At 35.6% G+C, this 116,705-nt stretch overlaps 1 protein-coding gene across 1 annotated transcript; it reads right to left on the bottom strand.

Moving 5' to 3' along the window:
- Positions 1-8,008: 8,008 nt before the first annotated feature.
- Positions 8,009-97,231, bottom strand: LOC120632701 (lachesin-like). Its single transcript, XM_039902675.1, has 9 exons — positions 96,961-97,231; positions 75,153-75,283; positions 60,633-60,840; positions 35,191-35,364; positions 22,882-23,010; positions 19,271-19,409; positions 11,883-12,031; positions 9,219-9,275; positions 8,009-8,109 (listed from the first exon to the last, which is right to left on the bottom strand). The coding sequence occupies exons 1-9, from the start codon at positions 97,031-97,033 to the stop codon at positions 8,009-8,011; spliced, it is 1,161 nt and encodes a 386-aa protein (XP_039758609.1). The 5' UTR covers positions 97,034-97,231.
- Positions 97,232-116,705: the final 19,474 nt, after the last annotated feature.

The raw sequence follows: 116,705 nt of genomic DNA on the forward strand, positions 1-116,705 counted from the left end.
GTATAATAAACTTCTACACAATATTAATAATAAATAAATAAATAAATAAATATACTACGACAATACACACATCGCCATCTAGCCCCAAACTAAGCGTAGCTTGTGTTATGGGTACTAAGATGACTGATGAATATTTTTATGAATTATATATACATAAATACTTAGAACATACATATAAACACCCAGACACTGAAAAACACTTAATGCTCATCACACAAACATTTTCCAGTTGTGGGAATCGAACCCACGGCCTTGGACTCAGAAAGCAGGGTCGCTGCCCACTGCGCCAGTCGGTCGTCAAAATTATATATAAATAATAAATAAATAATATACTACGACAATACACACATCGCCATCTAGCCCCAAAGTAAGCTTAGCTTGTGTTATGGGTACTAAGCTGTTGAATACTTTAAAGAATATAATACACATAAATACTTATAATATAGCGATAAACACACAGACACTGAAAAACAATCATGTTTATCACACAACCTTTTTTCAGCTGTGGGAATCGAAACCACGACCTAGAGCTCAGAAAGCAGGAATATATACATTCTAATAATTAATAATTAGTCATGTGTAGTGTTTATTGGTTTGTCCTAGCAGTCAGGATACCGTGAATAGCCTAAAGCAGCTGTAGGAAGGGAGAACGAGGTTTAACTTTCCGAAATAAATTTAAAACAAAAACCCGTAAAATCCCGATAATAATGCTTGATGCTTTTAAAAATAACATAATGTCTCAATTTGACGCTAAATTACGGGAAATATCTGATCATATCACTCAAGTAACTGATTCTATGTCTTTAATGGAGCATCAACATGAAGAGTTGAAGAAAGAAGTTCAAATAAAAGTTAAGAGTATTGACTCATTGGAAAAGGAAAATAAGATTTTGCAAAGTAAGATAAGCGATATAAGTACTAGATTATCCCAGTTGGAGCAGCATTCGCGAGCAAACAATGTAGAAATTCAATGCCTTCCTGAACATCGTAATGAAAATTTATTATCAATAGTTAGTCAGATAGCTAGTACGACTAAATACAGCCTGAAGGAGTCAGATGTTCACTTGTGCACTAGAACATCAAAAATTCAAAAAGATAGTCATAGACCTAGATCTGTCATAGTAAAATTTAGTTGTCCTAGAGTGCGTGATGAGTTTTTGGCTGCTGTAATCAGTTTTAATAAAAGGGCTGGGCAAGTTATAGACAAATTAAATACTAGCCATGTCGGAATGAGTGGTGAACCGAAACCTTTTTACGTAACCGATCATTTATCGCCGAATCAAAAAGCGTTGCATGCTGCTGCTCGATTCAAGGCTAAGGAGCTCAATTACAGATTTGTCTGGGTTAAACGTGGTTTTATATATATGCGCAAAAGTGAGTCATCTGACTATAAGTTTATTAGAAATATGGACACATTAAATGGTTTAAAATAGTTTTAGCTAGTTATAAGATTTGTAATGCATGACAATTTATTTTTAAGTTACTAAATACGATTTAATTAAATGTTACTACCAGAATGTCAGAGGACTACGCTCAAGCACTAATGAAATCTACCATGAAATACTCAACCATGATTTTGCTAAAGCTATTAAGCTGTGTAATAAAGATTAATAAATCTCTCACATAATATTTCGTTAGTCTCGATTAATCAGTCTCAATGTTTATAAGCCCCTTAGTTTCATTATAAATTATTGAAACACTTTCATGTTGCAACGACATTATTCATTCCGTCCGGTAATAGGTACAAGTAGGTAACTGTTATTTAAAATAACGTTGACACAAAACCTGCACGTAAATTGCATATTTTTGTGACAGCAAACGCTCGTTAATTTTTGAAGTGAAATACACAGGCAAGGTCAGCGCATGCCACAATTATTTCCATTGTAAATATACTGCGAACGATTAAATTATGCGAGCGAATATACTTTGTTAGCCTGAGTTAATTAAGTAAATTAAAATACATTCCGAAGTAAGTAAAACTCCACACCACTCGCTCATGTAAATTTATATTAAAGGTTTTATAGTATTGTATGGAAATCTGAAGTCGGATTTATTTTACCTACAAACGGCAGGTTAAATTAAAGGCGTTTTGTCAACAACGAAAATGTTAGTAAAATATTATAAAAATCTTAAATTCTTCAAGGCTACATTCATATGTATCTCTGGAATAGTTCAAGGTAACCCATCTGGTTTCAGGACAAAGATTTTATATTGATGAACAAATAAGTGTTGGCAATGGCTAACTATTATATTAGATTACTGTAGTAACATTTGTCATTTGTCATTTGTCACATTTGATCATTGAGATCATTCCATCGTATAGTTTACGAAATAGATAACCACTGGCTAATCAATCATGGTTTAAAAAAATATATAGGTAAGTTTCAGCCTTTTTGTAGTACTGTTTTAGATTTCATTATTCAGTTCCCAGTCGGGTTTAAGTTTTATTTTTTTTAAACTATGTAAAAAAATTATAAGCAAGGAAGCGGTGATAGCCCAGTAACTAGGTAGGAGCTCAACTTCATTTTCGGGAGGCCGAGTTCGAATCCCAGCTCCCATCCCAGATCCCACCTCTAACTTAGAAAAGTAATGTGCGGTCAAAGTAATTAAAATATCACTTGCTTCAAAGGTGAAGGAAAACATCGTGAGGAAACCTGCATCCCTGAGAGTTCTACATAATGTTCTTAAAGGCGGGTGGAGTCCACCAATTGACCAGCCTGGTGGGCTACGGCCTTAGTGGGCCGGTAATGAGTTGATATGATGATAATTTATAAGAAACTGTGTAAATTAGTTATAAGAAGAATTTATAAGAAACTTAATTATTCCCTAAATTCTAATAATATTGTATTTACTTCAATTTCAATACAGGCTATTGTTTCAAACACGTGATCTATTTTTAAATATTATAGATATATTTTAATGGCTCTGTAAAAGTGATATTTAATTGATAAACTCAATAATATGATTTATAAATATTACTTACACAATAACACCATACTTTGATGATCTGTAATGAAATAGTAAGATTATTGACAGATATCAATAATCTTACTCATTCAACGATATAAAAAGACGGAGCTCGAATGTAAGAGGATCATTTGTAAAAAAATAGGGTGATATTTAGTTATAGATTAGGCACTGCCAAATTCTTGGCAATTTATTTACCTTCCAAAGATATTTCATTCCATCTGATATTGCGGTCGTAAATTAGTAAATGTTTCTTCATCACTCAATGGGTGGTTCATTCATTTTGTGGGATTGTAGGCGCTAATTGTGGGCAGACATGTTCCTGAGCCTTAATATATCTTCCTAGAAGATGGATGTACAGTTCTGTTTGATTAATTAAGTCTTTGATCCCCAGCGAGTCGACTTAGTGTTCATCCACTACTGCGCTAGGATTCTATTTTAATATGTGTCTAAATATACAACTATCTATTTGACGGCCGATTGGTGCAGTTGCAGCAACCCTGCTTTCTGAGTCCAGGGCCGTTGGTTCAATTCCCACAACTGGAAAATGCTTGTGTGATGAGCATGAATGTTTGTCAGTATCTGGGTGTTTATATGTATATTCTAAGTATTAATGTATATTATTCATAAAAATATTCATCAGTCATCTTAGTGCCCATAACACAAGCTACGCTTACTTTGGTGCTAGATGGCGGTGTGTGTATTGTCGTAGTATATTTTATTTTATTTATCTATTCTAATATAACAGTATTTGATGTCACTTAATCACGGAAAAACTGATCAACCAATTGCCGTAACTTTTAGCAAATATTGATTTAATACAAAGATATTAAGCGTAGTTATATTGGATGGAAGCATGAATTTAATGAAATTAATGCTTTTAAAGCTGACCTAAAGCCAGCGGGATTTTTAATATAAGGCCAAGAAACTCCGTATTTATTTCAAATTAGTTACGGTCTTAAGAAAACACTTCTTAGAAAAAAGAAGACATTACTTTACTTATTTTTGAAAATAATAAGCATTTAAGGTGAAGAAAACATATATCCAGGTTTTGATATTTTAAACTCAAAACTATAATCATAGTTAGCTTTTAATTTAACGATATAAAAATACATAATAGTTAAATAAATTAAGATATTTCCCTTATATTCTAATTATTTGGAAATTCGATTTTTATCCTTATGTATTAAAATCTACTTATATATATTACGTATGTTATATATTTCGTATATTTATTTAAATTATCTATGTATTATACATTTTGGTATTTATGTAACCTGTTCTCTTCCTGTAAGTGCTGTCAACAAAGGTTGCCTATAAGAGATTGCTTGCAGCAATAAGGCCGCCTTTGCATGTCTACATTGTTTACTGTATACTCCTTACTGCCTCTTTTCCTGTATGTTATACGTGCAAAGTGTTTCTTCTTATTCCTTACACTATACATTTTGTTTATGAGTATCGTACTGGAGACGAATGTATGTACTTCCTAGCCGGGTAAATATTTTAGTTTCGTGGAAAACGAGAAAATTCCGTCATTGCTAAGTCGAAAAGCACTAGTAGGACTTCACATTGCAGTTAAGCGCGTTCCATTTGAAACCGCTGGGGAGTAATAAGTTTTGCCGCTTCGTCTGTATGTTTGTTTCATCAAAAAATATATATAATCAAATTGTTCAGTATTCAAAATATAGTTATCCAATTTTTGCAACTAGTAATATTGAGTTCACTTCTGCTTACTATGGTTCCGTTCCGGCGATCGCTGATTGGCCGAATGCCTGATGGCAAAAGGCATCACCAGCGCACCTAGCGGCAGGAAACGCATAAACTATCGCCATTATTTTTCGAAACAACATTCGTAACGACATCCAGAAGTAAAACCTATTATAAAAGAATTGTTCCAGTCGTAGTTCTACTCCTTCTGTAGAATTTTCCTCCTAATGCGCTGACACCGGTGACTTTTCGATGTGGTACTTATCTAAATAAAAATTCACGTGGTACGAATATTATCATAGTTATGTTTGTTCCATGATATTTAGTTTTCTTAAACGAACATTTCAGAACAGTTTTAAAAAGTATAAATGAAAAAATTACATTTGTTTTTGACGACCACAGAACCACCGAACCACAGGTACATCGATATTCATGGTCCAGACCACAGATGATAAATGTAGGTATGCACTCGATGAATGGCCCAAGCACCTTCTTCATTAGTTTTGTGTTGTGCCGTGCTCAATCAGCTAGAAGACGATTGCTGCGTAACTAGAACGTTCCAGTAACAGTGAGTAGTTCTTTTATTGCTTGTAGCCGTTTTTTTGTAACTATAGGTAAAACTGAACATATCAAGGTCCTTCGAGATAAGAATCCCCCACAAATTTTGACGTGTCTGTTCATAGTGACTCTACCACTTATTCGGTAGGCAGATTCTACGCAGAAGATGTCGGCAAGAAACTCAACAGTTGTTCTCTTCAAGTTACTATTACTTTTGAAAATAAATGAATTTTGAATTAGATTGCTCAAATCAGGACCACGAGTCAGCCAAGAAAAAACAGCTTTAAAACAAGAAAATTATGTACTGCATAGATCTGGTAGGTACTGACTAGAAGCCCATATTATAAACGCCAATGGGTAGTACATCATAATATTGTAGTAATGCAGCGATAGAAACGGCAGTGCGGGCCATATTTCATACAATGCCTGCGGGAATTAACGTTATGTGTCGATACTGAATGTTTTAGTTCCCATTCATACTGTTGTACTCATCTTAATCCTTAGCTTATTAAAGTAGAACTGCTGGGCTCCTTTTTTGGAGGAGGGATTTAATATTTAATCCCGCAGTAGAGCGTAAATTAAAAATTTAAGCAATTTTAATATACGCTTTAACGGTAATGGAAAACATCGTGAGAAAACCATGCAGGTTTTCTGAAAGTTCTCCATCATTTTTTCAACGGCGTGTAAAATCTACCAATCCATACTTAGCCAGCGTGGAAGACTACGGAGTAAACCCTTCTCATTCTGCGTGAAGACTCGTGCTCTTATACCAAACATTGATGTACTATAACGATAATTATCATAACTGTTGCCCGAGTTCTTAATCCGCTTTTATTACCCTTTTTTTCCAAATCCCTTAGGAGCCATTTTTTTTGTGGGATAAAAATAACGTATGGTACTTTCCGTCCTTTCAACTAAGTTTATGCCAGTAATCAAGTTCCAATCAATACTAACCGTGTTCGGCCACAGCGACTGTTTTGGATTTCGGTTCAGCGTCGATGATGATATTATAGATAATTCGCATAATCTGATTTAGGGATTAACAAGTGGTTAGGGTGTCAAGGAAGAACAAAGATATAAATAAACAGGCTTGGGCATTTATAATGTAAGTAAGAATATTATGTGTTAAACAGTGGCGTAGCGAGCCTTGGGGGAACCCTGTATGAAAATTAGTTGTGGGTCCCAAATTAAGGCTAAAGATTTCTCACAAATCTTGCATTAAATGAAAATAAAAATCTATTGATCAAGTCAAAGTCAAAAATATCTTTATTTAAGTAATTTGCAAAATTTTACGGGGAAGAAACATATAAAAAAACTTTTTTTAGTAGTATAACCAAGTTTTTTTATATGTTTTTTCCCCGGGAATCACGAGATTAAGTAATTAATATCATTTACTAAGTTTTGTGTCACTTACTAAACTATGGGCCTCATAAGACGGCTCAGAGTCACTCAACGGGCGATGGAGAGAGCTATGCTACGTGATCAAATCAGAATTGAGGAGTTCCGTAGAAGAACTAGAGTTACCGACATAGCGAGTCAGTGAGTCGCGAAGCTGAAGTAACAATGGGGAGGAGTAACATAGCTCGGAGAAACGATGGACGTTGGGGTTTTAAGGTGCTGGAATGACAACCCCGCACCCGTAAACGCAGCTGTGGAGCTTTAGCGAGGGGACAGACGTTTAATGAATCGCTGGGAGCCAGCGGTGGACGTCAATCTGTTAGGATCACGATGGTAATGATGATGATAAAGTCTTTATTAAAATACAGTGGAATTAATTTGTTGAAATATCGCTATTAATTATCGAAAAAGATGTGATTTTTCGGACAAAAGTCGGTAGTTTTTTTTGCTTAATATTATATATTTTCCATTCATGAATAATTCATTGCTATACCATAGGTAGGTGTCAGTTAATAGAGACTCGTCTCGTAAGAAACTCGTAAGAAATTCAAGAGTCGTTGTAGTCATAATGATTTGGTTTATAACTCTGAATTATACACATAAATATTTCCAGATTTTTATCCGATAAGTTATTAAGCAAGGTGAATACCTTAAGGTTAAGGATAGTGGGATTAGAAATGAAACGGAAACAGTTTATCATTTCAGTTTATTTGTTGTAAACAGTCTTATAATCGAGCGATGAGTTCACAATGGAATGTAAACAATACTTCAATTTGGCGAATCTAAGCGAAACTTCGGTTACAAGAGTAATCTGTTAGATACATCGTTGTCTTGTTACTTTACATTAAATGTTACATCTTACCAGCTATTTATATTTACAGAGATTTCTTAACCTTTCTGAACTTGCGTTGTTTTCTATGACATTAAACATGTATCAGTCCATAAGACCGATAACTTTGTTAGGTAAACAAACATTAATATCTATCCCTACCTACTCGTAATTGAATGCCAGAATGAAACAAAACAAAAGCCCGCTTCTTTTTTTTAATCAGCTGTATAAACAAACGTCTTTGGAAAAAAAAAACATTAATTTAAACAAGATCTAAATTATGAATATTTAAAATCTTTAAGTTTAGAAGGAAAATAAAGAATATTCCCATTAAATGAAACGCTAATACTAATTAATAATCAAACTCAAAAAAATTTCAAAATAATTTATCAATCGAATGAGAAAACCGAGAAGTGCAAAAGAACATTTATCATATCGAGTGAAAGTCGTGTCGGTCTATGAGACTGGCACAGCTAGTTCAGGAAGGTTAAACATGAATTACTTTTAAAGCAATAAAAATGATTCAACGCTTTATTTACATTATCGTGACTACGTTAACATGAATATATAGATACATATTAATATTGAAATAAGAGTCCTTTGTGAACGCAATTTGCTTTCCGAGTTTCCTTTCGCAGCTTCCGTGAGACCTATTAACAAAAGAATTATTTATAACTGCATGTAAATAATGTCCAAAATAATAAACTTGTTTGCAATAAATTCGATAACCTAAGCGATTTCGGACTTAATTTTTATTTGTATTTAATTCAAAGGATGGTAAATATGGTCCCAATATAATTTTCTGAATCATAATAGCTTTCCAATAAAGAGGTCTAAAGTTTACAACTTAATCAGAAAATTTAAGTGATCTGTTTTATTTTATATTATTCTCTCACAGAATGTCTTTTTACATCAAGCGTAGAAAGTTAGAACACACCTAGTCATAACTCATAAAAAAAAGTTTAGTTATTAGGAAATCACATCCACCGATGGACGTTTACTGCTGGACATAGGACTTTCCATAAGTGTTTTTTTAGAATTTTTTTTTGTCAAAAGATGCACAAATGTTACTTAAATTTTTTCTCGCCAAACTGGTTAACCAGTTTGTTGGCGAGTTATCGCTCGTCTATATAAAGCTAACACGCACCTAAAGCTAGATATTATGAAAGTATATCTAGTATATCTTACTTCTAATTAATAATATTTTAACGAGGACAAAGATTTAAAAAAAAGTCTAGGCAAGAGGAAGGCTAGGATCCTGAATTATTGTCCTGCCCTGCGCCTGTTCCTGGTAATCTAACTGACGAGGCTCTGATGAGAGACAACTGACAAGTGATATATTTTATTTCTAAAATAAATTAAAGCACAGCAGTCTATCTTTACAATGCCCAACCTTCCTACCCAGCAACTTGTATTAGGAACTTTGTAATTAGGACTAAACTCGGGTCAAATCCCTCGACAAAAATTAAAAACAGTTTAATCAATCATTCAAAAACTAATTGTAGGACCAAGAGATAACTTCGTAGCTCTAAATATCAAATAACTCGTCCCCCCTTTTAGGCAGTAAGTGTATTAAAAATTAAAACACAATTTCCATCGGAACAAAGTTAGCAGAGGAATGTTTAATAAAATTGTACCACTTGTGAGTGGCAGTTATGCCGTGTTACTCAAACCTAATTCGATGGAAGTTACTTGGCAAAGTTTTGCCGAGTTATACAAAATTCTGACGTAAAGTTAGGTGAAAAAGTTGATTCAGTACCTCCGGCGACGCTTATTTGATTGCTGAAATCCTCCGAGTACGAATTGAGCTTTATTTCTGTAAAGAAAAATTCAATTGTTTATTATGTACGATATAAAAAAAGAAATAAGTTTATTTTTGTTTGCTGCGCGACGGCGCAAGAAGGATATCTTGCGGCTATCACTTAAAGTTATATCGACGTGCTTATATTTCATTAGCACCACGTTCTTTGTCATTAATTCGTTGTCGTTTCGTCGTTTATTGTGGTTTATTACACTTCCCGTGGAAACCATGTATTTTCTGGCACAAATTCATACTCTCCGTCTTTTAAACTAAAACGATGCCAGAAACGAATTTGATTGTTTTGTAAGGTATGCCACATAGGATAGACAAACAAACAAACACACTTTCAGATTGATAGCATTAATAAGTTTTATTATTTTTATTAGTGTTTTTACCTACACTTGGAGGAATTATAAATATATTTATTAATTTAAAATGCATATAAAAAAAATTCGGAACGGACAGAATTTGAACCTACGAATTGACCCTGAAATCTTAGCTTCTAATGCAGTTAACTGCCCCAGAAACTTTCAAAACGGATGTAACTTTTGAATTTTCTCTGGTCTGGTCTGGTCTGGAGGATTTGGCCGTAACTTGTTACCACCCTCCGGACTAAGATATGCCGCAAAGTGATTTAGGTACGATGTCGCACATTATGAAAATTAAGCTTAATTGACTATACTCCGCGAAAAGTAGGAGAATCTGTATGGTGTAATTTATAATCTCTTCAATCCTTATACTCCACACCAAACAGATCTTCGGCAATATACCCTCTACGCACGTTTCGCTCTGAAACCGGAGTATCCTCAGGAGATGTTGACTTTACAATGAATGATTGTTAAGTGAAAAATTCGCAAAATGTGTCGCCTTTTATACTTTACTCACTCCTACCTCATTAGTGTCTCTGAATATGTTCAATAGAGGTGAAGTTGATAAGTTTATTTGTTCGTTTAGCAATTCGAATCTCCCATTCTTATGTTATATATAATTTCTAATTGTTCCCGCAAATCAACCGCTTTGAAACCGATTAGGTGTACGGGTTTAATATAACTGCTATACCCCAAAGAGGTTTAGCCCATAACCAACTAAGACCAGCATCACTTACCAACTGGTGAGATTGCAATCAAGAGCTTGAGAGTTGTAATGTAATAAAAACAGAGTACATTCCGTTATTTGGTGGCACGTACTTCAATACGATATCGAAAGCTAAAAGCCGGCCGGATATTAAATACACGTGCTATACACAAAAATAGGATACTATTGGCACGCGACTCCGCTTCCATTTGCCGCTATCGCATCGTGCTTATGTTGGCAAGGAGCCCGGTAAACATACTTGCCGTTTCATGACATTTCATGCTTATTAAATAGTTGTTTGCTCCCTACTGTATTTGCATTAAAGTTGCAAAAAAAAACACCCGGCTAAGTTTGTTGTGGGCCACTTCTTAGACCAGGACGCGTTTGGAACCCTCGTAGCTTTAGTTTTAAGTTTACGAATGTGGTTATCGCCATCATCTCACTACCGTGTAATTGTTATGTACTTTGACAATTTGATATATAATGTTCTACTGGTTTATAGTTGCATACATGGGTGTTTGTGATCCAAGTACAGGAATATTTGTTTTAAGTGCTTAACCCATTGCCGACGCCGTTAAGCGATGATTATTACTGTATAGAAGCAGGCGTTATTTTAGGGAATTTTATGATATACAATGAAAATTGCTGATTGAAATTTGCTATTCTTCGCGAAAATCAGGAGAACCTTTACGGTGTAATTCATAATTTATTTCATCTTTATATCCCATACCAAACTTTTCTTGTCTCCTCAGAAGATGTTGACTTTACAACTATTCATTTTAAATCACATTGCCGAAGATCTGTTTCGTTTTGAGTGTAAGGGTTGAAGAAATTATAAATGACTACTATTCTCCGCGAAAAGCAGGAGAATCTTTACGGTGAAATTCATAATTTATTTAATCAGAATGTATGTTATATATACTGTATATTCCACACCAAATTTTTTCTTCCTCCTCAGAAGATGTTGCCTTTACAACTATTCAATCCATTACAGATTCTGCTACTTTTTCGCGGAGTATTTAGTTTTCATTGTAAGTTATTGTCAAAGTCGGCAAAAAATTTCGGCACCGACAGGATTTCAATCGCGGCCTGAGCGCTTTCTCCAATTAAGCTACGGCTCTGCTGCCGTCGATGCCAAAATTAGTATATGCCTTTCACATATATAAAATATAAAATTAATAATTCCCCCAAGTGTACGTGAAAACACTAATAAAAATCATAAAAAGTCCTATTATAGTATAAATGACTACGTAATCGATAAAAAAACTTGGGTGTGAATGATTGCTCTAACCAGGTTGCTCTTAATATAATGTAAAATGCTCTTGCCAGTAATGTAGGCATCAAAAGTGCCACCTATGGGCCGGGCCTACTTGAATAAAGATATTTTTGACTTTGACTTTATTATAATAGCTTAAACGCACATAACTTAGAAAACTCCCCCGAAAGTGAAGTCGAAGTCCTACTGGGCTATCACCGCGCACATTAAGCAAGTAGGTAAACAATAATTGACTACAGTAAGAATATTATTCTAACACTATGTTTTCTTACCATATAACCTCAAGGTCCCTTCGCTTTTGCCCAGGGAGTTGGTGCTGACGCAGTTGTAAGTCCCGATGTCACTTTTGGCGAACTGTCGGATAGTCAGCCACATGGACACCTTGTACGATGACTTCTCTTCACGTATTGTGTACTTTGGTCTGTAAGAAAGGGATATTTTGAAATGGTCATCTAAGTACCTAAATACTTATATCCCCGGGGGAAGGATAAAAATGTATCTTCTCCCACAGCTTTATCAACTCTCGGAGCACTGGCGCACAAGTGGAAATAATATCCCAATCCCAAATATATGTGCAATAATAAACGAAAGTAAACTTCTCCTATTCCATGTTCGCGTACTTTAGCAGGTTGACACGTTAATTGTATCTCCTGTCAGTTGATATAATCGAGGGATATAATTTTATTTGTGCTAGTCCGGCTGGGCTCTCTTTGTTTTTTTACTGCATTTCAGCGTCATTGTAACTCAATACACCATCACACATCATCATTTACCGAAAAAAGTAGCCTATGCTACACAGCGTCCTTCCAACTTTATCTATGTAAAAAAACATAAGACAATTGTAACTCAGGGCGTAAAGTAAGAACAAACAAACAAAGAAACGAGGACTGCATCGAGGAATTAAACTTTTTTAGATTATGTGTGATTAATAATAATAAGATAAAGGTGTGTTAAGGTAAACGGTTTCATAATGTTCTCAAAGGTGTGGAGTCCACCGATCCGCACTCGGCCAGCGTCTGTGGCATCCATAGAGGGTATGCACAGGATATGCAGATGATATAAAATAAAGAAAATGTCCAGTACGAGTAATAAATACTTAGCTAGGAGTTTTTATAACTCTTAAAATGCCTGTCCTTAGGTTTTTTAAAACTCGTACTGGAGATTTTCTTTACTTCATTTCATCTGCATACCCTGTGTATACCCTCTATGCACGCCACTGGGCCCAGCGTGGTGGACTACGGCCATAACCCCTTCTCATTGTGGGAGGAGACCCGTGCTCTGTAGTGTGCTCAGTAATGGGTTGATGTGATGAAGGTAAACGGTAATAGCTTAGTGGGTAATGTTCCGTCTTCTTTATAGAGAACCTCGGCACACTCAACTAACTTTTTGAAAGTTATTTCTGTTCTAAGCAATTAATTATCACTTGCTTCAACCACGAGGGAAAACTTCGTGAGGAAATCTGCATGGCTCTATAATACACTCAAGGAACGTGTGAAGTCTACCAATCCAGATATTACCAGCGTGGTGGACTACAGGCTACATCCTTCTGAGAGAAGGACCGTGCCCCGTAGTGGGCTGGTATTTTATCTACCGTTCACAATGGTTGACGTTTCTGTCATTATACCAACCGCGCCTCAAGTCTTCAACCAGACATTGAATGAAACTGGTATAGCTATTTTGTTTGCTGTAGACCCCTTAAATTATTGTCAACCACTTCATTGCAGAGTTAAGAACATACAGAAACGGTGTATACGACTAATACTGAGGCATCAAAAACCACTTCATTAGCAGCAAAAATAAACTTGCAGTGCAATATACTAGACTACATAAAATAAGTAATTCATTTAAAGGAAATTGTATTCTATTTGACAATAAATTACCAGTTGATATCTTGGAGATGTCTCTGAAAAAGTTCAAAGTTTGTATTAAACGTAAGCTTATAGAAAAGTCCTATAATAGTATTAAGGACGACGTTAACGATATAAATGCTTGGGTATAAATTATTGCTCTAACCAGGTTGCTTCTTTAATAGTTTTTAAATGACAATGTGAGATGGCTTCTTCTTAGACCAGAGCGCGTTTGGAACCCTCGCAGCTTTAGTTTTAAGTTGACGAATTTATTTATTGCCATCAACTCACGCCTATGTCATATTTTACATGTAATGTACGCATCAAAAGTGCCATCTATGTGCCTATTTGAATAAAGAAATATTTGACTTTAACTTTGACTTTGACTTTGACTCCACTATAGTAGTGTTATTCGGGCAGGCGGTTAGTCACTTAATTCCATTTAGCAGTTGGCATTAATTATTTTACCTCTGATCTGCTAAGCGTTTACGATAAAATGGAGATAATGAGACTGGGAGAAGTTTGTGAGTTAGAAACTTTCCGCGTGTGTGAAATGAGATGTGCGGGGCGTTTTCACGTTTTTTTGGACACAATGCACTGAATGCAATAATAGCTGAATTCTGTATGTTCTTAATTATTTGCGCTTAATATAACAAGACTCGACAAAGATAACAATGCTGTATTATACTCCTTTAAAATGTTTCTTGAAGTGAAACTCTGAAAAAGAAGTTTAAGAAATACTAAATTAATTTTTGAGCTAACTTTTTTAATCAATGTTACTACGGGTTTATGCATTCGTTCGAGAGTAAATGGGGGTCATAAAACGTTTTTAAGGAATGAAAGTTGGATCGTCTTATGGTGCTTACGTTTTTTTCCATTGTTTTTTGTGTAATCTAATTTGCGATAGCAAACGGATCCGAGTTAATTTTATTTAAGATCCCCGCTAGAAATAAAGTAAAATATTTGAAGAAAATACAACAAAAGTTCCTAAAGCACACGACAAACAAAGATCTTGGATGCATTTTTAAACATTTATTAAACTTGCAAAACTGGCAGGGTTCGAACCTGCATTCTTCTAGTTCATTAAATGAAAATGTTAGCATATCCAAAATACACAAGAACGAAGTGAAAGATTTTTTCATACGGTCTTATATTATATATAATAAAAACATATATAGATAACTCAAGATTTATTTCTTTAAGACTGCAAAAGTTTAAGATTTACTGGGTTTCTATTACTTCTATACTTCTACTATTTACGTAACGCTGGGAGAATAAACTGTTAAAGCTTGATTAAATAACGCTTTGCTATTAAAGTTATATTATACTTTGCTGAGAAATTGGGACCCAAAAGAATTTTGTGGTTAGGTGGGACTTCAGCCTGTCCTACGGATTAATAAGTATAGTCTCTATTAAACTGCTGGGAGAGAGTCCCTGCATACAAACACACACACACACACACACACACACGCACACACTCGCAAACACTCGCGCAAATATATATATATATATACATATATATTTAATTTTATATATATATATATATATATATATATAAAATTCACAATCATACACTCAATCATCGAGTCAACAATTTAAGGAGAGCACATATTTTATTACATACTTACCAATATAAGATGTTAACATTTGGTTGTATATACGAGTGTATATCAATAAATAATTAAATTTACTTTACTATATATAAAAATAAATTGTTATAGAAATTTGGAACCCTCTTAGCTTTAGTATTAAGTTTACGAATGTGGTTATCGCCATCATCTCACTACCGTGTAACGCTTATGTACACATCAAAAGTGCCACCTATGGGAATAAAGATATTTTTGACTTTGACTTTGACTAAAGAAAACTGTAAATTAGTTTAAGTCAGTTTAAATTAAGAGTTCTAATAATAAATAAATATAATTAATTAAAAGCAATTAACATCTCTTGCTTTAATGGTAAAGAGAAACCCCATGAGGAAATCGGCTTGCCTCAGAATTCTCCGTAATGTTATACAAGGGTGTGGGAAACGTGGTGGACTATGGCCTAAATCCTTTTAATTCAGGCCTGTCCCCTATAGTGGGTGATAATGGGTGAAAAGTGAAATGATTCTAAGAAAGCAAAATTACCATCGATATTTAAATTTATAAAATTAATTTATATTTATTAAGTCTAGGGTTAATGTAGTGCGTTTGTTATTAAAACATTCATTTGTTCAAGAGACCTGATGGTATGACGCTCATACCTTGGAGGCTGGGAAGGTTACTTGTGTGGGATGCAACTTGTGTCCATACCCTAGCTCCATCACACATCCAGGCCACCTCGTCAATGGTGGGTGCGGCTGCTACCAGTGCCGAGCAGGCCAAGAGGCGTTAAAATGAAAACATGGATAGCAGCTTCATTTTTGTGCCTTTTGGAGTAGAGACTTTGGGACCGTGGGGCACGAGCTCTTTGCAAAGAACTATCGGGTTATCGAGTCAACCGGTGATCCTAGAGCGGGCAGTTACCCCGGCCAACGAATTAGTTTGGCTATTCAAAGGGGCAATGCTGCCAGCATCTTAGAACCTGTACCTCGCTGCGGTGGTTTCGAAGACGTTTTAGATTTTATTTAGTATTAAATGGTTTATTTTAGGTTATATTTATAAAACAATTATTTAAAAAAAAAAATTGTTCATTAAACTAATACAGAGAATAAATAAGAAGTATATCATTTTATGTCGCAAAATTGCAGGTTGATTCCAGTCACAAAAAGTTTTTGAAGTTAGTTCGAAAACAAAGTAAATCGACGCTTCATAATTCGACAAAGAAAGCAATTTGTACTTTGTATTGGATAAGTTGAAAAGAGGAGCTTACAGCCTAATTGAAACTTACTTTAGTCTTTCATTTGTTTTTAACGTTTTTACTTCTTTACAAATGTTTCGTAGAATTGGAAGAGATTATCATTATTGTTTAAATCGAATTACTGATTATATACTGAGACTAGCGGACCCTCGCGACTTTGCCCGCGTACGAGTCAATCGAGAAGCTAGAATAGATCTGATGCTAACATAATATTCATCGTGGCTTGTCATTATAATGTCATGTCAGTTGTCATTATATTAGTTGATACATACATACATACATACATCCATCCATACATCCACCCTTCCAAACTTTCGCATTTATAGTATTAAGTAGTATGGTACGCATGTATTCGATCGTTGTCCCATATGCTTTGCTACTTGCTGTTATTTGTGAAGAGTTATGTCCTTTATCTCCGACAATATTTATCAGATCATCATTAAAATTAGACACTACATGTTTTATAGTATACACATTAAAATAAAAAAAATAATTATTGAAATCGGTTCAAATTTAACGGAGCTATGAAGTAAAATTGATAAAATTTTTCATCCCGTTTGCCGGAGGAAACTTATTGATAAAAGGTATCCTATATGTTGACCCGAAATATCAGCTACCACTATCCCAAATTTTATTTAAATCCATTCAGTAGTTTTCGCAGACAGACATAGACAATAAAATAAATATTGAATGTACAGAAATCTTTCAGTTACAGTTTTATTATAATAATAGATACTGTGTTTCAAGATGACCCTTTTTTTATTCCATTACAAGTTCACCCTTAAATGCAATTTCACCTGGCGCTCTGCTTACTGGTGGTAAGTAATAATGCAGTCTTTGATGGTAGCGGGCTAACCTGTAAGGGGGTATTGCAGTTATATTAAACCCATGTGTAAGATTCAGGGGTCTAAACAGTACCGAAACGCTTTATCGCTTAGCGGCACGTCATTGTCGGTAGGATGGTAACCTTCTCTAACTCTATGCCTCCCACCAGCCAAGCCCAGATAAAAATGAGAAATTAAAAATTCCTAAATTGTACCTGCCGGGAATGGAACCCGGGACCTCCAGTTCAAAACCACAGCGATCACCGCTGCACCAGGAAGGTCGTCAAAACCCATGTTTAGCAATGTATCTTCAACAATTGTAATCATAATATCTGCAAGAAGATTCGAAACACTAACCTTGGTTACGTATATGTCACGACTTCATTACAAAATCTATCTTAGCGCCTGGTTACTTATACTGATTACTTTTTATCCCGGAAAAGCACTTAATAACTATTCCTTTTCCTCCTGGAGATTTGGAGAAATTAAGCAAAACCATAAATTGTATCCTGGTAACCGGTAAAGGATACCAACTTTTTATCCAAGAAAACAAATTGTTCAACAAAAAACAATTGTTGTGTTGTTGTTTTTAAAATTGTTTTGAAAAAACGCATAAGAAGCCGCGGGTAACAGCTAGTATAGTTTAAGTGATACTGAACCTCAAATGCGGTGATTTAATTCGCCCATAATATAATTTAAATACTAACATCACTATCGATAAATACAGTTCCATTTTATTTCAAAGTCTCACGAGCAATTTGTCCCGTCCATTCAACCTAAAAATCTAGCGTAGAATTTTCTCATATTATCCTGCACGATTCAACTGCTACACTAAGCTAAGTGCTGTTCAACTTTCCAGATAATTCCATTTTGATGTTTGCTTTATCGTTTATTTGTATTACAGCCATGCTATTTCATGACAAATAATAAATGTTTAGTGGTGCAAATATTCGACTTGGAAGATAAGATTTCCATTCGATCTATTGACTAAGTAATTTTACGTCAATTGGTTCGAGTTGCACTCATCTGAATAGAAAGAAAGAAAGAAAAAAACTTTAATTTGAATTAAAATACAACTTATATTCTACACAACAATTATAGGAACGGTGTGATCCCAAAATGGTCTTCACTCAGCATGTTTGCAGTGCATGTTAAAGACACAGCGCTGATCTTCCGTGAAGCCAGACGTGACGTTTGGACGGTAGGCACCGACAGAGCGACGCTTAAAAACTATGGATATGCTATAAAATAATATAATTTAAAAGTTTTATATAATTCTGTAATTTAATGTAAGAATTATTAATAATATTGCTTAATCAAATTGAGATCCACGCACAGATTTTCATTTAAAGTGTCTAATTTAATGCGACTTTATGGGATGCTAAAAAGATCATAAAAAGAATGACGCAGATGAAATGTAGCGCGAGTGACAGAGAAGATAAGCTGGCATGGTATGGTCATTTCAATGTGGACGTATTATGCGCGATCATATTACCAGAAGAATATCGATTATTTTAGTTCAACGACAAGAGATAGCTGGATTGTGAGAAGAGCATATGCCTGTAAAAGTGAATAGCAAGTTGACCGCTAATAAATGTCACAGGAAGAAGTGGACATTTTAGGCTCAAGCAGAAGAAGAATATACCAATTTTCTTCTGTAAACTTAACAGTGCTTAACAGATTTGTGGAGCGTAAGTTTTCGGGCGGAAAACAAGCTGTATGAACCTATGTACCTACCTATCTGTACTTAATTTTCTAACTTTTTTTGTTGTTGATAGATTTTTTTTAATTTTACCTGCCCTTTCTAGTTAAATTATAATTATAGAAAAATAGCACGGGTTGACGGCCGATTGGGGCAGTGGGCAGCGACCCTGATTTCTGAGTCCAATGCTGTGCGTTCGATTCCCACAACTGGAAAATGTTTGTGTGATGAACATGAAAGATTTTCAGTGTCTGGGTGCTTATACGAGTATGTATATTATGGGTATTTAAGTATATCATTCATAAAAATATTCATCAGTCATCTTTGTACCCACAACACTAGCTAGGCTTACTTAGAAGGCGATGTGTATATTGTAGTAAAAGAAAAAAAAATAGAAAAACTCACACCCTTACGACATTGTTGCTACTTGCATTAGTGATACTCACCCATCTAACAGCATCTCCCCCCGGTTCTTAATCCAGTAGTTTATAGTGTTGGGATAGGCCTCCACGTAGCACTTGAGCTTGACGTCCGTGCCCAGCGGAGCACCCAGCAGCTGATTTGGCACTTTCACTGTTGGTGCGACTGGAGCAAAAAAGAAATCTTAGAAGATACCAAGTTATTTTTTAAAGCTGTGAAAACCCAGTAGGTAAGATTTGACTTCACTCTGGGGACCGAGGTCGGATCCAAGCACGCACCTAAAACATTTCTAAGTTATATGGGTTGTAAGAAATTTTAATCACATGCTTCAACGACAAGGAATAGATTGTGAGGAAACCTGCATTCCTGAGAGTTCTTCATAATATTCTCAAAGGTGTGTGGAGTCCACCGATCTGCACAGAGCAAGCGTGGTGGACAACGTCCTTAACTTATTTTTGTGGAAGGAGACCCGTGGCCTGTAGTGGGCCAGCAATGGGTTGATATGATGCTGATGACGAAGTAATTTTTATTAGGTCAAAATTTATGGCACTTCATACCAAAGGAATCGGTGCCTGCAAAATATTTTTTAATCTTTATTGTATACTAGCTATTGCCCGCGATTTCGTCTGCGTTTGATTTTTGATGTGGCATTCAATTTAGTAGTAGTTCTAAAAAAAATTAAAGTACTCAGTATCGCTAACCCTTAAATGATAGGTTTGCTGCAGTCCGCTGAGGAGTTCTGTCCTCTATCTCCACCCACATTCATCAGATCTTCACAAAGTTTGGGCAAAATCAAACACATATTATAACCTCTTTAGTACAAAAATAATTATTTAAATTTATTATAATATGTCGGAGTTATGGTGTAAAATCGTCAAACACTTTCATCCCCTCTCCCAAAGAAACCGAGCTTAATGTCGGGATGAAAAGTATCCTATATAACTTCTAACACTTCCAAGAATATTATGTTTACAAAGTTTTATGCGGATCGGTTAAGTAGTTTTTGCGTGAAAGCGTAACAAACAAACATACGTTGACATCTATAATATTAGTAGGGATTAGTAATCAATAAGTTCTAATACTTAGTAATAGTTATAATAGCTTTTGCCCTCGTTCTCCGTCCACGTTTTTACGGATTTTTTTACGGACGACTAGCCACCACCTAGCTTGGGGTAACAGAGGTTACGGGCTCCCGCGAGTGCTCCCGTTACCGGTGGTGTAGTGCCCCGCATGAGATGGTCTCAATCCATTATGATTTTCAATATAATTTTTGTAATCACACCTAATCTAGTACTTCCAGATTATTAACAACGAAATCAACCTACTTTAGAGATAGTCGCAAATCACTGGACGATTTTTCAAGCCTAAGATTGCAAAAATGCTATTTGGAAAGCGAACAGATGCGAAAGACGCGCCTTTTTCTTTTCGCCTTATTCCCTTAGTTTAATTTAACCCGGTGGTATATAATTTCAGTAGAAAGTTAAGTCTTGATTTTTCATTTTCAATAATAATTGTTACTTAATGACGTTACCTTTATCATTGCAAAGGTCCAACAGGCGTAAAAGTTAAAACCAAGAGCCATAAAGTCATTGCAACAGAAGGGTGAAATGAAAATAAGAGGAGCCCCGTCTAGACTTTAAGACAGCGGGTTCTTTTATTTACTGAGGGGTGCTACGGACGATTCTCAAAGATCTTAATTAATACTTTCGCATTTCCCTTCTGGTCTGATTTTTTGAACTAAAAAACTATTGAACGTTTTTCTGATAGAAGTTTGACGCCCGATTGCCAAAGTGGGCAGCGACCCTGCTTTCAAAATGAGGCTGTATAATCGATTCCAATTAGACAACCGATTTTTTTTTTTGTGTTTGACTATGAAAAACATAAATGTACTAAGATGATTAATGAATATTTTTTTGAATAATATACATAAATACTTAAAATATACCAAGACACTGAAAAACATTATGTTTTTCATTGTCTTGGTATATCATCATCTTAGTACCCAGGACATACGCTACGCTTTTTTTGGGGATAGATAGCGATGTGTGTGTTGTCGAAATATATTTATTTATTTGAAAAAAAAAATGAAAATACTTAAATTAATTTATTCGTCTCACGCTCTCATGTCCTGCATGCGCGTGTTAACATGTATTTAATGGGCAAGAGCTATATTTCTCTTTCTTTCTTTTTCATTAAACGAAATGTACGTGGCCTCGAAATTTACTCTCAATTTTCGTCCAAAAGACCGAAGTGAAATGATGGAGGAATTTCGTAGGGCGTGCAGTGCCTTTTTTGGACGAGAATTAAGAGTTAAAAATTTCACCGACAACCACGACCTTCAGACTTGCTATTGCTTTAAGGCAGAAATAGGCATGGCAGTAGTACTTTCCCGGACGAGCTCATTCAGTAAAAACTCTACTACTACTAAAACGAAATGAAATTAACATCAAGCTTAACTTGCTGTTGTCTGCGACAGCCAGTAAACTGTGCGTTGAGATTAAAATTGCGCATAATAGATTAATGCAGAACGTAGTATTAGTAGAATTTTCAGGCATTCAGGTTTCCTCACGATGTTTTCCTTCACCGTTGGAGCAAGTGATATTTTAATTACTTAAAACGCACATACCTTAGAAAAGACAGAGGTGCTGGGATTCGAACTCGGCCCCCCGACAGGGAAGTCGAGCTCCTGCCCAATGGGCTATCACCGCTACTACCGTGTTTTAAATTATTAAAATCAATCTGTGACTGATAATGAAAAAAATACAGCATAAGACAAAATCCTCATCAGCCTTATACTAAGTAATACCAACCTTGTTCCGTGCGTCTTAGTTAACTCATGTAGCTTCTAATTTTCCTAATGTATTGTACTCAATAGCTAACAATCAAACAGCCAACTTCTCAGGTTTATTATTACTTATAGGTTAAGAAAATAGGAAGTAAATAGTAAGAAAAAACTGTTTTCAGTCTAAATTCCTAATTACATCGGATATCACCGTGTAATTTGCCACTTAGCACCAAGATTTCTCTTCCGCAATGACAGATGAACCGGACTTATTGGCGACGTGCCAACGGGACCGCCTGGATTCCTACCCTTGGTGCAGTGGATAATTTACCTAAAATAATAAACCATTATTATATCTTCAATTTGATCTACTTCTTAAGATATTTCAATGTACAAAATAATTTTGTCAATATTAATCACTAGTGTACTAAGCTTTAATTATTTTGTATTTTGCTGAGAGTTCACAGTTACTTAGTACAAGATAATAACAGTTACGACGATACTAAAATCACTCTGATACGTTTAAGATTATGCCTAACATTTAAAATGACTTGATTTATCCTGCACCACTTCCAAAAATATTTGTACCGTATTTAGAATAATGCTTTCTTCTATTGATATAAGTCACCATAATGTCATTTATTTTTCTGTTGTTTATCCCTACCATAGTTCCCTCTCCTCCAGATTAAACATAATCAAATACATGAAAATTAATACACTAAGGCCTGTGAACCGGACGGTTTTACGTTGAATTCTGACACGTCATTCAGCGCTTTTTAGAAGAAAGATGCAATCTTACGTGTATACAAACAGCAATATCAAGCTAACAAGCCGAGGCTGTATGAAAATACTTACAATTAACATTCAATGTGATCCTCTTGCTTACTGCTGGTGGCACGTCGTTGGAGGCAATACAGAGGAATGCGCCCATCTGTCGCCTGTCCACCCGCCATAGCGGCATTGAACTGCCCACGTAGCTTTCCACTGTACAGAAGAATATTTACGTTTTTAAACGGTTTAGTGCCCTGTGTTGACGGATGGTGACATAATAAATATGTCACCATCCCCCCTCTAATCGCGGATGTCGTACGAGGGGACTACGAGAATATAACAATGAACGGGTTGCAGCGTCTTTTGTGCCTACTCCTACGATCTACTGTGGTTACCACCCCGTCTGCCCAGCATGGTGACTATAAGCAAACCCTCCCGTTGGGAGAAGCTCTAGTCCAGCAGTGGAAAGTTAAAGACTATTAATGATTATAGGATATTTGCTCGTATAGTTAAAAAGCAGCAGCCACCGCGACGTCTCACGCTGCAGGCGGGCGTCGGCTACTTCGAAGACTCCTCACGTACACACGTCACAATGTACATTGGAGCGTTCAGCTCGATTTAGAGTATTCAGGTGGCTATTTAGTATTTTAAAAATAGCCTGTGGGTGCACTGCAAACTAGTTAATTTATCTGTTCCTGTAGTTTTTCCTAAATAAAATAAATTATTACTACATAACTAATGAAAACACCATTTAAATGGGATCTATTCGAAAAAAACTCTCATATTACTTAATTTTACTTAATATCGTTAAGAAACCTGTATGCCTGAAGTGGACTAATGGTCTAAACCTTTCTCATTCCGGGAGAAGATCCGTGCCTTGTAGTGGGCCATTAATTTGTTGATTATGACGACCGTATTTCAAACCGCATTTTTAAAATTAAAATCACGGCAGTTTCAACGTCAACATTATGTATATTATATAAATGCAGCACGGTTATACGAAACTCGAAAAATAAACTTAATTGACACTAAGTTTTTTTAAAAAGCATTTCAACTCAGAAAAAGTTGGCACGAAATTAAGACGTTTACTGAAATATTCTTGTTAGTTTAGTTTAAGATTTGCGCACAGTCGTTCGTGCCAGTATTAAACCCAAAATGTAATCATTTAAAAAAATTACTGAATATGTGGTCTAACTGATATATTTTTTTAAATATATAAACATTTTATGAAAATATATCAGGCTTAGAAACGGTACAGTTTTGGTACTAACAGGGCAACTTTTCGGCTGAGTTTTAATTGGATTTTATGGTAGAGTTTTGTAGTAGGTTTAAAGACAGGATAATGAAGGTGATTATAATACTACGTTACTATTGTTAAGACTATTTTAATTGGATCTATTTGAGAACAATTGAAACTGAAATGAAAATACAATTTATTTTACACCAAAAACAAAGACATTATAAACAATAATAACACAATAAATAACAGCCAGATACAACTCATAACAAATAAAGAAAATCACGGAAGAGTGATCGACAAATTTCTGTATGAGTACCTACATTAAAAGAATAGATACTAAATTGAGAACATCCGTCTTTGTAGTAATCGGTGAAGGAAATAAAAACACAAACTGGTAAAAAAGTCTTCCCAAAGCAAAGTCAAATTAGATTAACTTCGTTCAAACGACCGCTATCAAAAGACAAACCTATTATTTTATGCTTGAAATATTAAAAGAATAAGCTCTTCAATAAAATTTCAACTCAACTGATTGCATTTACGATCTGAACGAACGGATCTAACTACGTTTTTACATCGAAACTCATCAATTTCCTCATGAAAGTTCAATTTCAGTGGCAGACGGAGCGGATGATTAAGTCGCGGATTTTTCTTTATTTTCCTAGATCCTGGTTATTCAGAAAGCGCTACAATAATGCTAGGTTTTCTTTTTTTTTTACGATGTAGCCACGATTTTTGAATTAAAATTGTTAAGTGCTCAGAATTTTATTCAAAGAAAGTGAATTTTATTTATCATATTTACGTTGTTTTTACGACATAATGCTTTTGGCGTAAGTGTTTATGTGGCTATTCGGGTCTATGTAGAGCAATTTTGACTTGAAAAGGCATTTCCTAATTTATCGACTCATCACCGTTTCGACGTTTCAATGCCGGTCAACTACAACTTTAGAATAACTGTCAACAAGTTCACAACACGTCCAACATGCATGTAAGCGAAAGAAACACTAACATTTGATGCTGGAGTGACGGGACTGGTAGAATAACACAAACTCTACTTTTAATTCCAAGCCACATCACGAAAGTCCTTTGCAACACAGGCGGCCCGCTAGGCTTCTGAAACGAGTTGGATTGGCTGGAGTAACGAGCAACAAAAAAGAAGTAATTCTAGGAACAACAAGCGAAGCACTTACCAGTGAAAAATGGTATAGGGAGAAGAAATGCGGGTGTTGTACGAGGCGATTAAGGGAATATAACGAAGAACAAGCCGTAGCATACTCTAAGCTGCAATCACCATATACTGCGATCACCAACCCGTCTGCCCAGCGTAATGATAGTTGGCAAACCCTCCCGCTGGAAGAGGCCTTTATTCCAGCAGTGGACAGTTATAGGTTGTTGGTGATGAGAGAAGAAAATAAGTACGCGTCGTTCAGTCATGCGTCGTTTTCCATACGTTGTTCACTTCATACCCCACAGAGCTCTGCGTCAATAGTGCGTTGCGTTTCGTCGTTTAATGTTTAATGTTTAAATGGCATGCCACTTGCGTTGTGTCGTTGCAACGCACGTTCGGCTACGGGAGATGCCTCATCGTGTGTTGCGACGCGTTGTCGTAATGTATCGATGCATACCAGAGCTCTGCCTCATTAGTTACGTTGCGTTGAGTGTCGCGTCGTGCGTCGTTTTTATATGTTTAAGTCATTATGTCGTCGTTCACTTATAACTGCATAGAGTTCTGCCTGATTGATTATCTTGTCTGAATGTTGCAACGTTTTCCATAATATGTTTAAATAGCATTCTACATTAAAGCTTTGTGTCTTTGAAACGCACGAGTGGCTACGGGCGATGGTTTATTAGTTTGTTGCGATGTGTTGTCAAAACGGATCAATGTGATGAGCCCACACCTGCGAAGAACAACGACGCGTCAACGCAACGCAACGCACTAATGAGGCAGAACTTTTTGTGATTAGAAAGATGAACAAAGTGTCGTTCACTCGTCGTCGACTTTTTTCACAGTTTTTATAAGAACTTACTTTATGCTGCACGTCATAGAGCTCACTTTGCCATGCTCTAATTTGATCGGCGTTGACGTCGTCGATATATTTTGCGAAAGGCTTTAGCGTATTTCTGCTAATTTATTAACCCGTAAGTTGAAAACGATTACGATGAATGCTTTAATTTAAATAATAATATATTAATTATTTTGAGTTTTCAATCTTGATTGTAAGTATTGTCTCCAATTAATAAAACCATTTATACGATGGAATAAAAATTTAAAGACGCGTCTTGATATTGAATTTTTGTAGTATGATCCGGAAACTCTTCCGTAACATAATTTCCGTGTTTTTTTCATGTAAAAATATTGTTGATTCGCGAACAGTTTTTTATTGTTTGAATAATATTGTTTCGTTTTCGTTTGCATAGATACCCGGTGGTAGAGTCACTACCAACAGCCTAACTGCTGATGTTTCCAAAATGCTTGAACAAAATTTTTTTTGAATTTGGATTTGCATTAGGTGCCAACACTTACCCTTAAGGGTACCAAAATGACTCTATTGCTAAGACTCCCCTATTCGTCCGTTTGTCTGAGAGCGGGTTGTATCTCATGAACCTACCAGTAACGGGTATTAAGTAGAGATGTGAAAATTTCAGAGTGCACTTTTTTCCAATATTATAACAACAAATAATAAAGAACCAAAATGGCGGCTTTAAAAATGCTAGACATGCGTATGCAAAAGCCTAATCTTTTATGATGATTTTGATTGTTTTTCAGCGTGTTCAATCCTATTAACAATATAATCTAATAAAACTTTGCAAATAAACTAAAAGAAATAAAAAAGTAATATGACAAATTTGAAAATGGCAATCAATTAAATTAGACTATCACATTTTTATACTTCTGTTTTTTTTATTGTAAAAAATATGTATTGTAGTATATATATTTCGTATTTACGATGCTACGGAACCTTTTGTATAAAAGTATAAATCGTACTTGACCAGTATTTGGTATGCGGAAGTGAATAAGACCTTTCTTTTCATGCTACGCTTTAGAGATACGTAGGTTTACAAATGCGCCGATTCTATCGGGCGTAAAATTGAAGTAACGGAAAAACCCAAGTTTCGAATCTTGGCAGCAATTTGTGAACCCACCTGCGACTTCTTCGCTGCTATAAGCCAAGAACATATTAGTGAGATCTCTAAATATTATATACTAGCTGCAGCCCGCGTTTTTCATCGACTTTTATTACGGTTTTTTTACAAATACTCTAGAAACTGTTTGTTTTTCTAGGATAGAAATCCTATTTTAATCTCCGTCCTATCAACTAACTCTATGCAAAAAATCGAGTTGATTGGTTGCATACTGAGGGCGTAAATAAAGGACAAAAAAACACACTTTCGTTTTTATAATATTAGTATCGATAATCGGTATTTAGGTTGACCATTAAAATGGCAAAATACATGTTTAATAACTCTACCTCCTTGCGGATTTTATGTATATGTCCGTGTAAAGTTATATTATAGTTTTTGGCCGCATTATTTTCACTTTCTAAAGTATTACATTAGTAAAGGATTCAAGCTATTTATTCATCAGATCAACCGATTGTAGTCCACTGCTTTATATACGTATTTTGTAGGGATTCACATTCCACGGTCCTGGGGCGTTTGTCCCAGCGGCTGTGACTTCCTTGATGTCGTCTGTCTATCTCGCTGGGGGCCGACCTACGCTGCTTTTGCCATTTAGGGTCGTCATTCCAGCCCCTTGGGACCCCAACGTCCATCGGTTCTCCGAAATATGGTATGTATGTATGTAGCTATATATTATGTACTTAATTTCATCAAGATCGATGCTACTTCACTGGAGAAACAAACAATGATTTATGCAAACAAACAAACGGACACATTTTTGCATTAAATAAAATATAATTTGTATGAATTGATCAGTCATTACAATTCGTTAGATTATTGAGTTGATGATGCATTCGAAAGCACCATATAATAAAATTCGAATAAAACACACATAGTAAAACGAAAACCCTTAATAATTCTAGTCTTTGCAAGCTGTAAATTTATCTGACATACGATCGACGTATTGACACGATAAATAAATGTTGTTTACAGCTTTCGCGATAATGTAAACATATTTACACGAGTGTAATAATATTTTTCCAGTCAGTTACCGTAACGTTTTATGTTTACTCGTTTATTGAATGAACCAAAATTTGTTTTAAGAGTTACTCAGAGTTGTCTAAATCATAGCTGACATATTGTTGTCACGTTACTATTGAATAATTGTTTATAACGCACAAAGACTATTATACAAAATAACTAACTACTATGCGAAAGTCGGCAACCTTTCTCAATAAATCAGTAAAGAATTTTTCAATCGTACTGGTAGTGCCAAACATGCAAACCCCATTATAAGAAGTACAGATATGAAAGAAAGCAATGCATTTCTTTTAACGTAGTTCACCAAACGACTGAGGTGTGGGCTGATATTAGATCTGTTTTTGCTCCTGGAGCTTTAATCACCCACTATTGGAATCCTTTAATCACGTAAACATCGCAAATCGCAAATGTCCCGGGACCTACTCCCTTTTCGCGTTACTTGAAATACTTTGAATTCCCTATTTAAGGACAGCAAAAAATAGCAGCACTACATATTAGTTCTGTAACTAACGTTTGACAGAGCATTTGGTATTCGTTACCGTCTCATCTCATATAAATAAATATAGTTAAATAGTAATCGTTAAAAGGCATAATCGAAATAGCACTTTAGTTGAATCGTAAATCGTTTAGTTGTCCTAGGACTTAAGTCCTCATAAATGTGGCAACACTTTATGTATTCAGTATCATTAAGCCTTAAGTGGTTTGCTGCTGTCTGAGGAGTTTGGAGCTCCTGTATCTCCAACCATATTCATCCGATCTACTCAACATTTTGGCCAAATAACTTGATAGTAAAATCTATCCAGAACAAAAATAATTATTTAAATCGGTTAACATTTGACGGAGTTATGATGTAAAATCACCAAACACTTTCTTCTATAAAAGTATTCTATGTGCTACGTTGTAGAATGAACACAAATAGTGCAAATTTGAATTAAACATGGCCGCACATCACGTTGAAAGTACGGAATGTAGTTTCAGCGTGATGCACGGTCACGATGACAGACAGATGGACGCAAATAAAAAAAAATACCGTATACCTAGATTTGAGTATCGATTATAAAGATCCAAAAAAAATTCTGAATATCTTCAATATAGATACATACATGTAGGTACATAGGTTTGAACATATTAATATTATTCTATTAGTCAGGCGTTTAGGTCAGTTTTTACGACTAATGAATAATATGACCTCACTGTAAGCAAGTAATGGGAGTTTCGTGCTAATTACAATACAACATGACACGCCTGGGTGTCATAGGTTTTATGGTAACTAACTAACAACACGACAAAACGACACTGGCATAGAGATTTTTTTTTTTGTATATCAAATCAAAAAAAAAATATAGAACCTTTCTTAACTCGGCTAGAGAAAGTAAGGAGAGTAACTTGAAAAAATCGTCACGTGACGAAAAACTGTGATGCCTACATGTGTTACGTTGGTTTATTTCAGATATTATCTTCAAGAGCTGTCCGCCATACTTGTTTACATCCACAGAATTAAGAATACGCAGAACCCTCGTCCAGCCATTATTGCAAGCAGTGCATTGTGTCCAAAAACAGTGAATACACCCTGCGCATTTCTCCCTTCTCACCCGCGGAATCTCGCTAGCTTACAAACTTTTCCCATTTCCCCCATTTTGTGTGAAAGAACGTTTAGAACATTGGAGGTAAAATCAGAACTGCTAAATTAAATAAAGTGACTAACCGCCTGTTTGAGAAACCCTACTAAAGTAGAGTGGTTTTTGATGTTTCAATATTAGTCGTGTACACGATTTATGTATGTTCTTATTTCTGTGTTTACATTGCGTGTTGGAGAAAAGTGTATTTTTTCTGATGGTTAGAGTACAGAACTTTTTTCACCTAGACGAAGAGATGGTAACACTGGCACTTAGCTAATCCTTTTTTTTTTAGACATGATGCGCTTGGACGTCAGATGATAATCTAGGCAATTAAAATGCTGAGTATTCAAAAATAAAGTTCAAACAACTTATAATACTATTGTTTCTATGAAGTTCTTAACAGCAATGTTATCCTTAACCATAAAATTTCCGACTAAATAGTTTTCGCTACGCGATTCAGTCAAATTTTCACTACACAAAAAAATCACATAGTTACGCAAATTTGCAGTAAGCTTTTCATAGTTATTTAGTAAAATTTTGGGATTAACTATTGGGATTACTTTTATGGGGTTAGGTTTAATTTTATCGAAGTAACCAAACATTTAAAGCCACCTTTTAGTTTAAAACTTTCTGAAATCAAATCTGGTTATGTCCACTGCGTGCGGGACTCAAGGGGAGAAGTTACTCTTTTTTATTTATTAAAGCTTAAGTTCGTGCAAGGGGTTCTTGCGCATTAATCATCATCGGACTATTAATTCTACCTTTTTCTCTAGCTTTATTTCATAAAATAAAATAAAAAAGCTGTAGTTATAAATACGCGATTAACGCTCGGAAGCATTCTCTACCAGTCAATCACTATTACTTATTTATGCTGCGGTATTATTTATACTGAACCATAGATCCTCGATATTTTTCCATCTCAATGGTTTAAGAATTCAAATGCGATACGAAGCCCAATAAATAATTCAGCCGATGAATTGGCTTCATTCAGCTCGTGCGTTTCAATTTATCTCGAATGTGAATATAGAATATATTTGTGTGCCGTTCATTTTGAATACATTCAATACATAGTGTAATGTCGGGCCACCCGAAATACCTATAGATTATTAATTAATAAGTCAAAGACAAACTCGACGGTGGTTAGAAAGGGGTATTATTGTAATACTGATTTAAAAAAATGTATATAATTTCAGATGGTATATTTCAGTTTTTGTATAAAAATAATCCAAAAACCAATTGACAATTCTTTCTAATTGTAATAACTTTAAATCGCATTTACCCGTACATTTGCGTGTGCATATGAACGTGTATGACAAATCGTGTTTCGATATCTTCCAGCACTACTACCTTTATTCTGTCGCCCTAGTACTCCGGGACTACATTTGACGGCCTATTGGCGCAGTGGGCAGCGACGCTGCTGTCCTAGGCCGTGGATTCGATTCCCACAACTGGAAAATGTTTGTGTGACGAATATGAATAATTTTCAGTGTTTATCTGTATATTATAAGTATTTATGTATATTATTCATAAAAATATTCTTCAGTCATCTTAGTACCCATAACACAAGCTAGCTTACTTTGGGGCTAGATGGCTATATGTGTACTGTCGTAGTATATTTATTTATTTATTTGACCTTAAATATGATAATAGTTCCTTGACCGGTATCGGTCACGGTTGTTAATCTCCACAGAGATTTTGCAACAGCGCGAGAGATATTCACGTGCACAAACAAAGATGCACTCTCTATTTCCTGACTACCTAGTCCGATGGGAAGGCAGCTCTTACAAAGCCGGAAATCAAGCGCAGCACTGACAGTTTAACGTACTACCCAAGGCATGAGGGTTATACACTGCTTATTTCCAATCTCCGGACTGGCACTGAGAATTAAATTTACTTGATAGAAAAACCCTTATTGATTGGAGTTAAATGTTAATATTATAGTTGTCACCGCATACTATGTAAGTTAACTTTGTTCAGTTATTTCGACAAAAGTATTGCTTGCAGAAAAAAGTTATCGAACAAAAGTTTCTTTTAAATTATGAATACACATACATCTTTTCCTTGAAGTGGTGATAGCGCATCGGGTCGAAGTTCGACTACACTTTCGGGGGGCCGAGTTCGGAACCCAGCACGCACATCTAACTTTTCTAAGTTATGTGCGTTTTAAGTATTTAAAATATCACTTGCTTCAACGGTGACGAAAATCGGACGGGATGGGAGTCCACCAATCCGCACTGCGCCAGCGTGATGGACTACGGTTATGGGTTGATGTGATGATGATGATACATCTTTAATATTTTCTTTATATGTATTGGTGTTTTATGTATTTCGTATATCTATTAATGAATTAAAAGATAAAAAAAAATCTTAAACCGTCTCTGTTATCAGAGAGAAGGCATGGGCTCAGCTGTTGAACGACAATAGGCTAAAAGCGTTTTGCTTTATAGCAATTCCAATCGCAGTCGTTTGAATTATAGGGAAATTGAAGCATTTGGCAATAATATGGCGTGCAACAACGCACAATATAGCCCGATGGGTTTTAAATTTTCAATATGACGCCAACCAGCAATATGGCATTCGCACACCATATCCACTAACAGCGACTTGGTTCAAATAAAACCATTAAAAGAAGGCTAAAACTTCCTTTTGTGAAACTAGTCTTTGAGAGTAACATCAAAGACTACCAAACTAATTTTAAAAATTCTTTTCCTAATCGAAAGCTGCACTATCAGCGAGTAACATAGGATATATTTGATTTCAGCAATAATAGGATTTCAGTCTGAATTTTTTATAGCAAGCCAGAAGAAAAAGCTTAAACGAGCTTCTTACACTGCCGCACGTACGCTGACAAAGTAGTAGGTCGTAACAACGAGTATTACAATAAACTACCAATTGACATCTTGGAGATGTCTCTTAAAAAGTTCATAGTTTGTATTAAACGCAAGCTTATAGAAAAGTCCTATTACAGTATAATAGTAAAAATGCTTGGGTGTAAATTATTGCTCTAACCAGATTGCTCTTCTAATAATTTAAAATGACATTGTGAGATGGTGATAACAAAAAAAAACACCCGGCTAAGTTTGTTGTGGGCTACTTCTTAGACCAGAACGCGTTTGGAACCCTCGTAGCTTTAGTTTTAAGTTTACGAATGAGTTTATCGCCATCTATATATCTATATAATTCTTATGTACGCATCAAAAGTGCCACCTATAGGCCTACTTGAATAAAGATATTTTTGACTTTGACTTTATTATGTGCTACTAAACTGTCACTTCAACGATGAAAGAAAATATCGTGAGGAAACGTGCGTGCCTGAGAATTCTTCATAATGTTCTCAAAGGCGTGTGAAGCTCACCAATCCATACTGGGCCAGCGTAGTGGACTACAGCCTTAGCCCTTCTCATTGTGGGAGAAGACCCGTGCCCTGTGTTGGGCCGTAATTGGGTTGATGACGATTATGGTGATGATGAAAAATTATAAACCTATTTATTTTGTTTAGTTAGGGTGTTAAGAAATGTGAAACAAACAAAATATCTTTTGCATTTATAATATTAGCTTTCAAAATATTTGTGCCATTTGTATGCCACTATTGGATCATGCGTTGCCAACGTTTCATACAATTCAAACAACACTTTCAGTAACATAACATAAAGATGAAAATTCAATGCTGTTATTAAGTCGAGTCGGTGTTGAGTCGATATAGTGTGCGAAGGCCGTTAAACGTAATCACGTGTACATCTACAAAATAAACACAAATTAAGCACTTTAAAAGTACGCCTCATAAGGAAGTACTTAAATCAGAATGGAGGATTGGCGTGTCGGTCACGATTACTTTATGAAATTTCCTTTCGTGATATACTTAAGCGTTCTCATACTACGTTTTATTTTCTTGTACACTTGGCGACATTTGTAGTGCACTGCCCTGCTGAGAAGAAAAAACAAAAGCATATTTATTGTCAAATTGAGTGAACCACTTATTAGTGAGTATCAGCGAAAAACAGTGTTTTAATTGAATTTAGGTATCGAAGCATTTTTTTTCAATATCAGCCGATTTTGCATAGAAGTACAGCTTTTTAGTCTCGTTGGCAAAAAACACACAAAAATATATAAATCAAATATATTACGCCAGTACATACATCGCAATATCGCCCCGAAGTGAGCGTAGCTTGTGTTGGGTACTAGGATAACTGTTTAATAATTTGTATGAATAATTTACATAAATACTTATAATATACAGATAAACACCCATCACACAAAAACATTCATATTCATCACACACACATTTTTCCAGTTGTGGGAATCGAACCCAGCCTTGGAAAAGGAAAAGAGGGTCACTGCCCACTGCGCCACTCGGCCGTCAAAGTAGCTAGTTATGATCAATTTGGTCAGTGATATTTTATATGTACGTAATGAAACATAATAGTAAAAGAAATCGAACCAGAATAATATTTAAATTTTCATCAAAATTAAAATTATATTCTTTTAAAACTTTCAAACCCAGAAAATTAAAAGGTACCTAAAGTTTTGTGCGGTTTATTAAAACCTTACTTTTTCTAATACTAGTATGTTTATGCAAGTTAGAGGGCATTTTAGGAGTGCGAGAAGGTCCCGACTTCAATTTCCAGCTAGATCATGTAAAAGTTTTTTTTCACATGACTGCCCAAAAACAGAGCGTGGTGTTTTCAGGGCCCATAATATATGTAAGTAGATGGGTTTGGATTATGAGGACGATATCACTATTATTCATACATCATCGTGTGAGACACTGGAGCTCAACAGCTGTTTGGTGGCATTTTCGACCCCTATGGCGCAGTGGTAAGCCGTTTAATCTTATCTTAGGTTGCTTGGAAGCATCCGGCTCCGCTTTCATCTCTCACAAGATAGAAAAATGAATTTTGAAATGTAAAATGTAAATTGTTAATGTTGGAAAAGAGCAAATGCTGAGTTTCTTGTCGGCTTCTTCTCGGTAGAATCTGCCTTCCGAACCGGTGGTAGAGTCACTACACACAGACAGACTTGACGTTTCAAAAGTGCTTATATTAGGCCTACTTGAAATAAATGAATTTTGAATTTTGAATTTTGAATTTTATAAGTGGATCCCGGGTTCGATCCACGACCAATTTTGAAAATTATAATTTTGTGAATTTTCTCTGATAGGAGGTAGCTAGTTAATGAAAAAAAACGTTCCACCAAGCGATTTAGCGTTCCGGTAGATTTCCGCGTAAAAGATTAGACTTATATGTTTTATATATAACTGTCAGAGTCGTAAAAGTTTAGCCCGTTAGCTTCTTAGGCTGCGATCCTTAAGGTTTGCGATCTTTAGGTTCAATCAGGTAAGGACTATCTAGTAGTGGAATAATAAAAACTAAAAAATACCTTTATCGAAATCCCTTGAAGACGGCTTCTTCAATAATATAGGTTCGTGGTCTTCCCTCCTCCAGGTAATCTTGGGAGGCGGATGACCTGTCGCTTTGCATGTGAGGGTTGCATTCTCCAACTCTTGGACTGAGACGTCACTCGAGGTGTCGTCACTGACTATGTCCGGTGGTACTATTAACAGAAAAAAAAATATTATTTTAATAATGATGAAGAAAAGCATGGTCTCCACGTTAACTTGTGGGAGTTCGGAATGAGCCCGTATTCCCATCGCAGACGTGCGAATCGACAAACATAAATACCTTATAAATAAAGAAACATAGTAAAACGTTGTATGTTAAATTTGCAATGACTTAAAGCCAGAATTGTGTATAAGTTTACTTTGCTACTGTTTTCCTAAAAATTTTTTCAGCAAAATATAAACATAGTAAATCATATTTTCTTCTTTTCCGAAACTAATCACTAAACTAATACTTTTATTTCCAATTGTGAGTCGATTTCATAAAGCATATGTTTATGAACGGCAAATAAATCTGTTGTGGTTTGTTCGTTTTATAATACAACAACGCAGTAAGTACGGGTAAGTAATACGCATTATCGCGGAACAACTGTGAAAAACAATATTAAATACACCGCATTTTTCATCATTACACGGAAATACAGTTGAAATCGCGAGTTCAAAGGGGAACTATTATAAATAACGACCGCCTCAGTTCCCGCCGGCCGACTCTCGCGAGCTCTTTGTGATGAAAACCCCTCCACTTACAGAGCACAAGAGTTCTACAACTTGTAATCGTGCGCTGTTTTATTTACAACAACAATTATTACAGTTGGGCGTTCTAAAAAAAGAAATGTGAACACGCTTTTTTGCTGTCACTTTCATTCTAGTTTGACAATTCTTTTCTGTATTTTAGGTGTTCTAAAAAAAATGTGAACACTTTTTTGGCCGTCACTTTCATTTTAGTACGACAATTCTTTTTTTTAAACCCGACGCAAAACGACGGGTTGTTATACTGTGTCCGATTTTGATTTTGGTTTTTTAGTGTGAAAGGTGAATTAGTCGGAAGTGTTTTGTTGTGCGACAAAAATGCGGATTTTATCTTTTTTCACCTTCAGTATCAGTCATCTCCCTCAGTATTGGTATCTAATGAATATGTTTGACTAGTAGAATAATGTACACTCTATTGAAATTCGGGGGTAATTTTTTTTTTAATGTATTTTGAGTGGGGAAAACACGACACATAGTATCGAAATGGTGCATGAAGGCAGTATAATTTAACAACCGCTTTCAACGGTTTCAGTTGCATACTTTCGAATCGTGAAACATTCTCCATACTGCGTTTCCTCAACACTATATGATGGAGTAAACTGAACCAAGACAGCAACGCATTTTTGTCATCTTAGCTGCTTTAGATTGTCATGGGCTGTCATTTGATTTTTAGCCCACGTCATCATTATCCTATAACAGTCTGCTGGACTAAGGGCCTCCTTCAACGGGAGCGTTTGCCCATAATCACCACGCTAAGCAGACTGGTTCGTGATCGAAGTATTGGTACAATGTAATTTGTCTTTTAGGTATCTCGGACAACACCCGTGGGAAGAGGCGGGATGGCGACAACTGTATCTGCCATCACCACACGACACAATAAAATATATTTCTTTTTAATTATTAGCGACCAGTCCTGGCTTTGCAAGGGTGCAATGTAGATCAGTATCTGGGGCAGTTTGGAGTGATTAATTCTCAACTCCGCATTACATTATTTAAATCTATCGCGTAAGGTTTAGCCAGCGTTTGCAATGTAAGCGAACAGAAATATGTTTGTTTCGATATCACTTATTAATTCTTTGAATTAATTATTAAATATTTGCGTTTCTTTACTATTTTATTCATCAGGTGAACCTAAAACCTTCCTCTCGATTCATTCTATCTTTTGCTGAAAACTGCATTAAAATCCGTTGCGAAGTTTACAAGATGTAACCATGTGTGTACGCTTACATAATATTAGTAGTGGCAGTAGCGACTTTGTTTTATACAACTTAAAGAAGATTATTCCTTTCCCATAAATCTTCGATGCATACAGTGGGTATTTTCTTTCACATAATAGTACTAATAAATTAATGCTTGCTTGTGACTTATAGTTGCGATCAGCCACGATAAAGAGTCGCACGCGACTGAATTATTTTGGAACATTATTTAAATATCTAGACAAATACGTAATTGAATCCCTACTAATATTATAAATGTCAATGTAAGTTTGTTTGTTACGCTTTCACACAAAAACTACTAAACGAATCCTCATGAAACTTTGTACACATATTCTTGGAAGTGTTATAAGTAATATAGGATACTTTTTATCCCGACATTAAACTCGGTTCCTTTGGGAGAGGAGAGGAGTGTTTGACGATTTTACACCATAACTCCGACAAATTATAACCGATTTAAGTAATTATTTTTGTACTATAGAGGTTATAATATGTGTTTAATTTGGCCCAAACTGTGGTTGGGGATAGAGGACAGAACACCTCAGCGGACAGCGGCGTACCTTTTTTTAGATCTACAACTAAATTTAATGCCACATCAAAAAACAAAATCAAACGCATACGAAGTCGCGGGCAACAGCTAGTACGTAATAAAATTGAATAGATATTGTTTTTTTTTTTATTCAAGAATGGCTGTGTCTTGTTTGGATCAGCATGTTGCAATAGAATGATTAATTGTATGACAGCTAACCTTAATGCACGTTTCCCCCTTTTCGTTTCGTTTACCCCTCCAGGGTATGAATAATTAAGTATAAAGGCTGGCGGAATATACTTATACATAATGAATAAACTTTGCACTTAAATAATGAAACGTATATATGGCACGGGTCTCCTCTCAGAACGAGACGGGTTAAGGCAGTGTTCCACCACGCTGGCCAACTACGGATTGGTCACAAGTCTTCGAGAACTTATTATATTACCTTACAAACTATTCTCCTACTTATTTTACTCTTCGTCTTTTCAACTAACTATATGCCAAAAATCTAGTTGATTAGTTACTACTCGAGTAAGGGCGTGACGTGAGGACAAACAAACAAACACATTTTTTTTACGTTTCAGTTAGTAACGGAGCAAGTAGGTTGCCCACCTGATGGAAAGTTTTTTTTAATGTTTATAGACGAGCACTTGACTGCAATCACACCTGATGGCGATGATGATGATGATGATGAGCCTAAGGTGGAGCGCGCTTGTCTAGAAAATGCCTATTCACTCTTGATCTGAAGGTACTCATGTTGTAAGAACTGGGTAAAATGGAACGGAAGAGCATTCCAGATCCTGGCGGTGCGGATCAGAAACGAAGATGCGAAGCGAAAGAAGTGGTAAGTTGAAAACCATCGACTATAAACAGAGTCACACTTCAAAGAGCATGCAAGGAGAACGTCCTGCAACATGCCGCTCTGTGTCCGTCATACACCCACTCTCTTCAGACCGGAACACAGCATTGCAACAATGCTGCTTAGCGGCAGACGGCACGGTTATAGTACTATAAACTTGTGAAGGATCATTGTTTCTTTCTAACAGCCGAACATCGCTGAAGCGGATCATTTTAAGTGTGTAATTTTATTTAATTATTTTTTTATATAAATTGAGGATGTTACTTGTTATATATTGATATAAGTATTCATGTTATATATTTACATATATATATATATATGTAGTTTACATTAATTATGGGTGATTTCATGTAAGTTTATATCTCGTTTGTATTTATATATAATATATTTAAATATATTAGTTATATATTTTGTATTGGTATAATTTTTAAAATCTTATTGATTGCACCACCTAGCTCTTTTCTATGTTTTTTTCTTTTTACGTCTTTCGTTTCCTGGAAGAAATCGCTATGTAGCGATAAGGCCACCAAATTGTACTCTCTTGCTCTGTATTTATATCTTTGTAACTACTTTTACTTTTACTACTTCTTTGGTGTACAATAAAAATGTGTTTCCATTCATTCATTCATTCCCCGGACGAGCTCTGTCACAAAAAGCTTTATTACTACTAAAAAGTTAATAGTATAATAAGTTATTGTTTCACTTTACAATATGGAACTATTAGGCAGAAAAAGCCTGATTATACTTCGGGAAAGATGAAAATAGAATTTTACTCTCGTGATGTCTGGGGTAATGTTTAGTTCCCAACTCGCCTGTATAGAAAGAATACAACAATCTGCACATAACAACATAGTAGCATTATACGAGTTTATACGTATCCTAAAAACCGTGTCTATTTTCCTCGACGCGTGTCATGTTCAGCGAAAAGTTTCGTGTTGAAAAAACTGAGAGCCTTTTTTGCGCACCCCAAAGTTTATTCGGCGATGTTTTCTCTCGTTTTTATTTCGTCAAGAACTGCTACGTAAGCGGGCATGTTTGGAACTTGAGACCTGTCCTAAGGATTCCTTACCTATTCGATTCTTAGACTAAGATAACGAAGGTACTTTTTTTTTGTAACGTTTTAACTCGACCGCCTTAAGGGTTGTAAGAACTTCATTGGGGGAGGAGAGATCAGACCATGCTCCCAGCAAGCATGGTCTGATCCGGAGTGGTTTCAGGGCTCTACGACATCGAGGAGGAATGGGGGACGTCAAACTTAGGGTGGCCTACTGCGAGGGATCGTACTTCGACTTAAATCAACGTTTAGAATGAGTGTGGGTTTTTGCACTTACAAATGTATGGATAACTTTCGACGTTTAGAATGAGTGTGGGTTTTTGGACTTACAAATATATGGATAACTTTCGACGTTTAGAATGAGTGTGGGTTTTTGGCCTTACAAATATATGGATAACTTCCGACGTTTAGAAGGAGTGTGGATTTTTGAATTACAAATATATGGATAACATTATAACTCATAAATATGGCATTTAATGATAGGTTTCTGAGTATACGTCTTTTATTGATAAGGATTTCGCAATAATATTTCTGGAGAAATATTTCTTGAAATCGAACTCGAACTCGTAGTGTCTGAGAAAAGTGTGTTCCAAAATTATACACTTCAACCTCTTCGACACAAAAAGTGTGTGCGTGTAACCTTTACGCGCGATTGAAGTAAATCTTTTATTATTATTTATTGACGAAAGATTAAAATGTTCCTGGTACTCCGCCATTTCATTAAATATTCACTATTTTATTTAAAATTCATTAACATCACTTTCACAGTTTATAAATATTTTCATTTGTATAATAGAATAATATAGAGTAGAAAATTGAAGGTTAGATCAGCACATGTCAACATAAACTTGTCATTGAATATTATAGAATGTCGCAATCGTCAGAAAAATTTACTAATAATTTATTAATTACAAAATAATAAATAAACAAGTATATTTAGAGATTTTCAAATTTGTTTCTTTAACTGTTGATTTTTTATTAATTACTTTTCTATTAACAATTGATCCGCTTGAAAATATTGGATGCGTGTGGGTCATCTCCAAGCGGCCAATAGGCCGGTCGGGGGTACGGGCCTCGAGGCAACGCCTCCTTACCCGGGTCATATTCGCAGGGCAGCTAGCATAGCTGCCCTGCGAATATGATGCCCTGGTAATTGTTGTTTTAGCCCCTGTCTAGGGGCTAGGGCCCGCCATCATTGGCTTTGGGCCTGTTGGTTTGTCTTGTCCGTGAAATGTCGGCGTCACTGTCATGTCGGCGTCACTGTGTAAATAATCCTAATTGATTTTGATATTTGCCACTAGCTGGCGTATAAGTCAAGAAGCGTGGAGTATATGACATATACTTACGACCAATCCTTAATGAAATTATTATTTTTAAATCGCGGAAACTACACAGACGTCTGACGTAAGCGTTTCTTCCGTCAGAAAAATAACGAACTAATCGAGCTACTCCCTAGTCGCGCCTGAAGAAGTTTTACTTCAGAAAAATATAATTTGTAAAATATGCGAAAACAAAAGTTTCCTGTTTTTACCGCAAGTATTATTAAAACCTATTTATATATAAAAGGCTCATTGGCCATTGTTAGAAACACCTGAATATCTCGCAAGTCTTCACTTTCTATTTATAGGTAACATCAATAAATCATAAATGAAACTAAAAAGATTACCATATTTTTTGTATTTTCGGCACGAACAAACTGGCGGGGGATCTACACGTTCACGATTCGAGGAAGCTTTTTGCTCCTGTAGCGTGAAACATAGACAAGCTTCAATTTCATAATGATTAATAAATAAATAATAGTAAATAAATGTACTACGACAATAGCCCCAAAGTTAGCGTAGCTTGTATTATGGGTACTAAGATGACTGATGTATATTTTTATGAATAATATACATAAAAACTTACTTACTATAATATACAGCTAAACACCCAGCCACTGAAAAATATTCAAGTTCATAACACAAATATTTTCCAGTTTTGCGGCTCGAACCCACGGCCTTGGATTCAGAAAGCAGGGTCGCTGCCCACTGCGCCAGTCGGCCGTCAATAATATTTACAAGACCGAGATAGTTAGGTGAAGCGGTGTTGGTACAGTGATCAAGACTTAGGTCTCCCTTTTAGGCGGACCTATAAGGCACGCACCTCTAATAAGAGCTTTGTGCGTTTTAAACAATTAAATATCACTTGCTTTGACGGTGGAGAAAACCAGTGTGAATAAACCTGCCTGCATGAAAGTTTTTTTTTTTTACTACATGTACGTAATAGTAGTGTATTACAAAGATTAAATAGATGAGTGCCCTTGGTGGAGCCCTTTCTTTATATTCCCTGTTGATAACTACTGGCTTTATAATTTTATTCTACGCTATGAATATCTTGGATTTTATTGGTTATTTATTTTGGTTATATATTATTATTTTGTTTATATTATAACTACGTTTACTTAATATTAAGTATACACCAAAAAACTTTGGTTACTAATCGATACCAATCTTATAAACATAAACTATTTTATTTGTTAAATATCACTTAGCCACTTGGCTAATTAATAATCGCGTGGCCACAGAGAGGTTGAAATGAAGAAGCGTCGTGTCTACCCTTTGCCCCAAAAGGGGGACCTGAGACACAAAGAAGAAGATACGTTAAAACCTACCTGTTTTCAACCGACTTAAAAAAAAGGAGGAGGTTCTCAATTCGACTGTATGTTTTTCTTGTCAATTCGTTACGCAATTACTCCGTCAATGAAACATAGATTATGATGATTATTTTTTTGTTTGGTGTATCATATGTGTAAGTTGGTGAAGATCTAGTAGAGGCTTCCTGGAAAAATCGAGGGAACTCTTCATATATAATGCGCACACCTATAGCGATTTGAGTATTTTTTTAAAGTAACTTGAGCCTTTTCTTCCAAAGAGTACCATTTGGTCTCGTCAGACTGACGATGAAGAGCAAGGATAACCACCGAAACCATACAATAATAAGTAAAACACTTGTTGCGCTTTGATTATTGAATATACTCGTAGTAAGCAATTTATTTGTCGGCCGATTGGCACAGTGGGCAGCGACCCTGCTAACTGAGTCCAAAGCCGTGGGTTCGATTACCACAACTGGACAATATTTGTGTGATGAACATGAATGTTTTTCAGTGTCTGGGTGTTTATCTATATATTATAAGTATTTATGTATATTATTCGTAAAAAATATTCATCAGCTATCTTAGTACCCATAACACAAGCTAGGCTTACTTTTGGACTAGATGGCGATGTGTGTATCGTCGTAGTATATTTATTTACTATTTATTTATTTATTTATGCTTCTCACAAAAAGGAGCTGATGGTAAAGTATCGGACCTCAATCATTGACGGCCCGGCATCGGGACAAGCAATCTTTTGTAGAAGTTTATGAGTAGTTGACATTTGGCTGTTATAACTTAGATATAATTGTAAACCTACCTACCAAACAGCGTGAAAAAAAAGATTGTAACCTTCGCTAACCGTAATCGAACTTGCGTAATAGACCAACGAGGGAGCCAGTTATCGCCCCATAAATCCTTTATGCTCTGCAATATGCACGCATCTTGGATACGTCAATCAAACCGGCTTAAACCCTATGACCAATGATCCGTTGGGTGTGTTATTTATACGAGGCTACGTCGAACGCATCAATCATGTCGGATTCCAGCATACAACGGAAGAAATTAAGCTCGTATTGACAGTATATTGGGGGACGACAGTTTACTGGCATAATTTGTTTTGGAATTGGATATTTGGATATATCGAGCGGATTTACTTCGAGCCCTTACATATCCAATTTGAATATTTGAACAGGCTTGTCTTTATTTGGACGTGGCGATAAGGACGCTCTTTTTTTATACCACTACATGTTAAACTTGGACTCACCTGGTGGCAATTGATGATGCAGTCAAAGATGGTAGAGGGCTAAGACTGCTTTATTCAAATTCAAATTCAAAATTTCTTTATTCATGTAGGCCTATCACAGGCACTTATGAAACGTTCATACATAATTGTTTACATAATTGTAACGGGATGGTGATAACTTCGTTCGCCAACTTAAATCTAAAGCTACGAGGGTTCCAAACGCGCCCTGGTCTAAGAAGAGCCCACAACAAACTTAGCCGGGTAAATTTATTTTTTTGTTATCACCATCTTCCAGTAAATTTAAATTAAGCTATGAAGCTAGAGCAATTCACACCCAAGCTTTTTTATCGTTTAAATAATCCTTAATGTTATAATAGGATTTTTCTGTTTTTATTACTAAAAACCAGATTAAAAAGTATTGAAGGGTTAGTTGAAGTGAAAAAAAAGAAGCATAGACTCATTGTTTTTTCTTCTTATTTTGCGTGTCAATTACTGTATTACTGTAGATACAGAGAAAGCATGGTACATATCAACGTTTGTTTGTTAACATAAGGCCCATCACGTATGTCTATAATTTGTATATATATATGTGTTTTACGTGTACAAATATATATTTTTTTACTTCCAAATATATTTTTGCCACACATTCACTCCTTTTTCTCACAAGGTTGGTTGGTACAAAATGCTTTAGCATAAATTCCACATTTCGTAAAACTTTTGTTTTTGATTGTGCAATAAAGTAAATATATAAACAAAGGTAGATTCACTGCAAGCAGTCTTATAAACCAGGCATACTTGAAATAATGAATTTTGGATTTTGAATTTAAAATAGAATTTTAATGAAAAATAAGGATCGACCTGGATCTATGTGTAAAAATGTTGCCATGAAAATATTACGCAATCCGCTGCAATATTCAGGGATCTTCGCAACGTGCATCAAACAGGCTTAAGCCTTTTAACCAGTAATCCGTGGAAGCTTTTATTTATGCGAGGCAGGTATTGCAGGACACGTTTCAAACCACGCTTAATATACTTGCATTGAGAAGCGTAACTTTGATGAAAGACGGATAGCTGTTCACACATGTTCATCATCATCCTACCAACCGATAGATGTCCGCTGATAGACAAAGGTCTTTTTTTAATAATTGACGGACCAAGTAGGTTGGCAAAGTGATGGAAAGTGGGAAACTATAATAATAATAAATACTCTACTAAAATGCACAATTATTTTGTACGCGCTCAATTAACAGAAATCCTTAACCGCAAAACTAAGTTTTATTAAATATAGCCCTATTGCTGATCTTTAAAAAGCTATGCTAGAGGCGTCTTTTTATTTTTTCCGCAATAACAAACACCGACTCCTATGAACACTGTATTTTGTTTCTGATTTTTGGCTTCGTAAAGTTCGGATATGAAACGGTAAGATTTGGAATCCTAACATAGAAGATCAAACTCAGTTCAGATTTTACGGAGATCAGCTACAAAAAATAAAAGTCGAATTGATAAACCTTCTTCATGCAGAAGTCTGTTGAAAACGTAATATTTTATCAATGAAGCAATAACATTGTCGAGAGGTGTCACAGGTGCTCTTTCGTACAATATGAAATCGTACGAAATTCAAACAAAACTAATAATCTGGGAAATAGGGGGGAAAGAAACGTCAAACTTCGCACAGATTTGAAAGAAATTTCCATTCTCAACCAACTGGCCAAGGAGAAATGGCAGTAAAAAACTAATCGAGTCGCAAAGTCAGGTCGCGTTCGAATATGGAACAAGTTCGAAATTGGAAAAAGGAATCGCGACAGCCGCCATGCAAATCGCGGGCACAAATAAAAGTAAATTGGCAAACTTTCAGTATTTTGAGGCTAGTGAAATACATTCGTTTCCGAACTGCCCGAGCTGTGGGATTGCGAGAAATGTTAATTTGTTACACCGTTTTTCGTTTCGTCTACGTTTCAAAGTTTGTATTTTATCGACGACAAGTTTGCAATATCTTGCGAAAATCTTACGATGTTTTTTTTTACTAATTAATTTTATAATTTTTAACAAATTGCTGAACCAAAATGCTATCCCACACCTCTTTGCTATTCGGACCGTCAGTGCCAAATGTTGGTAAGTTTTACCTGTTCAGTACAGGTAAAACTTACCAACATTTGGCACTGGTACTAGTTAAAACCGTTTCAGTAATCATTTGTATATTAAAAGTAGTTATGTGTGTTATTCATAAAAAAAAAAAAACATAAGTCATCTTAATACCCATAACACAACCTACGCTTACTTTGGGGCTAGATGGCGATTTGGGTATTGTCGTAGTATATTTATTTATTTATATAAAATTAATTCCCGATATTGTGGTTTAATAATTAATCAATTGAAACTGCTCACTGCTGGACTAATGGCCTCTCCCACGGTTCCCCATAATCTTCACACTCACACGGGTTTGTTATCGCAGAAGACGGTAGTAGTAGCACAGAGAATGCTGCTTCCCGTACTCCGTTATATTCCCTTGGTCAATGTCAACCGTATTCATATATGCAATCGCTACACGTCATTATTTTGATAACGTGGTCATTAATCGATAAAATATACAAGATATTAGAAACTAGAAATACTCATAATTTTCTGGTACCTCGAGTCTGAATGGACTACGGTAACGGTAACGGTAGCTGAATGGCCAAGTAAGAAACGTCGGCACTTCGATTCGCCCCGTCTCATTGTCCATCCACTACCCGGTCTTATATTTTATGTATAAATTCGATTTCTCCACCATTTCTTGACGTGGTTTCTTTTATTCTATACTAGCTATTACCCGCGTTCTCTCTTACTTCTTTCAACTAACTCGGTGACAACCATCCAGTTAGGTTAATAAATCCAATAGGTTGCTTAGTTAGGGCGTCAATGAAGGACAAAAAAATCATAAAACACATTCGCATTTGTAATATCACTAAGAATAGGGATTTAAACCAGATTTTTGTCGTGGCGACACAGGCCGCATCGCCACGCTATATAATTGAATTTTTGTAGTTCGTATGTAGCAATAAAAATGAATATTAATTTTGTAGTAAAACAGTCATTATTAACCGACTAACAAAAAGTAGTGGTTATCCATTTGGTTGTATTTATTTTTTATTTTTGTCGAACAAACTTGTGATGCTTTATCTTTTCATTATGCAATTTCTGCAATAACTTACAGAAAACAATTACGATATTATTATTATATTTATTTATTTATTTATTTACATCTGCCAGGCGTCTGCCTGACGGCTCACACGTTTTTTTTTAAATCAGATTGGCTTTTTATTTTTATTACTCTCTTTTTTTATTCTGTGCTTTATAATCTTAAACTTATTACCAGATGTAATCCTTGAGATGTCTCTGAATAAGTTCAAAGTTGATATAAAACGTAAGCTTATAGAAAAATCCCATCATAATATTAAGGATTTTATCACCTAACATTAGTGGTAACATGTAATATGTATCAACACATCATGTGCCCGCGATAAGGTCCGCATGAATAAAACATTTTTGAATTTTCGAATTTGAATTTTTAAAGCTGAAGAGGTTGAATGTTAAAAAAAAACGTTTGTTAACTTGAACTCGACGATCTCAGGAACTACTAGTCGATTTAAAAAGCCTATAGCCTATTTATCGAGAAAGGCTATGGGCTATATGTCGTCACGCTAAGACCAATTGGTCATATTATTGGTCATATATTGGTGGACCAATTGCCATAGCACCAATGAAGAATTGTAAAATCGTGGTAATTTTTCCCTTAGCTTCCGCTGCGTGCGCTGCGTAAACGGTTAAACTTTTGATAAAATCATGTATCATAAAGTAGTTTCCCTTTAAAAGATCTAAAAAAGAGTCCGTGACAGCATATGTCTAGCTTGAAAACGCGGATGAAGTCGCGAGGGCCCGCTATACGAGAAGTTAATAAATAGCGATTTCACATTAAATTATTATATGTAATCGAATGATAACTACGCGCATGTAGCATATCAAAAATCAATGTGTAACGGCCGGATGGCGCAGTGGGCGGCGACCCTGCTTTCTGAGTCCATGGCCGTGGATTCGATTCGCACAACTGAAACATGTTTGTGTGATGAGTATGAATGTTTTTCAGTGCTGAGTGTTTATCAGTCATCTTAGTACCCATACCCAATACATTTATTTATTTATGCGTAAGCTTGTGTAGCTTACGCATGTCAGAAATAAATAAATGTATTGTATAAATAAATTGAAATAAAAATGTGTTTTGTAATGGAAAAGCGAGATCTTTTGGCACAGGTTTTTAACTTTCTACGTTCTCCTCCCTATCTGCTATTGTTTTATGTGAACAGGTAATTTTTTTTTTTAATTTTTCATTTCAATTACTTTACAATTTACTTTGGGGCTAGATGGCGATATGTGTATTGTCGTAGAATATTTATTTATTTAATGTATTCACAGCCAATTGAAGTTCCAATAAACTTCAATCGCCCATCATTACAATTGAGCAGTTTGCTCAAAATTTTAAACCTTGAATCGTAGAAAATAACTTGTAAGAGCAGTTATCTGTGCCTTTAATCATGCAAACATTGAAAATCACAAATGATTTCGAATTTTAACTGTGTAATTTAAAAATCAAAGTGTACCAAAAAAAAACAGAAACCTTTTTTAAGCTTCATGCCTTTTGAGTTAAAAGAAGAATAGAATAGTATTTATTTATTTTTCCTCAGACATTTCGATATTTCCTGCAATTTATACACAATAAACTAACTTTCCGCGCTGATACGAATTGCAGAAGTGTACAAACATGTCCGCCCGCGATACTGAATCGCAACTTTATCTTATTCCCAACTTTCTAGAGAAATGTTTAATGTCGGATTTTTATTTTCCCATTGGGATGCGACGGCGTCGCGCCTTTTTACTTAAAAATTTCATCTCCCGCCGCTCTAATATGTGTTGCTTTGTTGCAAAAAGATTTCATATTATGCTTGATGTTTGGATAAAAAAATATTTCGGTTGGAAATATCAACTGTAAGTTTTGTTCGTAGTGCGCACTGTGCAAGCTTTTTTTTATGTTACAACAAGTTAGTCCCTGAAGCGGTGATAGCGCATTGGGTAGGAGCTCTACTTCATTTTCGGGGGGCCAGGTTAGAATCCCAGCACGCACCTCTAACTTTTCTAAGGTCCATTTACCGGCCCACTACTGGGCAAGGGTCTCCTCCCACGATGAGAAAAGGTTAAGTTCATAGTCCACCACGCTGGCCCAGTGTTGATTAGTAGACTCCACACACCTTTGAGAACATTATGGAGAACTCTCAGGCATGCAGGTTTCCTCACGATGTTTTCCTTCACCGTTGAAGCTAGTGATATTTTAATTACTGGTTGTGGGTTGACATTTTAGTAGTACATAACAGTTACGACCTACCACTTTGTCAGCGTACGTGAGGCAGTGTAAGCAGCTCGTTAACGCCTTTTCTTTTGGCTTGCTATATAATTTTAAGGCTGAAATCTTATTATTTCTGAAATCAAATATATCCTATGTTACTCGTTGATAGTGAAATTTGAAATGCTAAAAACGCACATAACTTGAAACGTAATATAACGTGCTGGGATTCAAACCCTGGAATGTGAAATCGAACTTCTACCCACAGGGCTATCACCGCTTCCACCGACAATATAAAAGGTCTTAACTTCATTTTAATACACATAACCGTTTGACTTTAGTATCGATAGGAGCTTATACAGATGCTGCTTACTCAGAATGGCAAACACATGGCATGGTCACATGTGCAGTGGTTATATACCGGATTAGTATTAATTTATAGCTTGAGTCATACGTAGGCGTAACAAGAACCATAAATACCTTTTACTGTATAAAACCTATATTTTGTAGTACAGAGATCTGTAAGCTGTAAGATCGATATTTATATACTTAGATTACGCGAATCCGATTAACACAATGTATAAAACTATAGAAACACAATGTATAGAAATATAGTAAGTATTGATCTAATAACAATACATTAGTCTTTATAACCAATAGGTGGATATAAGCAATCGACTCACTAGAAATGGACTGAAATTAATGACGTCTGCATCATCATACCAAATTACCGGCCCAATACAGGGCATGGGCTGCTCTCTTAGAGACCTCCGCTGGGTATCGAACTTGGCACCTCCCACTCATAGCCACAAACCAGGGAGATCGTTAATGTGTAATTGAGATTTCCACGACACAGGGAATCCTAGTGTGGAAATCACAGACTTTATCTGTATTCTTTGGATTACTTTTTATGTGTTTGTTTGTTTGAAATAAATTGAAATTGAAAAATTTAAATTGATGACTGAACTCACAGTAATCCCTTTTCAACCAACAATATCATTATCATCATCATTATCATATCAACCCATTGACGATCCCACCACTGGGCATGGGACACAATGAGAAGGGGTTAAAAGTGTAGTCCACCACGCTGGCCCAGTGTATATTGATATACTGCACACACCTTTGAAAACATTATGGAGAACTCTCAGGTATTCAGGTTTCCTCACGATGCTTTCCTTCATCGTTAAAGTGATATTTTAATTGCTTCAAAAACGTACATAGCATAAAAAAGCTAGAAGCGTGAGCGCGGGATTCGAACTTGGCCCTCGAAAGTTAAGTTGAAGTCTTACCCACTGGGCTATTACCGTTCGCACGGTGTCAGTTCGACGTCTACATTTTATCTAAGAAAGGTACAGAGATCATTTTTGGTACTAAGTTTATGCTTAAAGAATACGATTTCTAAGTAATTTTTGAAGAGGTTTTGATGTTTCAAAAGTGCTTATAAAGTAATTAATATTTTTGAAATAATATAACTTTATTATTTTCTTCATTTTTCTGGTGGATAGATAAATAAAAATGTATTTTAAGAGGCGCCTTGCACCTCAAAAGTTCACGTTAAAATCAGCACTTAAGGTAATTCAGCGAAAAGAACCTTCGTGAACATTTTAATATATTTCACCAGTATTCAATTGCTCATCCCACTTGGTATTGGTCCCAATAAACTGAACAAGTTGAAATTGAAAAAGAAATCCCGGGGCGTATGCAAATACTACAATATTGCTAAACTATTCGACACTCTCTCCGGAGACAATTTTCCCATCTGTACATAAATGTAAGTGGCTGGAGTCTATTTAAAAAGTTATGTTTGTTTTTTAAATAAATAAATAAATTTACTGCTACACTACACACATCGCCATAAACGAGTAGCTCCAAAGTAAGCGTCCATAACACAAGCTACGGTTTCTTCAGGCTAGATGGCGATTTGTTTATCATCGTAGCGGGTGTTATGTGTACTAAGATGACTGATGAATATACTTAATAATTATAATAAATATTATATGAACACCCAGACACTGAAAAACATTTACGTCCATCTCACAAACACTTTCCAGTTTTGGTAATTGTAAGCACGGCCTTGGACTCAGAAAGCAGTGTTACTGCCCATTCCGCCAATCGAGAGGCAAACTCAAGCGTAAATATTCTTAAAAAAATAACATTCATTTAGCAAGGTCATACTTTTGTGCCAAAATAATGTTAAGATTTAACCAAGAATACCCCTGGAAGCGTGCTAACCTAATTTGAATGAAATCTAGAGCAATTAATAATTAAATTTTTTCCAAGTCTAAAAGTGTAAAGACTTTAAAAATGTGTCTAATTATGAAATTTTCTTTTCATTTATTTCACTTGCTTTCGTCTCAGATAGAGGCACCAATAATCTTGTTTTTCTTGGAACGGTTCTGGATTTGAACATGATAAAAAAAGGCCTTGGTTATGAATTAAAGACAATGTTTTGTATCTAAAATATCTCGCCATTTTTATACATTGGAAAAATTCAGTGTCGCTATCTATCTAGTCTCTAGACCTAGATATATTATGGATACATTCTAGGAAGACCTTTCGCAGCGATCTTATCTGGGTAACCGTTTGTGAGCAAATACTCCAAGATACCCTTTGTGGCAGCTTTAAAAAGGACAGCATTATTACCGCGCACTTGTATTTTCTTTTACAATCAATAACAGCTTTCAGAATACCCACGGTTCCATTTGTGTGAGGTAACTGTACTTTTTTTCATATAGTTACTAGGGGCTGGTAAAGCATGCCAGTGTAGCATGACCTCCAGCCTAAAGAAACGGTATATCTACATGCAGGTGCAGGAAAAATGGGCCTGATTGAGTAACTTTTTTAACCGAAGTATTATTATTCTTCTCCTTCTTCTTCTCATTTTAATCATAAATTTTAGGTTACTTTTTTTTTTTTTTGTTATATTATCCTTACAATATACAAGTTCGTTTTATTTATTTCTTATACACCATATATATATATATATATATATATATATATATATATTGTAAATAAGAATTTTTTTCTTAATACTACAACACAGAGCTGAGTAGGTGACAATTTATCTTTAGTTTATATATTAAGTTTGAATTTTCTTTTTTTACGGTTACTTTTTCTGTTTTGTTTTGGAAAAGAATTGTTGTTAATAAAGGCTTATGTATTTATTTATTACCTGATCTTTTAATTAATTCGTTTTACTGCGTTCTTTCAATTAATTTTCCAACTAGTCATATATTAAAATGGCATCATGGATACGTAAGATGCATTATTTAATAAAACAGTGTCAATTGCATAAACCGGGTACCGTCGATTAGCAACTGTCAGGCAGATCCAGTATTCCTCTATTCCCGCTTTTCTAAAATAAAAGATGGCGACCCGGATCTGAGCAATGACGTTAATATTTCACGGCGATATTTCAACCTTTAACGAGGTCAATTTTTAATTCTTTAGACACGGTTTTAATTTAGAAAACGTCGCGTTCACATTAATGAGTCTGTTTCATCATTGAAAGAGACCAATTAGTGTACGGGCGCGGACGTATTAATTAATTGCTCGGTAAATTAATTTCTCTATTTATTAATATTACGACTGGTTATCAAATTAAAAGATTTTTCATTCAAGCTTCTCGAAGCAAACCTTAATAGGCGCGCTTGGGACCTGAGTAACCTAATTCACAATAAAAACAAATATCTGTTACGATGATACACACATCCCCATCTTGTCCCAAAGAAAGTTTCTTTTTTAATGTCACAACATCATAGTTGGTTAAAATTTAAAATATTTTCAACTTTCATTTCATAATATCCAAACCACTGTTGCTAACCACTGGATTCAGGAGCTAGTACAAAGATGATCAACTTACAAAATTTAATTTTACCTTGCTTGGAAATGGTGGTTAAAAAAAAGACAGAATCAATTCTATAAGCAAAAAAAAATACCTACGCATTTTTAGCATCCATACTTGAACACTGCTGCCAACTTCTCAACAAACTAGCCAGTAAGAAAACATTGAGTTAGAATTACCACGTTTATCCAGCTGGGAAAACGTATCCATTACCTCCCCAGGCGGTACACACATCGTCAAAAAAAGCGGAAAGTTGTAACATCAAACTAATCTACTAAGACTATGCAATATATCTGTGTTCCCGTATTTACCCAGTAATGTTTGAGGGGGTTGGGCTGAAATTTATGAGGGCTCAAAGATACCTTCAATCTACCGCGCCCTAATGGTACTATAACTCACGTGGGCACGGACAACGTTTTTAGTGTACTTTTGACTTGTTTGAACGTGTGCACACAAAAGTGTTCGCAGTGGGATAATTGGATGTGAAATGAGATATTATGTTATGCTAGCTGTTGTCCGCGTTGTTCTTTCCTTTTTTCTCTATATAAGCCTATGTTACTCTCAATCCTTTTAATTTACTCTTCGCCAAAATTCAAGTTGATTGGTTGTTTAATTACGAAAGAAGGTCGCTAAGGTGTTCTACATAAATATTAAGTCTTTGTTTAATGAAACTTTTAATTTAAGAGCGATATATTTTAGTTTAGGCGTGACCGAATAATTTGTTAAATATCATAATCTAAAATCTTTTTTCGGAGAATCATTGTAAAGAAAACTAATTTTTGCTCCACACCGCCCAAGACAATGACAAGAGACATTTATATCCACCGAAAAAATCTTCTCCCACAGCTTTATCAACTCTTAGAGCACTAGCGCACAAGTGGAAATAATATCGAAATAATATATGTGTAATAAATAAACGGGGGTAAGTAAACTTCTCCTTTTCCGTGCTCCCGTGCTTTAGCACGTGGATACGACAGACTTGACGTTTCAAAAGTGCTTATATTAGGCCTACTTGAAATAAATTAATATTGAATTTTGAATTTTTTGAATTTTGATATAACTTTTATTTCCTGGCCATGCTAGCCCTGCTGTATTTATAAAATATCCTCAAATCCAAGACTATCCAACCCGTAAATATGTTCAAGGCATCTTTGTTAAAAGTAAATATCAGGTCGGGTAAATGATGAAAGAAAATAATTTTAGTAATTAAAATAGCACTTGCACGGAAAGTGCAAGAAAACATCGAGATTTCTCCGTAATGTTTTCAAAGACGCCGGTGAGTTCGCCTGCAAAGCTTCACTATCGTCGTAATCTATCTTTTTATTATTATCTCGACAGCCTTGAAGTTTTTTTTTTCAAGCGAAGCTTTAATCAATTCCTACGGGCTTTTATTGCCATCAGTCTCAGCACTTAGTACTATGCTAGCCATATATATATATATATCGCCAAGCAGCATTGCAATGCTGTGTTCCGGTCTGAAGGCTGCGGTTGCCGGTGTAGTTACAGTCACATGAGGCTTAACCCAGATTGACGGACACAGGGCGGAATGTTGCAGGACGTGTTCCTTACATGTCTTGAGAAGTGTTGCTCTGTTTATAGGCGATTTAGTGTATGTGATTACACGGTCTCGTGTGTTCCTGAGTAATGTTACTACGACAGTACTACCCGAGCCGCAGGCGAAAGTAGACGTGTGACAGTTGGTCATGAGCATTGCCGAGCCAGTGACTAGGGGACGCTATCAGCAGATCCTACAGGCGATGTTATTCCACTTACTATCAGGTGGACCATCTGCTTGGTCCATCTATTTTTTTTAGGTTGAGCAAATGCGCAATTGCGGGCATTCATTACGTTTGTCACGCTAGACCATTCTTTGCTAAAGGAAACATTCTTTTTTATTTCCCATTTGTCTAACGATCTTCTACTAGCCCATAGTAGAAGAGTGTTAGACAACTGGGAAGTACTGCAATTGCTATTGAAATTCCATGCTGCGAGTTCTGGGTACTTATTTCATTAAATCTACTAAGTGTAGATAATAATGTCGATTTCCAATTATTATCCGATATCCATAGAGATACGTCTAACGTGGTGATTAAGGGAACATAACGAAAAACAGCCTTCGGGCCTTTAGTCTAGCAGTTGAAATAGAGTCTAGATATGTTATTGATAACGCCAATTATATTGCAATAAATGCCCAATTCGGGCGTAACTTTATTTCATCATAACATAACTTAATTTAATTAGTTTTGTAACATTACAAAAAAACGCAATACTGACCCGCTAACACTAGATGGCGTTAGTTGTAGTTGCGTGAAATGTAAATCGCGCTAAAGAGATTTTTCCCACTAGTACAAGACGGTGCCGCGGCCAACCATTGTCATCACCCCGATATTCCTCGAGCCCTGGTGCTCAAAACCCTTCTACAGGCGACGCTACGCGCTCGCCCCGACCCACCGGTGACGCTGTTGAAACCCGTAAGGTTCACAGCTACTAACATTTCGAATCCACACACACCATTGTCAATCCCTAGCGGTACCTGCCTGCAGTGCTTCAGCAAACGCTTTCCTCTCGGAGACACTGTCCGGAAGCTGTTGTTAGGAACCTTACTAGTGAAACCTACAGGACGTGCTTACAGCTATTGCTTCCAATGCGTGGGACGTTAGCCAGGGACACTGTTCTTGACTGTTAAGTAATTCTAAGTGAACTTTAAATATAACTTTCTTCTTCACACGTGTCTTATAATTCCGTCGCCCCGTCCCTTTTGCCATCACGTAGAATTGGTTGCAGTTTTAATATATCTAAATGTAGTAGTGTAACCGATTTTATTTACGATGTTTGATGTTTTTTTGCAATATTAACTTAATAAAGGTGGAGAACTGTTGTTTAAGCAGTAAATTCAACAGTCAATTACTAGGTGTTTGATGTATCTACACTTCGGTTTGATGTTCGATAGAAAACCACCCTGTATGGACCCAGCCTTAAATTCATAAAAGCTGAGATTGTAAACAGCTGTTGTTTATTTATTATGTAGTGGGTCGAAGCAATCACGCTCTATGTGACGGCCACAGTATAATTACCCCGGGAAATGGACACAAGCGTTCTAACTCCCTTACTACTACTTTAAATATTAGATAAATAAAATTAAAACATTATTAATTCAGATAGTTGACAGCCGATTGGCGCAGTAGCGTCCCTGCTATCTGAGTCTAAGGCTGTAGGTTCAATCCCCACAACTGGTAAATATTTGAGTGACGAATTTTTTTTAGTGTCTTTGTGTTTATATTATAAGCATTTATATATATTATTCAGTCATCAAAAATATTCAACAACAACAAGTATCAGCTTGATGCCCTGGATTCGGTGGATCGCCGTGCTAGAAGGCTTATCGGTGACCTAGCCAATAAAAAACTTAAGAGTTTGGAACATCGTCGCAAGGTTGCCTGCCTTTCGGTATTCTATAGGATATATTTCGGTGAGTGTGCTCAAGAACTATTTGATTTAGTTCCCCCCTCGCCTTTTTACAATCTAACCGCGAGGCACCGTGAGGATCTGCATCCCTACGTGGTCGATATACCGCGGACGCGTACGAAGCGCTTCGCATCTTCGTTTCTAATCCGCACCGCTAGGATCTGGAATGCTCTTCCAGCTTCCATTTTCCCCAGTTCTTACAACATTAGTACCTTCAAATCAAGAGTGCATAGGCATCTTCTAGGCAAGCGCGCTCCACCTTAGGCTGCATCATCGCTTACCATCAGGTGTGATTGCAGTCAAGCGCTCGTCTATAAATATAAAAAAAAAATATATATTCATCAGTCATACGCTTACTTTTGGGCTAGATGGCGATGTGTGTATTGTACTACTACAACAGGAGCTGTTGTGTTAAACATGAATGTTTTCCAGTTTCTGGCTATTTCTCTGTATATTATAAGTATCTATGTATATAACTCATAAAATATTCATCAGTCGGCTTAGCTCCCATGACATAAGCTACGCTTAATTTGGGGCTAGATGGCGATGCGTGTATTAACGTAGTATATTTATTTATTATTATTGTTTAAATAGTATGTCCATAAGCTATTATGTATATATAAATGAATATGTTTTGCTTTTATTGAAAAGCAGATTCTTAGAATATTGTAGTTCATCATCATTAGTTTGATAAAGATCCAAATTTTTATTTTGGGCTTACTCAATAAGCACTTTTGAAACGTCAAATTTGTCTATTTACTATTTGTACTTTACCAGAGGAATTGGAATTTACCAAGTTGGTCCTTGAATTGTCAGACTTGCAGAACTTAACAACATGAGGAAACTAACTGCGTGCATGAGTACAAGACAAGGCTTTTATAGAGTCAAAGTCAAATATTTCTTTATTCAAATAGGCACATAGATGGCACTTTTGATGCATTATTATATACAAAATGTGTACATAGCAGTGAGTAGTGATGGCGATAACTACAATCGTAAACTTAAAACTTAAGCTACGAGGGTTCCAATTGCGCCCTGGTCTAAGAAGAAGCCAACAACAAACTTAGCCGGGTGTTCTTTTTGTTATCACCATCTCACATTGTCATTAGAAAATATTTAAGAAGCAACCTGGTTAGAGCAATTGTTTACACCCAAGCTTTTTTTTAGAGCAAATCAATACCATTTAGTATTTAGGCATGTCGTCCGATACACGTTCTGGTCGCTAGGTGCTGGAATATGACCTCACTCCGCTAAGAAAGGGCTTAAATATGACCTCGAACCGGTAAGCGCAGCGTTGTTAGACCCCCCACGATGTGGTCAGATGATATTAAGCGCAGGAGCCGCTGGACACAAGCGTCACAAGACAGTGGTAGTTGGTACTCCCTACAAAATACCTTCATCAGTAGACGTCCATTGACGGACACGATAATGATTGTTATATCTTTCTGCAAATATTGCATTGCCATTCCATGCACACAGTTTATAAGTCATATGACGTGTGTCTGTATGATGGCCACTGAGTAATTATCATGGGAAAGGGAAACGAAAATTGAACTCTTGATATCCTCGTCATTTAGAAAATCGGTACGATATTTAATACATGTATAAAGACGTTCCGACCTACCCCAAAGGTGTCAGATTATCCATTATTTATGACACAATGTAAATGTACATGTTTCCGGCAAGACAAACGCTACGACTTGATTGGGGTGGACGGAAAGTCCCCAGATAAATTTGCTTCAGCTACATCGACGTGATGTAGCTAAAACAGTGAGTCAATTTGTATGTATAGCAGAGGTCCCCAAACTATTTTGTACCGTATATTACTTGCCTTGTTATTCTGTTTTGGGTGGACCCTCTGCTTACCAAAATGTATCCCACTAGTATGGAATTTTTGCATAATCATCAATTTCGAATTTTGACAGCTTAGCTTTAACTTAAATTAATATTTTTCATGTTTCGTTACATTCCAGAAAATATTGTCACGACCAACTAAAACGATATCCAATATCGTTGGCTTTACTTAGATCCCATGGCTTACTCACTTTAACTGTTTAAAAGAGAAAACGTTTTTAAATCGGTTTTTCCCAATATTTAACAGATAATAACGTTACACGTTTTTTTTTTAATCTCGGCATGTTTAACTTAAGTATGGGAAATCACTTTGATTCCTGAAGAATTATCACCATCTGGTAAATCAGGAACAAAATTATATACAAAAAAAGTTATAAATATGCTGTCCCAGACTTTTTGTAGGCATTATCAACATAGCTCTACAACTTTTCTATAGAACTCAATCATATATCTCTCATCGTTAAGGCAGCGTTCGTAAGGAACGTTTTCGTTCGACCATTTTTTCTCCGACTTGTAAATCTGACTACTACGCAAAGATCTTTTGAGTTTTTAATTAAATATATAGCCTATGACTCTCCACAATAACGTAGCATTCTATTGGTGAAATAATTTTGAAAATCGGTGTAGTAGATTCAGAGACTACCTCTTACAACGTCAAAATTAGTATACATTAATAAATACAAATTTGCCAGTAAATTAAGAACGAGCCCAATTGACAAACTATGGCAAGTATAATAATGGTATAGATCAACGAAACGTGCCCTCTAACTATGGGTCCCGGGGTCAGCGGTTTATTGAGAGAGCTTTGCTTGGATTATCTGTACTCGCAAATGGCGGGACACATAGCTCGGACAACCGATGGACTTTTCTGTACCAATTCGCGTGCTTTTCTGTACCTCGCACGGCAGCATACGCATTGTTGGTATGACGGATGATATCAAGCGATTCAGGGAGCCGCTGGATCCAAGTGGTACAAGTGGTTATTGGAACTCCCCACAAAATACCATCTCCATTGGTTGATATGATGATGATGAAAATAGATCAATGATACCAAAAGCGGTTTACACATTTAATGTAAATGAAGCATTTACATTCTATAACTATACCAATATTGTTATGGAGATAGGGTCAATTAGTTATTTTGGTTATTCAAAAAATAAATGCAATATTTTTTTTTTTATGAATATTTTTAAGTTAGTTTCGATGTTTTTCAAATTCAAATTCAATTTCATTTATTTCAAGTAGGCCTACTTTATAAGCACTTTTGAAATGTCAAGTATGTATGTTTGTAGTGACTCTACCACCGGTTCGGAAAGCAGATTCTACCGAGAAGAGCCGGCAAGAAACTCAGTAGTTGCTCTTTTCCAACATCAACACTTACAATCATTTTACTATCTTGCGGGAGATGAGAGCGAGGCTGGCTGCTTCCAATCGACCTTGTCATTGAGGAATTCATCAAATGTATAATAACCTCGCTATACTTGATGCGTTTTTACACATTTTTTAAATGTATGCATTGGTAGGTCAAGTATTTTCTTAGGAATCATGTTGTAAAAGCGTATACTCAACCCCACAAAGGAGTTCTGCACCTTTCGCAGACGATATGCAGATATTACTAATTTATGTCCGTTTCTGGTAAGTCGATTGTTAATTTCAGTTTGATAGTTTCGTTCCACATCTGGCACAATACCTCGACGGATTCTTTGTTTTATTTATCCAAGTTAATACGTGGTTGTATTATTTCTTTCTTCAACAATGTACGACCATAAATAATCACTTAATAGTACGAGTATGTTACAAGCGAGAACCTTTCCAGCCATAAAAAATATTATTTCCGTTCAGTCTTGTAGTTCTATTTTCTATAAATCATCTAGGTTTGAACTAACAATATTTCAAACAAACAATACGTATTTGCCATTATTGGTCATAAATATCAAATATGGAGCCAGCTCTCCGATGTGTACTGAGCAATACATGAAATATATCTTCAAAAGTTACGTGGTAATTTACTATAGTAATAATTTACGATACGAAATAGATATAATAATATTGTATTACCGTTCATGCAAAATAAAAATCTTCCAAACGGCGTACACTACAGTTCACTAATCACAGATTATTTATCGGGCCATTACAGGGCGCGGGTCTCTTCTCAGAATTAAAATAGATTAAACCTTAGCCCATCACGCTGTCCAAGTGCGGATTGGTAGACTACGCACGCCTTTGAGAATATTATGGAGAACTCTCAGACATGAAGTTTTTATCACGATATTTTCGTTCACCGTTGAAGCAAGTGATATTTTTTTTCACTTAAATCGCATATAACTTTAGAACAGTTAGAGGTGCGTGCTGGGATTCGAACTCGGCCCCACGAAAGTAAATTGGAGCTCCTACCCATTCGACTATCCCCGATTCCATACCCACTATCCTTTCACCATTTTCAGTCTATTAATTTGCACAATAGGCACACACACACATACATAATACAATAAGGTTTCTGATAAATAAGTGAAAAGAATTACCAAGTTATATGGTCATAAATAGTTAACTTTTAAAACTGCAGTTCGGCCCAGTAAGATCGTGCGATCTATAGAAAGCTTACCAAATACATCGATGCAGCCAATTTGCCACGTCATAGTCGGCTGGGTGTTGATCTGGCACATGTAGCACCCCCGGTCTTCGGCCCGAAGTGGCCGTATACGTAGCTGCCACGTCATTGGTGCATCTAGGCTGACGGCGTATCTGGAGCCGAGGACTGCTCGTTCGTGCATCGTGAGGACCGTCTGGTCTTCGGCTCGAAGCCATCCCACCTGGAAAGAAAAAAAATGTGTGAGCCGTTACGGGATTTTTCTTCTATATGTTACGGGATTTTTTTTACGTTTACGGGAATTGTCTTCTATAAGTTATATGAACAGATTACGTCAGGGATCATATATTGCATCGTGAAAAGATAAAGCGTTACAAACTTGTTCCACAAATAAAAAAAAACAATCGAATTGAGAACCTCTCCTTTTTGTAAGACGGTTATTAATGACTGTTTATTACAACATTAATATTAATTTTTATTATTATTTCAATCATGCAGCGTGGCGATGCTTCGCGTCGCCACGGCCTTTGTCGCCACGCCAAAAATCAGGTTTACCCTCCGCCTATAGATGTTTGACATCAAAACTTATGAATCTGCCAGCAGTGTATCATAGCAATTTTCGGTTACAGCTTGACGTATTATAGCGTATAGCCTTCCTTTAGAATTAGGTTACCAAATGCAAGAATCAATTTTCAAACTGACTGATAGTTTCAAAGATAAGCGTACTCAAACAAATCGGACAAACTTTGTACCTTTATTTTTGGGTTAGATAAGTAATTCATTCGCATCTAACATACCCTTTGTTTCCTATATATAAGCCAAGAACCCTTCTTGCTAAGTCCTTCACCTGCTTGTGAAACTTTTATAAAAATATGTTAAGTTGTTTCAAAGAATCCCAGCCAAACAGACAAACAGACAAACAGTCAGGTATAACTCAAATTATTTTGCGTTATATATCTTAAGCTTAGTTATAGTTGCGTATAGTTTCAGCATAATAAGAGGCGGTAACTTGGCAGTCATGAACATATACTTTAAATCAAGTAGTAATATCTATACTAGTTTAAATTTATCTCAACTCTTATATTTTATTGACGAAGGAAAAGGGTGATGTAAAACCAACGGACTGCTCCATTGTGCTATGGATACATTCAAAATAAGCCGGTTTATTTTTATTAAATACGTTCGAGATACTCTCGTGAGGTTTAACTTTCTTTAAAGAAGTAACCCAATGGACCATCCTCGCGATTTGCAAGGATAACTTAGTTGACGGAGATACAGAGTTATCGTCTTGAAAAAGCATTATAAACTCTGTACATCAACCACAAAATTTACTTGATATGAACTAATATGTGTTTTAGATTCATCATTTTCGTCATTCAGAATGATAAAGGGCTTAGGTCGTAGTCCACTACGCTGGCCAAGTGTAGATTAATAGACTTCACACCTCACCTTCACGCCTTTGAGAAAGTTATGGACAACTCTCAGGCATGAAGGTTTTATTACGATGTTTTCATTCACCATTAAAGCATGTTATATTTTAATTGCTTAAATTAATAGTTTTAAGTGACATTGTGAGATGGTGATAACAAAAAAACAACCGGCTAAGTTGTTGTGGGCTTAAGTTGACGAATTTAGTTGTCGCCATCAAATCACATCTATGTAATATTTTACATGCAATGTACTCATCAAAAGTGCCATATATGTGCCTATTTGAATAAAGAAATATTTGACTTTGACTTTATAAACGCACATAGCTCCGAAAAGTTCGAGGCGCGTGCCGGGGATCGAACTCGGTCTCCCCGATTGTGAGCCGATGCCCTATTCATGTGTATTATCATCATCATCATCATCATCATATCAACCCATTCCCGGCCAACTCCTGGGCACGAGTCTCCTCCTACAATTAGAAAGGGTTAAGGCCGTAGTCCTCCAGCGGATTGGTGGACTCCACACAACTTTGATAACATTATGTAGAACTCGCAGGCATGCAGGTTTCACGATGTTTTCCTTCACACCGTCCCTCTATACTCGTACCTTAAGCGTTATAAGAGTGCTGTAAAGTGTATATTATCCCATTGTAATTTACAGAGAATTTTATCTACACTCCCAGTGTATTTTCACGGTAGATATATAGCTGTGATACAGTTATTATGCGATAAGGCTATATCACCCAGGCTATAAAGTATTCACTTGTTCGTGTCAATGGAATGCTATTATCTCAAGAGACTTAATTCTAATATCATTTAGCGGGCTTACTATCACTGCCATAAACAGTCTTATTTAAATATTGTGGACGCTCTTTTTTCAGAATTATAATATGTAATAGTCCGACAACCGGCATTACGTTACGAGGTCGCGTAAAAACGTATTGGGGGATTAGTTTAATTAATATAGCCCGCTACCATCATATACATAAGTACATAATCACTTAGAACGTAAATTCAAAGGACATCATACCAAATGGGTAGGGTTGTTGCCAGTGCAAGTGATACTTTAATTACTTCAAACGCACAGAACTTAGAGGTATATGCTGGGATTCAAAATCGGCACCCCGAACGTCAAGTCGAGATGCTAACCACTGGGCTATCACCGCTTCAATATAAATATAATATGTGTATAAAATTAATGATTAAATGTGACACATGATAATTTTCACATACAGTATACCTGTCTGGTTAATTCACGTTTTGGATATTAGTTTTAAGTGGACGGTTCTAAAACAGCCATTAAATATTCACAAATGGTAAAAGTAGGCTTTGATTGGAATATTGGAAGGACGGGGTGGATTTACGTGTAGGCCATTTAGTCCTTTTTATCTATCTTTACTAATATAAATAAATATACTACGACAATACACACATCGCCACCTAGCCCTAAACCTTGTGTTATGGGTACTAAGATGACTGATAAATATTTTTACACATAAAATAATATTTATAAAAAATAATATTGATAAATATTTATATACATAAAAACTTATAAAATAAAGATGCCCAACACTGAAAAACATTCATGTTCATCACAAAAACATTTTCAAATTGTAGGAATCGAACCCATGGCCTTGGAATCAGAAAGCAGGGTCACTGCCCACTGCGCCACTCGGCCGTCTATGAAGCTGGAGAGTTTATCTTTTTGTTTATTTGAACGTACTAATCTCTGGAAATCCCAGTAAGATTTTTTTTTTTTTTGTTTTTATCGGCCAATACTTAAAGGAAAGGTTGTTAAATTAGGCGCTACGAATACGATCCTTATAATTCGAACAAAAGAGGTTTTAGCTTGATGGGTAGATGTGAAGCTCGACGTGTACGTCGTTTTACATTGTGTACAATAAAAAAACACTTTAGTCTTTTTTTAATCAATTTAGTGATTTAATTATGTCATAATGTAGTTCTACCATAATAATAAAAGAATATCATGTAGAGAGAAAATAAAACGAGAGTACAGCGTTTTCTCCGGCATATTAAAACTACGACGTAGTAATTAAAGTCTTAGGAACTGAAGCGATTAACATCAATTACAGCGTTCTCAAAACAGCGGGTTGGCGGGATGCCTGCCGCATAACAATGCACAAAAATCAAAATGCACCTCCCCCGGTTTACGAAACGCACCGTGAATTTTAATACAACACGTCATTGATATAAAATCCCCAAGATATTATAAGCTGCCAAGATATTGAATGAATGAATGAATATACTTTTATTGCATACCACGAAAAGTACATAAAAAAAGAAAAGTATAACAAAACAAAGTATACAATTTATAATATTATAAAGTGATGGAGTTTATTTTATGACTTATGGACCTATTGGACTATCCCGTTTTTCACAATTTTATTCTTCAATTAAGGGTTGTCTAGAGGAGATCGCTTGAAACGGTAAGACCGCCTTCGCGCCTTTTTAATTTTGTTCTTGTAGTTTTCATATTCCTTTTCTTGTCTTTTAATTGTGTGCAATAAAGAGTTTATTTATCTATGTATCTATCTTCATCTTCATATCTTTTAAAATATTATATGGACACTTTTTTAAATTATTTTAATGTTGTTTTGACGATGAATGTGAAATATACTTAAATATATAAAATAGTGTGAAATAGATGTAGATTTAGATCTCTATTTACTAAATTAAATTGACAAGATTAAAAATATGTAAAATAATGCTATCGTTCTGCCTCAAAATTCTAATTCAAAAATATAAAATATTTTTGAATTAGAATTTTGAGGCACCTTATACCTTATCATAGTCTCTTATGTAGTTCGTTTTCCGTTTCCTATAAGTACATGTAAATAGTGCGTATTATTCCCTTTAATAACATAACTGTGTGTCTAGTATTTGTTATATCAGCATGATGCACGGACTTTTTAGACCACAGCGTACGGAAGTCTTTGAATTTTAATAGGACTGCTGTGCAGTGAAGAATTGTAACGTGAACTATTTTGTAAAATTATTTCACAAGATTCTTTTTACTTTTGAATCATTATTTAGAATGTGGAATTGCTAGCATCCTGCTAGAAACGTGTTTCTGACTTTCAAAAGAAAGATGTAGTAAAAGCCTTTGTCAAATTTAAACCAATTTAAATTTAGTGAATCTTATTCCAATTGAAACCCAATGATGTTTCTCTTATTCCATACGTCCGGAAAATCCAAACTGATTTTGATAATTATTTGATCACTTGAAAGCGTGTTTCGTTTGTTGGTATTGTCAACATTTAATTAAGATCTTCAGAAGTACAGTTTTGTACTCCTCACTTTTGAACTTAAGGGATTTTAAGTTAACTTTGTCGTAACCGACATGTAAGTCTAAATTTCCGTTTCATCAACTGATTACAATAATTCTTATTATCATTTTTAAGGTGGTTTTGTCTTATCTTTTCTATTTTAATTTGATGAGTAGAATACACATGCAGATTGCAGTTTTTGACTGATAACACCAAATAAATCACGATTAGTGCCATTACATTATGCATTTAATTGGTAACCAACCCAAGAGCTATCGCTTATTTAGCCCAACGGCTAAGTCTAGCTATTCAAAGGGGCAACAGCGCCTGCATTTTGGGTGCCATGCCCATAAGTGAACAGTTAGACGGTTATATTTTTTTGTAAATGTTAGTTTGTAATTAATATTATGTGTTTACTAATTGGAATTATATTTTGGCCTACTTGAAATTAATGATATGTTTATTTAAATGGTCGTTGGTCCAATATTTAACATGTTTGACTTAAAGACCAAAAGTTCTGTTCCCAGATGGAGACCAAAAATACTTAGCACCATCCCATTATTTAATTACAAGTACATTGAACCCGCATACGGTCGAGCAGCGTCGTGTCGTTCAATACTCTAAGACTCTAAAACCTTCTCTCACATAACAAAGTAGGCTTGTGTCCAGCATTGGCTCATCAATATGTTGGCGATGATGCCAGTACATTAATTTTTTATGAGTTAAAAAAATATAATATAATTTTGTTTAATGTTTTTTTAACCTGTTCATCCGTTTTTTTAAATTAGTTTAAATTAGTTTTATAATGGTCAAATACGAATGGTCCGATGATTATAGTTCATCGTATTAATGAATCTAATGCTAAATAATGAAAATCCAGTTAACCTCCACTACAGAGGGATTAATATTAATTGGTATCAAGATTTACTAAAGCACTTCTAATCTAATTTAACGTTGATTACCCGCTTGGGTGGATTTAGGCAGGTTTATTGGTTGGCTTTCGGAACTTTTACTTACGTTAGTAATAATTAACAATGACTTTGCCTGCGTTATTCAAATAAAAGTTTAGAGGTGAGTTAAAGACCAAAGTTTACGAAGGCGAGGGCCTTGCGAGTGTTGATTTATGGCTCCGAAACTGGTAGCTAACTATGAGTACAATAAAAAAGTTCTGAGTCACTCGGCAGGTGATGCGAGGTACGCTAGTCGTATATCTAGGTAGATGGGCAAATCAGAAACGAGGAGATTTCTCGATCTCTCTGAAGCAATGGTGCGGGCTTTGGTTCAAAGTAGGACCGAAGTTCGATACCCGGACGGAGCCATTTTTAGGCATTTATAATTTCTGAAATGTCTCAGGTCTGTTCAGATGGGAGGCTATAGCCGTGGCTAGTTACCACCCTGCCGACAAAGACGTGCCGCTATGCGATTTTGCGTTATGGTACGATGTTGAGTAAACGCCGATTAGGGTTTAGGTCGTTACCATAAAAAATGGTGAGATTTCAGTCAAGGTCTAACTTGTAGTAAAACGAAAATACCCATCAAGAGAACCAGAGTCACCTGGCATTGCTTTTCAGACTTCAAATCCGGCTATATAGTAAGTATACCACAGAGGTAATTATAATCAAAGGCATAATATATATATATATATATAGCAGTGGAAATTTATCGGTCGAAGTGATGACGATGATGCCAAAACGAGTTGAGTTATCAGAGACTTTATGCTTACGCAAAGTAAATAGAGTTTCTATTCTCAATGCTTTATTTTTTATTTCTTAGCTTATCTCAGTAAAGGTGACCTATTGACCTACTGCTATCACTACTCTGTGGCACAAGGTAAGCCAGTGTATATTGCTGTTGTCATGCTGTCTTTTGTTTCCCTTTCGCCCTCTGATTTCTTTTGTTTTTTCTCCGATTACTCGCTTTTGTCCCCGGCTTCTTATTGTTTATTATGAAATCTAATTCCACGTCAGTGATTGAGGTCCGATCGCAATATTCTCTAACTGATTTCATCGTTGAGTTCACCGGTAAAATATTTTATTCTTGATAGAGCGATCATAGTGTACTTCTGCATTCTAGTTGTTTCCCAAACAATCGTATTAAACTATGTAAAGTCTTCTGAATAAAACTAAGGGCTTTTCAAAAAAACTGTTCTGACAATAATTAAATTTTGAGTTTAAGTAACATTCATCATTTAAGTTTTGCATAATACTTTTAAATACTCGATATCAATTTGAAGGCCGACTGGCGCAGTGGGCAGCGACCCTGCTTTCTGAGTGCAAGGCCATGGGTTCGATTCCCACAACTGTGAATGATTGTTATTCATACAATTATTAATCATCTTAGTACCCATAACACAAGCTACGCTTACTTTGGGGCTAGATGGCGATTTGTTTATTGTCGTAATATATTTATTATATATTTATTACTCAATTGTTTACGACCGAGGGATACCTTATAGATAAGATATTAAACATCAACAAGTTATAAGTGAAAAAAATTTTAGATTCATACATTTGATTAATTTTATCCTATATACTCTATTATAAATAATATGCCTTAAATTTATCACCCGTGAATTTGGAACCCATTTATATAAGTTGGCTGATTGTACTCAATATTTGGGGAGTAATAAAGTAATAATCAATATTATTTTTAGTATGGAAATTCAGCGTATCACGTATATTCACTTATACTATACTAGCTGTTGCCCGCGACTTCGTCTGCGTTTTATTTTGTTTTTTGATGTGGCATTCAATTTAGTTGTAGTTCTAAAAAAAATGTAAGTATTCAGTTTCGCTAAGCCTTGAATGAGGGGTGTGATGCTCTCCGCTGAGGAGTTCTGTCCTCTATCTCCAACCACATTCATCAGATCTAGACAAATTTCGGGCAAAATAAAACACATATTAGAGGTTATAATGTGCATTTAATTTTGCCCGAATTTTGTCAGATATATAGTACAAAAATAATTATTTAAATCGGTTATAATATGTCGGAGTTACGGTGTAAAATCGTCAAACACTTTCATCCCCTCTCCCAAAGGAATCGAGCTTAATGTCGGGATAAAAAGTATCCTATATTACTTCTAACACTTTCATGAATATGTGTACAGTTTTATGAGGATCGGTTAAGTAGTTTTTGCGTGAAAGCGTTACAAACAAACTTACATTGACATTTATAATATTAGTAGAGATAGGGATAGGGATAGTCAATTCATAAATCGGTTCTTTGTCTACGAGAATTTGTAAGGATTACATATTATCTAGTGACAAATAGTTTAAATCATTGTTTTGTGTTAAACTGCCAAAAATAAAAGCTCCATTTCACTGCCACTGTGCGTCACCGCACCCACAGCCGTAAGACTGTTTTAGATGTTTCATATCAAAATCATCGTTGCTACAACGTTTATAGCAACGCTGTAGGAAAACAGAATAAACAGCACTATTAACCGAGACTACTGTCGTTTTTCCGGTAATTGTTTTTCTGTAATTAATTTTGGAGATTGCTTAAGGGGTGATTAGTGGACTATGATATTTTGTTTAGGAGTTTCCGGTAAATTGGATAAAGTTTTTTTGCCTGTAACTTTTCTATACAAATTGTGTTTTATACATTCTATTTATGTAGCATTTTTATAGATCAGCAGTTTCATGCAATAAATAAATTATCATATCATTACAGTGTAAGTTTTGCGTTAGTTTCGGTTTCTTTTTTAACGTACTATTGGATCCGTTTTTTTTTTTATAATGTCTAGTCTTTTATTATTCTAGGTTTTATCCGTTGCTAGTTACCACACTGTCGACAAAGACGTGCCGCTAAGCAAATTAGTGTTCCGGTGCGCTTTTGCGTAGAAACCTATTAGCCCGGTACCATCTTAGACTATGTCACTTACCGCCATCAAAACAAATGAAAAGAATAAAAAAAAAATACATGTCAGGATATAGAATAGTTTTGAGACTTTAAAACAAAATATTCACGCTGGATTTTTAAATTTCTATTTAAAGCGAATGAAGTCGCGGATAACATCTAGTATTATTCATCCATATTTATATTATAAATGTGAAAGTAAATGTTCCAATGATCTTGATGAAATTTAGAACACATGTTAGAGTACATTGCATCCTAGATGCCCTGGAGATGACCATAGGATAATATTAATCTCGTAAAAGCTGCTAGTAAAAACTAACAAATAAAAAGCATTTATTATGTATGCATGTCTTGACTGCTTAAATTATCTTTGAGAAATTATGCTTTGAAATAGTTTGCATCCTATTTTTCTACAGGCGGGTAAGAGCGGCCCAGATCTGCCGGACTCTTACCGACTAAACCCCACGGTGTTCCAACTCGTCGCCTGGTGGCTGGGCCACGGCAATGATTTTGCACACTACCCAACCAGCAAATATTTGCCATCCTGGCGACCCCTTGATAAACGCGCACGGAGTCCCGGGCTACAGCTATTAAAATATAGTCAACAATAGACACAGAAATATGAGTACGCATGTTTGAGAGCAAGTTTTATTCCAACTCAAATCAAACTATTGACCATTTTACCCGAAAACAGTAGTTTCAGCGCTTAGTTTGACCATTACAGTAAACAGTACTAAACCCTCGGTCCCGTCCTAGTGTGGGAACAAACATTTGCGCCCCACTTAGGGCTCGTGTTGTTTTGTTTATTTTCGTGTTGCGTAGCTTGTTTTCGGATATAAAACAATATTACTGACATGAAACTGTACACGGCTTTTTTATTTCTAAAGGTGAAGTAAATTAATTGTTTCTGTAATTAGTCTCTCAGTTAATTCCATACTATCATTGTTTCCAACCTTGTATTATAAAGTAGTTATTCTATAATATCGCCTCTTCATTGTGCTCAGATGTTAACACTGCGACCTTCCTTTGGGTGAACCGAATTCGACCTCAGCACGAACCTCTCAGGTTTTGGAGTTATGTACATTTTAAGCAATGATAATGGCTTGTAATCGGTCGATGATGATGATCATAAATAATCTTATTCGTGTACTGGCCATATAGCGAATAAAAGTTTATTAATCACCGTCAGTGATGGTAACCGGAAACGATGACTTAAAGCATCAACATAGACAAAAAAAGAGCTTTGCAATTTCGTCAATTTGGGGCACAATTTGGGGCGCAAACATATTTTGTCTCCAAATAACATCAATCTGGGGACACCCCGTTGAAGCGGTCAAACAATGTTGGTACACAAATCACCGTTTCACAGTGATTAATTTATTTTTACCCGATTAGTGTAGAGCGGATTTAAGCTTTATATGTTTGTACGTATGTTCATAGGTCCCATGGCACCTAGATTTTGGTTAATTTTTATAATTTATGACGTAGCGATGGATAGCTCTATTTTTTAAATTGACAATATGGTTTAGTTTACACCGTACCGTTCACCGTTTCACAGTGATTAATTTATTTTTACCCGATTAGTGTAGAGCGGATTTAAGCTTTATATGTTTGTACGTATGTTCATAGGTCCCATGGCACCTAGATTTTGGTTAATTTTTATAATTTATGACGTAGCGATGGATAGCTCTATTTTTAAACTTGACAATATGGTTTAGTTTATAGTATTATGTAATACAGCATTGGCACTTAATTATATTTGGGTGTGGTTGGAAAACGTTTTACTCTTTCTTTATATTTTGGCTTTATAACCAGCACAAGTATCATAAAAAAAAAATAGAAAAAAAAATTAAAACAACCGAATTGAAAACCTGCTCCTTTTTTGAAGTCGGATAAAAATAAATGTATCGAATTGGGTATAAAATGAAAGATTAACTGTTCAATTAAACGTTTAGGTGAAATGAAATATTTAATATTGTTAGATATTGCAGAGGACGATCAAAGTCAAGATAATTATTTTTAAATACTAAATCAAAAAACCTGGTCCTTTATACATAGTTAAGTAGTATAAATTGAAAAACAAATTTTTATCAATTTTATCGTAAAAAGGTAAGTTTTACAATCAAATTTAACGTTTCATATTTCATAAGTTTTTACAAGAGATGGATTTAGTTTTCTAAATTCAATGATGTTCAATGATTCAATGATGTTTTGTTGTGTAATAGATGTTTACTAATTATCTTTTTCATAAATTTTTAAAATGCGTTATATAAAAAATACGGAACGGAGGATTTCCGACTGCAACTGCGACCTGCGACTTGCGACTGTCTGGCACTCGCAGCCTGAAAGCTTTGACCACTAAAATACGGCGCTCCTACTACCGTTAGGGGCAAACCCATTGTTTGTTTGAAACCTTTATTTCAGTAGTGAGTTAGTCACGTTAGTCAGTCAGTTATTCCATTACAGGTTAGTCGTTGTTCAAGTAAGCGATGATGTAAGATGACAGCGGGCTAACTTGTTAGGGGTATGGCAGTTCATGTTAAACCCATTCCCCCGCAATTGGTTTCTACGCGACATCGTAACGAAACGCTTTGTCAGTTGGGTGGTAACTAGCCACGGCCGAAGGATCCGCTAGACTAAACCGGACAAATAAATAAATAAATATACTACGACAGTACACACATCACCATCTAGCCCCAAAGTAAGCGTAGCTTTCGTTATGGGTACTGAGATGACTGATGAATATTTTAATGAATTATATACATAAATACTTATAATATACAGATAAACACCCAGACACTGAAAAACATTCATGTTCATCACACAAACATGTTCCAGTTGTGGGAATCGAACCCACGGCCATGGACTCAGAAAGCAGGGTCGCTGCCCACTGCGCCAGTCCGCCGTCAAACAAAGTTAAGAAATTATAAATTCCCAAATTTATGCCACCGGGAATGGAGCCCGGGACCTTTAATTAAAAAAAAATTATGATACGCCAATACACATCGCGATCTAGCCCCAAAGTAAAGCATAGCTTGTGTGTGTATGGGTACCTACTAAGATAACTGATGAATACTTGTATGAATATATACATAAATATTTATGTACACAGACACTGAAAAACGTTCCAGAATGTTCCAGTTGTGGGAATCGAACCTATGACCTTGGACTCAGAAAGCTGGGTCACTGTCCACTGCGCCAATCGGCCGTCAATTAATAATAAATTGTATAAGGCCTCCACCCTTGTACCAGGTTCAATAATCAATTTAATCAAGATCTTCATCAAGAGAGAGTGTTACATATTAAAAGTCGAATAGTTTAGTGAATAATTCGACCCTTCAGAGTACATAAAGCCACGTTCTGGTGTACCGTAGACCCTATGGGATTACTCTGCCTCTAGTTCGCCACTGACTTATCTCTATATTAGTAATTAGTTATTAACGTTGCGGTTTTGTATAGGTTACATTTTAACGTATAACAAAGCGTTTAACCTTGCAATCAATAATGTACTGACTGTACCGTCACCATTGAATTATGACTTTATAGAACCGATCGGAACGGCAAGATCGATTTGGATACACTTTGCTATTTTTCTGTTCTCTAGATTTCAGAGGTTTTTTAGAGTTTTTTGTAGCAGAGCTCGTTCGGGGAAGTACCTACTGCCCATCCCTGCGTTGTTACAATGTTTTGTTCCGGTCTGAAGGGCGTGGTTTCCGGTGTAATTACAGGCCCATGAGACTTAACACCTACGCCTCACTTTGGTAAACACAGGGCGGCATGTTGTAGGAAGTGCTCCTTGCATGCCCTGCGATGGTGGTATATTAAAAGTTGGAAGGTTTTTAAATTTTATATTTATAATAACCGCGACTTCGTTCACGTGGATTAAGGTATTTTATACCCGCGGGAACTCTTTTCTTGTGTGTGTGAAGTTCTTTGCCATGTCAAAGGCTACATACATACCAAATATAATCCAAATCCGTTCAGCCGTTTTTGCATGATTGTATAACAAACATCCACACTTTCACATTTATAATTTTAAGTAGGATTTACTCGTATAGTTGCTGCATCATTTTGGCTAACGTATGTCAGTTAGAGAAAACATTATTTTAACGGACTTAACCGGGGTAAACAGTCAGTAACCTATGTGTTAATTCAGGGTCTCTATCTTTTTTTTGAATTTCAGTAAAATCTGTTCAGTAGTTTTTGCGTGATAATAATATAAATAGGTTAGTAAGATGCTAATTTCTGAAAGACTAATAATATATTTTAAACTATTTTTAATTCATTTAAATAACGTTTACGTTATTTAAAAGAATTAAAAATAGTCCTCCTCTGTCGGTGTTAAAATTTCAAAACATTGAAGCGCTTACAAAATAGGTTAACTCGCTTGAATTTTCATGTAAATGTAAAAGACAATTTTAAAAGCTCGCCAAAATGTCTAGTTTTGTTCGGTAACTGTAAACTTGCCTTAATGGTTATAGCTTTGTGGAAAGTATCTAAATTTCTCAATTTTAAAGCACACAATGTTAAGGTGAGGCTGAGGAATCCAGCCATAATATTAACCCATCACCGGCCCACTACAGGGCGCGGGTCTCCTTCCACAATGAGAAGGGGTTAAGGCCGTAGTCCACTACGCTGAAACAGTGCGGACTGGTCTACTCCACACACCCTTGAGAACATTATGGAGAACTCTCAGGCATGCGGGTTTCCTCACAACGTTTTCTTTCACCAATTTAGAAAAGTTAGAGGTGCGTGCTGGGATTGAACTCGGCCCCCCAAAAGTGAAGTCGAAGTCCTAATCACTGGGCTATAATAATCATTTATTTCAGGCTTTACCAAAAAAAAAATTAACATAGTACATTAGTTTACAAAATAATTATTAAATGGAAAAATATGTGTCAAAAAAAAAAAAATAGAAATTAAATTAAATCAAATCTAAATAAACCAAATCAAAGTTATAATTTAAAGATGAATAATCCCTAAATACTGACTCCGCAGCATTGCAACGTGCCGAAGTTAATTACAGTCCAGTCTATTACCGCTTTTCTTTCCTTTCTTTTTTTAGAATCCAGTAGTATGATAGAATTTGTCCAGATCATCTGTATTATGCACCCAATTATAGCACCCTGGCTCAGGCCTCCTCTGTCATAAGAGAGACGGTTTAGGATCATAAAACCACCCATCTGTTCTTATAGCCTTAACGATTATTATCCCATGATCGTGATAATTACTTCGAACTTACTATACAGCGTCATCATTAAAGCCAATAACTGTCCACTGTTGCACTAAGGGCCACTCCCAACGGGGTAGGGGGTTTGCACAAAATACCCCCGCTGGGCAGAGGGACTGGTGATCACAGTAGATGGGAGTAGATGCAAAGAGGACGCTGCAGCCCGTTCTCCATCATAATCTCTTAGTCTCCTCGTATGACACCCGCGTAAGCAGAGGAGTGGGGACAACTGTATTCTGATCTGCCGTCACCACGCGGCATCATATACTCATATGATAAATAAAATACATAATTTAGAATATGTAATTTTTAATATTGTAATAAAAATATGTATTTTTTTGTTACCTATGTTCGGCTGAACCGTTGAACCGATCTTGATGAAATTTAGCTTACATGGAATTATATTTACCGCGAATAAGCTACTGGTAATAGTTACCCGCGGAATTTAAAAAAAGAGTGTTTGTAAGTCATGCATGGCTTGGCCTCTTAACTTATCTTGGTGAAATTTTGCAATAGTTTGCATCCTGGAGACAGCCACAGAATTTTTATTTCAGATGTAGCCGCGGGTATCAGATATTTTGATAATAGTTGCCAAATTGGTAAGAAGCCTAGCCACCTGCATTGTAGCAGGTTTAAGTTTGGTTAAAGTAAAAGTTTAAGCTCTTAAACCCATTCTCTTATGTAGGCTTGAGACATCAAAAGGATAATGAGGTTCATCACTTTGTTCACTTACTTTGTGTTTTCCGAGATTTGTAACTGCGCAACCGAGAACTGCTTCCCTGCCCAAGAAGAATGTATGGTTGCCGATCGGTCGTTCAAACGCTGGTTCTTCTGGGGAGATTTTCTTTGTTGTCGGTTGAGAATCTGTAAAAATATTTAATGGCTTTAATTACAGACAAAAGCAGCCTCGCGCTAGTTAGGAACATGTGAGGGAAAAAGATGTAGTTGACACGAAACTACTAATGAAAAACACAGATAATTATATCATATTTTGTTTCATCATTATCAACTAATTACTGGCCCACTGCAAGGCTCGAGTTTCGTCTCAAAATGAGAAGGATTTAGCCCGTAGTCCACCACGTTGGCCAAGTGCGGATTGTTGGATTTCACACGCCTTTAAGAACGTTATGGAGAACTCTTAGGCATGCAGGTTTCATCACGATATTTTCCTTCACCGTTAAAGCAACTGATATTATAAATTGCTTAATGCGCACATAACTTAGAAAGGTGCGTTCGTGCCTGGTTCGAACTCGCCTCCTCCGAAAGTAAAGTCGAAGTCCTAACCGCTAAGCTACCACCGCTTTTTAATATTTCAATTATTTCAGGTAAAACATTTCTTAATGTACAATTTACTGGCACACAGCAATACCGATCTTAACAAAATTTTTACGCCGGGAAAATAAATAGGATTATAAAAAATACGTAAGAAGCCGCTGGGTAGTTACTTATAGACTGGACCGCAGAGTCTTGAGTTCCCTTGTACCCGTCGTTTCAAAGCAGTCTAATTTGCATAGATGATGTAGCCTTACGGTAAAGGCCTTCCTTGGAAATTAATATTTAACATTTAATTTAGCGAGACACCTGAAGTTATATACAAGTTAAATGAGATCGTTCATGATCAACCTATTACTGGCCCACTACAGGGCACGGGTCTCCTTTCAGAATGCGGATTGCTAGACATCACATACCTTTGAGAACGTTATGGAGAACTCTCAGGCATGCAGTTTTCCTTACGATGTTTTGTTTCACCGTTAAAGCGAGTGATACTTTAATTACTTAAAACGTACATTACTTCGAAAAGTCGTAGAGGTACGTGAGGATTAAAGCTGCGTCTCTCTGGCATTCTCAGTTTTTACCACTAAGCTACGGTTCTCAAACCACTGCAAAATTAATACATTTTATATTTTTTCTCAGACTCATGACTGGATACTTTTTTATTTTACTACAAGTTAGCTATTGACTTCAATCTCACCTGGTGTTAAGGGAGGTCTCAGATAGTAACGGGCTAACCTGTCAGGGGTATGCCAGTTATGTTAGATCCCTTATCGGTTTCTACGTGACATTGTACTGGAATTCTAAATCGCTTAGTGGCACGACTTTGTCGGTATTGTGGTAACTAGCGATGGCTAAGGCCTCCCACTTGACCAGACCAGAGAAAATTCAGAAATAATAAATTCCCAAATTGCATCCGGTATCTAACCCGGAACCGTTTCATAAGACTCAGCCCTAACCGCTGTGCTGCAAAAAGGTCGTCAAAAGTGAATAAACAGCATGCGTTTGAAAAATATTTTTATTTCTATATCTATCTATACTTATAATAAAACTGTAACAAATTGTGTACCTACATCACAGATATTTTGAAATATTTTTTTTGGGGTCACACTATGTAATCGACTTTCTTAAGCAAAAACTATCTGTCTGTATCTGGGCCGCGCATCACGTAAATGGTACTGAATGAAACTTTGCACAATATACAGTCATTCTACAAGGTAGGACTTAATAACGAAATAACGAAATTCAGCTCAGTTTCTCAGGAGAGGGAGTAAAAGTGTTCATCAAACGTTAACGAACTTACTTACCGACAGATCAATAAGGCAGTTTATTGATTAAAAGTAGCAATTCTTTGGATTATTATCCGATGTCAAAACATAATTCACAAAAATCAAAAAGAAAACTTCAGCTTATAAATTTATAGGCTAAATTAAGCATCTTAATAGGAAAAGCTCAAATATTTAAAATCCATCTCTTACGCAGACGAAGTTGCCAGCGTTCGCTAGTTTGCCGTACAAATATTTGCCTTGCTCGCGCTTTCCCCAGGGAAATGTATGGGCAAATAATTTTGCGTCATTGGGAATATTTTTCCTGTTTTAATTCTGAGAGAAATTTTCCTTTGCTTCTTCCTTTTACTGAATTACTTTCGGTAATAGGCATGCTCAAAATTAAAACGTGCTACTTTCCGCCAATTTCTAATATTATATACTAAATACATGTTGAGATTAGAAAGAAAGTAACAAAGAAGATATCTTTTTTTTTAATAAACTATGTCACACATTACGTATGTCTCTTGGAGTTTCATTCAATATATTACTATGGATTTTAAGAGTGCACATTACTGGGGCAATATTCCCCAGTCACCCAGTTACCAGGCGACGATTTGAACGTTGGTACCTTAGTCAGTAGGATTCCGACATTACCATCGTAACTCGCCGTTGCATGGTGTTTTATAGAGAATTTTCCCAAGAAAATGTACCTTTATTTCCAGAAAACAATAGTTTCCCATGGAAATAAAAAAACCATAACTAAGGAGAGAATTTAATAGGAAAATACATCAATTAAAATTTAAAGAATTCAAGAATATTTATACTATTTACCAATGACCCTCCGGGAATATGTAGAAAAATGTAGGACATAGAATACATGGAATGATTTTTGAGTTAACAGTTCTTAAATTTCGCCACCGGGGCCATCATGCAACATGTCTGTGTTACCATAACTATAGTCCGTGTGTGACGAGCTATGCTGGCCACAAGCTGCCAAAGTTTGTTATTGTAGAAACTAAATGTCGCGTAACCGGAAAAAACAAAAGCGATGGCAGCCTTTTGGGGCCAGAAGAAATGCTGGTCTTCTCCGCCGGCATCCCGAGCCGAATATACCTCTCCAGACTTTACCAAATCTATTGTATAAATAATAAATTTATTCTTCATTACGTCCTACCGACTTTGATTTATTATTTATTCCAATGTCTAACCAACCATACGTTAGCGATTTTTTTTGTGCTAATTGAGATATTATAAAGAAGCATAAGAACTAGTAGGTCTTTAACTCTTCCATATCAGAACTGCGAATGAGGCAATTATAAAATGAGTGCATAAACTTGCCACCAAAACCACAGATATGTCACTGCCAACATGGAATTATATTTTTTTTGTTTTTATTTTATTTAAATTTATTTTGTTACCTAATTTTAAGATCCTTTCTTTTTTCTTATTATATAGTTTAAGTTGTCATTGATAAGTTTTTGTGTAACGTGTACTTTATATGTTAATTGCTATGTGCTGTTTTTTCCACAAATAAAAGATTTTATTATTATTATTAAAATACTCAATACTTCCCACTATGGAATAGTACCTAGTACTCAATACCGCTAATAAAGTCACAGCACACAACACTGACTCCATAACGGCTATCAAACTACGTAAGTAAGACTTTAGAGGTAGCAGATGGCAGCTTCCCAAATACTGATGCGAGCACCAAGATAATAATAAAGACTTTCCAGAATACTTATATAAATAACAGGCTACAGAACTTCGACTTTTAAACTCAGTGGCTGTAATAACAAAGGGGGATGGTACAAAGTTATACGGGCATCGGTTGCTTGGGCTAACGATATCAAACCTTCATGCTCAGTTGATAAAGTTTGTTATTGAATGTACTGTGACAACACGTAACTGTATTTAGTCAAAGGGTTCCTGTGATATCAGTGTTTAACGACATGTGTTGCGGATATTCATGGTTTGAAACTATGTTAGTGACGTAAATGTTAACAGTTTAACTCGTATTGGAGCAGTGTGGTGGGTCTAAACTCTATACAGCTCTTTCCTCAAAGGAATCCTTTCGTTGTTGCTTTATAATATAATACTGTTTTCTGTCAAAAAGCTTTCTCGGTGAACATTAAACACCAAAAGAACTCATTATCTGAACATTTTAGAGACAGCCAATTGGTACAATAATTCAAATTTAAAGAAAAGTATCATTGTCATAGTATACTCATCACTATTTGCTTAATTTTTATATCTATTTTATTTCTGTATATATAAGTAATTTATGCATTTTTATATAGAACCTTGTTAATACTATATTGTGTTTTTAGTATATAGTTATCAACTATTTTAGTGTAACTTCTAATATTTTACTTGTATCATCTTACTTATATATAGAAAAGCTTTCCCGTGTATACCTTATAGTAGTGTATGTATATATATTTGTTATTAGTTTTTGGAACATAAATAATAAAAATATAATAAAAAATAAGGAAACGATATTGTTTTTTTTTAATTCACTACAAGTCAGCCCATCACTGCAATTTTACCCGGTAGTTAGAATGCACTCTAAAATCGTAGTGAGCTAGCCTGTTACAGGTGTGGAAGGTATAATATGAAACTCATATCCTAAAGGTATGATTCATGTGACATCGTACTGGGGATGTCACATGGATCATACCTTACTTCGTAACAGCTTAGTGCCGACCAAAGCCGGAGCTCCCATCGGACCGGACCAAAAAAATCCATAATTATAAATAACCCTACCAAACCCGGGATTGCCATTTATAATATCACAGTGAGGAAGGTGTGAAAGCCAAAGTCTACCAGACCAATAGGCCTGTTATGTATATCGGTGGATATTAAACTTCGTTACAAACTATAGAATAGTACCTTAATTTCAAACTGAGATACTGTGACAGCTGACCAAAAAAGTCTTCTTAGTTGGCTACAGAAAACAAAATGATGGTTTCACAGCTGTTTGATGGCAACTTTCCTTAATTTGTAACTTAATATCATATACACTGATACAAAATAAGCCTGCACGGCTAGACAGGAGACTTCTCCTCGGGGAAAGGGCAAAATTTTATCTTCTCCGACAGCTTTATCAACTCTCCGAGCATGGACGAATATGTGGAATAGAGTGATATACCTACGCAGAATAATAAACGGGGGTAAACTTCTCCTATTCCCTGTTGACGTACTTTGGCAGATAGACACGTTAATTTTATCCCCTGTCTGGGGATAAGATTTTTGTTTTGTTCCTACTTATGTTTGTCATGGTTCAAACCTGTCAATATAAATAACTATTAGAAGACCACAACTTTATCCGATGTATCTTCTCTCGTATGTGAGAGAACGCCTGTGTCTGGCAGTGAGAAGTTAATAGGCCGAGGATGTGTGTGATATGAATACCATAAAAGTTTCCAAATTCAAAATGCATTTTCGCACTGAACAGTTCTATTTATGCTATTGATCCGCATATCGTAGAGCGGCACGGCGTGTGAGGCATTAGCATTCGGTGACAGGTGCAAACTGTCCCCGTGTCACATTCTCGCTGCCTCGACTTAGATATGTCCCTCGGCGATAAAAGGGTTTTATATCCGTGAAAGTTTAATAGCAGCCTCTGGGAAAAGGATTTTTTAAAACGTTTCTGTTGCCATGAAAGAGGGAAATTTTAAAGAAAAAAAATTAGTGCTTTTGGTAGGACTCGTTATATGTAGGATTCGTATTCCTTAATTTGAGGCATTATATGACATTATTGTTTTACAAAAACAGTACATATAGAATGTGATATTCTATAGTTTTTGTAATCTATATATATCAAAATGTTATGTTGGTTTGTGTAAGCTTCAAAAACTCAAAAAGTTCTACATCGAACGAGAAGAATTTTTAGCATGATATAATATTCGCATCAAGGAATGTTTTTATCTATTTTTTGCATTAGTCACATATTCGCGAGTCTTTAGATCTGCGCAGACAGTGGAAAAACAAAAAATATTGTATATCCAGAAATATTGCAAAATAATATTTAAATGTAATGTATTCTTTGTTTTGTTTCTCATTTCCCAACCATTCCATAAAAATGTGCCACAACGAAGCGTGGCAGGGTACAACTAGTTAATAATTTAGAGCTTTACGAAGCGCTATTAGGATTCATATGTAAATCAATACCTCATAAAAGATGCCTGGAAGAAATCACCATAAGTGATAAGGCCGCCATTGTTACACAAATTTAAATTACTTCATATCTTTGTTCTTTTTTATTTATTTCTGTTTTGTTCTTGTGTGAAATAAAGTATTTTTGACTGTTACTACATTGTCCCTGCGGGAATCAAACCCGGCACCATCAACTTAAAACCACAGCGCTCACCGCATTACCAGGGAGGTTGTCAAAAATGTGATTAGAATGTTAAAAGAATTAATAGGCCCGGTTTCCGGTTAGGGTTCCATTTAGGTTATTGATCGGTAGTCGACGTAGCGGGGCATGAACATTCGGTGACAGGTGCAAGTCGCCCCGCGTCAGATTGTCCCTACCTATCCACCATTTGAAAATCAACAATGAAAAGCTTTTTAGTTTTCCAAAATTAAATTTTAACGCGGTTTAAATTATATAGAAATAAGCTCAGTCCTATTTAAGTCATCGAGCCGTAGTCTACGTTGAGTAGGGATTTTACATTCGGTGACAGCTGGAAGCCGGCTCCGCGTCACATTCTCGCTACCTCACCTTCCATCCATCCTTCAACCGTAAAAAGCTTTTTTATTTTCTGGAGTTTTATTTTAACGCTGTTTCTCTGTTCGTCTTTTTCGACGAAAGTTTTAAATACTCACAAATTAGAAATTATTTCAATTTTCGATTTCAATTTCTTTATTTGCAGATTGAATTACATAGTTGGTGAGAACGATAGTATTAGCATTACTTCCTTGTTGGAATTCGTACAAAATACAATGGCGTAAATTAACTTAGTCGGTAGCCATGGGTACACGATCGCGTCTCACTAAATACTAACAAGAATGATCCTAGTTTTAGTTCATCTGCGACGAAAATGTGTATACATTGTTAGCGATCGAAAGAGAGAGCCAATTATGTGTCACAGGAATATGCGCATACTTGTTGAAACTGATTGTAACTGGAGTTGACAGAACTTTCCGGTAGACATATAATAATAGTGCTCCAATCGCCATCCATTGGCATGCAAATTTGATTTCTTAAAAACTATGTCTTTACAATGCTCATTATGCATTATGCTAACATCAAAAAGTGAAGAAGAGGTGATTGCCCAGTGGTGGTTCACTCCGGGGAGCCGAGGTCAAATCAAAGTCAAAGTTAAAGTCAAATATTTCTTTATTCAAATAGGCACATAGATGGCACATTTGATATCATATTTTACATTACATATTTTACATTACATGTAAAATATGATATAGGAGTGAGTTGATGGCAATAAATAAATTCGTCAACTTAAAACTAAAGCTACGAGGGTTCCACACGCGCCCTGGTCTAAGAAGAAGCCCACAATAAACTTAGCCGGTTATTATTTTTTTTTCGTTATCACCTTCTCACATTGTCATTTAAAAACTATTAAAGAAGCAACCTGGTTAGAGCAATAATTTACACCCAAGCATTTTTATCGTTAAGGTAGTCCTTAATACTATAATAGGACTTTTCTATAAGCTTACGTTTAATACAAACTTTGAACTTTTTCAGAGACATCTCCAAGATATAAACTGGTAATTTATTGTAAAATAGTATACATTACCGTAATCCCAGCACGTACCTCTAAGTTATGTATACTCTTCTAAGTTATGTGCGTTATAATCAATTAAAATATCACTTGCTTCAACGGTGAAGGAAAACATCGTCAGGAAACCTGCATTCTTGAGAGAGTTCTTCATAATGTTCTCAAAGGTGTGGAAACCACCAATCCGCACTGGACTAGCGTGGTGGACTACGGCCTTAACCCCTTCTCATTATGGGAGGAGACCCGTGCCCTGTAGTGGGCCGGTAATGGGTTATTATGACGATCAAATAGTTAATAGACCCATCAAAATTTCGGTCTAACCCGGTAATCTAACCCAAGACTTCGTAATCCGTTGCCGGTAATGCTAGCTGCTTAACCAAAGAGCCGTCATAGCTCTTGCTTTATTACGCGAGCAGAATAATGCAATTTAGTGCGGGCACTAACGGGGTACATGTAATACCTAAAGCTCCAAGACACATATATATGCAGACTCAAGGGGCGGTGGAAACGCCATTGCATATCATCGGTGCTGTGCAGTAACGAATAAAGGACTTTGTATAACATATCGACTCAACGTCGAGTCGATATGTTATGCAAAGTCCTTGACTCGACTCCAACTTAACTAAAATAAAAACATGGAAAAATAAGCTCAAGGAGCTTGGTGCTGTTAAATGTGGTTTAAAAACTTAAACTATAAATAATCTCTGTAGTTTGTCACAGCGTAAAAATATTTATTCCTAACCATATTGCTGATGAATTAAACTGCCGTTTTACACAATTTTGTTAATTTCCTCGATAACTAATAATACTACATCCATAGTTTGACGGCCGACTGGCGCAGTGGGCAGCGAACCTGCTTTCTGAGTCCAAGGCCGTGGGTTCGATTCCCACAACTGGAAAATGTTTGTGTGATGAGCATTAAGTGTTTTTCAGTGTCTGCGTGTTTATAATATGTATTTTCTAAGTATTTATGTATATATAATTCATAAAAATATTCATCAGTCATCTTAGTACCCATAACACAAGCTACGCTTACTTTGGGGCTAGGTGGCGATGTGTGTATTGTCGTAGTATATTTATTTATTTATTTATTTATTTATAGTTTCTACGTGACATTGTACCGGAACGTTAAATTGCTTAGCGGCACGTCTGTGACGTTAGGGTGTCGTTTGGTGTCGCCACGGCCGAAACCTCTCACAAGGAAAAAAAATATCATAGACCCAACGTGCTGCTTAAATGCGGTTTGGCGGGCTTTAACAATTAATATTACATTAGTGATAATAACTGGGATCGACGGATAACCTGCTTAACTTCGGCCTCGTACTCTTTTTTTCAGAATAGTTCTAAAATGGGTCAGTTTAGTTTGAAAGTTTTGAAACAGATATTACGTTTAACTTGGTACTATTTATAGAATATGCATACCGTCAAATAGTTAGCGCCTGCACCTGACACTGGCTGCTAATGCGAGTTTCAAACCTGTTTGGGGACACTTTGGACTCCCGAATCAATAGTTTTGAAACGGGCAATAAATCTATTTCAACTTCGTATGACTACTTTGAAATTGTAACCAAATTTTTAAAACGTGTTTATTATTTGTCAATATTTACTCGTTCTGCTCCCCATGTCATGTGAATGTGCGTGCGTGTGTGTGGTTGAGTGTGCGCGCGTGTGTGTGCTTGTGTTTGTGTGAGTGTGTGTGTGCGTGTGTGTGTGTGTGTGTGTGTGTGTGTGTGTGTGGGTCTATGTTTATAAAATTGTTTTCATAACTTTCTGTATTTGTTATTTACATTAAGAACCTTTTAATGGTTTCCTTTAATTATTATATAAGCTACTCCAGGTAAGTACACCGTATTATAAGGTAAATTTATCCGGCATCGAAAATTAAACTCGAGCTTGAGGGGAGGCGAGAAAATTACAGCAACCTTCTTTACATTGATTTTCTCAGCTTTCAATGAAACGAGAAAGGCACGCTGACAGTCCTGTTACCTATTTATTACGTTAATTATTCCCAGGAGTAAATAAACGGGGAACGTCTGGCGATTAAATAGCGTATTAGCTTTATAAATAACAGATGAAAAACGCCAGATTATTATTTATATTCACATTTTTGTTTCATGATCATATTGCATTAAACTTAACATTCATTTATCTATTTCATTTTGCTTTAAAGATAAAATATACATTTTAAATTTTCATGATAATATTTCTGTTACTGTATACCAAAACCGAAACGGGTTATCATCAGTATTAACATATTAATGTCCGACTGCTGGTGTCCACTGTAGTGCCTCGGAGACCACTCAAGCCGTCCAGACTATTATAAATATCCTAAAGAAAATGGATAAATTCCACCAACCTGCAATCCGAAAGCGTGGTGGGGCTATTTTTATTATGCCACAGTCTTTGTTTGCACTCTCACTTGATAATGCAAGCTAACCTAATAGGGGTTTGACAGTTATATTAAATGAATGCATGCGCCAAATTGTACTCTCTTGATTTGTATTTTATATCTTTGTAACTACTTTTTGTTTCTTTGGTGTACAATAAAAGTGTATTCATTCATTCATTCATTCATACTCTTTTGGATTAGTTATCCAAAAGAGCAAATAACTATTACGGAAAACTATCGACTAACCATCTTGTACCAAGACTAATAAATAGCCTGCCTTTACCACTTAGGGATTGAATCACCGAAAAAAATATAAAGAACTAGCTGTTGCCCGCGATTTCGTCTGCGTTTGATTTTGGTTTTTGATGTGGCATTAAATTTAGTTGTAGATCTAAAAAGTTCTGTCCTCTACCTCCAACCACAGTTTGGGCAAAATTAAACACATATTATAACCTTTATAGTACAAAAATAATTATTTAAATCGGTTATAATTTTTCGGAGTTATGGTGTAAAATCGTCAAACACTCGTCCCCTCTCCCAAAGAAACCGAGCTTAATGTCGGGATAAAAAGTATCCTATATTACTTCTAACACTTCCAAAAATATGTGTACAAAGTTTCATAAGGATCGGTTTAGTAGTTTTTGCGTAAAAGCCTAACAAACACACTTACATTGACATTTATAATATTAGTGGGGATAGGGATGTTTTCAGAAATAGGAAGATTATTTATATCTTCCTATTTCTGAAAACATCGACGGCCAATTGGCGCAGTTTGCAGCAACCCTGCTTTCTGAGTCCAGGGCCGTGGGTTCGATTCCCACAACTGGAAAATGTTTGTGTGATGAGCATGAATGTTTGTCAGTGTCTGGGCGTTTATATGTATATTCTATGTATTTATGTATATTATTCATAAAAAAAAAAAAAAAAAATATTCATCAGTCGTCTTAGTACCCATAACACAAGAGATGCTTACTTTGGGGCTAGAGGGCGGTGTGTGTATTGTCGTAGTATATTTATTTATTATTTATTATCTCCTTCTGGGAACAACATGTATATGACTATACACCGCTTGCCAGCTGGCGGTGGGACTGAATTATATTATGGTGCGGTATCTCGACCTGAAGGCGGTGTGACTTTATTCACCTGCCCGCTTAAATTTTATAATTTTGTTTAACATTAGAGAAATGTGCAATGTCGATACAAACTCAGTAGAGTTTTAGGACATCAACTCATGTATACCATTTTTTTTATTACACAACGAGTAAGCCCTTGACTGCAGTCTCACTTGGTGGTAAGTGATGATGCAGTCTAAAATGGTAGCGGGCTAACATGTCAGGGAGTATGACAGTTATATTTAACCCATACCCATAATCAGTTTTTACACAACATCATACCGAAACGCTAAATTTCGCGGCACATCTTTGTCGGTAGAGCGGTAACTAGCCACGGCCGAAGCCTCCATCTAGACAAATACCTACCGATTATAAGCCTAGACAAATACATACCGATTGTAAGAAATAAAATAAAAGAAAAATGCTTAGGAGTACGTCTTTTACGTTAGGGTAGCCACCAGACCAGACCTAGAGATAAACTAGAAACTTTAAATTACCGAACTGACCCCACCAGGGACATCACAAATACAGACCCAGTGCTCAATCACAAACCAGGGAGATCTTCAAATCTACAGAATTTTTTTTTTCAATTTCTTAGTAAGGCAATTAGGCAAATCATCCGATTGATTTTTCGAATACCCAAAGAATCGGGGCCGGTTATACGCTCCCCGAAGTGGATATTATACCGGCCATCTGGCGTCGTAAGTATGCAATTTTATACAGGTCGCTAGCTTAGGCACTTTGAGAACGAAAGCAATATAGCGACACTCCACTTTTTCCGTAAAAAGGAAAAAAAATATAAAGTTATATATATATATATATATATATATATATATATATTTTACTTATTCACTTTATTTGTACACAACAAATAGGAAAAAAAAGACAATGGCCACAACAAAAATAAACTTAAAAAGTAGGAAACAAAGGGCGGCCTTATTGGCGATCTCTTCCAGGCAACCTTAGGATTCAGAAAATCAAGAATTTAAATAAATATTTATAAAAAAAGATATATACAAAAGCGCAGAAGGGCCTTCTTCTAAACTAATTTCTGAACTCATTGTAAATTAACAACTCTTCTTTTAAAATAACAACACAAGTCAGTACAAACACAAAATTATTATATTCCTCTAGTATGTATTATATCACGGTAATAATTATTCCACTCTATATTACTAATACCAGTATTTCAATATAGACTATCATGAAGTAATTTGTTTAAGTTAACAAATAGCGATTCGTCGCAAAAACAGTGCGCTAGTTCTTCCCGCCTCTCGAGAATAACCAAGATGGCGATCCTTTTACCCGCTACCTTAAACGCGATGCTCCGCTAGAGTGACTTTGACAGACCGTATTCACTGTAAACTTTGACGCGCCGTCATATATTTACATATGTTATTTACTTTTTATGTAAACAATCTTTTTATTATTTTTTTCTATATTATAAAAATCTTTAAAAAATAAATGAAAAGACATTATCGAGAGATTTTCTTTATGTAAGTTTGTTTTTGATATAAATATAACAGTTTGAAAATATTGGAGTTTACTCCTTAAGAATTGATTTTCATATATATAAGGCGCCCGGTATGAGAAAAATGTAAGGAGTAAAATCTACTGATGAATGACCTCGTTACGTTTTCGCTTTGCGTCGTTGCATGCCCGGCAACTGTGATGCGCAAACATGCAACGTCGCTTTCGTTTAACTAACTTATTAGAATAGTATAGTATTTATTAAATCAATGCATTATAAGACAAGTGAAAGTGAAAGTAAGTAGGTACAAGACTTCAAAAGTTTTAGTCGTTTAAATGTCTCGTTGATTTATTGTTTAGTATTTTTGTTGGCGTATCACGAGATCCTAATGGCTTACTAGCATCACTTAAAGCAGTATTAAATAAATATTGTTGACGCTCTTGTTTGAGGGATTAAAATCCATCCAGCTAGCAGTATTTTATTATTTATTATTCCGTCATCCGTTCATTAAAAGACCGTGGATGGCGATAATCCTTAACCAAATGGTAAAGTTTAGTGACCTCAGTGTAATATCAAATAGGTGTTGTCGTGCACCTGGCAACTTGGCAACCTGGGAGTTTTGAAAATAACTAACGTGTTGCACTATATATTTTAATTTTTAATATCGAGGTACTTTCCCATCTTTATCAATTAACGTCAATAGTAACATTTAAAATTATTTTAACGCCTACTATCCATACTGATATTAAAAATGCGAAACTGTCTGTTTGTGTGTTTATTTCGTACCTATATTCGGCTTAACCCACTGCGCGGAGCTTGGTGAAAATTTGTGTAGGTATCGCTTGCACATTAATGGATATAGGATACTTTTTATCCCAGGAAGTTAAATGGTACCGGAGGAATTAAAAAAAGACATATGATGTCGCGGGCATCCTTACCCGCAGCCTATTAATGTCCCACTGCTGGGTACAGGCTTCCTCTCCCATAGAAGAAACTGTTTCTGAGCATACACCCACCACGCTAATCCAATACCCGGGCTGGTGGGTTTAACGACCATTCTTAATATAGTCATAATTTACGGACCACGCACACGCACACGGCGTCACTTTGCAGGGCATTCAAATTGCACGCCCTGTCTCCAACAACCTGAGGCTGGGCTGGGCTGAAGTGTTAAGCCTCATATGCCTGGAATTACTGCACGTGACTTTATGATCACAAACTAGTTATAATAACTGGGACTGATGGCTTAAGGTATTATCTCCTAAGCACGGGGGACTATTTCGAGAAGGAGTTGAACCGCCGAATCCAACTCGGATGGGCAGCGTTCGGGAAGCTTCGTGACATCTTTTCGTCAAAAATCCCTCAGTGCCTGAAGACCAAAGTCTTCGAACAGTGCGTGTTGCCAGTAATGACCTATGGCTCCGAAACATAGTCGCTAACTATGGGCCTCATAAGAAGGCTCAGAGTCACTCAGCGGGCGATGGTAAGAGCTATGCTCGGAGTATCTCTACGCACTATCAGAAATGTGGAAATCCGTAGAAGAACCAGAGTTACCGACATAGCTCAACGAGTAGCGAAGATAAAGTGGCAATGGGCGGGGCACATATTGCGGAGGAGGGGAGACGTTGGGGTCCCAAAGTGCTGGAATGGCAGCTCCGCACTGGTAAACGCAGTGATGGTCGACCCCCGACGAGGTGGACGGACGACATTAGGCGCGTCGCAGGTAGCCGCTGGATTTAAGCGGCATCAAACCGTGGAATTTGGAACTCCCTACAAAAGACCCATGTCCAGCAGTGGACGTCTATCGGTTGATATGATGATGACGATGACGGCGGTTAACACAGTCAATTTTCGAAATCCGGTCTGGTACTGAAAATACAAAAACTACCAAATCCCGACATGATATTAAACCTCGTGGTACGAAGTTGAACATGCTAAACACTGGATGAGGCAGTTCTCTGTTTCCATAATATTTTCCATGGCGTATTGTAATGCCTATCTCTTCCGTTAACCTTTTCAGTTCTAAATCTAGTGACCTAGATCAGATCGCATCCTTTCGTTGAAAACCGTTCGATTTATAAAAAGAGCTTAAATATTTCACCTTAAAATAAGAGTTTATAAATGAAATGGTCTGTATAAGTAATACTTTGACAGATAGTTTTTTTTTAACCTTTTAATCACCGACGCAAAATCTACGGTGTGTGTGTATGGTGTGTATGCGCGTGTGCGTGTGTGTGAGTGTGCGTTCCAAGATGGCCGCCGTTACAAAATGGCGGATATCATACTTTTTAATAACTTCCTCAAGCCCTTTCTTTTGAAACTTTGATACGTGTATCTAATAAAAGGGCCTTACTAGTAGAATACTAGATTAATAACACGACATAACACTTTGATAAATTTCAATATCCAATGATTATTTATTGTATGCAAAAGTGACGTTTGGCAGCAGTCGCGATATACGTAACCACCCTGCTGGTTTCGTATGAGTGAATGTAATGATTTTATGATTGAAAAAATAATAATGATATAGGTATGTGAAGCCATAATAGCCTAATAAATAAATAAATATACTACACACATCACCATCTAGCCCCAAAGTAAGCGTAGCTTGTGTTATGGGTACTAAGATGATTGATGAATATTTTTATGAATAACATACATAAATACTTATAATATACATAGAAAAACCCAGACACTGAAAAACATTCATGTTCATCACACAAACATTTTTTTATAGTTGTGGGAATCGAACCCACGGCCTTGGACTAAGAAAGCAGGGTCGCTGCAAACTGCGCCAATCGGCCGTCAAATTGTTACGAGGTCGTGAGTATAATTCAAGAATTTTCTCTAGGGAGGCTGTTGGACCGTGTCTTATTACCACTCTACAAACAAAGATGTGCCGCTAAACGATTAAGCGTTCCAATACGATGTTGCATGAAACCCAATTAGTTTAGGGGTATGGCTTTTACTTCAATACCCCTAACAGGTTAACCCGCTACTATCTTAGACTGCATCATCACTTACCATCAAGTTAACTTGTAGTGGAATAAACAATACATATATATATTTTACTGAATGGTAGGCAGGTACAACGAATTCCACAACGGCTCAACGTAATAGAACAATTTATGACACGAGCCGGAAATCGAACTTCGGACATCGACAAAAATCGAACCACTACGCCAATTCGGAGAATAAAACTAAAACAAAAGTACCTACTCTAAAAACATCATAACAATATATTTTTCATGCAACATTTTAATCCTAGTCACTCGTTTCACATACTTTTTTCCATTTTATTGTAATAACACGTGGCGAACAGCCCCCTTTGTGTACGAAACGGTATGAAATGTAACGAGAAAATTAATGCTACCAAACCTAATAGGCCAACTCGTTTTACGATATTGCATATTATTGTTTGTTTAGGCTGCTTTGACCTAGTTGCGGCCGCATAAATCAGTCATCTGTACTGATTAACTATCGTTGACCTAAGGCGGCGAATGTAAAGGACTCTGACTCTCTGAATTTCGGCATTCCGAAACATACCTCGTGTGTCGCACGCTAAACCGTAACTTGTGATCATTATTTATTTATTTATTCATAAGACACACGAGCAATTAATTGTAAATAAATTCATAAAAAATATATTTTGTGTTAGAATTCCAAATTCTGTCTAGTGCCAATACAATAATCAATTATAAGTGTATACAGCATTATCTTTGTCATCTCCGGTCACAATTAAAAAAAAAAACAAATACTTAAAATAAGTATTTAACTTAAGATTATTAAAAATAATAATATAAATATGAATTAAGCTATTATAACAGATTTATTAGTAATATTAAATTAAAATTATCAACCTAATCTTACATCTTTAAACGAGCAATTCTTGTATAAATATATAATTGGAATCTCGCAATCGGCTCCAACGATTTTCATGAAATTTAGTATACAGGGGGTTTCGGGGGCGATTAATCAATCTAGCTAAGATTCATTTTTAGAAAATGTCATTTTATTAGTGTTTAACGTTAATAACCGATTGGTTGCACGGGTCAGCTAGTCTAAGTACCACCTATTTGTTTTCTTTTTAGTTTTCCTAATCCTAAGGTTGCCTGGCAGAGATCGCTACTTAGCGATAAGGCCGCCTATTGTATCCTGCTTCATTCTTCATGTGTTTGTTCTTTTTTGACGTGACATCGTCTTATAATTCGATGGAGCCGGCTGCACGCAGGAAAAAACATGACGTATGCGGCGTTACCTCGCTCTGAGGCGTTGCATTCAAGGCTTGAAGTGCAAGCGAGAGCGCGGAACGAGTGACAAAGAGGCTCAGTCGGCCTCCGCGTTTGACATCTGTCTCTCTCCTACTTGAGTGAGCGATGCGTCTGCGTGGACAGCTTCTATACAATAATACATTTACAAAGTGAATGTGGTGTCAATTGTTTATAGTAACGATACTATCTATCAAACAAATAAAATTAAAATTTTCTTTTGAAAAATGCAACCATTCCATCAGTATTTTCTTAAGACGTTGTCACGTTCAACTACCGTAAGCCGACTTTACAGACAACCAATTTTTTTTGTCTCGTTTTTCTGAGTGGTGTACAAATAAAGAGTAAATAAATAAATAAATAAATAAGTAGTATAGCCATGCTTATTTCTGGATTCTTGCAATGCTGTCTGATCTGAACGGCGTGGTTGGGGTGTAATTAAAGACACATGAGGCAACACGTCAAATCGATGGACACAGGGTGCCATGACGTGCTCCTTGCATGCCCTGTGAAGTTTTGTTCTGTTTATAGGAGATAATTTTCCACTTACCATCAGGTGGGCGATCTGCTTGATCCATGAATTATTATAAAAAAATATATATATAACAGCCTTATAAAGAAAAAGTGGTCCCTAAAGTGAACACAGGCCTTCTCTTTCATCACTACTCAAACAATAAAAATAATACACTGAACTGTTTACCGCCAATTCCCTAGACTGATACTGAGAATTTGATAGATAATAAATAAATAGTATACGTCATGATAATAATAATGTACTACGAAATGCATTGAAGTTTTTTTTTTTTTTTTTAATTTTTATAGACGAGCGCTTGACTGCAATCACACCTGATGGTAAAGGATGATGCAGCCTAAGGTGGAAGGTGGAGTTGTTTATTCATCATAGTAGCGTGATGGGCAGACACTATATTATATATATATATATATTTCACTAGATTCTTCTTTCAATACATAGGGTACCTGTTTTATACATTTGATATTTTTATACTTTTAAATTTATTTGTGTATCTTTTGTTTATGTATTCGTATGTAGTAGTAATTTGAATGTAGGTTTATAATAATTTTACACAACCTATTTGATCTCGCTCTTGTTGTCCTAATCCTTAGGTTTCCTGGCAGAGATCGCTACTAAGCGATAAGGCCGCCTTTTGCATTGTACTCCAGGCTATCCAGTCTCTATTCGTCCTTTATTTTCCTAACTGTTTGTTTCCAAATAATGAGTTTAAGTAAATTAAATAAATATTTTTCATAGACTTTTTGTCTGGTCTGAAGGCTTCGTTTGTGCCTTGTTACCGCCCTACTGAGATAACATTGCTTGAAGCGTTTCGGACCCTTACATAGGAACCGATTAGGTGTATAAATTTAATACAACTGCCGTGACCCTAACAGATTAGCCCACTACTATTCTAGACTGAAACAAAATATTACGAGTAACTTGTAAATAATAAGTAAATAAATATATAAACATTAAGAACAATACACACCCCTCCATATAGAACCAATGTTAGCGTAGCTTGTGTTATGGGAACTAACATAACTGATGGATATGATTGTGAATAATATAGATAAATACTTATTATATAACACCCATACACAGAAAAAGATTCACGTTCATTACACAAAACATTTTAAAGTGGTGGGAATCGAACTTATAGCCTTGGACTCAGAAAGCAGAGTTATTGTCCACTGGCCGTCTAAATTTATCAAAATCCAGGAGTTAAAATTAATTTGATATAAATACAGGCCCTAAGCTTCTTTGACCTGTGTTTATTAAATATCATATGTAAATTATTAAGACTATAGTATAAATACCTGAGTGATAAACATAAGTAAGATTATGTATTTAGGACCGTGTTACCATTATAAGTCTTCTTAGTGCCCTGGTTTACATTTGTTTTGAACAACTTAAAGACGCTATGCCTCATATATTATACTGTGTAATATATTCAACTTTTCTATCAACCTTGATATGGCTTTACTCTGTTCGTTTTTTTAAGGTAAACCAAATATTAAAAAAAGTAAGGGTTCGTACTTTCTTTTCTTGATTTAAGTAGAGCAATAAAATCTCGAAGTTAGCAGAGCCTTCGTCTGCGTTTGTGTATACTGTGAGTTAAGATTATTCTAAACCAAACCAAAATAAAATATTAAAATAAAAATGTTGCCTCTATCTCTTCAGTTCTTCAATGAATTGAATAAAGATGGCGGATCTTTTTTTTTTTTCATCATTTTAATTTTCAAGCACCTTTAGCATAAATATACATACTTCACACTTAAATTATTAGTGTGAAGTTTGATGTGATTAATTAGCACTTGCTATTCCATAAAATGATAAATTCAATAAAACATATTCTTTAACACCGATATACGAGTATACATATTATAGATATTTGCAATCATCGTAAAAAAAATATTTATTTGAATGACTCACACACTCGACGTATTTTGAAAACATATTTTATTTATAGTTTTTCTTTTACTTTAATGTACCCAGTATCACTCTCACGACCAAGACGAAATTATTGACATCACTCATTTAAAAATACGACAAGCCGTTTAGTCTCTAGTGCGTGCTAAAGAAATATACATACCTACACACATACATACACTCGAAAAACATAACCTTACTTCTTCCGCAGCTGGGTAAAAATAATGTCTTCATCAAGTTTTATTAGGGTATAATGCTACATGTTGCCACTTGCCTGTGATAACATCCGCGTTGGTTCACGCGTTGGAATGTTTGTAATAAAAATATCAAATTGGTTTTCATGGGCCGTAGTCCATATGTTCGTCTCCAAGATGCAAGTTATCTGCATTATGCAAAACTTTGTAAAAGTCAGTTATCATGTTGTTATACCGTGCATATGTAACAAAGCAAGATCAAGCAAGATCTTGCGAAAACAATTCCCGGATGTTTTCTTAGGATAACAATAAGCTTTAGATAACAAGATCATTGTACATCGCACATTTTCGCATTTATAATCATAGCTCAAGTAAAGATTATTATATTATGTATGCGGTGACCGCCTAGTGGATATGACTACGGCTTTTCTTTCGAGAGGACCAAGTTTTATCCTCGGCACGCACCTCTAATTTTTCGGAGCTATGTGCGTTTCAAGCAATCAGATATCACTTGCTTCAAAGGCGAAGAAATATATCCTTACAAAACCTTTTTGTTTTTTTTTTTATGTGCATAGACGAGACTGCAATCACACCCGATGGTAAGCGACGATGCAGCCTAAGGTCGAGCACGCTTGCCTAGAAGATGCCTATTCACTCTTTATTTGAAGGTACTCATATTGTAGGCACTGGGGAAAATGGTAGCTGGAAGGGCATTCCAGATCCTAGCGGTGCGGAAGAGACGAAGATGCGAAGCGCTTCGTACGCGTCCGCGGTATATCGACCACGTAGGGATGAAACCTGCATGTTTGCGTGATGAACATGAATGATTACAATGATTGACAGACAACATATTAGTCTTTATAAACAAAAAGTGGATATAAACAGTCGACTTACAAGAAATGGTCATAAATTAGTGACATCTGCATATCGTCTGCGAAAGGTGCAGAAGTCATTTGTGGGATTGAGTATACGCTTTTATAATATGATTCCTAAGGTAATTTTGGACCTACCAATGCATAAGTTTAAAGAATGTGTTAAAACACATTTATTACAGCGAGGTTATTATACAATTGATGAGTTTCTTAATGAAAAGGTTGCTTGGAAGCATCCGGCTCCGCTTTCATCTCTCACAAGATAGAAAAATGAATGTTAAAATATAAAATGTAAATTTTTGATGTTGGAAAAGAGCAACTGCTGAGTTTCTTGCCGGCTTCTTCTCGGTGGAATCTGCCTTCCGAACCGGTGGTAGAGTCACTACACACGGACAGACTTGACGTTTCAAAAGTGCTTGTATTAGGCCTGCTTGAAATAAATGAATTTTGAATTTTTTTTTTTTTTTGATTTCCAGTGCTGACTGTTTATATTATAAGTTATATTATAATATTCATCAGTTATCTCAATACCCATAACACAAGCTATGCTTACTTTGTGGCTAAAAGTGTGTACTGTCGTATTATATTTATTATTTATTATTATGATCGCCATAATGATATAAGCGTGGTAGATTATCCTGCTAGGGTACCGATACATGAAGTAATCTATTGATGATATAACTATATTTTTCTATAAAATCTATCTGGTAATCCATTGTTGCATTACAGGAGAGCCAAAAAACCAAATCATTAAAGTTTAATGTACACGGACGAAGTTGTGAGGTACCGCTACATCTGATAAGGAAGGTCCCACTCAAATGTTTTAATCTACGACCCACCGTGTCGCATGTCCCGTCCGTTGCTCGATTCCATAGGTCGTGATAATAATCTTTTTTTTAATAATTGGACTTTGCCTTTCAAAAAGATTTTACACATCCGCTAAGTTGTCCTGGAAACAAACAAGCATACACTGACGCTTATTTATTCGTAGGACAGATAATTTACCTTTGACCTTGTTCCCATTCATGATAGGGATAAATTAAAAACGTAGACGCTGCACGCTGCTCCAATCCAAGTCGGTGGGCTTTAACGTTTATTGTCACATGTTAGCTATGAAACCAATAATTTAATGTGCTCTCCAGGGCACGGCAGTGAACAACACGAATTTCCTGACTCCCATCTGGTACCTACCGAGAATATGTTATAGAAAATACAAATTTATATCTCGCAGCTATAGGAGCTGCGAGCCCAGCAACTCAACCAATTTACGTTCTTTTTTTTTAGCTTTTTTTACCTCGGACTCTTGGGCAGGACGAAGGTTATTTGAGACTCCCCCCTTTGAAGGGGTATACCCAAACTAAAAACCACCACAACATGTCCCTCTTGTTGGCTTTGTTAGACGCCCGGTGAACCCGGTCCTGTAATTCCTTCTACAACTAATCGGGTTTTAAGCGGTTTCATATGTGAATGCTACAACGTAATAGAACTTATTTATGAAATATTCCACTAACCTTTCAATGCCATGGTAGGCAGCAAAGCCAGAGCCTGCAGCATGGACCAAAAACAGGATCTCTCGCTCCTCATTCCGTCCACATTAACTATTCACAAGGCATCATCCGAAACAGTACATTTTCTGTCCACGCTCGCTCGAGCATTCATTAATATCACTGGATGGTTCATTTATTTTTGCTTTGGGTTCATTTATTTTTATATCCAGCTCAGTTTTGCGATGATCGCATCGTTCTCATTATTTATCAGTGTTAATTTTTGATAAAACTTCTAAAATATTTCATTTGTTGATTACTTTTTGATGAATGATATAAAATATCAATAATTTTGTCGTCATAAATAAATAAATATATGTTATATATTTAGATGAAAGTCAAATATGCAATGTTATTTTGAATTACCTAATAATATATGTTTAATTGTGGTGCTAAGCAAAACATTATTATTTATTAATATTTAATTTAAGTTAAGACTATTTTTAAATTTATATATTTGAATAATTTGATAAGTTAGACACTTTGAGCGCTTAGCTTTTATCTTGGCTTGATGCAAAATTTAATAAAGATACTTCACATCGAATAAGAAATCTTTAATTAAATATTCAAACTATTATAACAAACAGCTTTATCTTTCATAACAAGCTTTTTCATCAGTTTCAAGACAATACAAAAGTAATACAGATTAAAGTACAAGAGAACAATAAAAACAAACAATACGCTGAAATATAAGTCGAATATAAAATGAAACAGTATTGCAGCGATTCATTCCAATCATTGTTTCAGTTCGATTGGATTGATTGTACCCAATTAGTTTGTTTCTGTTCCCCTTTTTTAATAACCAATCCCATTGTTGGATCGCAAAACGCTATCAATAATTTATAATCTCTTCAGTTGTATGCAAATAATTGTGTATAAAAGGATTAACTTTTGCACGTTGTCAAATAGGTTTCATTGTTATGTCACTCGATTGTTACTATTAAAACTTGTTTAAATAAATGGATATTTTTGTTGGTACTCTGCGAAAGCATTTTAAATATCGTTTGCAAACAAGGGTCACAAATACGTGAAGGCATCGTAACATTTATCTATACTGTTATTTTGATATAATTATTAACTATCTATTAATTTTATTTTGATTCCAACAAAGAACTTTTTGCCTTAATAAAATGAATAATGAGATAAATTTTGGATTAATACGTTACAATTTATCTTTTAAAGTTATAATTATAGCTTGAAGATACAATTAAAGTAAAACCTTTGCATTATTATATTCAGCTTTGTAAGCGTTCAAATGTCACAAAATTAAATCAATACTCTTCTCATTTTCTCCTCCTTTGAATAGTAAATCACAAAACGAAAAGCTCTCAAACAATTGTAACACGATAAAGTATTTCTAAAATTTACGTTTTCACGAGAATGTTTGCGTACTTCGTTGCACTATAACAAAGGATTGCAACTAATAAATCAACCATGTCATTCAGCACGATAATAAACCACTCAAACTATAATATCCTTTATTCACTAAACATCGCAACAAGTCACGATTTGGTTCATTCGCGAATATAGCCACGATTGTGCTCAGGCACGTCCGAACCGCTCCAGGCCCCGTAGCACACTGTTCTCGCCGTAGCACACAGCTACGTACGTAGCAGTTTCATCGCGGCTACGTAACACCGCATGAAAAGGTTACGCTCAAACGTTTAAACCTTGCGCCTTTTGCATGAATAGGAGTACGAATGTGTTTGTTTCCTTTTCCCGGTGTTCTATTTTTGAAAACAAAGAGTGTTTGGATACCCTTACGTAAAGGCTATTTGTATTTTTTTTAATATGCCGCAGGGGAGACGACTTCTGTTATAAGATGGCTCAGGCTTTCATCCGCTTTGTCTGCACTTGAATAATTTAGGACAGTTTCTCAAATGTTACGTTGTTTTTCTCACACGCTAACATACTGTTCATTAGAAAACAATAATATTCTAAATTCAAATTATATATTAAAGTAGACCTGTAGATAACTGGACCTAGGAAGCGTTCATACATTTATGAACTACTAAATTATTTGGAACAGTTCTGAATCACTTAAATGTATTTTATTGATATTATATCTACCAAGGGTAAGGTAGATATAATATCAGGGTATTTCTTTCACGAAGCCTTTAAGTATTGGACTAACTTAAAGTCTTAAACTAAACAAAGTTTATATTAAGGGTAAGGGTTTTTCTTTTTAGATTAAAATAGTAACATATACAAAAATTATGTTAGTTAATTTTGGTATTTTGTCGGATCGTAACCTCTGTCAGAAGCTATTAAAATAACAGCAAGCAATATTCATTCACCTGTTAAGTTTCGGTTGACGCTTCGAATCTTTTTGAAGTTATTTTTCAATAGCTAATTGATTTTGGATGAAATGTTTTGTTATTATTGCTAAATAGCTGTGACTATAGAAAAGTTTAAAAAAAAAATTCATTATAAAGAAAAGTAAAAAAACACTCAAAGTTCATTAGTAGAATACACTTCTAATTAAGTCCAAAATACTCTTTAAAAATACACTTGGAAGTTACAGAATACAATTAACATATATTTATCGACGGCCGAGTGGCGCAGTGGGCAGCGACTCTGCTTTCTGAGTCCAAGGTCGTGGGTTCGTTTCCCACAACAAGAAAATGTTTGTGTGATGTCTTAGTACTCAAAATATAAGCTACGCTTACTTTGGGGCTAGATGGCGATGTGTGTATTGTCGTAGTATATTTATTATTTAATATTGGATAAAAGCAGGCGTTAGTTTGCGGAAATTCATGATGTATTATGAAAATTAAGCTTAATTTGCTACACTCCACGAAAAGCAGGAGAATCTGTGTGGGGTAATTTATAATTTCTTCAATCCTTATACTCCATACCAAAAAGATCTTCGGCAATGAACACTTACGCACGTTTCGTTAGTACTCTCTGGAAGAACACATAACAATTATTCATTTAACAATTGCACTTAACAATTATTCTGAGGATGCTCCGGTTTCGGAGCGAAAAGAACGTAAGGGTAAATTGCCGAAGATCTGTTTGGTGTGGAGTATAAGGATTAAAGAAATTATAAATTATACCACACAGATTCTCCTGCTTTTCGCGGAGTATAGCAAATCATTCTAATTTTCATAATATTATTATTTAATAGTGAGAGGAGACCCGTGCTTACGAGTGGACTGATATTGGGTCGGTAATGATGAAAATTGCAAAATAAACAAGCATATTATTATATCGCTAAATATAATATATATTATATTAATGTAAAATATGTATGATGCTAGAGTTCTACGCCAACATTTATACATTAAGCTAAGTACACACTAGGGCCGCAGATAAATGGACCAGATTTGCACATACCGTGGTTTGTTTGATTAATAACCAGCTCCAAGAAACCTGCGTGGATTCCACTTAAGCACAGACGCTATTTGTTGTCGGAATATACGTAAGTGTTTGTTTATGGAACAGACGTTTTAACAAATATACCTGTATACGAATACCATTTGTACAGTTCTCAATACCAAATGCTTTTTTAAGCAACACATGTGAATTTTATATTTTTAGAATGAAATAAACAAATAAAAAGTATTAATTTAAGAACCAAGACTATATATACATATTATATACAAAAATAATACAAAATATTACTGTATACAATAATAATGACATTTTATAGTCAGTACATATATGAAAATTTAATGTACGTTCATAAAAACATTTCTAAATTAAAAAAAAAAAAATGTGACTGCAATAATGTAAACATTAGAAGTACAAATAAACATTAATTCATAATTCGTTTAAAGTTTAATAAACTACCCATTGACATCTTGGAGATGTCTCTTAAAAAATTCAAAGTTTGTATTAAACGTAAGCTTATAGAAAAGTCCTATTATAGTACAAAGGACTACGTAATCGATAAAAAAGCTTGGGTGTGAATTATTGCTCAAACCAGGTTGCTCTTCTAATAATTTTAAATGACATTGTGAGAAAGTGACAACAAAAAAAACACCCGGCTAAGTTTGTTGTGGGCTTCTTAGAAGACCAGGATGCGTTTGCAACTCTCGTAGCTTTAGTTTTAAGTTTACGAATGTGGTTATCGCCATCGTCTCACTACCGTGTAATTCTTATGTATGCGCCACCTATGAACCGGGCGTACTTGAATAAAAATATTTTTGACTTTTTGACACGATTTTAAAATCATTATAGAGAACTCTCAGGCATGCAGGTTTCCTCGTGATACCAAATTGTTTAAATTAAAAACCATATATATTGTGCCATATAAATTGTAAGGTTATAATCATACGATTAGAACTGAATATTATGAGTCTCAATATTATTAACATGAACCGACTAAATAGTTTACGGTTCTGCAGATTTATTAAGTAATTTTAGAGGGAAGTTAGTACCCAAAGAGTGTTAACAAGCCTCTAAAAATCAATCCGTCCGTCCATCTGTCTATCAGTGGGCCGTTTCTCATGAACCTATTGAGATGATCATAATATGACCACTGAAACTCCAATATAACTCAAGATTTAAGATTAAAATTATTGAATGGCTTATGCTTCATCAATTTTATTCAGTAGACGAATATCTAAAATCAAAGTCTTAAATTAATGTATTTCTAGGTTTATATTTTGGTTTACTTTACATTATTTAATTTTAAGTTGACATTGTAATTTAATTTCATAATTTTTGATACCTTAATATTCTGACATTTTGTATAAATTGGAAAAATAATTTTATAATTAAGGTGTTATTATAATTTGCATGCCATAGAATGGCAGATTGTAGCACGTAACTTGTTATGTTTTAGTATAAGATCAAATTTGTTAACCTGCAATCACGCAAATAAAGATTTGAATTTGAATTTGAATTTGAATTTGAATTTCACCAGAAACCAGTATATTAAATCCAAGCTCGATTTGATTACTAGTGAAAGTAAATGAAAAATAATAGTCTTTATATTATGTTAGCTACGAAGTTCTTTTTAATAATATAAGTGCGAAAGTTTGTTTGTTTGTATGTCCTTCCTTCATGCCGTAACTAAGCAACCCATCAACTTAATGTTTGGCATAGAGTTAATTGCAAGAGGATTGTAACTTTTTAACCCTAGGAAATAAACTGTTCACGTGTGATTTGTAAGAACCGTATTCAAAGCGGTCGAAGAACGCGGGCAACAGCTGGTTAGATACATAAATAGTTTCCTTGTAGGACAAAAAAAAATCACCTGGCTAAATTTGTTGTGGGCTTCTTCTTAGACCAGGGCGCGTTTGCCTCGTAGCTTTAGCTTTAAGTTTACGATTGTAGTTATCGCCATCACTACTCACTCCTATGTATACATTTTGTATATAATCAACGTATTAAAAGTGCGACCTATGTGCCTATTTGAATAAAGAAATATTTGACTGTTTGACTTTGACTTTATTAAATGTTGAAATAGCTGTTGCACCTACTTCAAATTGTATAGACACGAGGCGACATGTTTCAGGACGTGTTTCTTGCATGCCCTGTTAAGTGTTGCTCTGTATATAGGCGATGTTTTTCCACTTACCATCTAGTGGGCCATCCGATTGGTCCGCAAATTAATACTAAAAAAAAAAAACTCACGACCTCTTTACAATTCTAAGTTGAGTCGTTTGGGCTCAGTACAGTCAGTTTTTACAGTTATAGAAGTAACAGATCAATGTACAGAAGATTCATAACGCTGGTCACTTTTTAAACGTAAGTGACATTAAGGTAAGTACACACTGGGGTTGTCGATGAATGGGCAAGGTCTGCGCGCTCTTGTGGTGTTTGATTAATGACCGGCCCGGGAACCCCGTGGATCCACTTAAGGGGACACGTCGTTTGTTGGCGAAATACATTTACGATTATGACGAGATAGTCGGACGTAAGTATTTCATCGTTCTTTGGATATTTTGTGAAGTAGATTAATTGACTTATGGATAAGGAAATGTTGGAATCCATTTACTTTATAAATGATGACTTCCGGGGGTTCCGGGTTCAGTACCTGGCAGGCTTAATTTGGAAATTTTAATTTCTGGATTTGTTTAGTTCAGTTTAGTGGGAGGCTTCGATTGGTGCTAGTTATCATACTGCCGATAAAGACATCCAATAAGCGATTTGCGTTCCGGTATAATGCCGCGTTGAAACCGATAAACCGATAATGAATATCACTTTAAAATAACTGTCATATGTCAATGTGACTGCATTTCTAATTGTAATGGGTACGTATATTATCTTATCAAAAAATAACACATTGTTAAAATTACCCTGATTACTTAACAGTTGCATAAATAACTTTGACGGTTTTACGGTCCATTAGTGCTGTGGGCAGTGAACCTGCCTTTTGAGTTTGATTCCCACAACAGGAAAATGTTTGCGTGATGAACATGAATGTTTTTCAGTGTATTATTCATCAGTTACCTTAGTAACCATAAACTATGCTTACTTTGGGGCTAGGTAGCGATGTGCATATTGTCGGAATATATATATATGTATTATTCACAATGGTATCGAATTCTCCCAATGATGAATGCGACAGCAGTATCAAAACGAAGGCCACTTCCTCACAGGCACTTCATAAAATACTCATCTATAGAGTTATCTTACGTTCATTGTAAATGTACATTATAGTATACGAGATAGATACATAGAATACAACGACAATGAGGAGAAGAGAAATTATTTTTACGATGGTTTAGAAAAATTCATTCATAGATCTAATAAATGTATGCAGCTTAAGGGTGATGACATTGAAAAGGAAAAATAAATTTCTTGTTGCATTCTATTTAAAACCCTTTCATTCCACGAACTTTTGGTTCTCCTCTCGTATTTCTATTAAATAGGTGTAGTTTTTTTAGCCATGGTAGAGGATCTTAATGGCTACCTACGACCCTTGGGCAGGCGGAGGTTTCGAGGGACTCCACTTTAAAGGGAAGATATAACCTCCCCTTTAAAGAGAGTAAAGGATAATACCACTACATATCGCATATCACTCTTGTTGCCTTTGCTTGACGCCGAAGAATATAGGTATAAACTGCTTATGAACAAAAACGTAGTTGAAAAAGTTAGTGCCGCCCAACTGGGACTTCAAGTAACGCAAATGAAAATAAAAATATTAAATTATTAATATACAACGTGTAACGGAATTACGAAATACTGTTGAAGAGTGCATAAGAAACCACCCTGTAAAAATATTAGATAAAAAGAAGCATCTTTATTTTTCCATATAAACTAATTCAAAACATTTTAAGCGTTGTAAATTACTTATGACAACCATATTTAAGATAAAAGGCCGACACGTGCATAGTACATATGTGACAAGTGACAGTAGTAACTTAATTTTACTGTCGCATGTGATGTTGAAGAAATCAGATACATCTGATTTTTTTCAATAAAACTATTGCAATGGTTTACCCAAAAATAATTAGCGTTTCGGTTTCGGATAAATCTCAGAGACAGTACATAATCTCCCTCTAAAACCTCTGAAATATTATTTCGGTTTTCATTTACACGCAATTCAATATAGTGTAGATTATTCTTATAGTGATGACCTTTCATTTGATAACAATGTAGAGGGAGTCACAACTCCCTCAATCTGCCATTTTGTGATGGTGGCCATCTTGGACAAATTTATTCCTCTTTCAAACAAAAAAAAGTCAGAATCGGTTAATCCGTTCGGGAGCCACGATGCCAAAGACAGACACACACTCATAGACAATATAAAATAGCTAGGTATATAATGTCAACATATTGGAAACGGGCAACTTTTCAGGTCAACGAGTTATTGTGATGGATAGTGTTTTTATTGACGGGAAACATTAAATATTTGCTATCGATAAAAGGTCGTATCTATTACTGCGAAATGCCTATAATCCTTTTTGCTCACATAATATTGTATTAGTTTGTTGTACTTTGGATGTTTGCTGATAGTATGTAGAAAGATTTTTTTTTAAGAAAACAGAGCAAGAATAATATGTTAGAGGTAGTTATAAAGTCGACCCCATTGTTCTTAATCTACAAGATAAACGATTGCAATGGCAGGGCAATGTTATCAGACAATCTGCAAACCACATGGATATACTGAGGACGAAACGTGGGCCCGGAAGACCCCCCGCTACCTGGTTAACGACGTCGGTCAAATATGTTCAAGAGAAACAGTAAAATGTTCCTGGGACTCCGCCATTTCATGTAATGTTCACTATTTCATTTTATATTATATTTAAAATTCATTAATATCACTTTCACATTTTATTAATAATTTCATTTGTTAAATAAAATAATTGAGAGTAGAAAATTGAAGGTTAGATCAGCACATGTCAATATAACCTTGCCATTGTATATTATAGAATGTCGTAATCGTCAGAAAATTTATCAATAATTTATTTGTTACTAAAGTAATAAATAAACAAGTATTTTTTGAAAATTCAACTGTTGAATTATTATTTACTTTGATATTCACAATTGATCCGTTTGAAAAAAAAATATTGGAAATAAATAATCCTAATTGATTGTGATATTTGAAACTAGCTGGCGTATAACTCAAGAAGCGTGGAGTATATGACATATACATACTTACGACCAATCAGACGTCTGACGTAAGCGTTTATTCCGTCAGAAATAAATCTGAGTTTCTCCCGTCGCGCCTAAAGAAGTTTTACTTCAAGAAATATATTAAGACTATCTGTTGTCCGGGAATTCGTCCGCGTTTGTTTTTTTAAGCATTTTTGAAGTTATACTTCTGTTATGAAAAAATGATTAGAGTGAAATTTTAAGATGCGCCCGCATCTGTGACACAAAATTAACAGTATGAAGCTGTCTGCTTAACCGCTCATTAAGTCTCGAAAAAAAAGCTACCAACAAAATAGAAATTGAACCTCGATATTAGTTGCGCATGTTGGTACGCTCGTCACCTCTGATCACTGTTTTCATATTTATAATAATATATATCAACATGTTTCTAGTTTATACATTCACAACACGTGTTTTAGTTTTAGTAATTCTAAAGTTTATCTCAAGTTAGCGTAAAAGTTTAATCTCCGAGGCAAACCTAAATAGGCTAAACGATTAATCAAGGTAGAAGTAAGTAAAAGATCACCATCAAAGAAACCAGACCCGTTATGTTTTAATTATTATTCCACTTTTTCCTTGCCATTTTAAAACGTTGAAATCATCTCGAAAGTTCCTCTTACGCGGAAGCATTTAAAAGATAAAAACAAAAGTGACGAAGCGCCGTTATAAAATAATTAATTATGACGAGCATTTTCTATGAGGGGCGACAAATCAAAAATTCACGACCTCCGTTAGTCCGGAGTTTTTATTGAAGACAATAAAACTTACATTTCAGCGGGATGTTATTACTTATTCATTGTGGATTGCAGCAAATCCAACTCTACTATTCAAGGTTTAAAGTTGAGAATATAACAAAAGTTTATGATTTTATCACGGTTTTAAAAATGGCATCATCTCGCATAGCTGTTTACGCAACTAATTGACAACTGTAAAACACGTTTATGTCCATTTATCAGTACTTGCAAGACATCCTATTATTGAACTATGTGTTTGAGCTTTTGTATAGTTTTTGTGCTGTTTAATAATGCAATTAGGTTTTGTATGCGGATTTATACTATTTATTTATATAGCAAGATAAAACATACTTATATTACTGCCGGTCATGGTCAATGAACAATCAAAATGGCATCGACTTATTGGTATTGCCAATTTGACGAAAAGATTTAGCTGACACTTACTGAAAGTTTTAATATAATTAAAAGTTAGGACTAAACTTAAATTTTTTTAAGCTACATTTCAATTTTACCAATTCAATTATCATTGTAGACTCACTATCGGCCCACAGCACATTCTCCTTGACTCATGATTTTTTTATGAATATTATACATTTTTTTTAATACATTGACAAGTGCTTGACTGCAATCACACCTGATGGTAAGTGATGATGCAGCCTAAGATGGGGCGCGCTTGCCTATAAGATGCCTATTCACTCTTGATTTGAAGGTACCCAGATTATAGGTATCTGGGAAGACGGAAGATGGGATGGCATTCCGAACCTTTGCGGTGCGGATCAGAAAGGAAGAAGCAAAACGCTTCGTACTTGTTGATGGTATTTCAACAACGTAACGGTGCAGATTCTTGGGGCTCCTCGCATTTCGATCATTCAAGTTATGGGCATTGAACCCACAACCCTGACTCAGAAAGCAGGGTCGCTGCCCTCTTCGCCAATCGGCCATCAAACGTTTGAAGTAACTTTCGCGGTTTACACTCATATACTGACAGACGCATTTGTGTAGATAAATTATCTTCAAGAAACCTTCCATGGTGCAAAACGGTGTATTAAGTAGGCATTACGTATGACCCTTGAAGGCTTCTTTGGCATTAATCCTCTTATAATCGATAAAGTGCTTTACGTTATTCCGTACTCGGTATTTTAAGTGCCATATAAATAAAATAAATAAATAATAAATATACTACGACTATACACACATCGCCATCTAGCCCCAAAGTAACAGCCCCAAGTAGCAGCTTGTGTTATGGGTACTAAGATAGCTGATGAATATTTTTATGATTAATATACATAAAAACTTATAATATACAAATAAACACCCAGACACTGAAATACATTCATGTGCATCACACAAACATTTTCCAGTTGGGAATCGAACCCACAGCCTTGACTCAGAAAGCAGTGTTAATTTAAATCAGTTTTGAAAACTATTCAATCATAATCAATTAAATAGTAACAAGGTTTGAAATGAAAAGTATAAAATCCATATTCTATTGAAATTGTTGTCTTATTTGCATTTTTTTATATTATATGTCTATATAATATATTCTAACTTAACGTGTCCGATATATAGTCCTTAATTGTATAGTATTATAAATTGCAATTTATATTTATAACCTAAATTTCCCGCGAAAACTCTTGCCTTATCATGGCCGCACTCGTGACGTCACAGGGAAATAAGAACTAAAGAAAGTCCTTCTTCCTTGTCCTATGTTAAGATTTTTATATCGATAACACAAAATATAGCAACTCATAGTTGGCTATCACAAAATACTTGATAAAGGCAAATAACAAGTGCAGAGATTTTCAAAGTTCAAGCGGTATTAAACTATTTTTATATTTTAGACGTGATTGTGAAACGCCGAATGCATTTCAACTGTCACATCAGATCGCTTTAATCTTGCTAAGAATATTAAATAAAAATACGTTTTTCATAACAAATGAATCATAGATAAATAAATAAATATACTACGACAATACACACATCGCCTTCTAGCCCCAAAGTAAGCGTAGCTTGTGTTATGGGTACTAAGATGACTGATGAATAGTTTTATGAATAATATACATAAATACTTAGAATATACGTATAAACACCCAGACACTGAAAGACATTCATGCTCATCACACAAACATTTTCCAGTAGTGGGAATCGAACCCACGGCCTTGGGCTCAGAAAGCAGGGTCGCTGCAAACTGCGCCAATCGGCTGTCAAAAGATAACATTAGATAAATAAAATATTTTAGCGATTCTTTGTTAGAGTAATCATGCTTTTTATATTTAGAGTGCTTAACTTATAAGCACACAGTATCCTTATGTTGGTGTTATGCATTAAGTCAGTGTTAGATTTTAATTGAGTGGATGATTTCAACAAATTCCTTTCTTCAATTTTGGAAACTAATTAAGAACCCATAATAGAATCACGTACATCGAACAACAATATTGTATCATAAATGTTCAGGCAATTACGCATGTATAAAGTTGCCGAACTTCGGTCATTAGGACTGGCCCGGTAAGTGTGTAGAACCCGTTATATCTACCAAACAGGCAGGTGAAGCACAACAGGCTGTTCTAAGTTAAGGACTTCCAGCGATTAGTTTATTTATTTAATAGCCATTGTCACAGTTACGAAGAATCACTATAATCTTGTATTAATTTATATATCTCTATATATATATAAAAAGAGAAAGTGTGTGGGTATGTTCCGTATAGGCTCCGAAACGTCTGGAACGATTTCAATGAAACTTTCAGGGAATCTCCGGATTGACCTGGCGAGTAATCCTGTAAAGTTTGGTGACGATCGGAGTACTCCTATTTTTGAACTGTCAAACTGTCAAATACAGCTTTTATTTACTATTACGATATTCTATTGTTGGGTGTACATGGGTGTAGATAATGATCTTCACCCATTCGAGAAGAGAATAGAAGAGAATGAATACGGAGAGAAATAAATGATTTAATATATTATGAGACTTAAATAGAAAATTTAATGATGTAAGTTTATTGTTTAAAAAAAAAAAGCAAAATCTAGCCCGGCCAAGCGGGCTGTGTACGCTAGTTTATTATGAAAACGTATTTTTATTTTTTATTCGAATTGAGATTGGTATTTAATTTCAATAAATGTTTTTGCAAAATCTAGCGATGTCGCCATGACAGTTCGAACGCAGAACTCAAAATTATGACGTCACGTCTATATTAACATAATTTTGAACTTAAAAAATCTTTGCGTATTTCGAGTATTATGTGATTTAAAACTATCAGATGTCAAGTTTTTTTTGTCAATACCAAAATCAATCATCTTTAGCTATGGAATCGGGACTTACTAAAGCTCTAATTTGCCTATTACGTCACGAAGGTGGCCATGACACCCTGCGAGCGTTTACGCAGGAAATATCTCTTTTACATACAAATTGCAATTTATATCAACCAAATCTTTAATTTCCGCAAAAATAAAAATATTTTTAGATAAAGTGATATAGAATTTAAAACCTTCAGAATTTATAAACCGTAAAACTTGCATTCTATGTTAAGGAGGAACAAGTAAGTGTGGCCATGACACCCTGCGAGCGTTGTTGTTGGAAATAATTATTTTAAATACAATTTGTGCACGTTGTCTGTAGGAATCTTAATTTATTTCGTTTATTTATTTGATTCGGGCATCCGGGATGCATATAAAAAACCAATAAAATACGATACTAAAATTAAAAAAAGCGGATTACCCATGAACCATAAATTGAAACCCAACCGATTTCTAAGCGGCATTTCACTGTTATGTTTAGTCATTATTATTGGTAGCATATCAACTAGCCACTATAACTCTAAAATCATAAACTCCCAAATACCAGCTGGGGATCAACCCAGGACGTCCCACCACTGCGCCGGGAATATCGTAAACTAATGAATACGTGACCAGAGTATCCCTTACAAAGTCAGCTAACATTACACCATACGCCTAAATATGTAGGTGTACAAACTGCCAAAGTTCCAGCTATTATATCAAAACAAGTTGCGATGGAGCTTTTCCCTACACGTATTCGTGTTTGGAAGACTTCCTAACTATATAAGCTCCTTATAAGTTCACATCGATTCCGAAGTGTTTGTTAAAATTAGACAAACAACTTTTCCATTCAGCAAAACACATTTAATACATCGAGGTTACTATACTATTGATGATTTTCTTAATGACAAGGTTGCTTGGAAGCAAGCCGCTCCACTTTCATCTCACACAAGATAGAACAAAGATTGTTAAATTGTAAAACGATGTTGGAAAAGAGCAACTGCTGAGTTTCTTGCCGGCTTCTTCTCGGTAGAATCTGCCTTCCGAACCGGTGGTAGAGTCACTACAAACAGACATACTTGACGTTTCAAAAGTGCTTATAAAGTAGGCCTACCTGAAATAAATGAATTTGAATTTATTTTAATATGTTTTTATACGTCAAACATCTTTCACGCGCAATTATGAACTTTGCATTTCTAGTAATGCGGCTCTTTGCGTCAATATGTTAGCACAACCACTGCACCAATTTTGACAAAATTAGCTACAAAGATAGTTTGTATCCTGGAGACGGGCATATAATACCCTTTATTCCAAAACAGTTACTATAGAAATTGTTCCCGTGCGACTTCAAAAACTAAGCTTTATTACAAGCTATATAACACCGACATTGATGTAATTTGGAATAGAGGACTGGCTTGCATCGATGTAACCGTCTTTTATCCGGATACAAGTGGTTTCCGAGAGATTTCAAAAAGAAAAATTATAATTCTATTTTAATATTATAAAGAGGAAATATCGTGTTTCTGTTTTAATGAATGAATGAATGAATACACTTTTATTGTACACCGCATAAACATATAGTAAAATTATAAGTAAAAATTTAACAAAAAGTATACAATTATGTTTGTGTGTCGTACCGAATAGGCTCCGAAACAACTGGACCTATTTAAGCAATTTTTTACCGATAGAAAGCTAAAATATCAGGAAGTAACTTAGTCCATAATTTATCTTCGAAAAAATTACAGATGATTTAACAAAATTTCAATAATGTCGGTAGCCCTAAGTAGCAAAATTTTGTTTATATTTAATTATTTAGCGTGCGGTGTTCCCTAAATATTTATGTGGGAATTAGTTGATACTTTAACCTCGTATCAAACTTTTCCCAGTAATGGGAATCGAGCCCAGGATTTCGTACTCAAATTCTTCCATTGAGAACCACTGAGATGTTATTACTTAAAGATGTTTTCCTTATACAAAAACATGTATGCCAAATTGAGATTATTATAACTTTGGAGAGCACGCAATATTCCTATCTATAAAAGACATCGTCGTTAGGGAAAATGCTGAATATTTAAGGATATTTTATAAAAAGATTACATAGAACTTATTAAAGTTTAATATCATATGTTACAACTAACTGTTGCCTGCGATTTCGTCCGTGATTTTGCGGTTTTCCAAAAATCTCTTGGTAGCTGTTAGTTTTCCTGTAATATAAACTTCATCAGTCCCCAGGATTCTAGTATATATAGCGAAATTTCACTGAGATTGGTTTTGCTGTGAACGTAACCAAGGCTATCATCATGTTCATATCAACCCATTACCGGCCATCTATAGGTCACGGGTCCTCTTTACAAAATTAGAAGTGTTTAGGCCGTAGTAATTCACGCTGGCCCAGTGATGGACTTTACACACCTTTTAGAACATTATGTAGAACTCACTGGCATGCAGGTTTCGTCACGATGTTTTCCTTCGCCGTTGAAGCAAGTGACATTGTAATTGCTTAGAATGCAACTCTAACTTACAAAAGTTAGAGTAGCGAGAACTGAGCCGCCCGAAAGTGAAGTCAAGGTCCTATCCACTGGGCTATCACCGTTTTTTTTAAATACTTTGGGATGCATCCCAGAGATGGAACTTTTATCCCGGAGATAATAAGTCATGAAAATCTGATTTTGATGAAATTCAGGCTGGTCAGCATAGGTAAAAAACAAAGAAACACACTTTCGCATTTATGATATTAGAATGGTTATTAAATATATATATATACAAACACACACTATTTATCTTATATATAAATAAATAGATACAGTGTATAGCCACACATAGCGTGCAAAATCTAAACATATAGCAAAGAATATTATACTAAACAATAATTGAGTAGTCAGATTAAAATTTTTTGATTTTATATATAAATGGTATCATTGGAGGTAGATATGTTAGTTTATTAAAAACTTTAAATAGCACATAGCGTCATCTTATCATAATTTCATAAGAGGTGATTAGCTTGGTGGGAGGCTTTGGCCGTGGCTAGTTACCACCTTATCGACAAAACTTGCCGCTAAGCGATTTAGTGTTCCGGTGCGATGTCGCGTAGAAACCGATTAGAGATTAGTATGACTACCATACACCCTAACATCCCGCCCGCTACCATCTTACGACTGCATCATCACTTACCACCAGGCGAGATTGCAGTCCAGAGCTATCTTGTAGTTGAATAAATAAAAGGGAACGTCTACTGCTGGACATAGGTATTTTGTAAGAATTTCCGCACTCTACTGACTTGCACCGCTTATATCTGACTAGTTGCAACTTACTTGACATCGCCATAAGTATCGCACAGGTACCTAATCTTAAAATAATAGTACGCCAATTTTGATTTCATATATTTTCCATCGTCCCTTTGATGTGAGGCTTAAAATAAGAGGAAAGAGGATAATATCTCATTAGCGCCCTCAATAAGTATACGCATTGGGGGTATTCATTGGTATATTTAATCTTTCATGCTTTAAGAAGAGGGTGAAACGCAAGTAGGTAGCAGAAATCAATTTATAACATCGTCACAATATAGCCGCTTGTTTATCGATATTCTACAAGGTACAGTAGTTGAGTTTTTTGAGACAGAACTCGTGGAACTTGTGCGGGGAGACACTACTGCCATCTTAATTCTGCAACCAAGCTATGCTGTTTTTCAGTTCGAATGGCATGGTGGCCATTTTCAGGTACTTGAGGCTTAACACCTATGCCTCAGGTTACAGAACGTGTTCTTTACATGCCTTGAGAAGTGTTATTTTATTTTAGGCTGTGGTTTTTCATGGATTGTTGAATTTCTCCAGACTGTTAATTTCTATCATCCAACATTGTAAGCGTTTAAAGACTAGCTCAAAAGGTTTTATGGTCCTGCAATGACACTGGCAACCACACCCTTCAGAGCAGAACCCTTCTTCCTGGCGGCTGAAACAAAAAGCTGTGTCACAAAATACTACTACTAAAATAGGATATAGTACAATGCAGTATTCTTCATGAAAAATTATAGGTAACTAACTAGTTACTGGAAGCTAAAATATTGTTATTTTATAAGCTTATTTCATTTGCATTATGTTTAGATTTTACACGCTATGTGTGGCTATACACTGTATCTATTTATTAAAATTTAGTGATAGCTATAAAAAGTGTGTGCTTGTATATATATTTATTTAATATCCATTCTAATATCATAAATGCGAAAGTGTGTTTCTTTGTTTTTTACCTATGCTCACCAGCCTGAATTTCATCAAAACCAGATTTTGATGTTTTCAGCACAATCAGTGCTGAAATCCGAGATAAAAGCGCCATCTCTGGGATGCATCCCAGTGTAATTAAAAAAATCGGTGATAGCCCAGTGGGTAGGACTTCGACTTCACTTTCGGGCCGCTAAGTTCGAGTTTCTAAGTAATGTGCATTTTAAGCAATTAAAATGTCACTTGCTTCAATGGTGAAGTGGTAAACATTGTTATTTTATAAGCTTATTTTATTTGCTTTGACTTAAGCTATTAATAATTAAGTATAAAATTTTAAATTTCTCTGTACGTAAGTCTGTTTGAGTTGTTCTGGTAAATTAACAAATTCTATTCTATTCTATTCTAATCATATTACATTACATTTCATTAATAATTAAACTAATTATATATCATTACAGTCCACTGCTGGAATAAAGGCCTATCCCAACTGGAGGATTTGCCCAGAATCACCACGTTAGGTTGGTGATCGCAGTAGATGGTTCGATTCCCACAATTGGAAAATGTTTGTGTTATGAACATATATGTTTTTCAGTGTCTGGGTCTTTATATGTATATTATAAGTATTTATGTATATTATTCATTAAAATATTGATCAGTCATATAAGTACCCATAACACAAGCTACGCTTACTTTGGGGCCAGATGGCGATGTATGTATTGCCCTTGTATATTTCCAAAGATTTTTTATACTGAGTTTTTCTAATAAAATATTTTCTATTTTTTTTTCTATTTATTTATTGCAGAAGTAGCACTACGGACGCTGCTCCCGGTCTCTATTACTATATATATATTTAACTTGCCTCGTCCACGCACGCTGTTTATCACCTGAGGGAATTCGAGCTCCAACTTGTGTAAACCGTCCTTAAGGACTTTTCCGGTTTCGTTTACCGAGGACAGTAGATTTTAATTTTTAATAACTTGCAGTACTTTCTCCAACAAAATCAATTTGCCTGGGTCTCCCGTCCACGTATTGAAAACCCGATATGGGTGCGTGGGCCTGTAAATATCACCGTATTTGAATGGGTATAGGAAGTAGATACATGAACTAGTTTAAGATCGTGAGATGACCGCATTTGATTATTAGTATGCGACATTGCCAGTTGGATTTTTTTTTTAGCTTTTTTGATGAAACGACTCCTAGAATCATCCAGTTCCTTAGTCGCCTAGTACCCGCGGGAAAAAAATTCCGCTGTAAAGTGAGACATGATCGGGGCGTCTTCTCTGTTTTTGGACACAATGCACTGCTTACAATAATAGCTGAATGAGAATTCTGTATGTTCTTAATTCTATGTGTATTAATAAAGATTAATATATGTAGCTCCCTGTTCCTCGAGCGTATTTGCTTTGCCTTATTTAAGTAATATAGCTTTATAAGTTAGATAATTCTGTTCTTCACTGTACCCATAATGTGTATCGGAATCCCGATACACCAGTTACGTATATGCGACCATTTCAACTTGACACCTCCCGCCCCTCTCTTTTGTACCATAAGGGCTGTAATACGGGTAGATGGATGCAAACTGAGAGGTCTATTTCCCATGGTCAAGTTAAACGTTCGATGGCTAGATAGCTACTTATGAGTATGAATATTTATAACGTATTAACTGAACGTAGACGCTTTTGTATAAGAAAACAAGTATTAAATTATAAAAATAATTTGGTTTGTTTTTAAGAAAACAAGTAATGAATTTGAATATAAACGGTCGGTCAAAATGAATAAATGAAACTAAATGACCGATGGACGTTGAAATGGCAACCCCGCATCGAAACACGTAGCGTTATTGGATAGAGCAGGTGTTACTTCTCGGAATTCCATGATATATTAAAAAAATTAAGCTTAATTTGATTTATTCCGCGAAAAGCAGGAAAATCTGTATGGTGTAATTTATAGATTCTTCAACACGTATTATCTACAACTTGAAATAATTAATAATTATATAGTGATATTTGGCACATACCTATTAAGTTATCAAAAGTTTAATTATTTAACCAATATAAAAAAAAAAACTTTAATATTTATCAAAAGTGCCTTGTTTCTATATCAATGTTGTTTTTATAAAGAGTCCAATTTATATTATAATTCAACGGCTTCTTAGCAGCGCTGTATCGATGGAGGCACTTCTACTAAATAGGGTGAAACTTAAGATTGCAATAAGAATCGTGCATTGGAGCGTGGAATAATGCTGTCGCTGAGATCACCCAATTTAGGTCGCGTTTGCTGATAAGGTGTAATTTTCAGGGTAAAAGGTGTTTCAAAATAAAATACCTTTTACCTCCCTGACACAATGCTGAGCGCTGTGATCTATATATAAGTGTAGGTCCCAGGTTACCATTTACCGGTAGTTCGGAGAGCTGCCAGTTCTGCGCCTGATCTTTCTCCGGTCGTGTCGAAACTTCCATCCCATTGGACTGGGAGAGTGAGGGAATGGAGGATGTATAAGTGTATAAGTGTAGGTCCCAGGTTACCAGTTACCGGTAGTTCGGAGTGCTGCCAGTTCTGCGCCTGATCTTTCTCCGGTCGTGTCGAAACTTCCATCCCATTGGACTGGGAGAGTGTGGGAATGGAGAATGTATTAGTGTATAAGTGTAGGTCCCAGGTTACCAGTTACCGGTAGTTCTGCGCCTTATCTCTCTCCGGTCGTGTCGGAACTGCCATCCCATTGGACTGGGAGAGTGAGGGAATGGAGGATGTACCTGTGTTTGCGTACATAACTACTTGTGCATTATTAAAATATCTCCCGCGTTGTTGGAAAATTTCTCTGGAGATTGACCACCTTGGCCGAAATGGGTCAGGAAAGCCGTTTTTGTGCGTAGTGCTTAACAGGGTGTTCTGTTTTATGTCCCGGGTCGGGCTAAAAATTGTTAGGTAATGTGTGAATATT

Source organism: Pararge aegeria, chromosome 20, assembly GCF_905163445.1.
Source record: "Pararge aegeria chromosome 20, ilParAegt1.1, whole genome shotgun sequence".
Classification (NCBI taxonomy): domain Eukaryota; kingdom Metazoa; phylum Arthropoda; class Insecta; order Lepidoptera; family Nymphalidae; genus Pararge; species Pararge aegeria.

Bases quoted from the DNA above. Each gene is read 5' to 3' on its own strand.
- LOC120632701 (XM_039902675.1), bottom strand. From the start codon at position 97,033: ATGAGGAGCGAGAGATCCTGTTTTTGGTCCATGCTGCAGGCTCTGGCT. The intron at 60,841-75,152 runs GTAAGTGAACAA...TTTTCTTTCCAG, and splicing joins CAAATCTCGGAAAACACAAA to GTGGGATGGCTTCGAGCCGA. The intron at 35,365-60,632 runs GTAAGCTTTCTA...TTCTGTTAATAG, and splicing joins TGGCTGCATCGATGTATTTG to TACCACCGGACATAGTCAGT.